General features: G+C 41.5%; 1 protein-coding gene and 1 long non-coding RNA gene across 4 annotated transcripts; one reads left to right on the forward strand and one right to left on the reverse strand.

Moving 5' to 3' along the window:
* Nucleotides 1–9665: 9665 nt before the first annotated feature.
* six3a (SIX homeobox 3a) lies at nt 9666–13664 on the reverse strand. Its single transcript, XM_080199822.1, has 2 exons — nt 12825–13664; nt 9666–11020 (listed from the first exon to the last, which is right to left on the reverse strand). Exons 1-2 carry the CDS (start codon nt 13505–13507, stop codon nt 10828–10830), a joined length of 876 nt encoding a protein of 291 aa, XP_080055948.1. The 5' UTR covers nt 13508–13664; the 3' UTR covers nt 9666–10827.
* Nucleotides 13665–13863: 199 nt separating this feature from the next.
* Nucleotides 13864–104163, forward strand: LOC145350618 (uncharacterized). 3 transcript variants are annotated; one of them, XR_013888237.1, is made up of 3 exons: nt 13864–14509; nt 15442–15569; nt 104053–104163. It is a non-coding gene; the product is annotated as an uncharacterized LOC145350618 (long non-coding RNA). The 3 variants fall into 3 exon arrangements; XR_013888235.1 differs by lacking the exon at nt 104053–104163 and adding an exon at nt 36569–38087; XR_013888236.1 differs by lacking the exon at nt 104053–104163 and adding an exon at nt 21011–21960.
* Nucleotides 104164–144179: the final 40016 nt, after the last annotated feature.

Raw genomic sequence — 144179 nt, forward strand, 5'->3', positions numbered from 1 at the left:
CTCACACTGAGTTCACTCATGCTCACTCATGCTCACACTGAGCTCACTCACACTCACTCACACTGAGCTCACTCACACACTGAGCCTACACACACACATACTGAGCTCACTAACACACACTGAACTCACTCACACTGAGCTCACTCACTCACACTCACACTGAGCTCACTCACACTGAGCTCACTCACACTCACACTGAGCTCACTCACACTCACTCACACTGAGGCCAGGTCATTGAGTGTCTTTAAGATGGAGAAAGATAAATTCTTGATTAATAAGTGGATCAGAGGTTATGGGGAAAAGGCAGGAGAATGGGGATGAGAAAAATATCAGCCCTGATTGAATGGCAGAGCAGACTCGAAAGGCCAAGTGGCCTTATTCTGCTCCTATGTCTTATGGTCTTTTCTTCTCTATGAACGGTATGCTTTGTCTGTGTATTGCGCAAGAAACAATACTTTTCACTGCAAATGAATACGTGTGACAATAATAAATCAAATCAAATCACACTCACACTTAGCTCAGTCATGTGCACACTCAGATTGAGCTTACAAACTGACTCACAGTAGCTCACTCACACTCATAGTTGCACTGAGTCCACACATTCACACTCACTGTGCTCATTCACTCAGTGAGCTCACACACTCACTCATACTGTTCTCCCTCTGACCAAAAGTTACACTGAGATCACTTTCACTCACAATCACTGAACTCACATTCATTTACTCTGTGTTCACTCCCACTCACTCTTACTGAGCTCCCTCACACTCACATTGAACTCATTCACAACTAACTCACAGGGTGCTCCCTCTCATACAAAAGTGACACTGAGCTCACTCATACTCACACTCAGTGTGCTCACTCCACTCACTCACTTAGCTCCCTTGTGCTCACACTGAGCTCACTCACACTGAGCTCCCTCACACTCACACTGAGCCTCCTCACATTCACCCTGAGCTTCCTCACACTCATACAGAGCTCCCTCACACTCTATTTCATAGCTTATTTTTAGAATTATTTATGTCACAAGTAGGCTTACATTCACAATGCAGTGAAGGTATTGTGAAAATCCTATAGCTTATTGCACTTAGCTGTCAGAATTACATTTACACTGTAATAATTCCCATACATTCCCATTCCCATTCAGATCATTCATTTCCATTCACAATGATCACATCTTCAGTCACACACCCTTAACATGATACCATTCACCCAAATTCTCCTGCACTGATTTATTTTGTTGTAGACTCATACTCAACTGAGCTGGATCATATCAATTTTGACTACATTCATTTACTCTGAATTACACTTCAATTTGCATCCAGTTACTGCAACACTGGATTTATGTTACACATCAATACTTTGAGTTTACCAAGGCATATTCTGCTGATTTGCACTCACTGCTACAATAACACAAATGCAATTATTCTTCTCTTATCTTTGCTGATTATCTTGACCAATACACACCGATGGTCACAAGTACACCGTGTTAGTTCGCACAATGTTATCACTGCATGGATGTGTCACATGCTTTCACTGTTAAAACCAAGTTTGTTGACACATGCTTAACATTAGTACAACGCCAGTGAAGGTGGCAGTGTAAATGGAGCTATGTGGGACATAAGGAATTCACTCCCAGGGTTAGTGGTTGAGACAAAATTGGATTGGTTATCGAATGAATAGTTGGTAGGGGGAAACGGAAGAGGACAGATGAATGTACTTGGAAATACTTGCACGCTGCCGCTGACTGATTAGAGTGAATGGCTGATTCCATGTTGCAACTTCCTTGAATCGTGAGTCCACTTGAGCAGCCAAAGTGAACTGATACTCTCTGGAGGAGGCTTCGCCGTCAGTTCCGGAGCTAGTTTGTGCCTTTTCCCGGATTAGTTTCGCTGCGATGTGAAGCCGAAACTACTTTGCGGGCGAAATGCTAAACTTGTTAAGATGCACAATGACACAGAGAAATGTGAACCGAGCTGCAGATTTTTCACAGGTTACAATCAGCTCACTGACAGTGACATGGATCCCCCCTCTCACAACCTCTCACTTGAGAGCTGATGGCTTGAGTCAATGAGATGGAAAGAGGCCCACAGACTCCAGGCAGCCGCAGTGCCCGAGACCCTCACATGAGCAAGATTAGCGGCAGATAGGGTACCAGGATATTCTTTATTCACACAGACCAACCGGATCCAGAACAGCCGGGTCAGTAACAAGGGTCATCAAAGTGGGAAACGATAAAGGACAAATATTGTTGCTTAGTGAGATTACAGTTGTATCAACATGGGGAAAGGTTGGGGGACGTGGTGCTTTCTCCTGATTTCTCAAGCTACTGAACAGCCCACCCCAAAAATCTTGCCGAGTTGGGCAGCGTGGTCACTGGGGATATGCGGCAGAGCAACTCTCCACGTTTAATAGAACAAGTAGGAATGGACCAGAGAAAGAGCGAGGGGACTTCTAAAGGGTGATGTCCGAAAAGGAACCGGATTCGCAGCCGCAGGCAGACAACACGCCCAGAAACACATTTCTCCCATGCACTGAACATCGCCCACAAAAACCGGTCAGGCTCCAGAATCATAAAGTACACCTGTATTGCTGCCGGAAGCATTCATCGTCTTACATTTTGCACACGCACCCTAACAGAAAATCAGTGTTACACAAAACTGGCAGTTGCCCAGTAAATGGGTACTTGTTTTCTGGATAAATGAGTTGTTGCACACGCTACACAAATCATTCTCCCAGACAAGTGGGGTCAGAGGCATGCCTTCCAGTTAAGTGATTAATCAGGTAGAGACATGCGGTGGTCGGATTGTGAGAATCATGCAGGCGGATATTACAATATCTACTTAAGCATAAGCCGTTGAATTATAAATTCGCATTGCATTAAAGAAGGCCAATCGGCCCACCTATCTCTGCCAGCTCTTAAAAGACCTATTGACTAATTCTCCTCACCTGTTCTTTTTCCAAAAGCTTTCGCATCGTTGTCCTCGGTAAAGACAAATAAAGAACCTAGATTGGTCCGTTCAGCGCACTCTGGTACATCCAGAAACAAAGGTGTGGAGTTACAACTCGAACACACGCATCTCTACACTTACACACTTAGACACAGCGCACACATACTCACACATTCACACTCACCTGCAGGCGAATCTCCAGGCAGCTGATCTCACAGCAGTGAATGAGGTAGAAATATTTAGTTTGCAAATAACAGGAAATAGGAGGAGAAGTGCAATAGTTAGAAATTCGCACGATGAACCTTCGCGATTGTTTTGTCGAATCAACTGTATAAAAAAGAAAAAAGTAGTGGCCTGGCCTAACCGCCTTTATCCATAGGACGGGAAGTTCGTGAACTGTAAGTTTTCACACATCCTTCTGTATTCCCACGCACACATACAGACACACATACACGAATATGCACGTACATATGCAGACACACATGCACTTTCACACCCATACACATACACTTACACACACTTATACATACAAGCACGCATACACACACTTATACACACATACACATTTACATACCCACATATTAACACACATACATACACACATTAATATACATGCCTACACATACATATACACACACTTATACGCACACATATACATACACACACGCATACAAACACAGGCAGTTGATTAATAGATAGAGCAAATGAATTAGAAACAGTGGAGTGGATATCACGAAATAATTCATTCTTTATAGAACACACATTTGGAGCCTGTTTAGAGACATTACTAATGCAAATAATGCAACTAACAAGTTAAATGACTAATAAGTGGGGGGGGGGGGTGGCGGGATTAAACTTGTGGAGCGAAGGAGGCAAATTGAAGAGGTTGTCCATAGACTCAACAGCGAAAGCACATAAATTGTCCAGACCTGTATATAGAAACATCCAGACATTTAATAGACGTACACATTGTTGACAATCACAAGTGACTTTCCAAAAGTATGTACCATTTCAATAATGCTAAGGACATGTATGCATGACACAATATGTAGCTAACTATCCACGTTATTATCCAGTAATGCATGTTTCTATTTACATATCCCAGTTTATATCGAAATGGCATTCAGCTAATGTGTCCCTTAGACCTGCCTAAATAGGTACTATTTCAAAACACGACTACATAAAATGGAACTATTAGAGCCCTGAACCCAATGCACTGGCAGCGTAAGTGCTGAAATGTGCTGTAATGTTTCACACTTCAATTTGTTGATGTATTATGCATCATCTACCATGACTTCTGCAATATGGGCTCGGTCGTCACTGTACAGGCAGCTTCCTGATCCCGTTTGAAAACTAAATTAAGTATCCAACTGATATGGACTTGCCCTTCCAGTAAAGTGAAACGCGTAAGCAACTAGAACGATTTAATGATTATTCGGCCGTAACTTCACAATCAGGCCAAGGGCTCCTTCTTGTCACATTTTGGACAACTGTCCCCACATAGTTAAAACTAATCTCGGGGAAACCGTAAATGGATCGATATATAATAGTTTCAACACACATTTACATTAACGTGCTGACTGTATATCAAATAAAACATTAATTAATTATTTCTTAATAATAAATTCCATCAGGTTTAGGAAACATTCGTAGTACACTTTTCAGTTGGCAATGACTGGAGCCAAGTTTAAATTATGGGACATTCACTTTTATCTCTATATTAAGGCACTAAGCACACGCGGTTCACACCCATGCTATGTAACTAAACACAAACAAAATCACATGGGGAATTTCAACAAGCAAAGAATTTATGATATTTGAAAATGTAGATATACGCATTTAAAGAAAACTACATCGGTGGAAGTCCCATTTAATTGCGTACTCCTTCAGTTTAATTTGCTATCTTTGAGTTAATTACTATTTATGAAATTGAAATTAAAAATGGATAAATGGCATGCGTCCCTTTTAATTATTTTACTGCCAGGGCCGAAAGCTAATGTGTGTGTGTATGTATGTGATTCGCCTAAGATTACTATCAGCAGCCGAAGCTACAAGCAGCTAATCAAAACAATCAGGAAACTTGGCAATTAATGATGAACGAATGTACTAATCATTATATCATCCTGCTGAGAATGTCAATGTAATGATGATGATATATCGGTTATGACGGTAAATACGAACCTGACAGCAACATTTTACAGCCACCGCTTGGATATGGTCCAATATTCGCAAACTAATCTTCAATTACATACAAAGCGAAGTGACTGAAAAGAGAAAAACGGCCTTGCCTTTGAGGAACAGAAATATGAATCCCACAGTTTAAACTGCCATCTACAAAGGCGGGTTTAATTCCACCTAATCCACAGAGAGAATGGGAATTTTTTAAAAAAAAACGTTCTGAGAATGCCTCGAAACAGAACGAATATTCTGTCAATTTTCTTCCCTTAAATGAAGATAAATTAATTAATCTGTTGTTGTGGCCTTTGCCTGTCTGGGGTTCCCATTCATCCCGGAGAGGTCACGATCCCATCTGCCTATGACAACAAATCAAAGTTCAAATGGGCGGCTTATGTGGCAGTTGATCCTGTATCATAGTCTTTCGTGATCCTTCAATTACTATTTAATAGAATTACAGTTTTAAATCCAAATAGTCTTAAAGAATGTTTTTTCTCTATTATCAGGAAACAGTGAACGAGTAACAAGTACCGAATGCACCGTGTAGTGCACTGCGGGGAATTATCTATTGACAGATCACACAGCTCCTGATGTCCAGTGCTCCAATTTACCACCACATGTTCTACGCTATATTAATTATTTACATTTAAATCCTCGCAAACTTTCTAAATACCCTAGTCGTTTCTTAAAGACGGATAATCATTTGAAATAGACATCCCTGAGATTTGCACAGAACGGGTGCAAAAGCCGGGAAGCACAGAAAAACATTCCCGAATTCCTCAAATATGATTCTATGTCCTCCAAATTCCTGTATTATCACTCAGAGAGGCGCGCTGTCTGAGAAATGTAACACGTTTCTATAATGTATAACAATTAGCCAAGGAGAGGGCGGGGTGAGAGTTGGGGGGGGGGAGGCGGGGGAGTGCGGGTAGCAGGGGCCCTAGGAAAGAGTTGGATACCACTGTAACATTATGGAAGTTTAAGTGCACAGCCGCGTGCGTCCTACGTGCAAAGCAAGAAGAGACATCGCTTTTAACAAATTGAAGTTCATTTTCTGACATCATATCGCATTCCATTACACAGTGTTTTCATTTTATTCAATAGGTGATATGGGGAAAGGTGCGGGGCCCTGATTTATCGTGACATTTTATTGTAACATTATAATACAGTACCGGCATTTGAAATGAAAACAGCTGTGAGCCCAAAGCCCCTGTGATGCAATGTAAATAGTAGATAAGATGGACAAATATCACCAGTTATTGTGTATTCCAAGCTGCATTTCAAGTTATATTAAATACTGTGTGCTATGGTGTTTTGTTTTTAAATGGAGCAAATAAAACGAATGCAAAATCACTGACAAATCACTTTCTCAGTTATTGAAGGGGGTTCCATTTTCCACACTTGAATTATTTAATGTGAAGAACGCGCACTTCAGTGAAGAAAATACCAGAATATGTAGATTTCTTGCCGAGGCAGCAGATAGGTGAGCAGCTTCCGTGGTGCCTTCTCATCCTCCCCTTCTTGCATCCTTCCTTTCTTAATAGCTGAGCGGTGTTAGCTTTCCTTCCTGCTCTCGCCACTAGCATATATCAAAGTAAACAAAACGATCTCATCAATGTACACTTTCACTGCGACATTCCTTCATTAATTATTATTCATAAATATAGAAAAAATGGTTGTAAGGTAAACATTACACTAGAATGGGGGGGGGGGGTGGGTGAAGGTTGAGGCATTGTTTCAGAACAAGATTGAGGTATTGTTTCAGAGCAACCTGAATCCTACCTTCAGGATTCTCCCGGTTTTGCGAGGTTGGAATGTCTCAGACCGCTTTTCCCTTCCCGAATTCAGTGCGAGTACAGCACGGCACTGGTAAAGGAACTGCATGAATACACACCAATGAAAAAAAAACTTCTGCTCTGCTAACCCGCCAAATTAGTGCAAGATCAGAATAAGCCACGTCCATAGCACAACTATTTTTTATCCCCCCTCCCTCCCCCGGCCCACTATTGTCTGTCTGAATTCAAAGTGAATTAATTTCAGTAAATAAATAAATGAATCTGCCATTCATTGATGTGATCATGGAGACCATTAGTTCCTGAAAAGCCAAATAATGTGTGTGCATATATCCGCTTGACATTAATTATGCTTCTGTGCTGCCCTGTGTGTGTTTTGTGTGTTACTTGTAAACCAGAAGTGGAGACGTTGCCAACATATCCAGAGAAAAACTCTGTCTCATCCACATACAGAATGTCCACCTTGCAATCTTTTTGATACATCATTTTAATAGCATATCATATTTAACGATTTCATGGTCCAAACCATGTACTTGGATACAGATAGATAGCAGCTGTAATGCCCTGACTGTGCTTCTTGTGTGATTTGGTGCATTTGGCATATTAGCACCCGAGTGGAATATCAAAGTCAAATACAGCCCATGCCATCTGTTTGACTTGTATCTCACGCCGAAGGCTTGAGCATTGATGAATAAATGCTCATCGGCTTTAGATTAATTTCACCTTAATCAACAGCTAGGCTTGTCATGGATAATAAACTAATGGAGGTCTGAAGAAGACCCATCGATAATAATCGGCAGTGGCGAACCAGAGGTAAGCTGCCCTGGCTTTTTGCTTGTGATAGGCCATATCTTTCTGGGGCAGGAGGATTTACTGACTCAGAAAGCTTCAATTCAGATTTTCATAGATTTGCCTCTCAATCCACTACCCAAGAACAAAACACTTCCTAAATCAGTAGTTTTCATCTATCAAAATCCCAATTTCTGAAATAAAGCGTCCTAAAATTCCTATTGAATTTTTTTTGCAAAAGGCATATATTGCCAGCGCTGCTGCCACTTTAAAGCTACAGACCATTATTTCAAGGAGATTTCACTAATAAGTGCATGTTATCTCTCCTTGCCTGACACGATTTGTTCTGGCAGCTGAGCTCAGTCTCACTCTTTGAAAGTAACACGCCGAGAGAGCGCATGCTCACCACCACTCCGCGGAGCCCCCATTGCCTCTTCCTTCCTGCAGCCAGCAGCTCCAGCAACTTTCCACTTCCGCATTTCACTCTTCCAATCTCTCAATCTTTCTGCGGCGTTGGTGCAGTGCAGAAAATTCGGACATTGCTGGATGTGGGTGGGGTGCAATGCTTTCAGTGCAAACACAGAAACTGCTTCAGTTAAATTTGAATCGGCCGAAAGGCGCGCCTCCATGTAGATTTCTAAGTGGCATTTCATCATGGATGGTGTTCACATCTGCACAATTCCGAGCAACAATACTTGGCAAACCAAGTGTTATCGCAGCGCGACAGCGGTGGGAACACCATCGAAGGAATGCAGCTATTTCTACTCCCATATAGACAATAGCTTAGAACTGTCCCAATGTACTTGACTCGATTGACTTAGAGATTACCCAAACACTTTTCGTCAACTGCAACTCATGAGTAATTACGCCGGGTTTTGTTCGCAACAAAATTGCGAAAAAAAATAGGTGATTGGAAGCCCCCAAACTTTAAAACGCACACGTAATGTAGCGTTTCAGTGTTTTACTCTAAACAAAATCGTGGTTTCACTCGTTAGCTGCTTTGCCACTCGGTTGGGAGGTTTTCAATAGAAAATTCGGGAGAAATGGAAATACGCCGTGGAAAGATTTTCTCACTCTGAACAAAAGCAACAGTTCAAAAAGATTCAATATCACCAGGCAGCGCCGAGCACAACACATCGCTGCCAAGGCTGGCGTGAAGGCATTAACTTTACTTGGGGGAAAAAAAAACAACCGCTTTTTCAAAGCTAATGGCTCTTGTTTCCTGTCGCGATTATAATAGCAAAGATACATGGTTAATTGCTGTTATCAAAACACGGGGAAAACAAGAGTCCACTGCAGTCATGGTTTCCGTAGCAAGAAATCACAGGGGGTCAACTCGCCACAAGTAAAGGTTCGCAGAAGTTTGAAGAGTATCTTTGTCGTAATACCTTCCTTCTAACATAGTTTGTATGTCTGTGTTTTGGTAAGGTTTACTGACATTTTATCTGTGTATGTATCTGTGTATATAAAATATATATCTTAGCGTTTAGACCTCAAATAAAGTGGGAAAACTCCCCATCGTTTGGTGGTGCTTGCTGGTTTCTGCAGTTTCGCGCTTGCCTCTCATTTAAATTTCGTTTTAGTTGCCAGAGAACCCGTCACGGATTTTCTCAAATCGTTATCCAAAGCACACAGGGATAGATTTCAAAAACTTCACAAGTGAAAACAAGTTCAGGGCTCAGTTCTATTTTTAATTCACGCCTGAATTAACAGCCCGGGGCAATGAACGACATTAGTGCAAAGGTGCTGGCGGTAGACTGTTAGTCATGCAAATAAAGACTTCTTTCAACACTTCACAATGAACTTAAGATTCACGGGGAGGAGCTGTAATATGATTAACTGATTAAATGGCGAGTCCTCGTATTTACTGTTTTCATTTGCCGCCATAAATACGAGGAAGTTAGTGTCTCAAACTCAATTTCTTGTACAATTAGTCTATATCGCACCAAACATATTCCTCACAGTGTGGTTACAGTGTGAAATAATCTACTTCAGTAAAACGCAAGTCGCACTTTGTGTCTGATTATTGAAAGCCCTTTTCAAAGTGTGTGGCAGATTTGGCTAGCAGTTGCAAATAATTTCCCTTGTTTTTTTCTCAAAATCCATAATGAAAAAATAATAGGTATTCCCGTTTTCACATGGGCATTTCCCCGCGAACACTTCGTTTTTTAGCTCCTGTGGGCAAGTATGTCACAGTAACTTTGCAGAGAAAGACACAATAAAAGCCAGCAGGTATAAGAAAACGGAATACTATATTTTGATTTAGAAAGGGTTTTTTTTACATATAGATAAACACACAGTTGAAGAAACAGTGACTAGTAAGCGCCCTACATAAACTCGGGAGAAATAATAGAACTTCGAACTTGCTGAAGATACTCAAAATAGCACTTTGCATAAAATTACATCGCACTAGATTTGTCTAGTTGGATATCACCCCCACCCTCCCCACTTTCTTAAGAACCTAGTACTTTTGTCCGACGCTTGACACAATATGCAAGAACACTGAGTCTGTGATCGAGATTGACAGAAAGAAAGAGAGGAAAAAAGAGCAATATCAGATACAGGCATTTCTACACATATATTACAAACTGGGAGAATGATCGCGTCATTAGATATACATAATTCATATAAAATTTTGAAATAAAAAATAAAAATCTGTTACAGTCATAACTATTCTTCCACATAAACCAGTACCCACACAGGCAGTAACAGAAGTGTAGAAAAAGGTGCTTACGAGAAATGATTGTCTGCAGAACAGAAAAACGATTACAGCCTGGCTTCGGGGGGGTCTGACCAACACTCGAACTACAGAGAACAACAAAGGCGACGAAGATTCTCTCAGTCCCTCTTCACTGTAATTCCTTGTAAAAAATATTAACGTAGGTTATTATTTCCCCAGATATAAAATACATCATGCAAGTCGGGTGCCTCCATGGAAAGCGCTGAATCAGACGTGCTTGTCCTAGATTTTTTTTTGTTTCAACTGTCACTTTTTTTTCCTTCTCGAATGCGTTTTTGATTTCTCTGTTTTTTTAAAAATGTTCATTAAATGTCTTTTTTTGTTTTAAATTTCAGGTCCATATTCCTTTGTGAATGCAGTAAGAGTTTTTTTTGTGTGTGTATCATACATCACATTCACTGTCGCTAGACGTTACCGATAGGATGGACGTGGCCGTCTCGGCTCGCTCTGTCATGCTGGACACGCTGGTAGTCGGGCTGGCGGCTGTGGACGGAGATTCCGCCGCGCTGTGAGCAGGGCAGCCCGGCTCCGATAGCGTACACACCCCGCTCTGTCCCACTGTCTGATGCTGCAGCCTGTCCGAGACAAACAACAGGGAAAAGGGGTGGACAAATAAAGAAAAAGAGCACTATCAGTAAATGTTCTTCACGGGGTCCATATTCCTCTAAAGGACACAAACCACAAAGCATAAAGTTATTGAGAATTACTTTAAACCTCGTGCTGTTAAAAGGCAACATACCTTTCAATGCCCGGTATCTTTGGAAAACGATATTCACTGGAAGTTCCACATGCACTAATAGCTTTTATTTAAATACAGTACACTAAAATGCAGTTATTTTATATCTGTGAGAAGCTTGCACATGAGATGCCACCCAGTCAATGATTATAATGTTGCAATTTTCCCACATTCCGCTGACATAATGTTCAAAAACTGACGGAAAAGGAATGTATTTCGCTGGAAACAATTCTACCCTCGCATGTGTTAAAGTTTAGCCTGCGTTTCATTGTACCGCTGCTTCGGGAAATGATCCCTCCAAAGTGAAGTTTCAATGCGGCCTTCTGAGTGTTTATTTTTTTGCCAGCCGCCTGCTAAAACATCCTTTCAGGTTCTGCCCAAACCCTGTGTTCAATGCGGCACTCGGTCGATAATTAATATTTCTAGTGTCAACTTGGACTGTTTAAAAGGACTTCGAATGTTAGCAAGTCAAACATAATAGTGTTTGTTTTGGATAAAGGGATATTGCTATAGCCTGCAAAGCAAATAATGTCCTGGCTTGGTTTGAATGTCCGCCAAGTACGCCTTCATTGTCGCGTCGGAAGAGTTAATATGTTTAAAATATTGAGGATCAGTTCCCAATAACTTTTAAGAAGTAGAAAGTAGCATTAACGTCTCATTGCCATGTATTTTTCAGCCAAATAATCCAAATACAAGGACTCCCATTGTGCTACATTGGGCTGGCAGCGGACCTAGTGTGGGATTTCTCATGTAACATGCACTGCGTTTTTTTTTACATACTTCCAACGAGTAGCCGCCTGTTCATCCTTTCATTTATCCCAACTGAAATGTGTTTGCTTTAGTTTTGTGGGGGGGTAAACAATCGGTGGTTTGTATATCCGTTTACTTAAGTTAGAAATGACCACATTCCCCCGGAAGTTCCTACGCCACCTTCTCGGGTAGTTCCATTTCTCCTGGTAAGAACTCCATTTACTTCATAAAACTAGATGCAATGGGGTGTTATTATTTGCCCCATTGACATCAGTCAGTAACTACAAGTCCGTTTCTGAACCAAAATAACACTTAGCTTGTTTATGTTGAATTTTGTCCAGATACTAATACCATGTCAGATTTCAATGAGGATCATAAACAATTGCTTACAGTAATTTTTACAACTAATTGCGGACCGTTTTTAATGGCAGCCCTTATACAAATAAGTGTCATTTTACAAAAGTTCCTGATTGCTTTTATTTTCGCGGAATTACAATTGCTGTGCTTTTTTTTACATAGAATGTTTGCCGCTGAACCCGGTCATCAGTGCAGCTGGTTGTAATCCTCTTATACAACAGGTAACAGCATTTTTTAAAAAAAACTAAAAGCGCCCACTAACTTCCTGCCAATTCTGACTACAGAACATCACAATTTAGTTCATTTTCTCAACTGCCTAAAAAGTTTTGCCTGGAGATATAATTTCGCTTTAGCCGTTACTCGGTCTGAGCACACGTTAATTCGTCCAAACAAATGCGCTGTGCCTTTTTAAAATCACATTTCTCCCGTGTCTGTATTTACTGCCATTTAAGAAAGACTTGTTGGGTCACCGAAACATATTATTTTGGTCATTAATTTGGCGAGAGGAGAGTATCCTGGAAACAACACAAACGAACCTGTTTTTGGCGGCTGCCGCTCTGTCTCTCTGCCTCCGGTTCTTAAACCAGTTCCCCACTTGTGTCGGGGTCAGACCGGTTGCTTGGGCCAATTCCCTTTTTTTGGAAGGGTTTGGGTATGGGTCCTGCAAGTACCACTCTCGCAACAAGCTGCGCGTCCTCTCCTTGAAACAGTGCGTTTTCTGCTCGCCGTCCCAGATGGTCCGGGGCAGGGGGAACTTCTTGCGGACGCGGTACTTATCGACCGGCCCCAGGGGGCGACCCCGCAGCTTCTCGGCCTCCTGGTAGTGCGCTTCGAGCCACATCGCCTGCAGCTTGCCGTGCGATTCCTTGGTGAACTTGTGGTTCTCCAGGATGTGGTACAAGTCTCGGAAGTTGCCCGTGTGGAAGGCCACCACGGCCCGGGCTCTGAGGATCGACTCGTGCTTGTTGATGGCCTCGCATGCCCCCGGGGCCACAGGTAAAGACCAGAGGAAACGTCCCAGTCTCTCGATGTCGCCCGTCTCCTCCAGCGTCTCGCAGACGCTGGCCACTTGCTCCGGGGTGAAATTGATGGTGGGTAGCTGGAACATTGACAACTCTTCTGGGGCTCGGGAGTTGGCGAAGAGGAGAAAAGCGCGCTCGGCGGAGTTTGGCAAGAAGGGAAGGGCGCTGGACACCTCGAACTGGGACCTGAACACCATGGACCAAGTTGATCATTTAAAACAAGCACAGGCTCACGCACACACATACACACACGCACACATACACACACACACAAAACCGGGTCAGATGCAGCCAAATCGACTAATGTCACACTCCCTCATATTATATCCCCAAAATACTGTGTGGAGCGCTGATTTCTTCTTTTCGCTTTTTCTATTGGTCTTGGTGCTGTCGTTGTGCCGTTGCCATGGCCCCGCTGTCAATCACTGTCAGGCGTGCCAATCAACCAGCAGAACGTAGAGGCTTTCACCACTTGGGCGGCTGCGGCGGGGGTTATCTGAAATAAATCTCAGCATCGCCCACCTACCTCTCCAAAAGTTCAAATGTGAAAGCCTCGGCGCACAGATTTGCTGAATGGGCCGAGTAATTAGGGGATGGGAACATTTTGCCGCGATCTTAACGAACCTCGTTAAGGCTGAAGATAGGGTGAAAGTAAATGGGACGGCCTATAAAACACGTTGGAATCGAGGGCTCCTCGCCGAGACAGTTTACACATGATTTGCACGTAGTTTCACTTCATTCGGCGGGTATGAGCATTAATAGGGCCGAGGAATAAAAGCAAAATGAGATCATTAGACCCATATTCATGTCATGCCTATGTTTGTATAAGGAGATTTTTTTTAATCTGCCTTCAGCGCTGTGCTTTCCGCGTCTTCATAACCCTTTTTAATTAATAGTATAATTGCCAAGCCGAAGCCCGTTTTAAATGCAGCATGCGATGATTGTACTGTACATTGTTATGACTCTGGGTGTAGATCATTACAGCTTGATTTAAGGATCTCGCACAGATAGGGCTATTTGGGAATCCGGAGGGAGGATGCAGGTAGATTTAAATACAAAATTAGACTTTCATTTTGAACCATTGGCTTAAAGTTGCTGAAAATCAAGCCTGGCGTTTTTTAATGCCATTTATCCCATCGGTTCTGACGCTAGGAGTTCTACTGGCCCGCTGCTAACATGCAACTATATTCTACTATTAGGTATGTTTGCCTTTAAGAAGACTTTAATCAGCATATTTGAGCGGGTGGCTCTTTTGTTTGGCTTCTGTAACTATGGAAGTGTGATTTACAAAGATTTGTACGGGTCATGGATGTCTTTCCAGCCTTACTGTGTATATTTAGACACGACTTTGCTTGGTGTTAAAAAGTGTATATTTTGAATGGGTTCACACACAGTAGCGAACAATACGGACATTGTACAGGATTGTACAACGCGTATTGAAACGCAGCATCCAGACTTCAACTAATCTGCCCTCAATAAAGCTGAAATAATTATCCTAAGCCGCACTTCTACGGGGGAAAAATCATTGAGGAATTCAAAACTTTTTTTTTAATTTGCTCTCCTCCGCATTCCAATGCAGATTGGAGGGGTAACGGTTATGAGCCCAATCTGCTTCGCCGCCGAAACCCCGGTTGAAAAAAGATATTGCAATTAAAAAAGGGAAACAGAGAGCGAATTTGCAGTGCACAAGATAATAGCCCTAATAGGTGGTATGGGTTCTTTAGTGGACTGCAAACTGTTTGCGCTCCTGTCATAGCGCACTCCGCATGAAGTAATTCCAAGTGGCACATGAATAGGTCCAGTTGGGAGGGTTGTTCAACTGGAAACAGCGATGCTGTATTACACATTCGCTGTAGATTTCTATTAAAAAGTATCATCTACGCCCATTTAAATGCCCTAAATTGTTTCATTCAGAGAAAACACAAGAGGAGAGGCGAGCTTCGAGCAGCATAATCTCTCTACTCTTTAATCACTTTAATTTTCCTTCATTGCTTCACAAAACAAAAGGGGGGGAGGAAGAGAAAGAATGTTTAGGAAATGTTTCTAAAATGTTGAATGAGTCTCCCTATAGATTAACCCTGTGAGGTCCGCGGGAATCCGCATTTATACATTGATTTGCGTTTTTTTTCAGGGAAGCTTCAGATTTTCCACTCACTTGCTGAAGACGACTTTTCAAAACCAGAAGGATTGGGTTGTAAAGTGTATTCTACGGTCTTGCGGGCGACCAGCAATGTATCTGAACATTAATCGCTTTTAATGGTAGGTGATTCAAATTTATTTGCTATTGCTCGCAAAAACCGACAAGTGAAAATGTATCATATAATTCTTTCTTTCTCTCTCTCTCGCTATACAATATATAATGTATTTATATGCCAGCATAGTATGTACATATGCAGGTGCTAAGAATAAAAGCAACGATGTATGTGGTTTGCCGCAGCCCATTCGAGACTCATTCACATAGTAAAGCTACAAGCACATAATTATTCGCCCAATCTTTGTGCGAAGAGTACAGGGTGTAAATGGCTTTTTAATGACGGCAGCTGGCCGCTGCTGTTTGTAGCCACTGACCGTCAATGAAACGGCTTAATTCAAAGCTCTGATCCCTGCCCGGCTCACGTAACTGTATCCTCCTCCCCGCCTCGCTCCCCCACCCCACCAGCTACCTCCCCACCCCCCACAAAAAAAAGAAAAGAAGCAACAACAACAACTAAAAAAAATACAGCTATTAAGAAAAGCTGCAATTATACTAAAGTGACAAATCAGCATTCGGAGAGGTATACCGGCGGTTAGAAAGTCCAGGACTCTTTCCCCGGAGAAGCATTTCACATTGCTGTAAGTTTCTTGTTTTATTGGAGCGGATTTCCACATTTGTTGCGGTCACTGTTACCTTTGCACTTTGCATAAGGTATGACTAATAAGTCGAATTGGGAGAAGTGGCAAAGCGCGTTCAGAATGGAGTAGTTTGAGTGGAAGGCTACAGTGCAGCTTTGCTCGATCCGTAGCCAAAGTTTCCACAGCTTTTACAGGACCGCACATGTGGACATTTCAACACAAATCTGAACTCATAGGTAATAAAGTTCGCGAGTTTAAATACTTCAGTCGGGTGACATAACTTAGAATATGTTGCATTGTAATAAGTCTGTGACGAAGGTTGAACTTATTTGTTTTTTTTTCTCTAACCCGAGCCTTGCCTTCGGAGATTTTTTTAGTTGCCTCTTGCAAGGTGGGACATTGGCTAATTCCTTAGTTATTATTTTTGGTACTGTCACGTCGCCATTGTCGGTATCGATGTAGCAAATACGATTCGACCCTTTACTTTCGCCTTTGTTCAGTTTTGTTTGGCGTTTACTTGTGAAATTTCCAATTTGTTTTGTATTCTCTGCTACTGTTTCCTCTACTCTTTCCTCCTGCGTTGACCTTGTCTCTTTAAGGTGGCTGGTTAAATGTGAGCTCCGCTGGGTCTCTGTTGCCTGACGCTATATTCAAACAATTCAGATGTATCCATTGTCAACACAGTCTGTCCTTCACCCCCGATGCTGGAGCGAATTGCGTGCATGACTTTATTTAGTTTTGCTTGCAGTGTTAATTCTATTGTACCTGTTCCATATGTGTTAACTGCATGGTGGATTAACTGTTTGACGTAACTGTATATGTACGATTCGGTTGCAAGCAATGGTTATATAGGTTTATACTTAAAGCTATAGAGTACCCCTTTAGTGTCATGGGCTTATGTGTTTCACAGATAAATCAAGGTAGTGTTTGCACTTTAGATATTTTAAAAGCAAACAGCCAAATAATAACTCACGCGACGACGTTGACAATTTGAAAGGAATTTGGAAACAGGAATTGAATATTCGAATTCATTTAAATGTCAATATATCTAAAACAATCCACAGATAATGGTGCCGCAACTTAAATACACGTTAACGATAGAAACACTGATGTACCTCATCCAATGGCATTGTTAAATATTTATTTATAGAATCCTCAAAGATAGAAGACTGCGCTTATTCATACTTACTTTATGTAACCAGGGAACATGTCATCTAGCTAAATACCTGACAATTGCTCTTCCATTCTGCGTTGCTTACAATGCAGGAGATAGTAAAAGTTAAACATTAGTCATGTCTATAGCACAGAGGTCATGAAAGCGGAATCTATAAAACAGAGCAAGTTTTTTTTACAATGCACACTCCCCAATCCAATCTACACCAGTATTATCATGATTCCGCTAAGATTCAACAGTAAATGTCTGAGCACAGAATCTAAGAGGCAAATTTCTGACTGGAGCATATTAAGTTCCAATGTGAGATTGTGCTCTTTCATTTGGAGTGAAGGGAAAGAGTGCAGGGTAACTGCAGAACTACTCAAACGTGACCGCTTCCCTATCAACCAACACAGCCAAGGACCTGTATGTGAACATCACAAAAGTGATCACCCTCTCCAAGTTTGTCATGGAAGTGTTTGTCATCATTGAAAAAAAAATAGTAATTGCGCTGACACACTAAGTGAACAGGTTGGAAAGGATAAGTGGGTTCTCAGTAAAACGTAATAGAAAAGGCATTTTTATGCGGAGACATTTACGCTTGGGATTTTAGCATGTTAATGGTCGTTTCTTGACAATTGAGGATGTAAACAAGGAAATATTAAATAGTTAGAAGGAACGATTTGGTCTTGCAGTTTCAGCAATGATCTTTACAATGGACAGCTCATCTCCCCATCCCAGCATTGGATGCGGAATGTTTAGTGAGGAAATCGACAGGTACCACACTGCATGTAGAAAAACTTCCTGCTCTGTAATTTGGAATTTCTTGCTCAGTCATTATCCTTCTGGCCTTAAGGAAGTGTACATCCTGCAAGGGACAGAGTATTACAAGGGAACTGTCCAATCAGGAGATTTACACGCCTTGTTAGCGATATTTAATGAGGTCGCTCTATAGACAAGAAATAAAGGCGCCTTGCCATAGATTTACCTTATGTCAACTCGTTACTTCTAATGAATTGAACAAAGCCCAGCAAACCTAGCAGTTTTTGTTTTGTGGTGATGCTGGCGGGGTGCGGGGCTGGGGGCTGGGGGGGTCGGGGTCGTGGCGGTGGTGATGGGGTGGGGTGGGGGGTGGTTGTTGAAGTTGCTGGGAGGAGGAGGATGAGGAGGAGGAGGGGTGAAAGGTGAATGCCGGCCTTCCTGCTACCGGGTTATGTGTGTATGTGTCAAAACGAATTAGTTACAGGAATAAAAACGCTGAATCCAGTTCAACAGAATATAATATCATATGGTGCTATCATGGCTCATTGGTCAGTCGGCTTGACATTTCAATCTGCTTTAGTCAAAAAAAAAGTTGACTTAACTGCCTCTATATAATCGGTCCCTCGAGCTGCCCAAAGCAGATGCCCATCGTCCTTTCTCCCGAATAAAGCGCTCGATTGCTATCAAATTCAGGTAACCTTTCGATTGCCAATTGCTTGCTTTTGGCGCATGGCATTGTGCCATTACTCCTAGTGGGTTAGCACTTAAAAATCAATTAGTCTTTTCAAATCTTATAGTAAATTATTTGAAACAAATGCATAGTGCTCCCCCGAGGGAGAGCGGGGCCAGGATAAAAAGGTTTTCTTTTTTTTCCTCTCTCTCTGTCGTGTTATTCTAAAAGCCGCTGACAGACGATGAAAGAACAATTTGCCAAATCAGTTCCCGTTTCAGTGGCTGAGCCGCATCATTAATTGGTGCGTGTGAGAACTAGTTCCTTACAGTTAGGAAATAATGCTGGCGGAACTTTTCACGCTGGCGATGATTACTTTATTTTGGATTATGGACAGCTTGTTATAGATAAACGGGAAGCTATAGAAGGCCAGCTCAGCAATCACCATCCCCCCATACTATCGAACACTCTGCACTATAGACTAATTCTAATCCATTAGCCTGGCCTGCAGCAGATACATTGATTTCCATCGCCCGCATTGCACTCAATAGATGAATCAGTCAAGCGCAAGGTTTTAACGTTGGAGGATTATCACGCCACTTCAGTAAATACTAATACTCATAAACTAATGATAAACAGGATCTCTTTACACGGGAAGGCGTCTAATCTTATGCTATTCTTCTCCGAGAGAAAAAAAATCTTGTATTAATTTCAGAAATTGCTCAATGTAAATTCACACGCTATTCCTGAGTTGACATAATCATATATTTGATTTAACCATTAATTGGTGTGACCATACACCCCCACGTCCCAGCCCCCACCCCCCACCCCCTCCACCCCCCGCCAAACCCCTCCAAAACTCTAAAGTGGTCAGGACCTTCTGTCACGTGAGAAACTGGAACTGAACTTATTTAGTTCGAATAGAGCACGCATTTCATAATTTCTGATCACAAGCCTTAAGCCACTTTTTTTTTTCATCCTGTTTCCTTTCCTGGTATTTATTAAAACCGATATCTTCCTTATAATTAAGGTCCAGTGACTTCATTAATGCAAGTATTTCTTTGCCACTGCAATGGACACCACCTTTAGCAAGTGTGTCATTGTAGCTTTCTTGGTGGGGTGTGGGGGGGGTGCGGTGGGATGTTTCTTGGTAAACTGAACTTCGGTCTGGCTTCCACTGTACAAGGAAAGGGCCTTTCTGAATCACACTGAATCAGTTAGCTGTTGCCATTATTGGCACATGAGCAGATCGATGTCATAATGCTTTATTGTTATGGTTACAACTATTGTATAGTTACACATGCCATTTAGGAATCAAAAGTCTGGGTGACAGCATAGAATTAAAAACATAACAACAGTGTTTTCCACTTCTTTCTCGATACGCTGGCTGGATTACTTTCTCAAAAGGGTAGCGGGACACATCTTCTGCATAAAGCCGGACGGAAAGACTGGTTAGTTTTACACAAACGTCAAATAGACGATCTTTCGGGAAGAACTAGTTTCAGAAGCTTCTCTCATTGGCATTCACTTGAACTTAGGTGCTAATTCAACTAGTCCCCCAACCATTCCCCTACGGGGGGAGGGGGGAGGGGCGGGGGCAGGTAGAGAACAATACACGCTTTAAAAAAATCTATGGTAAATAATACTTGCATGCAGTTTGAAAAGAGAAACGGTCTGTAAAATGTGTCAGATTTTGAGGGGGGAAAATAGCCTCGCTTCTCATTGTTCTTCATGTCAATTGGAAGTGTGTGTTTCTCTTCAACACAATAGATTATTGAAACTACATGTTTCATTTACCATAGTTGCCAAGTATTAATATGATGAATTATGACAAGCCTCGAACTAATTATATTCCATTTTATACACCAACATTATTTCAGCATCAACTTACCACTGCATCCCTTGTGCACATTACTGCTCTCTACCCCGATGTGGTAAAAGCTCGGGGGGTAAACTGTTGATTCGTTCAACCATCACCCAAAGAGCTGTAGGAAGGGGGCAAACTATGCCTGCCACACTGCAAACCTGAGTTAACCTCAAACTATACGCCCGTACTATCATGGCCAAATATGATGGTAGATGGTGAATTGCAATCAGCTCAATAAACCATCGCCCTTTTAGTTGCAAAACAGCCGTAGCGACTTCCAATAGCTGTATATAAACTTATGTCAAAAATATGTTGATGCTTCTTTTTATGGGATAAGTGTTGGGATTGGGAAGGAATGCGCAGTTTTTCACCCAGGGTTCGGTGTGACTTACAGGTGTATTGTTTTGTTTATTCAGAGAGCACACTCTGTCAACACGCTGAAGAAGAAAAATGCTTTTCAAATCAGATAGAAACTACAGATGGCTGTGAAGCCATGTTTAGTAATCGCCAACCTTAACGCTACTGCTTGATAAAGTGATACTGCATCCTACTCTCCACTCAGCTCTGATGAGTTTCCATCGCCTTCACACCAGCGTAGACAATGGATTTGAAATATGAAGTACCAGGATGATCAACAAGTTTGAGTGTGTGCAGCTTTAGCGCTACTGTGAATATTTGCTGAAAGCACAGCATTCTCAGTTACCTAATAACATATGATGGCTGTTACATGCGAGCTTGGTGCCAAGTACCTGTCGGGCATGCTAAGTGTTGCGAGTTGCTACAGGTTTGAAGTTTCAGTCTGTTACATCAGGGTCAGAAAACATGCTTCGGCTAATTATTGGAGCAAAGTAGCAGAATTCAGGAACCCCTTCACCCGTTCTCAGCTCTCCAACGCAGAGAAATTGAATGTTAGCAACCCCTCTTGTTCATTTGTTTAACGTCTGCCACTTAGGATTGCAACAATTAAAGATCATATCTTTTTCTGTTCACCTGTACAAACCTAAAGCTTCCAGCCTGCGGTAGGTCCATGCATTTGCCATGCATTTTCTGTAAACCCATTTGGAGATGTATTGAAATTTGTATCACGCGGATAAATTAGCATAATGAAGATGAGGCGGATAATCAATTTTCAGCTCAAATGGCGGAAAGTGTGAACAGGTTCGTTTGTGGAAAACTTCTGCGTGTTTCTGCGGCACTGGATGCGCTTCACCAGCTGCTATTTGAATAAATCGGTTCTGCTCGTATTTACAAATTTATACATACAATTATGTCCACTCATCCGGCTTGCTATCTCTCTAACTTTCAACTATATAAACACGAATGATCTATTACATGTTAGCATGGGTCCCAAACAACATTATAATAAAGCGTGTTTAATAATCATTATCAAGATTGACTGTTCCTTGTTACAGTATGCCAAAGAATATAATGATGTTTATATTCCTGTTCTGTCTACTTCACTTCGTGTCTTTTTGTTGCCTTTTCTCTCTTCTACACATCTGTTTTCCCTTTGTGCCTCAGCCATTTCGTGCGGTAGTGTGTTTTATTCTAACCCCTCACTGAGTCAACGTGTTTCTCTTTATTTTCCGACTGGATTTGGGGGTAACTATCGCGAATTTGTCACCCCTAGTTTTGGATTGTCCTTTATTAGAAATATTCTCTTCGCATCTATCCTCTCCACCCCATGCATAATTTAAAATTCCTCACCTGTACGCCTTTTATAAAGAAAAAACTCCTGACCAGTTCAAACTTTCCCAATTGTTGCAATCTCTGAGTTATTGCAACATCCTTGTAAATCTTTTCTGAGCTTTATCCAGTGCTTCTGTCATTTTTATGCCGCGGAGACCAGACCTGTACTCAATATCCTATGTGCGGACTGAGCAGGGTTCTAGGCAAGTTTAATTTTGAATTATGTTCCTCTAGAAATATATATCAGTGCTCCGTTAGCAGTTATTATTCCTTGTTTACACCCAAAGTTATTTTTTAATTATTTTATTCCCAGCTCCCGTTACTCTGCTACCTCTCACGTATTTTCTTATGCTCTAAGGTGTAGGTGATAAGATCTGTCGAAGTACACCACCTCACTTCTATCTATTGTTAAAGATCATTTGGCAACTCTGATAATAGGTTGCATTCTTCCCAGTTGCTAGAGTGCGCTTCCCCTCCCCCCCCCCCCCCCCCCACCCGCGTCGCCATCTCTCCCCAGTGGGTTAGCAGTAAAGGCAAATATGAATTCGGTGACATTATTTGGAAATCCAGACTCGCCCACAAGTTATCCACTTTGCTATTTAACAAGCCATGTAACCCAATCGGGTTTTCCAGACATGAGAAACATAACGCACTTGTGTCAGTACGTGTGCGTTAATAAGGGTTGTCCATTCTTTTGCATCACCGACCTCATTACTCAACACTGCAATCCGTTCACTTACAGGCATGTGAGCAAGTGTGAGTTTGGGAATAGATAATGTGTGCCCAACCGAGGGTTTGTGAGGGGCCTGTGTGTGTCATTGAGTAAATGAGTGTGTTGTGAATCTGTGCGTAAGTGGGAATCTGCGCGTACGACCAGTTGCAATGGGAAGCACGTGGTGCCCAGTGTCCCATTTTGGCTTTTGGTATTGTAGTTTGCTCCACCGGTGGCCTTACCGCTGTTCTATACGTTGTTCTATACCTTACTGTTGTTCTGTACGTAATTTGGTCCTGTACTTAATATTTTGGCATTGTACTTTACATTTTGGTATTGCATTTGGTAGTTTGCTGTTGTGGTTGGCGTTTTGGTATTTGGTATTGTGTTTGACATTTTGGCATTGTATTTGGTATTTTGGTCTTGTGTTGGCTATTTTGATATTGCATTTGGTATTTTGGTATTATATTGGGCATTTTGATATTGTTTGATATCTAGAGATTATATTTGATATTTTGGAATTGTATTTGAGATCTTGGGACTGTATTTGGCATTTTAGTATTGTACTTGTTATTTTGGTATTGCATTTGATGCTTGGCTATTATGTTTGATATATTGGTACTTTGGTATTGTGTTTGGCATTTTGGTATTGTATTTGATATTTTGGAGTTGTATTTGGTATTTTGGCATCTTGATATTACATTTGTTATTTTGGCATTGAGTTTGGTACTTTTGGTATTTTGATATTGTATTTGGGATTAAATTTCACATTTTGGTATTGTATTTTGGCATTGATATTGTGTTGGACATTTTGGTATTTTGGCATTGTCCTTCGTATTTTGACATTTAGTATTGTGCACAGTATTTTGACATTGTGTTTGGCATTTTGGTATTATATTTGGTAGTTTGGCATGTGATTTTGGTTTGGCACATTGATATTTTATTTGGTATTCTGGTATTGTATTTGGTATTTTGCTATTGTATTTGGTATTTTGACATTGTGTGTGGTGTGTGATTTTCTAGTGTTGTGTTTGGCATTTTGGTATTGTATTTGCTATTTTGGTTTATGGTTGGTATTTTGGTGTTTGGAACTAAATTTGGCATTTTAGTTTTGTATTTGGTATTTGAGTATTTTACTAGTATGTTGGCATTGTCTTTGAAATTTGGATCTATATTTCGTATTTGGTATAATATTTGGTACTTGGGTACTCTATTTGATACTTTGGCATTATATTCGGTATTTTGGTTTTCGTTTTGTACTTGATATTTTGACATTGTATTTGGTACTTTGTGATATATTTTTGGCATTTTGGAATTTTGATATTGTATTTGGTTTTGTATTGGGCATTTTGGTATTATATTTGGTATTTTGTTTGGCACTTTGACATTGTTTGTGGTATTTTGGTATTACATTTTTTAAATTGTATTTGGAATTTTGGTTTTGCATTCGGTATTTTGTTATTGTATTTGTCACTTAAGTTTGTATTTAGTATGTTGGCATCATAATAGGTATTTTGGCAATGAGTTGGTGTTTTGGTATTGCACTTACACTTAAGTACTGCATTTGTTAGTTTGTAATTTTGGTATGATAGTTGGCACTGTGACATTGCATTTTGTATTTTGTTATTCCATGTGACATTTTGGTTTTTTTATTTTCATGTTATGTTTAGTATTTGATATTACATTTGGTATTTATGTAATATATTTGGTATTTTGGCACTCTGATAATATGTTTGATATTTTTAAATTGTATCTGGTATTTTCAAATTGTATTTGGCATTTTCATATTTTATCTGGGATTGCATTTGGTATTTTGGTAATCTTGGTATTTTGATATCGTATTTGTATTACATTTGGCATTGCATTTGGTATTTTGTATTTTGTATTTTGGTATTTTGGTGTTGCACTTGGGTATTTGGTATTTTGCATTTTGGTATTTGGTATATTTGGCACTCTGGTTTTTTTGGTATATTGGTATTGTGTTTGGTACATTGGTATTTGCTAATTTGGCATTGTATTCAGTATTTTCTATTATATTTGCTACTTTGTATTCTGTTATTTTGTTATTAAGTTATTGTATTTGATGTTTTGGCATTTGGTTTTGTATTTGGTATTTTGGTACTGTACTTGTTGTTTTGATGTCTGGTATTTTTGTAGTGTATTTGTTTTGGAGGTATTTTGGTCCTGTGTTTGGTATTTTGGTATTATGTTTGTTATTTTGGCATTGGATTTGGTAAAGTATTTCGTATTTTACGATTTTGTATTGTAGTTGACATTTTAGTATTTTGGTCTTGTACTTTGTACTGTACTTGGCATTTTGATCTGTTGGTATTTTGGCATCGTTTCTGGCATTCTGGGAATGGATTTGGTGGTTTGATATTTTAGTCTTATTTTGACATTGGAATTTTGGTATTATGTTTGTTTTTTTGTATTTGGCAGTTTGTTATTATAATTAGTATATTGGTTTTGTAAAATGGTTTTGTTTTACCCAACCGGTATCTTTACTGCTGTTGTATACGTGGATCCCAAATTCCTGAAGGGTTGTTTCCTGTTCACGCATTTTGTGAGAAAACAATGATCTTGTGGTGAAATTTTCTGATGTTTGTGTTTGTCCTATTATCCATGCATCATTCAGTACTCATCTTGTTTTGAAAAACAAAATGATGCATTTTAATGAGATACGAAATTTCTAAATTTCAAGTGCAGTGAGCCCTTTTCGCATTCTTGTATTGAAATAACCACCAAACTTCCCAAAGTGAAATCCATTTGAGTTATAGGCATTTTCTGAAATGTGGGAAACGGGGCAGCAAACTCTCACAATAATGCGATAATGACTAGATAACACTATAGCGTTCCCTCAACACTGCGGCGCTCCCTCAACGGTGCACTGAGAGGTCAGCCTTGATATCATAATGGAGTATCATCTGAACCCACATCCTCTGATTGAAGGGAAAGGATGGTAACATAGAAACCATGTCTAACCACTGAATGTAGAATCATATTTAAAAAGTTAACGTGGGCATGGCAAATTAGATAAGTCCAGGCTATTTGACGTTGAGTGCACGATTGTGCAACCGGCCTTCGAACACGAATTGTTCTAATTGTAGTGGCACACAGACGTGTAAGACTTTCCAAGTCTAGTTAGTTCTAAAGGAATTACGAATGCCTCCGTAGATATTTAAATTGTAAAGCAGCTTTATATATTTGTTGTGATATACCACCAGACCAGTCTGTTTAATTCCAACATTAATTCACAAACAGACAATCTTTCAATACATTTGTCAATAAATGAAAAGAGTTTCACATATTTAAACGTGGCACCATCTGCTGATTGTGATTCAAAGTCAGCAAAACATGTACAAAACGCTAACTGTTGCAAGGCAGGAAGGTTACCGCAGATTTGCCTGTGCGTCCAATGGTAATTCTATCAGTGATGCATAAAATGGTTTTTTGGGCACATTGGCAGGCAGGTATACAAGATAGAGAGTTAGCTGTTTACCTATGTTTTCCGATACTTCATAGTTATGCTATCTTGTCTTCTTCAGCGGCCGACGAAGTAACGTCTGGACAACTTTTCAGTTTGATTAAATTGCCTGAAGGAAATATCGTCTCTTCAGATACATCTACAGCTAAGACCCAAAACAACCACAATCTCCAGTTTATAGTGATGCACAGCACGTATAGAAACGGAGCAACCACAATACATTTACCACATTCTTTCCTGGTTAATTCGGATGCGGGGTGTGGGGTTGAGAGGCGGGGTAGGATGGGAGGGTCTCCATGAGGATGATAGGATTGGGGCAGGTGCTGAAGGGTTGTGTTTCAACTTTCTGTTTTCATTGTTAATCCAAGGCGCGTTGTATTAGGAACGCAAGTTTATTGTACATTTATTCCGAAGACTTGCACTTCTTCAATCGAGATTTGCTTCTCCTTGTACAATAAGAGTCACTGCAGAAGGCAGACGGCGCTTCCTTCTCTTCGCTGTGAAGGGGACTGCCTGGTATGAAGTAACACGCATACATAAACAGTCAATGTTACATTATTGTGCGAATCAACCCAAACCCAGCAGCTCGGCTTAAAATAACACGTTTTACTGAAGCATTCGGATTATTTCTTTTGACTTAACAATATGTATTGAGTGAATAGAGATTGCAATCCCATACTAGTTTGTGACGTTCCACAAAAACCTGTTGGAGCTAGTTAATCGTATGTTCACATGCAAAAAAAACTTCACGTCCCTACGTAGCTCATGAATATGATCTTGTCATACAGTGCACAAAAACATAGCACCTCTGAAATACAGTGATAAAGCCGATAAGGATGGAGTACAATATATAACATGCAGTTGAAATGCTCAAATGCACAGGCAGCACAGAAACTTCTAAAATATATACTACGCTAACGATAACACACATTCACAAATAAAGCATGCACAGTGGCAAGAAGGATAATGCAAGCCCAAACAAAACATGCAACCTAAATACACACACAGTAACAGATACACATACATCAAAACAGAAACAGCAAACTATCAACCATAAATATGTACAACCATAATGCAGAAACTCACAACTCAAGCACATACAAAGATCACATATCCCTCCAAAGGAGAAGAAACGTAATGCATGAATCTATACTGAGACACAGAACGCTCAAACAACACAGCTAAACCCAATAAAAAAAATCAATAACATGTAAGCGGACACACATATGATGGACCGAGTGGTCTTTTTTCATGCTGTACGTTTCTGATAAACAATGCAAGGTGCACAAATGCAACACACAACCAAGTAAAAAATAGCATATGCAAATAGACGCAATGAACAGGCGCAATAAGCAACTCGAAGACATACATTGACATAACACTTCAACACAAGTTGAACACTCGAATACACAGCAGTGCGCATCGACACTAAATACAAACTGGAAGGGAAATATTAATAGAACTCTTGATGTAGATGATTGACGAATCATCCCTTACCAGAAACAACAGTGGAAACAGAATCGATAATAGCTTTGTCAAGAGAATTGGGTATATATTTGGAAAGGAAAAGTGGGAATCAGTAAAGGGACTTTATAAAGTAATGGGACGAAATGGTTAGCTGTTTCAGAGGAAGGGCCGAATGATCTCCGCCTGTGCTTAAAATTCAGATGAGACTAACATATTGGATACATGACTACAAATAATACAAAAAAGGCAAATACAAAACCCACATACAACAAACATGTACAATACAAAAGATGCACATGGAACACAAAGAACACAGAATGTACGAACATACATGTATCAAATATGAACAAGGCCACGCAAAATACAACAATTTTTCACAGAAAATGTGATACAAATATCATAATGAGCCACTGCCACAGTGGATACAATTGGTCAGAGAAACATAATACATAGCCATAAGCACACATTATATGAATAAAACAATCATAACTCTTAACTGACTGCGTCTCGTTAAACTGTTATCACTTTTTGAGTCAACGAACCGTTAGTAATAAGATTTGTTAGTATTCCTAACAACCTACTCTATCTTTAATGCTGATCTTGAAACAGTCGCGAATCTACTTACTGAATATGGTCCAAGAACAATGCTCCTCTAAAAGTAATTATGGGGAATATATTTTACTTCCGAATCTTTATCCTAAGGTCACTTTGGAACGAATCGCACTCGCCGCGCCATTAATGGTGTGTCAAAACCTACACAGGTATTTGGTAGCGTGGTTATACTGGGCGATTTCTGTTTCAGTGTGCCTCGCTATGGCGTGCCAGAAGCTCGCAGCTCTGAGTCCAATGGTCAAATATTGCGGAGAAGAAAGACAGCGATACTATCTGTTACAGCAGCAGAGAACCCACCACTGGCTTCACATCCAAACAAGAATCTGCACCTGAGACTAGAATCGCAGAAGTATCCGAGGCATCAGTTAGACACGACGAACATCTTCCGAAGTTCGGCACAACTTTTCGCCCCTTCGCTCTTCGTCTTTAAAGCAATGATGGCTGGGAAGGGACGCGGAGTGGGGGATGGGATCAGGAGCCAACACTTGTGCACTAAGTAATGTCTTATTGATTTGCATGATATGGATCTCGTAATTTTCTGGTAGCGCTTCATTAGTAGCACTAGTGGAATAGTTCATAAAACTCCCCGTCCAAGACATAACAATCGACTAGGATTTGTTAATATTGATAATCTGGACGTCTGCTAATACAGCGACTGTTTAAAATGCTTATCCCTGATTGACTGGAGCGGCCTATTTACAAGTCCCAGACTTGGCTACTTGACTGTTGGAGGACAATATTATTTCCATTTCCCTTGGCTGGGTATATCGAGAGATTTGTCCTCAGTCCCCTGTAGAGGACGCTGTCCTTAGCGCAGGCATCCGACTCCCCAGCCCACATCGCTCCCCTCCTGCCAGCCACTCCCTACTGCCCACGTCCCCCACCCCGCCCCAGCCACCGCCCCCCCACCACCACCCCCCCCCCCCCCCCCCCCGCCTCCAACCTGAACACCTGTGCGCCATGCCTCAGGCAGCACACGTTTGCCAGCCACCAGCCGGAATTTCTGCCAGTATAATTTGGGGCCAGCAATTATGATTAGTGCAGAAGTAATATTGGTTCTAAGCTCACTTCAACTTATCCAGTTGAGTTTATTTTAGAAATCACACGCATTGAAAGGGTCATATTTTTGAACACAATGATGAGACGTTGAAATGACCAAAGCACGGCGCATGAATCGGCCGGGAGTTTGACCTTTTGCCCTAGGAGCCTTCAGCCGCTGTCTGACTTTAATGGAAAGTAGAAAGTTACAGGCGCAGTCGGATCATCTCCTTGTGCCTCACATTAGGATATTCAAAACCGTGATCACTTTAGTGAAGCCACTGACATATCCTCATGTCTAAATACGAATATATGAAATAGGGGGAGAAATTGGCCATTCGGCCCTCCCAGCCTGCTACATCATTCAAGAAGGTCATAGCTGATCACGTTCCCATCGATCCCCATAACCTATGCTTACCTTGGTCAACAATAATATATCAACTTCCGCCTTAAAAAATATTCAATGACCCCGCCTCCGCTGTCTTTTGAGGCAGAGTTCCAAAGATTCACAATCTTCTGATATAAAGAAATTTCCTTCATCCCTGTCCTAAAAGGATGTCCTTGAAGTTTAAAACGATTGCCCCCAGTTCTGGACTCACCCGCAAGAGGAAACATCCTTTCCACGTTCACCTTCTCAAGACCGTTCACGATCTTATTTACTTCAATCAAACCACCCCTCACTCTTCCAAACCCCAGCGAAAACAAGCCCAATCTGTCCAACTTTTCCTCATAGGAGAACCTGCTCATTCCAGGTCTCAATCTAAAGAACCACTTCTGAACTACATTACATGCATTTATAACTTTCCTTAGGTAAGGGAACAAAGCTGCACACATCTGAGATGTGAGGTGGGATTTTCAGGCCACGGTCTCCCTGAAACCGGAAAACACCCACCCGAGATCAACGGACCTTTCCATGGTCAGCCCCTTGCCCCCTACAGATGCAGTGATGGATTGAATCGGAAAATTCACCTTGCGATCTCACAAATGCCCGATATAACTGAAGCACAGCATTCTTACTTTTATGTTCAATTCATCTCCTAATAAAGGATAACATTCCATTAACTTTCTTAATTATTTACTATTCCTGCATACTGACCTTTTGTGATTCATACAATAGAGTAATGCCCTGCTTGACAAAATGAACAACTTTACTTTTCCCGATATTACACTCCACTTGCCACATTTTGTGCTCATCCACTCATCCTATCTCTATCTATCTGCAACCTCCTTATGTCCTCTTTCTTTCCTATCTATCTTTGTGTCATCTGCAAATTTGGTTACCGTGCCAAAGATCAAAGATTCCCCTCATCCAACTCAGAGCTCTGTGGGTCTCCACTGCTCACATCCTGCCAATCAGAAAAGGACCCATTTATGCATACTCTGTTTTGTGCCAACCAATCAATCGTCTATCCACGCAAATATGTTACCCCCTGAACCGTGAACTTTTGTTTTCTCCAATAACCTATGATGTAGTACTTTATCAAATACCTTCTGGAAATAGACACGTGTAAACAATGAACAGTGTGAATATTATCAAATCTCTAACCTAAAGTGAGAGAAACTGTTAGGCTTATGAATTAAACTCTTGGTAAGTGGCAGTGAGATGGACGCGGTATTATATTCGAATAACGGCATTATAGCTGCCTATAAAGTTCTTCACATTCACTCAGGATTTAACGTTTTGGCATGGCATAAACTTGTGGTAAAATGAAGATCAATTTAGGTAGCTAAGTGATGCATGTTTTCTTTGTGATGATCTGTGTGGGCTGGCCAATTAATTCAGAAAGTAATACATCAACTTGCATGCAAAATATTTAAGACTTTCTGAAATTTACGTTCAAGTTAAGCAGTTCACAGCTGCTGGGTTGATGAAACTTGAAGCTACCATTCAGGATGGAATCGAGTTATTGATCCAATCTCCCTGTACAAATGTTCAATTACTTTCTATCATTCAATATTTAAGTGATAACAGTTTTATTGTAAATGTATCATCCAAGACATTTAACCACACCGGCTCATTCCTCTCAACATGCCTTATCTAGCAGTTTGACACATTTCAGCTGGTTTGGATGACAATGCATTGTTCATACAGTCAACTTTATTTATTTCTCCATTTCTGACCGCCTATCTTTCATACATATGGGATACACGGTGTTAGAGTGCATTCAAAACAATGCGAGGATTACAAAACCGAGCAACATTTCTCAAGTGTTCCCTTTAAATACCAATTACTTCAATGTTTTATTTACTTTTCACGTAACTTTAATGATGTTACGTTTTTCAGAACCAGGCTGCGCGATAACGAATCTGCCATGTGTGTTACATAGTGAAACCCATCCCCCATCCTTAACCTTCCCACTCCCACCTCTCCCTCCCACACACATACAATGCACACATACACAACACACACACCACACACGCACCTACATAACACACACATATGCAACACATACATTTACAATACACACATACATAAAACACACACCACACACATACACAACACACACATACACAACATACACATACACAACACACAGTTGCAACACACACATATACACAACACACACGCAGAACACACACACAACACACACATACACAACACACATGCATACACAACACACAACACATATACATAACACACACAAAATATACACAGCACACACAACACATATATATACATAACACACACAACACATACACAACACACACACATATATAAAACACATACGCATACTTATCACACACATACATAACACGTACAATACATAAAATATACAACATACACAACACATATACGTGCATTTTGGGAACATTTGCTATGGAACAGATTGTTTCACTTCATTTAATGGATGGTTGCATTGCACCCAGTAAGTCAACCTTCGATATTGCTAGCATTTCTTTATTACGGTTATCAAAATGTTTTACGTGGACTCCTTTAAACCATAGTTCACCTGTAGTTTCTTAATGAATGATGACTACTGGCTTTTGAAGCATTGGCAAGTGCACACTCTGAGGTGGACGCTTTCAGTTCAATCTGCGGCTGATCCGGTCTATAAACTTCGCCCTGTTAATAGATCAACCATATGAGTATATATTTGGGAAAATCTTATCATTGACGTTAGGCATGAGCCAAACAGAGCAACGCCTAACCCATTACTGAAACCGCTGAGAAGGATTCATGCCAACTGAATTTTACTTAAAAACTATATTGACTGTTTATTTTCGAATCAATAATCTGCCCTGTGAGAACGTTGGGATACAAAACAAAAAATGGCATACACGGAGAACGATGAGCAAGAATACGGTCTATTACCGAATGGGTAAAAATAAGTCCAAAACAAATAGCAATGTCATTCACATACTTACAAATTGATAAGTTCACCTATTTGTTATCATTTTCTCAAAAATATGCACTGGTGCGATCTGAAAAAAAATGATGCTATGTCCCCTTATTCTGCAGACAATCCAAGAAACATGTTTCCTAATAAGCTCTTGTTGAATGTGCTGGTGCACAACAGTAGCTTAAACTGATAGGTTGCTTTTCCATGACGGATTTAAGTAACTCCATTCAGTTGGTTGCTTGAATGCTATCCTTGTTTGGAACGATGCTTTCTCTGTTTAACTATATTCTTTCATGCCTTCAAAGTATAAACATATTCACTGGTGAAAGATATACAAACACGTACACACGCACGCAAGTGAAAACGTGTCTACAGATCGTGGTTTGCTGTAATTGAAGGTCAAGCGCACACATCGTGGCTCATTCCTATAAATAGATTTTGATATTTGGAAAAGATATATTTTACTCGATTAACTTACAGGATAATGGCACAAATACATCATTCACTGAACTTGTTATTCACGAATGAGCAACGTCTGTCGAATATCATATTCATCTTTCTCTCGGTGTGTCTGCCACAATCAATGCTGATAAGGACGTCTGAAGACTGAAAGGAGACACGGTCAATAATTTGTGAGCATCAGCACCGTGACAGGTTCAATATACACTATTCCCCTGTTTAAAGCTACTGGCAGCTTTAAAACAACTGCATCTCTACCAACAGTTCGCTGGCGATTGCGGTGTAGAGTCGTTATTGAAATGTGTCACCTCAGATCAAATCACACTTACCATCAGTGCAGAGCTAGGGGAGCGGGAAGGGAGACTGCACGTTTAAAATGTATTTATTTGCTTATTTTTTTTCTGGGTGCTTGTTTATCGAAATCACTCGCAACGTTTCAACCTCGCGAGGCCGCCAGAACATCAAAACAAACTGTCACCAACTCTGCCTCAAAGCACAATGGCAGCATCCAAACTCAAGTCTTTAGCCACCGGAGCAGGTCCATTCACGCCGATTTTCAATCACAAATTTTAAAAAAGGAATTGCGGGTGCATTTTTGTCAGAAAACCAAGAGGTTTGGAGACCCTGTCATTGGCAGTTGTGGTTTCTGACCCTTATCTCTTTAGATTGGTGGAAGGAAACAGCACGGATAACCGCACTGGTCATAAAAGTTGCGTTTGAATGAACGAGGCAATGAAGTCATGTCTGTAAAATATATCCCCCACTCAAAGATGCTTTGCAATTGCAGTGAGGCATTTTCATTTCACAACAGTGTGTGACAACTGTGGCATTCGTCAGTGAAATGAATACAGTGTATGAAAGTAGTAGACATTGAGCATTGTACAATTATACGTTCTCAGTTATGGTTTGCATAAATCTACTCGACTGTTACTGGATTTAAATTCAGAGTCAGTGGGAGGGGAATATGATACTTTTGATTAGTTGAATCTAATACTGTAATATACTATTATTCGATTGCTTATGTTTAATTATTTCCCCAGGACTTTATTACTTATCCACATTTAGTCCACAGCTGTCGATTAAAATTTAATATGAAATGCGGTGTAATTTGAGATGGGATTTTAACTAGTACAGAAATATATTATAATTAAACTTTGTTTCGTAAGGTCAACGCCAGTAACCCTATGTCCTGATATCAGTGGCCTAAAAGAGTCCATGATCGATACTGAAGATTTAAAATATAGATAATGTTTAACAGCTTACATCAATGTAATATAGGCATTTTGCTCTACATTAATACTCCAGACAATATTCATTAGATAATGACTGATAACTTATATGACGTGCCCGATATTAATATGGTTTAGATTATGAGATAGAATATGTTCAGGCAAGACACCCATGTTTCTAAATCAAGGGAGATGGGAGAAAGGGGGATCAGGATATTGAATTCCTTGATCAACCATGATCAAGATGAATGGCGAAGCAGGCTCGAAGGGCCGAGTGCCCTACTCCTGCTTCCAGTTTCTATGTTTCTACGTGTTGGCTTACAATAGCTTGATGCGTCAGGCTGAGATAGGCGTAAATTGAGCAGTAGATTTTTGATTACATCTAAGGTCAAATTTTATTAATGCACAAAACATCCACGAGCCAATGACAGTAGGAAAACACAATAATCTTACTAGTATCATTATCAAACTCATGTGTCAAATCTCCAACCTGCTTCATTGCCCAAGCTGCTCAGCAATGGTCACTGACTATAATGTACCTAGCAATTTACATCACACACTGCTTACTACAAGAGCAGCGTATGATAACATCTTCAAATAAATTAAAATAATCTTAAATATACATGTTGCCTGAATATCGCCTATTTTGCTGAATGTTTGCAAGACGTTGTGACATATGATTAATGAATGTTGTAATATAAGTTTACTGGATGTTGTAATACATATGTTCGCAATATTTGAATATCGGGGAAGTTTAATGTAAGCCGATTTGTATCATTGACAAAATAAACTTAACTTTTAAATATATCTTTGTTGAATGTTGTTTGGTTGCTGAAAATAGTAATACCTTACTAACTTTTCTAATAGATTGGCCAAATATTGTTATATGTTTGCCGAAAACTGTAATGCGTCTGTGGAAATTGTAGTATTCTTGTTTGTCGAATACTGTTATATATGTTTTCTGAATATTTTCCTACATATGTTCAAAGAATGCTATAATATATGTCAACTAGATGTTGTAATATATACTTCTGTGAAATACTGTGCCAAGTATGTTTGCTGAATGTTAGATACGCTGGAACGCTAATACATGCATTTGCTGCGCATTGTTGAATTTTGTAATATATATATATTACTGAGTGTTATCACATATGTTTGCTGAATATCGTCGTGTATATCTCCATTATGGTTACAGCAATTGGTTATTGGACACAGAAGATAATTTATGAGATAGGTCAATTATTCTGAATTGAATATTCACAGCTATGCTTTTATAGCTTTTAAAAAGTCATGCATGTATTTCTCCTTAGGCTTGGTAACCATTTTGACAACGTTATATATGCGTATTATTTACTTTAAAGATTTGGTAACATTCATTTGTGTCTTTCAGTTTATGTCCCCACTGTAATAACAAAGTATACAAAACTTAATGAGAATGGCCACAAATAAAGAAAACAAGAATGCTGAATACATTTTCCCCCTGCAGTGTATCAATCTTTGTACCGAGACCGTTACTCTATTAATTTCTGACCATAGGTTTTTCAGGGGAAGCATTGCTTATTTTTGAGTGACAATGAGTTATCCCTTTAAAGTTTCAGTTTATTTTAATTCTTGCGTGACTCCAATCTATTTTGCTGTATTTTGTAACATACTTGAATGTATACTTTCCTGCGAGTTTGTTTTTAAATCCGAAGTTTTTAATTCAGTTTTGTTTTTAAGAATATAAGTTTCACCTCAGTAAAAGAACGGCGTAAGAAAAGAGACGAAGTTGTTTGGATTTTGTTTCCTGGCCACAAGAGTCAACAAAAACAAAACAAAAGGTCCTTGTGAAAAAAACGTCTTTCCTGAAGCAGATCAAAAGATTTTTTCTCATTATTTTTTGATGCAGAAGAAGCTAATAAGGCACGCAAAGTCTTTTCAATTGTCGAATGTCTTTATTTCAGAAAAGGGATTACCGCCAGGAAACAGGGGAACAAAAGAAAAAATGGCAGAAGTTTTGGTTCCAGACTCACGAAGGCCGGAAGGTCTCGACTTTTTGACGTTATTATCGCGTTTGTACAAGACTGACTTTATATTGTGGACTAGCCCGGGGTCCCAGACTGATTCCTGGAGTGTCACATATGTCAGAAACTCCCACAGCCCAGCCCACGCCGCAACGCTCTCACCTATATATATATTATTTTTCTTCATCGTGCGTGAGTTCAAAGTTCATCGCAGGGCTTGTCTGGCCTCACAGCTTGCTAACAGAAAAAGCAACACACCTATACAGATATAGTCAGAGAGGTTCTTTTAAAGAGTATTCAGCATACATAAATAAACTGTTCAGGAATTATGGATCGCTTAATTAATAGCCAGTGATATATTGGTTCCACAGTTACACAGCACGGACACCTGTTGAACTCTTCTTTTTTTTACACTTCAATGAAATGGAATAGAAAGTAGAAGGGCACTGTGACCGCTTCTACGGCTTGTGGTTATTCTCAAAATGCTACAATGACTAAATGAAATTATGTGATTTTTGATTCATGAATATTCATCATTAAGCTTTAATTTGAAATAGTTTAAAATGATGCAAGATATTAAATATTGTGTTGTGTAAGTGTATCTTCAATTAATATTAATGTGCAGACTTATTAAACAAGTCACAGTATTTCTAAACGTTACTTCAGATTGTGATATGTATCGATCAATTACATATCTATCTATCTATCTATCCAAAATCTTTATAAGTTCAGAGTTTGTTAAATTAAAAATTACTCAAGAGTTTGCAAAGAGGACCAGCAATGTGTTCACGAGAATCGAACACTTAAACATTTGCCGTATATTCCATGGCTAAATTCAGTTGTTTTAAATTGTCAGTTTGTTGACTCAATGCCTGCTTTCAAAGATGCGCCTGACAATATTCATGTTTCGATCATTTCATTATTTTTCTATCAAAATCCAAAATATCTACATTATTTAATTGAATACAGTGTGCAAACAATCAAAACAGACACCAGAAGCATTTATAGTACATGCAAACGCCTATACAAAGGCAACTCAGAAGCAATTGGAAACAACTCAAAGGGGGGACAGCATTTTCGGGTACAATGAATTTTGAAATGAAGTGTAACCAAGCATGTCAGTCTGGAAGCTTAGTTTTGCAAGAATGCAAATATACATTTAAGTATTATGCTTTCCAAACTAGTTGTGGACAGTCAGATAGATTTAGGCTGAAATGTTTATTTTTAAATAATTAAAACGATGCAAGGACGCTTTATCTGATTGTAATATAAAATATGTATAAAGAGCAGCTGTTTGTAACAGTCCCGTTCAGGCTCAAGCGGGACTGCTTTATTAATTTTAATGAATTAATGAGCTCCTGATGTCTGATTAAAATAATCATTTATTGATGTCTATACCCGAACAGGCGCCAGAGTGCGGCGATTTTCAGGGTAACTTCATTGCAGTGTTAATGTAAGCCTCCTTGTGACTAATAAATAAACTTTGCTTTGATGGTAAATCAGAACATAGGGACGATTGATTTATTCATACTCGTTCCACACAAGTTATTAGCCAGACTGCAGGTCAGTATAATGTATAATCCGTAGTTCGCAGTTTAAACAACTTTTAAAGTTGGCTGTTAGTGAAACACTGAATATCAGCAGCAACATATTTTAGTTTTCTGGGATTTAAGAAACAATGCACACATTGTCATGGAAAAGAGGGTTTTAAAAATGAGTTCTACTGCCTCATTACAAAGAAAAATATTTCTCAAAGGTGAGTGTAAGTGCAATGCATTTCACTAACTCTTCAACAACTTACCCTTGATGACTTAGATCTTGTTTTATATGGTCAAGTGTAAACCACGGTATCGGATGCCTCTGACTTCCCTGTATCGTTATCTAACAAGCTTCAGAGAAACATAGCAAAGCCACAGGGCAGTTTGGAAGAGCTCGAGAGTGCGGAGAAAACTTGACCAAGTTTGATCAGTGCAAACAGTAGAATTAGTTAGCCGAAGGCCGCCCAGGAGCCGTGCGGTACATTGTGTGAACAACTGAAGCTACTGTTTTAAATGTGTGGACTGGACATTGGAAGCGTTTGGTGTAAAATGCTTTGTCCTCCCCTTCCCCGAGTGGGGGGAAAATGCTGTCTTTCATTAGCTCGAACATATTATCAATTTATTTCAGCAAGCGGTGTTGTAGTGTAAAGATAGGGTTTTCTTCACAATGTTTTCGATTTCCGCACAAAGCCGGCCCCTGCCTTCCCTGGAAATACAGTCTACACGAGGCTGGGAGAGGAAATAAGAGAAACAAAGATATTAATGCGTCCACATAACGGGTCTAATCACAAAAGGTCGCTGTGTTGTGTGAAGGTGGGGTATGTTGGCAGATAAAACATTTGTGCTTTATGCACCAGAGGCCAGTCAGTCTGAGTCGTGCATGTCTAACTTGGCGTTTGTTTTTTTTTAATTAAGGGAACACATTGGTGCCTGCTATTGATAGAAGGGGGTAAAGTGTCATGTGAAGGTAATGGGAAGTTACTGGGAAGCAGCTGGGTGGCGATGGGGTCTGGTTCAAGCTGCGGTCAGAGCGGCTGCCATCTTTTGTTTTCCTCCTCCAGAATCCACTTCCTTCCTGCAGGGGATGTGCTCAGCCTCTTTGCAGCAACTTTGCCCGACTATGTCATCGGCCAAGCCTGGATGTTTGTTTTCCTTGCGTGAGCTTCTGCCAAACAGGAAAACAAGCGATATTATTGCGTCATCGAGCAACATAGAACTTAATTTCAATGTAATCCATTCTTTCCCTCAGTTTCATCTTCTGGTGCTGTCACGGTTAGAGGTAATTCTACCTTTGTTTTATTTTTAAACAAAGTTAGGAAGTTCAAATAGTTACTGTCCAGACCACAGCATCCATATAAACCAAAGTTACCGCGTAACATAAATAAACTGTTGCTTCCTGTTGCTGAGCCCGCACATCTACACCGCCTCACCTGAGAAACAGCGTCTTTAACATTAACTCAATTAAACAGAATACTTCGTTGCTGGTACTTCTGCGTGGGGAATGACTCCTTCTTTTCCACCACAGAATGGTATTAGTCAGTGACAGGTCATCAGACTCTGACAGGGCCTGCAAATATGTCACAAAGGTGAAACAAGCATTACATACCAATCACTGCTTAGCAATATGTAGTCGAACTGCTCCAATCCATCATTGTTTTGACATCAAACTATGACAAGATATGCTGGCATGAGTGCCAAGCAGTATGTTATCAAGTGTGACATATTGAAACACGATATTCTGTAAGAGTTTGGTCATATTCCATCAAGCATTGTAATAAATTAGGTGGAAGTTTGCAAAATAGTGTAGCTAGGAGCAAACAATAACACTGCCTCTATGTTACAACTGAAAATATCGTTATTTAACAGTGACAGGGCATACATGTAAACTGTAGAGTGCTATGTTGTTAACGTGTGACAAATACATTGTTCAGTTGTATTGCATCAAAGTTGACATTATTACCTAGTTGTAATATGTTCAAATGTGGCAGGTACGGTGGCATCTATACTACTTCCAGCAGTATGCCTTCAAAGCATGACAAGGGTAAGTGTATATGTTACTCAATAATTTCATAGAAGGTTGACAAGATATATTTCATTATCTAATGTTGCAGAATATGTGTATTAGCCAGCAATATGTTGCCAAGCTGTGATAGGACATAAGTATGCATTCTCTGACAATATCACAAGTATACTATAGTACACGAGTTATTATCAAGAATGCAAGATGCATGGCAAAATCTATATTTATCTTCAGACTAACTATGATAAAGAATTATGTCACCATCAGTAATATGCCATTAAAGTGCAAAGGAACACTGCAATATTCAAAAAGAAAATCAAGAGCTACTTATGTTTTTCTAGTAATATATCATTGCAATCTGGCAGAATAGATACATTAGTATCTGATCGTATGTCACAAAGTGTGACAGGCTATAATTGTGACTATAAATGAATATATTTTATAATAATATACCATGAAAATATATGAAGTAGTATGCTTGTTTACAGTAACAAAGATTTCAATTTCTGTCCACTACTACAGTACTTCAAAGGTAGGAATTAGTCTTTGGCTCATGTGTAGTCTCCCCAGTCGCCAATTCAGTGGAATAGATCTCAAATGCTGGATTGACATCATGTTGGGTATTTACATACACATGGAGTGCCATTGACTCAGTGATTATATTCCTGAAGCAGAAAGTAGGCAATGGATTTGAGCGACATTCCAAAAGGTCCCACCAACTGGAGACAGAAAACAGTTGATAACCTATTAGACACTTGCATTTGGATGGAATGACCACTGGTTTTGTGGTTGTATTCCTACCATTCAGTCAGAAAGGCTTGAATTAGGTCTCTTTCCAGTCAAGACCAGCAAATATAAACTGGAACTCTGGGTTTGAATAATGTCATGATATGGGTATGCCGGCGTTGGATTGGGGTAAACACAGTAAAAAGTCGGTTGGACTGAAACCTGGTGTTGTCAGACTTCTTACTTTGAACAATGTGTCATTGATCAATGGGAATACTTGATCTATTTAGTACGCGGACTTCACCTGCATCAAGGGTAGATGTAGTTCTTTAGGCTTCTTGCAGCTCATCAAGGAGAGATTATATCAAAGATAAAAACAATTAAGGGAGGCATTGAGAAACCACTTCACCTATTCTTTCAACTGGCTCAAGAATCCCATGTGTGAGGTTTGTGTTGAGCTCTGACAAAGGGTCATCCAGACCTAAAATGCTACCTCTATTTTCTCTCCTCAGGTGCTGTCAGACCTACTGTGATTTTGCAGCATTTTCTGTTTTTGTTTCAGATTCCAGCACCTGCAATATTTTGTCTTTATAATATCTGAATGAGTATATATTTATCTCAAAAATGAAGTTTATTATCTGGTAGCATATAAAAATGTGGCAGTGTGTGTTAACACTCAGTAGTATCCCACTGAAGTGTGACTATTAAACTGCCATTTCAATACATAATGTTTTGGGGTCATTAAGATTTTTATTGCTATTTCAGTCAATGAACAGACTAGAGCAGGCCCTCAGTAACAGAGAAAAAACACCTTTAATGTATAAACATTTAGAATATGAATATAGGATCAGGAGTTGGTAAACCATCCTTTAATATGTTGCACCGTTCAGTGAGATAGTGGCTGATTTGTACCTTAACCCAAATTTGTTGTCTTCCGTCCATATATTTTTATAGTTGTCCTACTGCAGCAAAAAAAAAGCTATTGATCTCAGATTTAAAACAATTACTTGACTTATCATTGACTGCTCATTGTAGTGCAGATTTCCATGTTTCTACCGCTCTTTGAATTATAGATTACACTCATAGACCATGTACACTCACAGATTCTTTGCATGAAGAAATGACCTGGCTCTGATTTTATGGTGACACCCCTGTCCCCCATTCCCCACCAGCAAGAAAGAGGTGCACTTATTATAGCCTATCAATTCTTATCAAAATACAAAAACGCCAATCGAATCATCCCCTGTCGTTTTATATCCAATGAGATGCAAGCTCGGTTAATGTAACCTTTCTCAATAATCTATAGCATTCAGTTGAATCTGTGCTGCACTTCTTTCAAGGCCAATGTATCATTTCTAAGTCACAGTGCCCAGAGCCATACACAATAGTCCAAACATGAAATAACTAGGCTTTATATAGCTCTAGCAAAACATCAACCCCAAGATATTCTAAGACTCTCATTATGAAAATTAATATTCCATCAACTTTTAGATTATTTTTGTATCATTTTAGTGAGGTGTTTTCATGGACTTCCACTGTTCCTAGTTTTTCATCATTTAAATAATATTTTGGTCTGTTCTTTTCTGGTCCAAATTGGGTGACCCTATTCTTTGATTTGATTTATTATTGTCACATGTATACAGTGAAAAGTATTGTTTCTTACGTGGTATACAAAGCATACCATTCATAGAGAAGGAAACAAGAGAGTGCAGAATGTAGTGTTACTGTCATAGCTAGGGTGTAAAGAAAGATCAACTTTAATGGACTTTGATCCATTCAAAATCTGATGGCTACAGGGAAGAAGCTGTTCTTGAGTCAGTTGGTATGTGATCTCAGACATCTGTATCTTTTTCTCAATGGAATAAGGTGGAAGAGAGAAAGCCCAGTGTGCGTTGGGTCCTTAATTATGCTGGCTGCTTTGTCGAGGCAGCAGGAAGTGTACACAGAGTCAGTGGATGGGAGGCTAGTTTGCGTGATCAATTGGTCTACATTCACGACCTTTTGTAATTACTTGCAGTCTTGGGCAGAGCAGGAGCCATACCAAGCTTTGATACAACCAGAAAGAATGCTTTCTATGGTGTATCTGTAAAAGTTGGTGAGAATTGTTGCTGACATGCCAAATTTCCTTAGTCTTCTGAGGAAGTAGAGGTATTTATGGGCTTTCTTAACTATAGTGTCAGCATGGGGGGATCAGGACAGGCTGTTTGTGATCTGGACACCTAAAAACTTGAAGCTTTCGATCATTTCTACTTTTTCCCCGTTGATGTAAACAGGGGCATGTTCTCCACTACTCTTCCTAAAGTCAATGACAATCTCCTTCATTTTGTTGACATTGAGGGCGAGATTATTGTTGCTGCATCAGTTCACCAGATTTTCTGTCTCATTCCTGTACACTGTCTCATCTTTGTTTGAGATCCTACCCACTATGGTGGTGTTGCCAGCAAATTTGAAAACTGCATTGGAAGGGAATTTGGCCATATAGTCATAGGTGTACAAGTAGTCTAGTAGGGGGCTGAGAACACAGCCTTGTAGGACACCAGTGTTGAGGATGATTGTGGAGGAGGTGTTGTTGCTTATCCTTACTGAATGAGGTCTGTGGGTTAGGAAGTTCAGGATCCAGTCATAGAGGGAGGAGCTGAGACCCAGGCCATGGAGTTTGGAGAAGAGTTTTGTAGGAATAATGGTGTTAAAGGCTGAACTATAGTCAAAAATAGGAATCTGACATAGGTGTCTTTGTTATCGAGCTGTTCCAGGTTTGAGTGCAGGGCCAGGGAGATGGTGCCTGCTGTGGACCTGTTGCTGTGGTAAGCAAACTATGGTGGATTCAGGTAGTCCAGGAGGCAGGAATTGATTGGTGCCATGACTAACCTTTGGAAGCACTTCATAATGATGGATTTCAGAGCCACCGGACGATAGTCATTAAGGTACGCTGCTTGGCTTTTCTTAGGTACAGGGACAATGGTCATCTACTTGAAGCAGATGGAGACCTCAGATTGTTGTAAAGAGAGGTTGAAGATGTCTGCAAACACCCCTGCCAGCTGATCCACACAGGATATGAGTGTTTGTCCTAGTACTCCATCCAGGCCAGTCGCTTTCCATGGGTTGACCTTTGAGAAAGCTGCTCTGACCTGTGTCCTGACCCACATTCTTATCTGGGTTGAAATTCATTCACCAGAATGTTTATCACTCCCATAATCTATCAGTGTTTCGTTGTAATTTTATGCTCTCATATGCATTACTTACTACACCAGTATCCTTGTACCATCACCAAACTCCCACATGCAGTGAAAAGCAGTCAGCTCAAAATATTAACTCTACTTCTCTCCACAGACGCTTAGACAGCTGTGCATTCTCTGCATTTTCTATTTTTCTTTAAGATTTCCAGCATCTGCAGTATTTTGCTTTTGCATTTATTGCTCTCTGTTATGTTATCAAAGCCATTGATAGGTATAGTGAACAGTCAAGACCCCAGCACAGACCCGTGTAAGACACCATTCCAATTTGAGTGCATATCTTTTAGCCCTATTCTCTGTCTTCTACCGTCTAACCAATCTACTAATCAGGTCAATAATTTACCTTCAATTCCTTGAGTTTTGATTCCAGCTAACAGTCTCCCACCAGGAACTAGTTGAGAGATACAATATTTCACAAAGACCACCTGGATTTTCCTTCTAAGAAAGCAATAGAAAGTGCACAAAGTGGATGAAATGGAGTGAGATCACTTGTGGCCAAAACTATGGCTTCAGCTTCATGTCGTGATGTGGAGATGCCTGCACTGGATTGGGTTAAACACAGTAAGAAGTCTTACAACACCAGGTTAAAGTCCAACAGGTTTATTTGGAGTACTTGCTGCTCCTTCCTCAGGGATCTCCCACTCACCTGACGAAGGAGCAACAAGAGCTTCGAAAGCTAGTGGCGTTTGCTACCAAATAAACTTGTTGGACTTTAGTCTGGTGTTGTAAGACTTCTTACTATATTTAGTTTCATATAACATCAGTATTGATTCAATCCCTTTACTGTATCCAAGGGATTATGTAGGATGTAAAAATGAACTTAAAGCGGGCCCAGGTTTAGTCTTCAGAATTATAATTCCACTCCCCTCACCCCCACCCCCCAGACGCTAATCCCCAAGCAAGTAAAGTTTAATGTCGTCTGTGACTTAGTGATCGCATTCTCACTCTCGCCTCTGTGTTAGAAGGTTGATAATTCAAGCTCACTCCAGAGACCAGAGCACATAACTCAAGCAGTACTGGGGGAGTGCTCAACTGTAGCAAGTGCCACCTTGCTGGTGAGATTAAACAGAGGCCCAGTTCACCTGTCGAAGAGGGAAACCTCGAAAGCTTGTGCGTTTACTATCAAATAAATCGGTTGGACTAAAACCTGGTGTAGTCAGATTTTTTACTGTGTTTACCCCAATCCAACGCCGGCACATCCACACCAGGAAAAAGATCGCCAGGGCAGTGTTACAAGAAGCGCTGGGGAATTCTGCTGGTACTCTGGCCAACATCTAACCCTCAAACAAATGGTTTAATCATCTACTTGATTGCCGTTTCGGAAATCTTGCCACCCGCAAACCGGGTTCTGTCTTTCCTACATTAAAACCTCAAAATCATTGAATTGGCCGTAAAGGCTTCGGGAAATCTGTACTGACTATATAAATACAAGCATTTTCTCTGAATGGAAGTTCACCGAGTAGCTCAGTGTCTAATTCAGTTCTACATTTACAGAGCGTGATTTGGAATAAATATTATTGTGCAGCACAATCAAAATACAACGAATTACATAATCCAGCAGTGATATTTAATCGGAGGGTGATAAAGTACAGATGTTATCCTGTAAAACGCCATCAAACTGTGACAAACTGTGGGTTATTACTTATAACACTCATTCAAAGAAGGGCAGCATTTAAACCTAAAAACTTAAACGATTCATATCTCCATGTTTCCCAAAGAAAACTGTGAAGTTTACCAGCTATAAGGAATATAACTGTTACACATGACCAAGATCAAAGTTGCACAATTACTCGATAACAAAATGAAATTAATACCATCTCCTTTGAGAGTAAACACGAACATTTGGAGTTAATATTTCTAACTCTGAAATTACCCATTTCACAAGCTAATGCTACTGCATCATTTCATTGCGAACATCGATTTCCAAAACGCCTATATAACTTTTGTATGTGTGATACTTGGGATTTTAATCTCTGCCCTGATAGCATGTATGATGCGTTATCTGAACAAGCCTATGACTCTGCAATGTAGCTGAACTTACAGTGAGCGCTATGCGGCCAGCGCCCGAAGAAACAGTCACTGGAGGGTGAAACACTCCCACCCTTAATATGCTTAAAGCCAGGCAGGATCCCTCGCGTGAGTTCAGATCCGTAACTTTTAATATGACCGTTATACAGCGGGAAACTAAACTATCTGCCCGCTGGATTAATAACCTCAAGAATCGGAAATACAGAAGTGCGAAGAATAAATGAAGACAAATAAAATATTTTCTAGCGAATTTACATGCAGCATCGGACAGCACAAAATACGAAGGACTCTGACCTTAAAAAAACAAACTGTTACTGATAGCAAACTTGTTTCATTTTTAAATTACAACGCAATTTAAACAAAAACAGCGTTCATGTAATACTGGGATCGAAAGCGGCAAGTGTTTTTTGCTTCTGGTGAGAAAAAGAGAACTTAATCCAGGGCGGAGATTAAGACTGAAATGATACAATAAAAGTATCATCTTTTGGAGGAGCTGCTATAACATTTCACAGGAGCTGGCTGAAGAGACTGGAACGCCATTCACCTCACCATCCTGTCCCGTTTAATTAACTCCGAGACTGGACTTCCCTTAAAAGATATGGTAGGGGGTGGGGGCGCGGAATATACAAGTTCTGATGAGTTGTTCGCAGATGTTTCTCCAAAAGAAGACAACACTGTAAAGCAGAGAAAATGACCGACATATGGGACGACCCCAGGAAGGGTCAATTCAACAAAACAATCAAATAAACACACAAGTTCCAGGTCCTTTCATGTTCTGCTGATGATGTCTAAGTAACCAAACGGCGCCCGTCCAGTAAAGGAATGATGTAACCTGGTGTAACCTGCTGTTGTGAGACTTCTTCCAGTAAAGGAAGCCAAACTCCAATCTTTCACAGTCTCAACAGAGAACACCTAAATAATCAAGTGGGTTCGGGCCACCGGGTGGGATCCATTCTCAGAATGAATCTCTTTGGCGGCGTTTTACACCAGCACTTGGCTGTAAGGTCCGAGAGTTCAGTGTGTGCAGGATTCTGTGAAAGAGAAAGTGTATTCCCTGTGCTTACACAGGGGAGGGGAGCCTACGGGGGTGGAGGATACACTGACACTGGCTCCCGAGGCAGCAGCATGCTCACTCTGTGGAGGTCAGTAGGCCGTTATTAGCTTATTTAAGCATCTTCTGTGCTGCAAGTATCCGGGGTCTTGCTACTGTATCGAGCGGGGAAATATAATTTGCTGTTTCCTTTGGGGAGTAAGCAACGCGAGCTGCTCCCTTTAAGTTCCAGTGCGATTGCTAGTTGTCAGAAGGCAGGGCCGCTCAGTGTCAAAACAGTGACTGGAAATAGAAGCGGAAACAACAAAGAGAAACACACAGGGCAAGAGAGGAGAAAGAGAGGGAAAAGACACAGGCAGAGGTGAGGACGGGGGGTGTGCTGCGAACGGGCGTGAGAGGCGAGTGGAGGCAGGATACAACTGAGTGAGTGAGCAACAGAGGACAGAGAGGAAGAGAGAAGGAGGAAAAGTCTGGGGCACAGACACAAGTAATGGAAGCGACACAGAGATGAAGAGGGAATGAATGGGACAGTGAAAGAGGCACACACGAGGAGACACTGGGCGGTGGGGAGACATACTGACATAGGGGGAAATAATGTGAGAGATATGAATGAAAGTGGGAGAAACAGAAAAACAAGTAACCAGAATGACACATAAAGATGCATTTTCAGGTAATTAACTGCGCAGAACCGCGAAGCCAGGTACCTGTGATTTGAGGTGATATATTTAAACACAGGTATGCGTCTGTGGGATGGTAAATGTAAGCATTTTTTACATTTCACTTCCAGGACAGATCTGGTTTTAAGTGCACTGATTACTGATTGTCACGTGTTAAGGTGATGTACAGCTGCCCTCTCCCAGCACAATCACTTGCAGCATTTCAATGGATCTTTGAAAGACGCCAATGTGAGCATGTTCAGGGTAGAATAGACCGAGCTGTCAAGTCCTTCACATTTGATCATATAAGAATGTCGAAAGGGTTGAATATAATATGCGAGGGGAACAAAGTTGAAAACTGGTTCCTTGACTAGCAATACCACACATATTTATGTACTTAATACGGTCACACGATTTTGTATGAGCATATTACAGCAAAAGCATACTTACTATTCCTGCCTTGAACTGCAGTCGCTCATAACTGACCTATGAAGTCCTTTTCTTTAGCACGAGCTAAAGAAACTATCGAGTGTTCTTACCAGCTCCAGATGTACTAACAGGCACAGTAAAAAGAATGTTCTCAAGACAGGCACCCACTGCCTAAGGGGCCTCACTTATTCTTTGTGATTAAGTAATGCAGTGGTAGCTATTTGATAATGGAAGGCAGCGCATGCCAGACTGGCCTCTTTCACATATGTTCACACGAACATATACATTCAAACACGCATAATCAGACATACACACATTTCAGCGGGATTCCCTGGATAGTGAAATCCAATCTGCTCCTTCTTTCTTGTCCCAGGGATGCAGATGCCATTTGAACTGCCCCTACCTGAGATTAGGTACCTCAATAAAAGAGAAATAAGAAGCATACCTCAGATAGCTGAATCTGGACGTCTTGCAACTTGGTCAGTGCTATGTTTTTCCTCTATTGAGCTTCTGATCTCAAGCCCATCACAGTGGTGAGGTGAAGGTTGAAAAAAATCAGAGAGAGGCCAGTACATCAATGTGATTCAGAATAGCACTGTTGAAAACATTTAGAGCAAATCATCTCCCCGCAGACTTACCCATGTTAATTCCACAACCCATTAACACAGAGTGGAAATTAAAAGAGTAAATAAACAAAACATATTACAACATTAGTTGACCTTAACATGTGTTATTTTCAATGCTACTTCTAGCGAAATAATTTGAAGTTTTTGCAACACTGACAATGTCAGTCATGCTCTATTTATGTACTTGTAATTCTGATCGTTACATCTGCGTCTGCCACTCCTGTGACCCACAGAATGCATTGCTGAAGGTCAAAGGTCAGTGATATAGATGTGCAATTTAACATTGACAGGCTGTTAAAACCTGAACATCTTCCTGACAACAAGCATCGAACTATTTCTTTAACAGGGTAGTTTCTTTAGCTACTACATATACACTTGAAAATGTACAGCAGCATGGTTGATCACAATGAAATTCACTTGTATTCATGTGGCATTCAAAGGAGCTATCTATGCATTCTCACTCCGCATCACAAATCAGCTGTCCGTCCACCTGAGCGAACCAACTCTGGAAATATTTGCTGGCACTAAATTGAATTTACTCTCTTAAACTTTGTTCGCAGTTTATTAAGTAAATGTGTACTAGCAATTAATAGCATAATGTGGGATGGATTCCAGATGAAAAAAATATACAATTATGCATTGATTAAGATATATAATGGAAACATAGAATCCTTTCAGTGCAGAAGGAAGCCATTCAGCCCATCAATTTTGCACCGAAACAATCCCACCTAGTCCCTAACCCTGTTTATTAATCCCCCTGACACTAAGGGGCAATTTAGCATGGCCAATCAACCTAACCCCCACATCTTTGGACTGTGGGAGGAAACCAAAGCACTGAGGGGAAACCCACACAGACATGGGGAAAATATACAAACTCCACACCTAATGCTGGAATTGAAGCTGGGTCCTTGGCACTGTAAGGCAGCAGTGCCACCTGGAATAAAATTGGAAAAATTCTCTGCAGGAAGAGGATTGATGGTTATCAATTGTGTAATAAATAGATTGAGGGTGTGATAATTTGTGAAGGAAATGTGATGGTAAAAAAAAAGGTCTTGGATGTGCAAGTTACAATAATATTCTGTAGTTTTCACTGATTTTACTTAGAGATAAGAAAGTTTCACATAAATGTGCCTTAGCAAATTAGATGGAGTGCACCATTTCCATGATAGACTATTCAGAAGGAATGGATTTGAAATAGAACACCAAAACCATCTATAGAACTGTGTTTATCAGAAGCATGTCAAAGATACATATCATAGTGATTGTCATGTAAATAGAATCACAGAACCATAGGATCCTTCCAATGGAGAAGAGGCCATCAAGTCTGTATTGACTCTCTGACACAGTATCTTACCCAGTTCCACTCCCCTGCCCTGTCCCTGTAATGTCCATACATTTCCTGTGGTTAATCCATCCAACCTACACATTTTGGGACACAGGTGCCATTTAGCATGGCTAACCCACCTAACCTGCACATCTAGTTTAGTTGTTATGAGGGCATCATTACAGGAGCAATTACTCAGAAGGAAAGATTCCATAAGAAGGTCATGGGAAAATAGAAGGCAATTCAGGCACTTAAGGGGTGTAAAATCAATAAGGAGAAGGTGGGTCTCTACTTAGTGTTGATAAGGCACCAGTTCCAGATGGGATGCATCCAAGAATACTGAGGGGAGTGGAAATGGAAATTACAAAGGTGCTAGTCATAATCATACAGTCTTCCTTAGACCCAGGAGTGGTACCAGAGGACCAGAGGACACAGATTTAAGGGAATTGGCAAAATAAGGAGTGGTGACATGAGAAGAAATGTTTTCACACAGAGTGATTAGGATCTGGAATGTACTGCTTGACAGTGTAGTGAAGGTAGGTTCAATTGAGGCTTTCAAGACTGTTACCTGAAAAAGCTGAATGTGCAAGGCTATGGGGAAGGGGCAGATTATATTGCTCCTACTCAGAACCGCGCAAGCACAATAGGCTGAACGGCCTCATTCTATGCTGTAATAATTCCGTGCTTCTGCGAAAAAGAGCCTGTTAATTATTTGTGACAATATTAGTTAAATAAATTATGCTAGTCAGTACACATGGAGAATTCTCTGTTTTTCTTTGACAGTGCCATTGACTCTTTAACATACATCCAGGCCAGCAGGATAAGCAGACAGGGACTTAATTTTACATTTCATTGGTTTCATACTGATTTTAACATTCCCTTTACTTGGCACTGGTGACATTGTGGATTATTTGAACTTGAACCCACAACCTACTGACACAGAGATGAATGCACAACAAACTGGGATAAGTTGGGTAAGTCAGAAAGCCTTCTCTCATTCCATGTTTTCTCCAATTTCGAGTGTAAATTCCACATAATTAATAACAATCAAGGAACACTCAAGATAAATCCTATCTAAAGTAACGTTGACGTCATATCAATAGTTACATCCTTTGAAGAAAGTCGAATAGTTTTGCAATTTCACATTTAGTTGTATCTAAAGCTTTGAATCAGTTACTTCCATGAATCAATTACTTCCCCACAACCTCCCCCCCACCCCGCCCAAAAAAAGAAAGGTGTAAGAATAGAGAAAATGTCCACACACACGATTAAACTATTTAGGAAATAAGCAGGCCCACAACATTTATGGTTCAATGCATGACAATGGCTTTTGGGGTGACATTTAATGTTTGAAAAAAAATTAAACATGTTCCAATTTTAGTGCTCAAAGTTTGAGTTCTTGCAAGTTCTCCCTACAAATAGTTTTAAAAGGTTTGTCAATAGTAAAAAGGTCTTTATCGTATTCAGTACTTACTGATATCAGAAATGAATAGTGATTTGGAAATAAATAAATACATCAAAAATAGTTTTTTTTTGGACAATTCATGCTATGCTTGAGAAGGATTCTTCCATGTGCAGCCAAGATTTGATCTTTGACCTATAATAGTAGGTGCTGATATTCAGAATCTCTTAATAGACTGCTCTGGTTCAATAATGTCTGATTTTCTGCTGTGATTCAAAGCTGTCAGGATCCTTGGAGAAAAGAGTTGCTTGTATAGTTCAACCATATCAGCACAAAACTGAAGAATCAGAAAGTAATCTAACAGTGACTTTATAGTATTGACAGTCTCAGGCCATTATTTCTAAGTGCTTTGACACTACTGAAGTGCATTCAATGACAGATGTGTAGTTTTTTTCTCTGTTAACTGCGCAAAATGCAACACAGAAACAAGAAATAAGATATGTTCAAGCTATTGGAATATTCTACAGGCCTCCAAATATCTTGTGAGGGAGAAAGAGAGGAGCAAATCTGCAAGAAAATCACAGAGGTATGCAAGAACTATAGAGTGGGGACATTGGGGGACTTCAATTACCCAAATATTGATTGGGATAACATTAGACGGAAATGAAAGAGAGGAATTTCTGAAATGTGTTCAGGAAAACTTCCTCAACCAATGCATTTTGAGATCAATTAGCAAGGGGACTTGCTAGGTCTGGTACTGGGGAATGAGATGGGACAAATGGATAAACTGTCTATGGGAAATCACTTTGGTAAGAATGAACATTGTGTCATAAGTCTTAGATTTGTGATGGGGAAGAGCAAGGAACAATCTAAAGGAGAACTTCTAAATTAAAAGAGGGCTAACTTCCATGGGATGATTGTTTGATCCGTGGTAAATGGAAGTGGAGACCAAAAGAATAAATGCAATGGAACAATTACATAAGATATGCAGCACAGAAATAATCCATTCAACCCAACCAGGTCATGGCTGTATTTATAGTCCATTAAAGCCTCCACCCATATTTCCTCATCTAAATTGATCATCACAATCCTTGATTCCCTTCTCCCTCATATGTCTGTCTAGTTTGCCTTTAAAGGCATCAATGCTATTCATTTCAACCATTCCCCGTCCTAGTGAGTCCAATTCTCACCACTCTTTGGGTAAAGAAGTTTGTTTTGAATTTGCTGCTGGATTTCTTGGCAACTATCTCATAAGTATTCCTTAGGGAGGAGATACTTTAGGTACCAGTTATATCCATTCCAACTAGGGAGGAAGGTGCTGGAACAAAAGCAAATGTTCCTAGGACAACAAAGGTGATGGCAACAATGATGAAAAGAAGGAAAGAATGGATGATGCATATCAGGTGAATTCATCAAGTCAGAGCCAAGCCAAATACGATATATTGAGAATAGATGTGAAGAGGAAGATAAAACTATCAAAGAAAGAATAGGAGAATAGAATGACAGTTAACATAAAAAGGAACAGAAAGATCATCTCCCAATATGTAAATAATAAGTAGCAAGTGGCAGGGTGGGACCTTTTAGAGATAAGTAAGGTAATATATACTCAGCGGCACAGAGCAAAACTAGAATACTGAATGAATACTTTGTATTGCTGTTTACTTAAGAAGAGGATTCTAACAAAATATTGATAGAAGCAGACATAGTAGAGGTAATGGATGAGTTGAACATCGTTGGGTAGGATGAACTGGGTTACTCAGAGTGGACAAATTGCCTGGTCTGGATAGCTTGCATTCTGGTTGCTAAAGGAAATGGGGATGGAGATAACAGAAGGGCTGACCATTATTTTCCAATTTTCCTTAGATATAAGAGAGGTGCCAGAGGTTTGGAGAGAAAGACAAAAGTGACACTCTTTTTTGAGAAAGGGCTGTTCTAGAAACTACACGCCAGTCAGTTTACCGTAGTGGTGGGTAAGGCTTGAGAAACAATAGTCAGGGGAAAAGTCAACTTGGAGAAGTTTGAGTTAATTAAGGACAGCCAGCACAGATTTTTAAAAAGAAAATTGTGCTTGACTAATCTAATTGAATTTTTGATGAAGTAACAGAGTTGTTTCACTTACAGAAGTTGTCCGTATGGATTTAAGTAAGGGTCGACAAAGTACCATATTAAAGGCTGGTTAACAGTTGAGGCTCACAGACTGGTGGGACCAATGAGACCTTGCATAAAAGAATTGGTTTCAGGACGGGAAAGAGCAAGTTGTGCTAAATGGTTGTTTTTCAGGCGAGAGGGCAGCAGACAGTGATGTTCTTCAAGGGTCAGTGCTAGGATCAATGATTTTTTGCTACATGTAAATAACTCAACTATTGGAATACAAACAAAAATTTCAAAATTTGTTGTAATAACAAATTTGGAGATGTGGCAAATAGTAAGAGTAGTACCAATCATCTAAAACAGTATATAGGTAGGCTGGCAGAAGGGACAGGTCAGTAGCAGCTGGAGCCTAACACAGAGGAGTGTGAAGTGTTGTATTTTGGCAGAGGGATAGAATGAGGCAATATACACTTAATGACATCATTCTAAAGAATACAGAAACAGAGGGGACCAATGATGTTCATGTGCCTAAATCCTTGAAGATAGCAGGGCATATCCAAAGAACAATTAGCGAAGCATATGGGACCTTGGATAAAAATATAAAATGCTGGATAAACTTCAGCAAGTCTGACAGCATTGTGTGGTGATGTGTGGATCAACCAGAGTTTTATAAAGGTTCAGAATAACTTTCTTGCTTTGATACTCGATACCTTTTTTTAGGAAGACCAATATAGGAATTTAGGAAGACCTGCGCAAAGATATTTTGGCCTTGGAGGGAGTACAGAGGAGGTTTACTAGGCTGATACTGGAGTTGAGGGGGTTGAGCTATGAGGAGAGGCTGAATAAACTGGGCTTGTACTCGTTAGAGTTTAGAAGAATGAGGGGAGATCTCATTGAGACGTATAAGATGATGAATGGGATGGATAGGATAGAGGTGGAGAGACTCTTCCCGCTCAAAAAAGACAGTAGGACTAGGGGGCACAGCCTCAAGATAAAAGGGGGGCGGTTTAGAACGGAGTTGAGGAGGAACTTCTTCACTCAAAGGGTGGTGAATCTCTGGAATTCTCTGCCCGTTGAAGTGGTGGAGGCTGCCTCGCTAAATATTTTTAAGACGTGGGTTGATGGGTTTTTGATAAGAGAGGGGATTAAGGGTTATGGGGAGAGGGCGGGAAAGTGGAACTGAGCAGCGACAGATCAGCCATGATCTTATTGAATGGTGGGGCAGGCTCGAAGGGCTAGATGGCCTACTCCTGCTCCTATTTCTTATGTTCTTATGTTCTTATATATATACATACACCAATGTATGATGTATGAGGAGAGATTGACTAAGTTAGAATTGTTTTCTCTGGAGTTCAGACGAATGAAGGGGGATCTCATAGAAACTTATAAAATTCTAACTGGACTAGACAGGATGGATGCAGGAAGGATGTTCCTGATTTGGGAGTGTCCTGAACCAGGTGTCACAGTCTAACGATATAGGATAGACCATTTAGGACGGAGATAAGAAGACACTTCTTCACCCAAAGAGTAGTAAGCCTGTGAAATTCATTACCACAGGAACTATTTGATGCCAAAACATCAGATGTACGCAAGAGGTGGCTAGTTATAGCACTTGGGGCAAACAGAATCAAAGATCATGGGGAGAAAGTGGGATTGAGTTGAACAATCAGCCATGATCATGATGAATGGTAGAGCAGGTTCAAAGGACCAAATGGCCTCCTCCTGTCCCTATCTTCTATAATTCAATGTTTCCATGGAGAGTAAAAGGAAATTAACATTTCACGTCCAATATGACTCTTCCTCAAAACTTGGGATCTTGGGATCTTCTTGGGATCTTGGTCTTCCTAAAGAAAGGTATTAAGTATCAAAGCAAGAAAGTTATTTTGAATGTTTATAAAACTCTGGTTGAGCCACAGCAAGAGTATTGCATCTTGTTCTAGTCACCACATTTTATAAAGGTGTAAAGATCCTTGAGAGGGTGTAGAAAAAAAAATCAGAGTGGTTCCAGGGATGAGAGACTTTGTCTACAAGGTTAAGTTGGAAAAGCTGATGTCATTCACTTGGAGCAAAGAAGATTTAGGGAAGATCTGATAGAATATACAAGATTATGAAAGGTTCAGATAAGGCAGATAAAGAAAAGCCATTAACTGATCATACAAGGAATTGGAGGTTTAAGATTTTTGACAAAAAATGCAGGGTCGTTGATGTAGATGTGAGGAAGAACTTTATTATGCTTTTTCTTTATTCTTTGATGGGATGTGCATGTCACAGGCCAGTATTTGTTGCCTATCACTAATTGCCCTTGAACTGGATGGCTTGCTCAGCCATTTCAGAAGTCAAGTAAGAGTCAACCATAGTGCTCTGGTTCTGGAGTAGGCCAAACCAGCTTAGGATGGCAGAGCTGAGATGAGGGGGTTGGACTATGAAGAGAGACTAAATAGACTAGGTCTGTACTCGTTGGAGTTTAGAGGATGAGGGGGGATCTTATAGAGACGTATAAGATAATGAAGGGGATGGATAGGGTAGAGGTAGAGAGATTCTTCCTGCTTAGAAAGGATAGCAGAACTAGAGGGCACAGCCTCAAGATAAGGGGGGGGGCAGTTTAGATTGGAGTTGAGGAGGAACTTCTTCACTCAAAGGGTGGTGAATCTCTGGAATTCTCTGCCCATTGAAGTGGTGGAGGCTACCTCGCTAAACATATTTAAGTCACGGGTGGATAGGTTTTTGACAGACAAGGGAATTAAGGGTTATGGGGAAAAAGCAGGAAAGTGGAAAAGAGCCACTTCAGATCAGCCATGATCTTATTGAATGGCGGGGCAGGCTCGAGGGGCTAGATGGCCTACTCCTGCTCCTATTTCTTATGTTCTTATGTTCTTAGCTGCTTCCCTAAAAGACATCAGTGAACCTGATGAAGTTTTTATTATAATCGGTGATAGTTTCACGGTCACCATTACTGAATTTAACTTTCTATTTTGGATGTATTAACTGAATTCAAATTCCACCAGCTGCTCTGGTCAGAATGTTTCCGAAGCATTGGCCTGGGTTTCTGGATTATTAGTCCAACACATTACCATTGTGCCACTGCCTCCCTGGCACTGAGTGGGAATGACCAAGAATTGGCATGACCTGGAATTGGCCACAAGGGCAGCGGAAGTTCAGACAGTTAATAATTTTAAAAGGAAATTGGAAGAGCATATAGGGGAAATAAACCTGTAGGGCTACAGGGAGGGGAGGAGGCTGGGGGTGTGGCAATGACACTGCATGGGACGAATGGCTGAACGGCTGCTTTGTGTGATACAATGGCTAATGATGTGATAACATGCTTATCCCCAAATGTGCACTCAGATTACAATCACTTATTTAACTAAAGTAAAAGCAGATAGCTAGTTCTATGGATCACCATATTATCAGTAAGAAGTCTCCACCTGATGAAGGAGCAGCGCTCCAGAAGCTAGTGGCATTTGCTACCAAATAAACCTGTTGGATTTTAACCTGGTGTTGTGAAACTTCTTACTGTGTTTACCCCAGTCCAATGGCGCATCTCCACATCACGAACACCATATTATCAGTAGTGCTTGACCAGATTACATAAGATTTATCACTGACATGGATGTAAAATGGGAGTGTGGTTCACAAAGATTTATATAAATGTGCTTTATATGGCATAATGGGCAAATGGCAGACAGGTTGTGCTGTGGGTTGTGATTTGCATTGATCACTCGCAACAAAAGAACGCAAGTATTGGACAGGCAGGGAGCTCCAATCCCAGATGAACAATTTTTAACATAAAAAGAACACAGGCGACAACATCGCTACTCTTAGAACATTAAAGTGATTCCATAATGCTTGAAAAGTTCCCAGGAGATTCACTGGATTATCTGGGCACTGTTAAAATATGGCTTTTAATACACCATTGCAAAACCTAAGCAATATGATACCATCTATTTGAGGTGTTCTCACTTTAGTATGCCCAGGAGTGAGGATGTCAACCTGACTCCCAAATTACACAAACACTTTTGTTTTGGTGCGCATCCAAAAATGACTTTCATCAAGACAGAAACTGTCATGTAATGACACTGTTGAAGAATAAATGGGAAGTAAACATTTTTTAATGGATTTTAAAAAATTATGATTGATCGCGTTTATAACTATATGCAATTATAAGTCAGCATGCAAATTGCAATGATCAAAACTGAATGCATTTCTCAATTTTTATTTGTAGTGGGTGGGTGTATATAATGCAACAACTTTTTGTGTGTTGAATCCCTTGTTCCAAGCATTCAAACATATGAATTAGGAGCAGGAATAGGTCACTCAACCACTTGATCCTGCACCACCATTCAAAAAGTCATGGCTGATCTGATTATGACCTCAATTCTGTCCCTGCCTACTCTTGATAACCTTTTATCCCTTTGTTAATCAAGAGTCTATCCAGCATTAGAAATATTCAAAGATTCACCATTCACTGCCTTTTGAGGAAAAGAGTTCCAAAGACTCATGGCCCTCTGTGAGAAAAACATTTCCTCATCTCTGTCTTAAATAAACAACTTTATTTTTAAACAGTGACACCTAGTTCTGGGTTCTCCCAAAAGTGGAAACATTCTCTCCCCATCCACTCTGTCAAGACCCCTCTGGATCTTAAAGGTTTCAATCTTACTCTTTAAATTTCAGTGGGTACAAGTCCAGCCTATTCAACCAGCACAGTGGCACAGTAGTTAGCACTGCTGCCTCACAGCGCCAAGGACATGGGTTCAGTTCTGGCCTTGGGTCACTGTCAGTGTGGAGTTTGCACATTCTCCCTTTGTCTGCGTGGGCTTCTTCCAGGTGCTCTGGTTTCCTCCCACAGTCCAAAGATGTGTGAGTTAGGTTGATTGGCTATGCTAATTTGCCCCTTAGTGTTAGGGACTAACAGTGCAAATATGTGGGGTAATGGGGGTAGGGTCTGAGTGGGATTGTTGACAGTGCAGGCTCGATGGGCCAAATGGCCTCCTTCTGCACTGTAGGGATTCTATGATTCTAACCTTTCCTCATAAGACAACCTTACCATTCCTGGTATAAGCCTAGTAAACCTTCCCTGAACTGCTTCTAATGCATTTATTACCCTTAAGTAAGTGGACCTATACTCTACACTACTCCAGATGTGTTTTCATCAGAGCCCTATACAACTAAATGGCATTGTCATTTTTGAAAAATAAAGGCAATTATCTGTTTTAATCACAGTATCACCAAATTAGTACAGTTGGGCCAGTCAGGTCATAGAATTATAGAATCCCTACAGTGTAGAAGGAGGTCATTTGACCATTCAGCCCATCGAGTCCACACTGATTCTCCAAAAGAGCATCTTATCGAGGCCCGACACCCACCATGGCTTATCCACCTAACCTACAGATTCTAAGGGGCAATTTAGCGTGGCCAATCCACCTAACCTGCACATCTTATTACCATGAAAGGAAATCACAGCACCTGGAGAAAACCCATGCTGACACTGAGAGAAAGTGCAGATTCCATACAGACAGTCACCTGAGGCCGGAATCAAACCCAGGTCCCTGGAACTGTGAGGCAGCAATGCTCACTATTGTGCCACCATACCACCCGTACTAATGATCATTTTCTCGAAATCTATTGAGAACTACTTCCAGACCATCACAACACATCTTAAATGTTGCTTTCCCAGCTTTTTGCCTGAAAGGCTATTACATGAGATAACTATTCTATTTTTGTAGAATATTGTAGCCTTTTGCTCTTTCTCGCCCACACACTGCCTTTGCCCTATAGTTGCAATTGATAACATTTTGCCTGTGCAATTTCCTCTAAATATTATTATATATTAAAAGTACTGAGCAGATTCCAAAACTCAATCTGAAAAGATACTGTTAAGATTTATCAATGAGAAATCTTTTTTTTAAATTGTCAATATTTACTTGCCAGTTATAACATACGGGATCAGTTATGCCTGTAGGTGGGAATATGTTTGACCTGTCACTTAATATTAGCTTTATCACCTGCATAGTATTTTAGTTGGTTGAGAGCTTTTTCCCAGTCTAGAGAAGCAAAATCACACCAATACTACCTCTATTCACTGACAGCCATTCACTTCTAATCAGAAACTCCTCGGATGTTCCTGTACTATTTGAAAATCAACACTTAGGTAACTTATAAAGCTGACCCTTGACCTCTGTTTCTACTGCAATTTTGCCCATTGAGTCCATCAATCTATTCACTCTTCAGCCCGAACAGTATATCTATCACTGGCCACACTATCCCATGGATGCTGCACTATATCACCAACCCAGTCTCCAGTCCCACCTCACTTTGACCAGACTGATGTTAGCATCCAGGCCAGAAACTCCAAGGTGTTTTATGAAGATAGTCTAGACCCTAAGTTTTATATTTGTTTTTGGCACGGTGAAAATGAAATGTTTCACTCCTGGCATGATTCAAGTAACCCGCTAGGAAGGTTTTATCAAACAAAGTTTATTTAAGAACACAGTTGAATTATTATAAAAAGATTTAGCATAACTTTTACCAATTATAAGATTTAAACAAGATACAGTATAAACCTTAACTGCTAGCTATCTATGTTGTTCCACGTCAAACACTACCTCACAGACATACACCCTTTTCTCGACTTGGCACAAAAAATAAGTATGTTCACGTGATGCTGGTTTTGCAGCTTTTTAACATCTGCTTGAATTGATCCTTTGAATATTGGATGAAATCTCTGAGGCTTCCCAGTCTTGGATCTTTCAGAAAGCATTGAGAGAGAGAAAGAGAGACTGCCTTCTTCTTCCAGCCTCTAGCAACAACTGGGAACCAAAACTAAAAACTAGGCTTTCCTGTGGAAAACACTAACCCCACTCATATCACCTGACTGTTAATCATCACCAAATCAAGTTCTAGTCAGCAATCCCCAAAGGACCATAAAACCCCAGAACAGAGCATTAGTCCAGATTAAAATCAACATGATATACTGCTTCAGCAGCAATAAAGGATACCGGTCACAGAAATCATGGCACCAATAAAATACTGGCGCTGGCTTGAAAAACCTGCAGAGAAGCACAATGAAAACATATTTCCCAAAGGCAAAGCATCATCACACTGACTCAATGTCTGGTAAAAAGTCTGACAACACCAGGTTTTAATCCAACCGATTTATTTGATAGTAAACGCACTTACTATCAAATAAATCAGTTGGATTAAAACCTGGTGTTGTCAGACTTTTTACTGTGTTTACTCCAGTCCAACGCCGGCATACCCACATCAATGTGTGGCCCCATGGCTTCTCTCCTACACTACCTAAGATATAGAACCACCCCACTGAACCTCTTATCAAGCCCAAATTTTTCCCACTCATAATAGTATTGCCAATTTTCTCTGTCCTTTCTCTTCCTCTCCCATCCTCTGCTTTCTTTCTCCCTCTCAATTCTCTACCTCCTTCTATCTTGTCCCTAATTCCCATTACCTTTGTGAAGATACTATTTGGATATCATCCTATTATCTATTTGAAATCAGACAAAGAGAAACCCTAATTTGGGAAGGAAGAAATAAATGAGAGGGGAAAAAATGGTCATGTATGTGTGGAGGGCTGCTTTTCCAATTTGAAAGAAGCCTGAGTAGGCAGTCCATCCATCTCTGTTCATTCAACACCCGAATTAGCCCAGATGCAGTGTTGTTTGATAGCATTAAATCATACATTAATTATATTCTGGAGCAGTTTATGTGCTTATGGTGATGTGTACTTGCCCATTCCACAATCTGTTGTATTGCTAGGTCAATTCAAATGGTAATACTGTAACAAGAGTAGGTCACAGATGTCCCTGACAAATAATGAATAGTTAACGAGAAATCACAAGCTTTTCAGACAGGACACAGTCACGGCTTTCAAGGCTAAATAACTAGTATTCAGTTTTTTTTAATATTCTGTTTTCTTCAAAAAACCACTCTAACAGTTTTAGTAAATGTTGATGTTTCCCTTTAATCGCAAAATTGTCAGCGACACACTTCAAAGTGAATTGGAAATTAAAGAGGCATATTTCAGAAGTAAAGGTTCTCCATTCTGTTAAATGCAGAGTTGGGGGAAGGGATTAGTAATTAGGCTTAATTATTATTCAAAAAGAAACAAAGGTGCTGGAACCAATTCATTTAGAGGTGTTAATGTGTAAATAAAGTTGAGATTCTTTTAGGCTCACATATATTGGCATTTATTTAAATAGATTATTCTGTGCTGCCTTATTAAGCTGTAGTAACCAATTACCATGGAGCTGATGGGATCAAAATAAGGTTAGTAATAGGGAGAAGGAAAGGGAGAGGAAGCTAGTTTCCCACTTAGTTATATTTATAGATGTTATTGTCTTGCAAGTTGCCATCAGTTTTGGCCTTGTCAGTCTGATGCTTAAGTGGGTGTCTGAAAAACAATAAAATGTCAACTAAATATCAGATTTCGAAGTTTAAAACGCAAGTCAATTTTCGCCACTTACTTCTAGTTTGGAGGAATTATTTTTTTAAAATATTCCCCACTACCCCCCATCTGCCTTGAAGACATGGGGGCAGAATTGGTCAGTATCACTTTTGACTTGATTTGTTATATTATTGTCACATGTATTGGGATTCAATTAAAAGTATTGTTTCTTGCAAAATATACCATTCATAGAGGACATAAGGGAGAAGGAAAGGAGAAGGTCCTTAGTTACAGATATAGCTAGAGTGTAGAGAAAGATCAACGTAATGTATGGCAGCTCCATTCAAGAGTCTGATGGCAGCAGGGAAGAAATTGTTCTTGAGTCAGTTGGTACATGATTTCAGACTTCTGTATCTTTTTCTTGACTGAAGAAAATGGAAGAGAGTATGTCCAGGGTGCGTGGGGTTCTTGATTATGCAGGCTGCTTTTCCGAGGCAGCGGGAAGTGTAGATGGAGTCAATGGATGGGAGGGTGGTTTGTGTGATGGACTGAGCTATGTCCACAACCCTTTGTAGTTTCTTGCAGTCTTGTGGTCACATTAACAGATGATAGTGAATTGGTAGCCAGTTTTATTCCTCTGCTGACTGATTTCAACAGAATTGGCCAGATTGTAAAACAGACTGCTGATTTGCGATTGCATGAGTAGAACTAATGTGAAATATCAATTCGATTCCAGTTCACTCTTTGTCAAGCACAGTTCCATAGACTTTAGGCACCTTTTGGTAGTTCACTCAAATGGCCATCATTCAGCCTGGCCTTGACAGTGAGTTGGCCGAAAGCCAATCAGAAGGAGCAGCTTGTCTATATCCTCTCCCCCACCCCCCGCCTCCTAAATCTATCTGTGCATAGGCCAATTTTTGTTCCTGTACCGGCATTTACTTAAGATCAACCAATTTTGCACAGACCATGGATTTAGCCTTAGACAGTCGTAATCTGCTAATCACAAGATAATTTTGTGGTATTACAGTGTAGCTATTAAGATTACTCAAATTTTTACAATGTATTACCGTAAATTATACAGTCAAAATGTACATCAAAATTTCAACCTCCTGAACTGCCATTACCAGGTGGGAAGGCCATATCTTGCATTGCTTTTGCTTTGTCAGCCATTTTTATGGCATTAATTGGGAATTTTAATATAGCATTTTCAAAAATGTATGTAATTCCATGTGCTCGAAAATATTTTGAAATTTGTGTCACTCTTGTCCTATGTTTGGAAACTGGAACATGACTTTCTCGGGGATTTTTTGTGATAAATATGAAGTAGAACAATATTTAAGGAGGATGCTTTTGCAGTCCACTAGCACAGTACAATGGTAAGCATAAACGTCAGCATAAATGAAGGCTTACATCTGAAATTGTCTGAGAAAGGTCCAAGTTTCTTTGGGCTTCAGAAGGTACTGTTGACTCACTTGGAAGCCAGTTGATAGATTAGGAAATCAGATAGCAATCTTTTACTTTGTAAAAAGTCTTACAACACCAGGTTAAAGTCCAACAGGTTTATTTGGTAGCATGAGCATTCGGAGCACTGCTCCTTCATCAGGTGAGTTGAGAGTTGGTCTCACAAACAGGGCATATATAGACATAGATTCAATCGCAAGATAATGGTTGGAATGCGAGTCTTAACAAGTAATCAAGCCTTTACAGGTACAGACAATGCGAGTGGAGGCAGCATCTCCACATCAATCTTTTACTTAGTACTGGATTTATTTACAGAATGCAACATTACAAATGTCTGCCTCCTCTCTAACCAACGCACAGTACCAGTGTCTTGAAGCCTCCCTTTATATTGTAAGAATTGTATTGTCATCCAAGAACGTGCATCACAGCACCAATATCTTTCTTGGATGTTTTCAGAATGTAGGACATAACACTCTTGATCAACATAGAACACACTTCCATCTGTTATCACTGTATTTCAGACACTGCTCTATCAGATTTAGTCAATGTAGAGTTTAACCTTATTGTATCTCAAGCACCGTTAGGACATTTATGTTGAAAGTCCTGGTTTTCACTTTTTGAATTGTCATTCTGGACACACACCCTCACTGGGTGACTCCTCACTTCCAGTCAAAGCACAAAGAATGCTCAAGGTACTTAACCAATATCATCTACCTTTACATCCTTATTTTTAATAATACAATTAATAGGCCAAAAAAGAGAGAAAGTCATGTCAAGCGAGCTACCAGTAGTCAGTTACAGATCAGCACCAGATGCCTGAAACACATTTCTCTCCCCACAGATGCTGTCTGACATGCTGAGTATTTCCAGCATTTTCTTTATTGTACTAGAATGGACCTGTTTCCTTGGCCAAGAATTTATTAAATAATTTGCAGGGAGGAATAAGTGTATGTTGAAAAATGATGAAGAAAATCTCACAAAGAGATACAAAGACATTATGGGCACGAGCATTGGTGTGTGATGATTGAATCAGTTAAATTTTATTTTTATTCTATCAAATTCTGCCCTTTTTAATTAATGTTTGGGGATTCACTAATGATCAAATATGGCAATTTATGTTCCATGGTTTTACATGTTTTGAGAATTGTCATCATATTCCATTCAGACTTTTTGTGTAAACAATTAATGATTCTAATTACAATAAAATATTTTTATTTCTATACTCCCTCATCACCCTATTCCAGCAGATGTGGAGGTCCCACGGTTTACAGTTGGGAAGCAGCAAACCTGAGAGTTCTGACCATCGACTCTAGACTTCATGAAATATCATGGCATCAGACAAAAGTCAAGGCAATGTCCTGCTCCTCACTACTTACCATTTCTCCTCAACTAATAAATCAACACTTCTGGAGAAACTCTGAGAGAACAAAAGCACAGAATACACTTGGGATAGGGGTTTCATTGTCCACCATCAAGGGTGGCAGAATCACTTCAGCACTGGTCAAGCTGACCAAGTCCTGAAGGACATAGTTGACAGACTGATGGTGATGAGGAAACCAACAGAAGGAAGCAGCATTCTTGGCCCCCATCCTTTGTGTCCTGATTTATCAAACTATACCTGTTTACAATAAAACTCATATCAGTAATCAGTCCACAGTATTTGTGGAGGTAAAGTCACATTCTAATAATAAAGACACCTCCACAGTATAATGTGGCACTACTATTGTGCAAAATGGGAAAATATTAGGAACAGATCTATCAGATCAACAACATGAGGTGGCATAAGCCATCTGTAGTAATAAAAGTGTATCACACACTATGGCCAAACTTTTCTCGTGTTGGGAATCATAGCAGGTGGGACAGAAAATTTGGCGGATCATTGAAAGGTCCGTTGAGCTCGAGCAGTACTTCTGATCTTGGAGCACACGTGGCCAGAGAATCCCGTCCCATGTAGCTTCATTTCATATTCCTTAGTCACCATTAAGCCTGGAGACCAAACCTAGTTTAATGCAGAGTGCAGAACGCCGTGCAAGGAACCAGAACAAACATACCTTAAAATGAGGCACCAACCTAGTGAAGTGACTTTCTAGGGCTACCTGTACAGCTAAAAATCATAGCAGCGAGCTATAGCTAACCAATAGAACATAAGAACATAAGAAATAGGAGCAGGAGTAGGCCATCTAGCCCTTTGAGCCTGCCCCGCCATTCAATAAGATCATGGCTGATCTGTCGCTGCTCAGTTCCACTTTACCGCCCTCTCCCCATAACCCTTAATCCCCTCTCTTATCAAAAACCCATCAACCCGCGTCTTAAAAATATTTAGCGAGGCAGCCTCCACCACTTCAACGGGCAGAGAATTCCAGAGATTCACCACCCTTTGAGTGAAGAAGTTCCTCCTCAACTCCGTTCTAAACCGCCCCCCTTTTATCTTGAGGCTGTGCCCCCTAGTCCTACTGTCTTTTTTGAGCGGGAAGAGTCTCTCCACCTCTATCCTATCCATCCCATTCATCATCTTATACGTCTCAATGAGATCTCCCCTCATTCTTCTAAACTCTAACGAGTACAAGCCCAGTTTATTCAGCCTCTCCTCATAGCTCAACCCCCTCAACTCCGGTATCAGCCTAGTAAACCTCCTCTGCACTCCCTCCAAGGCCAAAATATCTTTGCGCAGGTGCGGCGCCCAAAACTGCACACAGTACTCCAGCTGCGGCCTCACCAATGCCCTATACAGCTGCAGCAAGACCTCCCTACTTTTATATTCAATCCCCCTCGCTATGAAGGCCAGCATCCCATTCGCCTTCCTGACCACCTGCTGCACCTGGAAGCTGGGTTTTTGCAACTCATGCACAAGGACCCCGAGGTCCCGCTGCACCATCGCCTGCTGCAGTTTTTCGCCCCGTAAGTAATAGTCCTTCCTACCATTCTTCCTACCAAAGTGGACCACCTCACACTTGCCAACATTAAATTCCATTTGCCATTTCCTGGCCCATTCGCCCAGCCTATCTAGGTCCTTCTGCAGACTCTCCACACCCTCCGCACAATTTGCCGTTCCCCCAATCTTGGTGTCATCAGCAAATTTCGACACCCTACACTCGGTTCCCTCCTCCAGATCATCTATATAAATGGTAGAAAGCTGAGGCCCCAGCACCGATCCCTGGGGCACTCCACTAGTCACCATCCGCCAATCCGAATAGCACCCGTTGACCCCCACTCTCTGCCTCCTATTTGACAACCAATCCTCTATCCACGCTAACACCCTACCCCCAACTCCATGTCCCTCGACCTTCTGCAATAACCTCTTGTGAGGTACTTTGTCAAACGCTTTCTGAAAATCTAGAAAGACCACATCCACCGGCTCTCCTCTATCCACCGCCCTAGACACATCCTCATAGAACTCCAGTAAATTTGTCAGACACGACTTCCCTTTAATGAAACCGTGCTGCGTCTGCTCTATCAAGCAATTCCCTTCAAGATGCCTCGCAATTTCCTCCTTAATGACAGATTCTAACATTTTACCCACCACAGACGTTAAACTAACCGGCCTATAATTCCCCGTCTTTTGCCTGGCACCCTTCTTAAACAACAGCATAACATTAGCCGTTTTCCAATCATCCGGCACTTCCCCGGAATCCAGCGACATCTGGAAAATAACCACCAAGGCATCCACTATCACCTCCGCCATTTCTTTCAGAACCCTCGGATGCATTCCATCCGGTCCTGGGGACTTGTCCACAATCAGCCCCTCCAGTCTGTCGAGCACCGCCTCTCTAGTAACAATAATGTCATTAAGATCCTCCAGTCCTACCACCTTTCCATCGCTAACACCCGGCAAATTATTCACGTCCTCCTCCGTGAAGACAGAAACAAAAAAGTTGTTCAATACCTTAGCCATATCCCCATCCCCTACCACTAGGTCCCCTTTCTCATCCTCTAAAGGACCAACATTCACCCTAGCCAGCCTCTTCCTTTTTATATATTTATAAAAAGATCTTAGCAACACTCTACACCTACCAAATCCAATTGAGAATAGCAGATTGGGTGACAACATTCAGTCCTCAGCTGTGAACCTGAGATTCCAATTTCTTGTCATTTCAATTCATCCCCTTACTCCCTCTTTGATATCTATGTCCTTGGCCTGTTACAGTGTCCCACTGTAGTAGAGTAGAATGCATGCTTGAGAAGTAGCACCTCACTTTTTGACCATGTATTTTTCAACCTTCTGGATTCAACATTGAATTAAATCATTGTAAATTGTAACCTCCGCCCCTAATATGTTTTGAGTTTGCCTTTCTCCCTTCTTTCCCTTTTATTTCCTGTACCTTCTTTGCACAGCAGCTGTTCAGTACCTTACTATTCACACCTCCTCTTAGCACATCTTTTGTATTTTTATTTGTCTCATCATCACTCCCTTTATCCTTGCAACATGAAACCTTTTGTCATTTAATCTCTCCTGCCCTCCACCACATCATAGATTTTCCCCTTTTTTTCCTGCCCTTTCCCCTTTCACTTGCTCAAACTAAATTACATTTCCAACTTTTTTTAGCTCCGATGAAAGGTCACAGACCTGAAACATAGGCCGTGATTCTCTCAAAGGTGCTGAATTGGTGGGAAAACTGTTCTAGTTCCCGACCGTTCTGTCAGTTCAGCTTCTCACCTGAATCTCCACACTCAGTGCCCTGCAGATGTCCCAGTCGGGAATTTCAGTAAAAACCCAGAGGAGCAGGGCTTATTTGCGCCAGGGTCTGACAGTTCTGGAGCTCTGTGAATGCACAGTGGCTCCAAACTGTCAACCTCCCATTTGCTGGCCAACTTGCTCGCTGGCCAGCCCGGAATCCCTGCACTGATGCTCCTCCAGCCCTCCCCCCATGGCCTGATTGCAGCCCCCACAGCAATTCCGGCTCTGTGCTGGAGCACCCCAATGCCTAGGTCCACCCCCCAGCAGTGGCGATCCCCCCACTCCCTTCACCCTGGCTGACACCCCCATGGCAGACACTCCCCTGGCTGCCTTCCCCCTTGGAATTTCCTCCACTGTCAGTGCTCCACTGCCAGGGTGCCCATGCCCAGGGGGCACCCCACCCACCCAACCCCCTGGGAGGAGCCCCAATTGCCCCCTTCACCCCGGCGGTGTCTCCCACTAGTTTCCGAACATGAAGAGCTAGTCTGAACCCTGCCAGAATGAAGTACTCTGGGTATAGGAGATTCAATCGGAACCTGAAAGGTCCCAATAATTAACTAAAATACACATTTAAAACAGATTAAAAACAGATTTAAATTACTTACCTGCCTTCCCACAAGTTTCCAGCATGGTCTGACCGGTGAATGTTCGCTGGCACTGGGAGATGCGCTTGCATTCCTGCCACGCATGCGCAAATCCCTGTTCAAGGCCGCAGATGCGTGTCTCCTACAGCGACCCGACTGAAAAGTTGTGGGTCGCAATGGGAGAATCGCAGCCATTAATTCTGCTTCTCCCTCCACAGTTGCTGCTGGTAGTTTCAGCATTTTTGCATCTATCCCAGTTGAGAATAGTGTTGGTTAGTTAGGAAACTATGACAGGAGGAGGCATCGTGACCCCTTCATATTCAGTCCAAAGATGTGCGGATTAGGTTGATTGGCCATACTAATTTGCCCCTTAGTATCCTGGGATGCATAGGTTAGAGGGATTAGAGGGTAAATGTGTGGGGATATGGGGATAGCCTGGGTGGGATTGTGGTCTGTGCAGGCTTGATGGACCAAAGGGCCTGTTTCTGCACTGTGGGGTTCTGTGGTTCTATATTCAACTATTGCTAAAGTGAACACAAGGTCCTTCCATCAAAACTGTGCAAGACAAGTTCCCACTGGGTCTCCACACAAGATCATTGATGTCAGAATCCTGCTGATTCAGCTTACAAAATGATATTTCAAAACGTGGCTGAACGTATTGGCCTCAACAAATAAAGGCCCGAACAAAAATCAAGCTGGAGTACTGAAAACCAGCATATCAGAACTATCCGTCCCCCTAGCTAAATTGTCCTAGTATACTAGTGACTTTGCAATCTACCTGACACTCTGATGCCGGAATTCTACTGCCTCGCCTACGACGGAATCAGAGCAGGCGAATGGCGGACAGTGGAAATGTCCGTTGACCATAGGTAGGAATTTCTGGTCGAGTGAGACCATAAAATTCTGCCCTGTGTTCGGATGCCAAGGTTTGTTCTTCATTGGAAAAAGCACAAAAATCCTCAAGTAACCAATTACCACCCTTTGAGGCCCTGCCCATTCTCAGAAAGGAGATGGAGGAAGTCATCAAGCGACATCTACTCATCACCAATCTGGCCTCAGATCCTTCCAAGATTTATTTCAGAACCATTAAGTTCCAAACCTCCTCACAGCCTTCATCAAGGTGAAGGTGCAAGATCTGAATGTGAGCTGAGAGTAACAATCATTGGCATCAAGGCAGCTTCTGAAGAGAAACTAGAGATGGTAATAAATGCCAGCCTAGCCAGTGATGCCCACATCCCATAAAGGAGTAAATACACATTATGCCAAATACTGCATCCAGTAGTCCTAGCCAAATCAGGGTTGATTGGAGATAAAAGGCAACCCATCAGTGCCTGGATCAATACGTAACAGCACGATTAATCATTATGGATGTCAAGGAGCAGTCATTGCTGCCCCAGGACTCGATCCAGAAGGTTCTCAAGGAAATGTTGTTCAGCTACTGCATCAATGACCTATTATCCATTATTATATAAGAATAAGGTATTTTATAATGATTCCATAATATTTCATAAAAACTAGGGGTCACCCTTATAAGAGTGAGATGAGGAAAATAAAATTCTCTCGGGGGTTGTGCAACTTTGGAACTCTCAGCCTCAGAAGGTGATAGAAGCGGAGTCATTGAATATTTTTTAAGGCAGAAGTAGATAAATTCTAGCTGGATAAGGGAACTGAAGGTTATCCAATGATACATGGGAAATCTGAAACTCAACACAAACAGATCAGCCATGATCTTATTGAATGGCAGAGTAGGCCTGAGGGGCCAAATGGCTTACTCCATTCTGACTTTGAATGTTTGCATGTTAAGTCAACTCTGCAAACAACTCCTTTCATTAATGCAGCTGAATATGCCAACCCATCACAGAACTTGGATCACATCCAAGCTTTAACTGAGAACTGGGAGGTAGAAGTAATATTTAATAAATTAGAGGTAAAGGCTGACTTGAAGAAGGCAAAGCCCAAACATTTCTGTCTGAACTCCAATTGCACAAGCATTGTTTTCTCCCCCACCACCAATACTTTGGAATTACCATTGTCCAAAAGCTTAACCGGAGCAGCTTTGATAATATTGCACAGAGAAGAACAGGTCAGAGTCTGGGTACTCTTCAATAAGTAGCTCACCTCCCTATCCCACAATGCCTCCTCACCCAAACCTGTCAGGAGTGCGATGAAAATCTCACCATTCATCCAGATAACTAAACTATCTATGACTCAGCATGTCACATCATGGATCACTCTATAGTTTGACTCATGTCCACAACATACTTCTGCTGAACTTGTAAGATTAATGTTTCTTAATGATGGCAGCTTCAAGTTCAACAGCCACATTGCAAATGAAGCAATGCACCTGTTAACATCAAACTATAGTGGTTGCATTGCTACTGAATGTGAACACCAAAGTCACACATTTTCTCTTCCAGCTGTATGCAATACCGGCCTCATGTGGCTTCATGATCAACAACCAGTGCAGGGTGACCCCAAACATCACCGACAATCTGGTTAAACATAGAAGCATAGAAAAGACAAGTAGGAGTAGGCCATTCAACCCTTCGAGCCTATTGTGCCATTCATTTTGATCATAGATGACCATCAAATTCAATATCTTCATCCCACTTCCTCCCCATATCCCTTGACTCCATTTACCCCAGGAGCTATATTTAATTTCTTCTTGAAATCATGCAACATTTTGGCCTCAACTGCATTCTGAGGTAGTGATTTCCACACATTCGCCACTCTCTGGATAAAGAAATTTCTCTTCATCTCAGTCTGAAAAGGCTTACCATTATCCTCAAACTATGACTCCCCCAGATCTGGACCCCCCCCACTATCAAAAACTTCTTTCTGAATCAACCCTGTCTAATCCTGTTAGAATTTTACAAGTTTTTATGAAACCCCCTCTCAGTCTTCTGAACTCCAATGAATATAATCCTAATCAACTTAATCTCTCCTGATATGACAGAGCTGGCATCACAGGAATCAGCCTGGTAAACCACCTATAGCAAAGACATACTTCTTCAGATAAGGACAGCAAAATTACACAATATCCAGGTGCGGCCTCACTAATGCCTTATAACTCATTCCTTTAACATATTCCCAGGTATTGGGCACTATGCATGTATACACTTAATGACTATTGCCACTATTTTATAATGATAATTGCATTTGCTTTTTTCTTTGTATCTTGGGAGCCTGCAAGCTCACTTTTCACTGTATTTGTATTTGTCACTATGCAGTGACAATAAAGTTGAATTGAACTGAATTAACATAAGCTGAGTTTCAGATGGAGATTTGCTAAATGGTGCCAAGGCACAACTACATTTGACCACACTATTATGGAATCCACCCCACAATCTTAAATGAGGTAGAATCCACAGTACCACAGCATTTTACTGATGCTTATGTCATTTAAAGCCATTCTGTATATTGTATATTCTATAAAGACAATATATAGCAAGACCCAAAGAATAGCTCCAAGATATTGGTGGCATCAGTGACATTAATTCATGCTCCATCACTTTATCAGGCACACTAACTGCTCCTGGCTAATTTTACCAGCAATGCTAACACCATATATTCAGAACAAAAATATTTCTATAAGATTAGCAAAAGAAATTGATTAAAAATTAATTTGAACTCTTTAATTTTTAAACTGACACAGATAAGCCAATCCTCTCATTCAACATTGTCTCCACAAAATATTATTCTGGTGTTTTGCTTCTGATTAAGGTTAATCTGCAAATTAGAAATTAAGATTTCTGAAGATTCTAAATTATACGCCAGAAATTACATTTTGTCCTAATTTTACGGCAGAGATTTTGAATTACGTAAGAATCTCCAAGTATTACTTCTTATCAGCAGAATCATGCATTATTACACATTTTGCTCTGCTTGACACATTTAATCAGTCACAAATGTTATTTTCCTTTCCCTGGGTTAAGCTCACAATCTAAGTGGTACGTGATGCAGCACCTTGCTCACCAGGCTATCTAGTTTCGTGTGCAAGTGTCATACTAAAGAGACACACTGTCCTTTTACTCCCTGCACCAGATCAACTTCCATTAAAATGAGATGCTATCTATAATTTATCTTTGCTGCAACAAAATAATCTTTAATCTATCTCAACTGGGCATTTAACATTTCTCAGCAACATCGGTCAAATAAAACATGTCATTTATTTCTTTGATTTTCTCATTATGACTTCTTGTGTCTGCTGTTATTATCACTGTTGCAATTCAACAATTTCCTGTTCCCTACCGAAGCACTTCACAGGCTTTAAGGGTCATAGTCTTGGCATGCGGGCTAATAATCTCTGCTCTTTCCACTCATGCTGCCTGACCTGCTGAATATTTCTAACTTTTCCAGAGCTTGATTTCAGAATTCGGGCATCTGCAAGAATGCTTTTTTGCTCCAACAATACACCACAGAAAGCAAAGCAATGCGTTATATGCACTTACATTGTATTTTAAAAGCTATTTGTAAAACTATTGATTTAATGTGAGAATACTTAATAACATGAAATATTAAAAGTTTTATTCATGACAATAGTTGCTATCAGAGATTTGTGCTGGAATTCTACCATCCTGCCTGCCACAGAGTTGGAACAGGTGAGGGACAGACAAAGAAAATGTCCGTTGACCTCGGGTGAGAATTTCCAATCTCATTTGAGCAAGGCCATAAAATCCCATCCATATTTGCAAAGAATGCAAAGCTTTAATGATAAGTACCAAGTTACCTAACTAGCTTTTTTAAAAAAAGGAACCATCCTAGAGTTTGTTCAAATTTAATTCAGGGAATATGGTCATCGCTGGCTAGGCCAGCATTTACTGCCCATCCCTAATTGCCCTTGACATGAATGTCTTGCTAGGCTATTTGAGAGGGCAGTTGAGAGTCAACCACATTGCTGTGGGTCTGGAGTCACACGTAGGCCAGACAGCTTTCCTTCCCTAAGGGCATCAGTGAGCCAGATTTTTTTTATAACAATCTGCATTTGTTTCATGGTCATCATTAGATTTGTAATTCCAGGTGATTCTTTTAAATTCAAAATTCAACATCTGCCTGGGTGGGATTCGAATGCTGTGAGTCCCCAGAGCATTACAATGCATTTCAGGATTACTAGTCTAGTGACAATACCATTATGCCTTTGCCTCCCCAAACAAATGTGTAAAATATTCTTGAAGTTGTGTTGTGCTTCAACTTGTGGAGTCGCATCTTTCAGAATCAAGAATATTACCAAGTTCAAATCAATTCAAGCGAGGGAGTCTTCGTTGTACTGGACAGTGCAGTTAAACAATTTGAGATGAAGAATAAAGAAAATCGAAAAAAAGGATGAACCTCGTGAGTGGCTGACTTCATCAATCTCACAACTAACAGATTCTAACCACCCTGATTGGAGCACACACCAGATTCCACAAATTGTTAAGGTGTATTGTGTTTATACTTTTCTTAAAAACATTTATTACATGAAGACTTTAAATCACTTGTTACATGCATTTAACATTTGCTCAATTGCATTGCAGATTATGTTCATGTTGCCTTTCTAATATTTTGCAATATCAATGGAAGGTACGAGAAAAACATAAGTCTGTGGGAAAAATATTACACTCTCCCATGATAATGCCTATATACATATATAAAATGTAGATCATTTTCCTCTAGTCTATTTTGGAATTCTCTATTAAAGTTGTGTCGTTTTGAATTGTTAAATTTAAATGTTTTTACATTAGTAACAAGTAACGCAATATAAATTTCTTGACTGACAATGGCAGCATCCAACGATCGGTCCACAAGCAAAGCAATAGGACTTTAAACACACTTACACCAGATGTTGGTTCTCTCACAACTATCATTTCAGTAAATTAAAACCATCAAACCATTAGGGGAATTGCGGGACCTGTGGCAACACTGATTTTACTCCTCAGCGCTTCAGAGGGACAACAATAACCTTGGAGACTGTTGACACTTCATATCCAGCAAGGGGCATGTTTCAGAGTCTTGGTTCTATGTTCATGGCGTTCAAGTTTTATGTCATGGTGGTAAGTCCTGTCAGAATAACATTTGGAGCCTTATTACCCATGATGTTTGAATATTGTGGGAAATTCAGAATACTGTTCCCTGTATTTAGCGGAGAACTTCAATTTGTAGGACTTGTAGGATTTGTGCTGTGGCTATTTTCATTCTTTTCTTCTCCCATGGGAGGCAGCAGCTGCTGTCAGTATGACACTCACCCCAAGGTCGAGAATCATCACAGGGAAGGAAATCTGCTGTCCTTACCTGGTCTGGTTTGCGTATGACTCCAGAGCCACAGCAATGTGCTTGAGTCTCAACAGCCCTTGGGCAACTAAGAATGGGCAATAAATGCTGGCCAGTCAGTGGCACCCATGTCCCATGAAAGAATTTTAAAAAGACACAATTGAGTGATGATAGGAGGGGAATTATGAGGGTTGAATGGAGAGGCTGGTCAGTAGCAAGGTTGAGGTTTGCCTCTCAGCGGGACTCCCCCCCACCCCCCTTAATGCCAGGTCCCTTGATAAAGAACTGAGTATTTCTGAACAAAAGCAACCTTGGGAGTCCACACAAGGAACCCCACACAGGCTTGCTTGTCATGATCCGTGCATAGTGAACTCCCCCATTCCACATCATGAGTCCCCCATCCACTATTGGGTTACTATCAACAGGAGCTGGATAAGGCCCTTAAGTGGGCCCAGCAAGCTGGGAAGGCTGTCCATGAGCTGTCCATCAAGTGTGTAAATCACGTCCTGACTCGCCAAAATCTGTACACCATCTACAAGGCGCAAGTGTGATGGAACACTTTCCACTTGCCTGGTTGTGTATAAACAACAACACTCAAGAAGCTCAGCACTGTTCAGGACAGAGCAACCCTCTTGACTGGCATCCCATCTACCACTTTAATTATTCACTGTCTCCACCACCAGTGCACAACGGCAGAAGAGTGTACCATCTGAAAGATGCACTGCAACAACTGAACAAAGCTCCTTTGACAGCACCTTCCAGATCCCATAACCTCTACCACGTAGAAAAGCAAGGCAGATGCATGGGCGCACCACCACCTGCACATCTCCCAGCCTTGAGGGAGATTAACTCCTGGTGTTTCCAGACAGCCTGGAGGAGAACCTGCAGGGAGGCAGCACTGAACCGTGTGGTCACTGTTTGTCTGTATACAGCCGTGTAGGTGAAAGGGGGACTGAGAAGATGCTTCAATGGGTGAAAAAGGGAGGGATACGGATTGTCTGATAGAGGGTGTCAAGAAGGATGGAGGATGTGAGTCAGAAAAAAACGTTTTGAGATCACCTTGCAGGTGTAGGATCAGAAATCGAAGTTGGTGCCTCTTCTCCCTACTTACAGAGAGTGAATACGTGTAGAGACAGGGCTTTCCTAGCCCAATGCAACCTCAAATTGAATCACCTTTTTGCAGAGGCAGACACTTCCTGCCATCCTGCCATTGGGCATATACCACTGGACGCACTTACAATTTAAATTGCAATTGCACATGTTACAGCTGCCGACACCTGAATGGAAGTGGCGCCCACTTCTAGTCTTGCTGTCAAGAACTAAGCTCTCCTGCTTCAATTCCACCCATAGAATCAGGATCCCAGCATCACTCTCCCCAGGATCTAACCTAAACAAATTGTCATGCAAAACAATACTGCACAAACTTCAGCCAGCCAGCCAATAGAGGGGGAAACTATTTTCATGTAATGGTTGGCTCATTATTAACTTTGATTAATACTTTAAACTGCTCATTGATAATAAAGAGAGGCACTGAACATTGCACCTTCTACAATGATTCCAAAATGATTCTTGCTCCTAATGTTTCTGAAGATTGGTTTTCTGGTGCAGAGAGGTCTATTATCTCAAATCATCAGAAGCAATAATGAAATCGTAGTTGAGTGCTTTTTAATTGCATTCCTGCAGCTTGGTAGGAATTGCTCCCCTTGTCCGCCGCTAAAGGTGTCACCTCATGATGAGGGCTTCTGATTAGTTGTAAATTTTCAAAAGATGCAGGGTGCTTAGGTATTAAGTTCATTTGTTCAATAGCACACATGCCAGCATCTTATAACTCCCAGTCAAGAATTGAGCATGCCAAATCATAAAAGGGCAGGTTCAGAAACTGAAACACAAAAGCCCTTCCCAATCTTACTATATCTGTTAATGTTGTGAGATTACAGTGAAAAATCTCAAAGTAACCAGTATTCACCAGTTTCACTTTCATTTCATCAAGTCGTTGCTGTACAAATAAAGGCCATTTGGCCATTCAAGTCCATGGTAGCTCTTTGAAAATCAATCAACAGCCCTGTTCCCCAGATCTAGCCTTGCAGCCCAGTGAGTTTAACTCCCTCAGAGTGAGGAATTCATAGAAATATTATATAAAACCATTATTTAATATCAAACCCACCCAAATTGTACTTACATCTATCTAGATTGACACAGTGGTTAGCACTGCTGCCTCACAGCACCAGGAACCTGGGTTCAATTCCTGTCTTGGGTGACTTGCACCTGTGAAGTTTGCATGTTATCTACATGTGTGCGTGGGTTTCCTCCAAGTGCTCTAGTTTCCTCCCACATCCAAAGATGTGTGGGTTAGGTTGATTGGTCATACTAAATTACCAATCACATGTCCCTTTAGCCCCTAGAACTATATCTAATTTTATCTTGAAATTAGGCAACGTTTTGGCCTTAGTGTCGGGGGATTAGTAAATATGTGGGGTTACAGGGTTAGGGCCTGAGTGGGGTTGTTGTCAACGCAGGCTTGATAGGTTGAATGGCCTCCTCTGTATTGTCGGGATTCTCTGATTCTATTCCAGATATCTTTCCCTGATTACTAGACCAGAATTCATTCCAATGCCTGACTGTACTTGCTCTTCATGATGAGTCAATGTGTTGATGTCAGTGGTTTCTTCCCAGTGGTTTACCATTCATTGACATTATATGCAATCTTTCTGTACAAGAGGAATGCACTTTGTTAATTGGGCTAATCATCAGATCCTGCAGTCATAGTGTGCCAAGATAGAAACAAAGAAACTAGAAAAGGAGTGGGCCATTTGGCCCTTCGAGCCTGCTCCACCACTCATTTTGATCAAGGTTGATCATTGAATTCAATATCCTGATTCCCCCCACTTCTCCTACATATCCCCTGATCCCTTTTGCCTCAAGAGCTATATGTAATTTCTTCTTGAAATCAGACAATGTTTTGGCCTTAGCCACATTCTGCGGTAGCGAATTCCAAAGGTTCACCGCTTTCTGGGTGAAGAAATTTCTCTTCACCTCAGTTCTAAAACGTTTACCCCTTATCCTCAAACTATAACCTCTAGTTCTGGATTCTCCCACCATTGGGAACATTCTTTCTGAATCTATCCTGTCTAACACCGTTAGAATTTCATACGTTTCTATGAGATCTCCTCTCACAATCCAAACCGACTTACTCTCTCCGCATATGACAGATCTACCATCCCAGGAATCAGCCTGGTAATCCTTCGCTGCACTTCCTCTACAGCAAGGACATCCTTCCTCAGATAAGGGCACCAAAACTGCACACATTACTCCAGGTGTGGCTGCACCAACACCCTATGCAATTGCAGCAAAACACCCCTATCCCTATACTCAAATCCTCTCACTATAAAGGCCAACATGCCATTTGCCTTCTTTACTGCCTGCTGTACCTGCGTGCTTATTTTCAGTGACTGAAATCCCACCAAGACAGATGGTGAAATTTGAATTCAATAAAAAATGTGGAATTAAGTCTAATGATGACCATGAAACCATTGTCAATTGTCGCAAAAACCCATCTGGTTCACTAATTCAGGAAATCTGTCCTCCTTACCTGGCCTGGCCTACATGCGACTCCAAACTCTAAGCAATGTGGTTAAATGTCCTCTGAAATAGCCTAACAAATCACGCAATTCATGGTCAATTAGGGATGGACAACAAATGCTGGCCCAGCTAGTGATGTCCACATCCCACTGAACAAATTTTAAAAAGTTATGAAGGGCCGGGGTTTAGACAAAGTTGAGGAGCAGGTTCTCGCTCCAGTGAATCCAAAATGATGGAGAGTAGAATGATTTGCTCAGATACCTTGTTCACTACTTCAAAGACCAAGATCCTCCCAATCATGGATGAAAAATTTACAGTAACAAAAAGATGCAAATCACACAATGTTGAATGACACATTGTTAGTCATTGGCTATAGGCTAACTGTATTCAACTTGAATATTATTTCCAGAAAGATTCTTTTGAACACTTCAAAATCCAAATTCATGTATTAAGACCAAGGCAACAAACTACTGAAAGTTTACTTGCGCCTTTAAGAGATAGTTATATTTAATATTCTGTGTATCTTTTTCATCATCAATATCCAACCAATTTATTTTAATTAAAATGTTGACATTTTTGAATAGAGACAACTAATCAAACAGGAACACCTCAAGGATATAACTGTATTATTCTACAGGGGGTGTTGAGGGAGGGTCAGGGCGCGTTTGTTGATTCCCAGTGAAAGCACGCATTAAACGCTATTGTTTCAGCTCATCAATATGAATGAAGGTTGGATAAAAGAAACCCAAGGAAGGTAATATAATTGTTGCAGTTTCACTGTACACTCCTGTTAGGTGTGTAATCCATTTCCCTCAATCCTTTATATACACAGAGGAAGAACACATACAGATCTTCACTGTAATGCAATGACTTATTTATCCGGAGGCATGCTGTTTTATATTTACATATAATCAGATAGTTTTGACTACTTGAAGAGATTCAAGTATGATGTTTATTCTGGTTTAATAGATGAAGGATTAGCAGCTAAATGATGTTACCAGTTCAATAGATGAATGATTAGAAGGTTAATATTTGCAATGGGTGCCCAGTAACCCAACCACTTAGCAGTAACCAATTCATTAGTATGCACAAAGTACACATGAGCTGTCATAGAACAAATGAATTTGGCTTTTTTGAGATTTTCATTTTCACTTCCTAATTTATCTCTTTTGAAGACATTCAATGTGAATGAGGTACAACTTTGTGGCTGTCAGCATCCCCCTGAGGGGGTCACTCATATAAATTAACCTTCAAAATACTTTCCACTGAACAGCGCCAGCGGGATGAGCGTACTGTCAATTCTATACATGAGCACAACTGGCTGCATCATAAAAACTATTCATATTTCAGCCAGATCTCCATTTATACACCAGGAATTTAATAACGGCAACAACTTATATATTCATACATTAACAGAATAACTTGTCCCAAAGCATTTTCTAGGAACATAAAACAAACTATAATATGCAGCCACATTAGGTAGATAATGAGGTAAAGAGGCCGAGTGATGTGGATGGGGATGTTCCAGAGCTTACGGGATGCCCGAAGTGACAGAACAGCTATCTCAGAGGGCTAGGGAATTTGACAGAGGTAGGGATGGACATATCATACTATATTACAAGAGCAGATGTAAGCTTGGAACCTCTGTCAGAGTTCATCAAAACAAGATCGACAGAATCTCTGCATGTGAATATACAAATGTACGAAAGAGGAGCAGAAGTAGGCCATTTGGCCCCTCGAGTCTGTTCTGCCATCCAATAAGATCATGGCTGATATGTTTCATTTCAACTTCCACATTCCCATCTACAGCTGATAACTATGATTCCCTTGTCAGACAAGAATCTATCCAGCTCCATCTTAAAAATGTTCAATGACCCCATCTCCACCATTTTCTGAGGCACAGTTCCAAAATTGTGCAGCCCTCTGAGAGAAAAAAATCTCCTCATCTCTATCCTAAAAGGGTCACCCCAAATTTCTTAAAAGTGCCCCCTAGTTCTGGATTCACCCATGTCCTACCTTGCATTAAGTTGATCTTTCTCTACACCCTAGCTATGACTATAACACTACATTCTGCACTCTCTCATTTCCTTCTCTATGAACGATGTACTTTGTCTGTATAATGTGCATGAAACAATCATTTTCACTGTATACTAATACATGCAAAAATACTACATCAAATCAAAGAGGGGAAACATTCCTTCCATCTCCACCTTGTCAACACTGTTCAGCATCATATATTTCAATCAAATCACTCCACACTCTTTTGAGCCCCAATGGAAACAAGCCCAGGCTGTCCAACCTTTCCGAATAAGACAATCTGCTAATCTCAGATATCAATCTGGTGAACCCCCTCCGAACTACTTCCAACATATATACATCCTTCTTTAAATAAGTAGACCAAAAATTTCACATATTATTCAAAATGTGGTCACACAAATACCAAACAAAGTGTAATATCCTTATTTTTATGTCCAAATCCTCTTATAATAGAGGATAACATTCCAATAGTTTTCTTAATTACTCGCTGTACCTGTATCCTGACGTTCTGTAATTCATGCACTGAAACTCCTAGATCCTCCGCATTTTGGAATTATACAGCCATCGTCCACCTTAGTAATACACCACTTCATTAATCTTCCTTCCAAAGTAAAGAACTTCACATTTTCCCACATTATACTCCATCTGCCAGATTTTTGCCGCCTCATTCAAACTATCCATATCCATCTAAAAAACTCTTGACCAGGATTCTCCCCAAAAAATTCTGCTAAATTTGCCTTAAAACAGGAGTAACTCCTGTTGATTTTTTGAGCGGGATTTTCAAAATGAACATCTCACACCCTCAGCACTGCAGAGTGCCTCAGAGAGACTCACACTGAAAATCAGGGGACAGGGCCTATTCCCATTGGAGAGGCCACCAGCATAGCGCTGAGCAGGCCACTCTGCATATGCTGATCTGTCATAGCGGAGATCAACGAATGCGCACAAGCCTTGCATTGCCAGACTCTCGATTGCTGGCCCCGATTGCTGGCCTCTCGGATATCTCTGGGCCCGGCCCACAATGCCCTTCACTCTCCAGGCCAGCCTCGATCACCCCAATCTCCACCCCCAACGCCCCCCCCACCCCCCCACCCCCCACCACTCCTGGCAGTCCAGACCCTGCCTTCACCATCTCTCCCCCCATAGACCTGACCCCACCCCTCGACAGCACCACCGAACCCAATGGCCAGCTCCGATCAATTCCTTCTCTCCCTCTGCCAGTAACCCTGACTGCAGAGTTGCAATGGGGCCGCCGCCCCCCGACCCCCCACCCACCAATCTCCTCCATAGTCACCACCCCCTTGACAGTGCCTGACGCCTAGTGAAAAGTGCCAAGGTGCCCCTTGGGCATTGCCACTTTGCCCCTTGGGCAGTGCCACAGGGCTAGGCTGGCACTGCCAGTTTGGCAATGCCCAGGGGATACCGCCATACCCCCAACCTCCATGGCTTCCCTTCACTCCAGCAGGGTTGGGTCAGCAGTTCCCCATTAGTGGGGAGCTGTTGTAAACCCTGCTGGAGTGAACCACACCTAGTTGGGTGGGGTGGGGGAATGGGAGGGAGGGGAGGCTAGTGGGCCAGAAGACTTGTCCTAGGTCCAAAATGCTGATGTTCTGAATTAGTTTCTCAAAGTAGCACATTCTGGAATCAACCAGAGAACAGGTTATATTAGATGTGGTATTCTGTAATGTGACAGACTTAATTAATTACCTCAGAATAAAGGCACCCCAAGGTAACAGCGACCATAACCTGTAATTGAATTTTACATCAATTTGATGGGGAGAAGAATGGGTCCAAGACTAATGTTTAAACTTAAATGAGTCATGAAAGCTCAGCTAGCTGAAGTGAAATAGTATACTAGACTTGAGAATAGATCAATAGAGAAGCAGAGGCAAACATTTAAAGGGATATTTCTATATACTCAGAATAAGTATATTCCTACTATAAAGAAATATTCTCAGGGAAGGATCCTCCATCTGTGGTTAACTAAAGACAGATGAGACTCACCTGATGAAGGAGTGATGCTCTAAAAGCTTGTGCTACCAAATAAATCTGTTGGGTTTTAACCTGGTGTCGTGTGACTACTTATTGTGCCTACCCCAGTCCAATGCCGGCAACTCCATACCATGGCTAACTAAATAAGTTAAGAAAAGCATCAAACTTAAGGAAAAAGCATATAATTGCACAAAGGTGAGTGCCAGGTTGGAGGATTGGTCAGAATATAAAGATTGCAGAGAATGACTTAAAAGTAAATCGGGAGAAAATAATTAGAGCATGAGGAAAAGTGAGCTAAAAATGTAAAAAGAGACAGCAAGAAATTCTACAGTTGTTTAAAACAGCAAAGAGTAAGTAGGGTAAGTATGGTCCTATGGAGATTGAGAATAGGATTTAAAAATAGATAATAAGGAGAGAGGATCTTTGCGAAATTATAATCACTGTGGAAGTGATACTGAGCAAAATGATGGAGCAACGAGTTAGGTATTTGGATCCTAATGGATTTCATCCTCAGGTCTTTATTCTAGATTGGCAAATGAAGCAGTTGATACTCTGCTGTTCATTTGAAAAAGTTGACCATCTGAGAGTTGGGAAAACAGGACCTGGCAGAAGAGATCGTTTTCAGCCATGCAGATGGTGTCCAGTCTATTGAAGTTAATTTTTACAAGTTTTTGTCTAAATGCTTGTGGAGCTGACTTCAAGAAGTCCACAAGAAGTTTCATGTGCCACTAATATACAAACCAGGTCTCACTGCAGCACAGGAGTGCAGTGATGACAACTGCTCTGTACACCAGGACTTCCATTGACTTGCAGAGGTCTTTTCAATTCTGCATACAAGAAACTCAACCTGTCCTTGAATGTTACCAAAATATCAACTGATACCTGATCAGCCAATATTCCACCTCCTTTGCATGCTCAGAGAGGGACTCTGGAATATGTTCACTATTTTCCATACCTAGCAGCCACCCCTCTCATAAGATGACCATTGATGAGGAGATCCAAGACTGGATTAGCTTCTCCAGCTCAGCCTTCTACCATAGAGTCATAGAGTCATACAGTGCAGAAAAGACCATTCAGCCCATCAAATCTGCACCAACAATAACTACCATTAAAGTAACTACCAACATCACATGATAGCTCAGAGCATTGCTAACCAGCAAGATATGTCATCATGCATGGTTTGGAGCACCTTCTTGCTGAATTGACCATAAGGGCACAGGCTCAATAGTTAACGAAATGTAGTTAACACTTATAACTAGACCAGTTGGTTGATTCATAAATGTAAATACATTCTCCTTAAATTAGGTCCACTTAACATAGTTATTTTACAATCTCAAGCAACATGACAAAAATACATGCTAAGTTTTGTAAAGGCAGTTCTTAATTGTTTTTCAGTTACTGGGAGAATAATTTTTAAGTAACATCATTTACACATTTAAACCTAATTAGTATAATTAATTATTACCTTGTCACTAATAGCATAATTGTCATTCATTGCTAATTTAATTAGGACAGGGCTTATGTTCTTTATTTTAGAAAAAAAAGCTTATTTTCTGATCTGCATAATTTGCATATCTAAATTAAGTGTTATTTGTTTAATTTATTAATGTGTTAGCCCTCACAGTATGTTAATTATAGCCATCAAAGTTTCCCAAAAATGGGACCTAAAATATTCAACGTACAGTAAGGCATCTGTTTGCTAACATACCCAATTTGTAGTGATGCTTCAGGTTAAACAGCTTAATCTGCGAACATGTTGAGGGTCTGATACCTTTTGCAACATAATAATGTTAGCAAGCTACTTACTCACGCTAACATCAAACTCCATCATCACCCAACCTCCAGGGCAGCACACTTCCAACAGGAGTCACTGGTGGGATCCCCAAACTGTTTTCTTATGCATGGATCCAAAGAAGCGTTGTTGTACCCCTAATGTCAGGCGAGCTATGGTCAGCTAATTGAGCATGGGGGCAAATCAAAGCCAAGATTTGGGTGGGTACGGTGGCACAATGGTCACATTGCTGCCTCACAGCACCAAGGACCCAGGTTCGATTCTAGCCTTGGTCACTGTCTTTGTAGAGTTTGCACATACTCCCTGTGTCTGCGTGAGTTTCCTCCAGGTGCTCTGGTTTCCTCCCACAGTCCAAAGATGTGTGGGTTAGGTTGATTGATTATGCTAAATTGACCCTAGTGTAAGGGGGGATTGGTAGGGTAAATGTGTGGGTCTACGGGAATAGGGTCTAGGTAGGATTATAGTTAGTACAGACTCAATGGGCCAAATGGCCCCCTTCTGTAGTGTAGGAATTCTATGATTTTCCTGAAATAAATCTTTTTTTTCGAAAATAAATCATCCTCCACTGACAACATCATGGTTGCAGTAAATAGCTGCAATTCGACAACTCAACAAGGGTTTTTTGACAGCATCACACAAACAGCGACCTTGGAAGGGAAAGGTATATAGGTAAAAGTATATAAGATATATATAAACACTTCCACCATGTTTCCCTTCATGTTACGCACTATTATAACATCTTTCCTTCATCAATACTGGGTCAAATCCTGGAATTTCTTCCTTAACATCACTTTTATCAAACAGGCTGTGTGGCACGACCAATTAGAGATGGGTGATTAAATACTAGATCATATGACCAGATAGAATAAAATATGCCCCACTCCAGCAAGATCCAGCCCAATGTATTTAGTCGATGACCTCTCACCAGAATGGAAAAGAAAAGCAGAAAATGCTCTAAACATTTATTGGGCCAGCCAGCACTTTATAGAATCATTGAATCCCTACAATGCAGAAAGAGGCCATTCAGCCCATTGAATCTGCACCAACCACAATCCCACATATTTACCCTGCTAATCCCCTGACACTAGGGGTTAGGTTAGCATGGTCAATCAACCTAACCTGCATGTCTTTTGGACTGTGGGAGGAAATTGGGGCACTTGAAGGAAATCCACGCAAACATGGGGAGAATTTGCAAACTCTACACAGACAATGACCCAAGGCTGGAATTGAACCAGGGCCGCTGGCACTGTGAGGCAGCAGTGCTAACCACTGTGCCACCGCACCACCCACTTGTGGATAGAGATAACGAGCTGAGTTTTTCGGTACAGTCTGCAGAACTAGAAGCAGGCAGCACTGATGTTTGTGCAGGGGGAATGGCTGAGGAATGTGATGAAGTGGTGATAGGCCAAATATCTGATGACAGGCTGAGGCAGCATCCACTAAGCAGTGTGAGGACATACTGTTGGGACCACATTCGCCATCTTGAAAGGGCTGCCAGGGCTCTTTTAAATTGTGGCAGTTGGAAACAAACCTGAGGGGAATAGCAGCAGCCAGGTGGCTGGTGCTAGACCCTAGATAACCACACAGCACATTCTCCCCAGGTTCCAGCCCCCAGTGCTGTCTCTCCCATTCACTGTCTGTGCTTCACCACCCCCCTCTTAGGTGCCATCTCCCTGGTCTGTCCCCAGTGCAGTCTCCTCCTCCACCCTCTGGTGCCATTCCCCCTGTATCCCCCTCCTGTACCTTCTCCCTTTCTCCTGTTGCTGCAGCTCTCTCTCTCTCTCTCCCCCTCTGCTACTCCTCCTCACTGGACGAACTGAAAACTGAGCAAACGAGGGCCGTGATCTTTGACTCACTCAATATCCAGGGCCTCTCTGTACCCCTTCTTGCCACTGGAGCTTTGGCATCTTTTCTCCTTCACCCTACCATCTGTGCCACTGTTCACACTTTGCCACGCTCTGTGGCATGACCCTGCAGTGCTCATGATGGCTCCCATTTGCAGTCAGGACTGAACTTCAACTTCCTCACTGCCTCCTCAGAGCAAGCAAGGTCCTGAAACCCCGTGGTTAACTGCAGGCTGGAAAGATCATAAACCCCTATAAAATCAAAGTGAATTGGCTTTTCAAGTTTAATTTCCTGCCCACCTCGTGGAGAAGTGACATCTTCCTGTCATGCCAGCTGCCTTTCACAATATCTGCATCTAGCATGAAGTCATCAAGCTTTCATCTCAACATTTCCCTGATCTATCTCCTGGCTCGACCTGCCTCCCTGCCCACCTCCACTGGACCTGGAAAATTCAGCCCAATAAAACAGACCAATATCCCTTCATTAAAACAGCACAGTGGCACAGTAGTTAGCACCATTGCCTCAGAGCACCTGGAACCAAGGTTCGATTCCAGCCTCGGACAACTGTCTGTGTGGTGTTTACACGTTCTCCCCGCATCTGCATGGGTTCGCTCTGGGTGCTCCGGTTTCCTCCCACACTGTGGGTTAGGTGGATTGTCCCTGTTAAGTTGACCCTTATGTCCCAATATGTGCAGGATTGGGGGATTAGCCAGGGTTATAGGGATAGTGCGGAGGGGAGAGGGATTTTCTTTCAGATAGTTGATGCAGACCCAATGGGCCGAATGGCCTCCTTCTGGACTGTAGAGATGCTATGGTTCATAAACTGCAAAGTGTTGCCAAGATATCAGATTTTAAGCAAGTGCAGAGGCTGGGAAATGGGATGTATGAATAAAAGGGAAGGTCTGTGTGGTAAGGGTGAACACAGTAAGAAGTCTCACTACACCAGGTTAAAGTCCAACAGGTTTATCTGATAGTAAATGCCACAAGCTTGTGGGTTTACTACCAAATAAACCTGTTGGACTTTAACCTGGTGTTGTGAGACTTCTTACTGTGCTTACCTTAGTCCAACGCTGGCATCTCCACATCATGGTAAGGATGAAGTCAGAGGAGTATAACTGACCAATGTGATAATGGTGCAAGGCAAAGGGGGTGATAATGGAACAAATAATGAAAGGAAAGTTCCAGAAAAGCTGTTAATGAGCAGAATCATTACCAACACCTGCTTTCCGAAAAAATGGTCTGAAATGTTTGAACTCGCTGCTGATTCCAGAAAGTTGTGAAGTGTTTAATCAAACCATGAGTGCCATCCCATAAGACTCCATCGATCTTCATTAGAACCATGTGGGAGGCGAAGGACATAAGAGACAGATTGGGGCAGAGTATTGAAATGGCAGAAGTTCAGGGTCATATTTATAGACTGAGCAGACATGTTCAGTGAGGTGATCACTCAGTCTCCATTTGGACTGTCCGGTGTTGAGGAGATCACATCATGAACAGCAAATATAGCATATTAGATGGAAACAAGCGCAAGTAAATTGCTGTTTCACCTTAAAGGGGAGCTTGCGGTCCTCGGTGTTGGAAAGAGAGGAGGTAAAAAGGTAGGAGTTTCATCTCCTGAAACCAAAACAGGAATTCAACAGGTCCAACAACACCTGTGGAGAGAGAATAGAGCCAAGGTTTTGAGTCTGGATGACCCTTTGCCAGTCTGACGAAGAGTCATCCAGACTTGAAACGTTGACTCTATTCTCTCTCCCCAGATGCTGTTGGACCTGCTGAGTTTCTCCAGCATTTTCTGTTTTTGTTTCTGATTCCAGCTTCCGCCGTATTTTGCCCTTATCTTAGTTCTTCATCTCCTGCGCTGGCTTGGAAAAATGTCACGCAAAAAGAGAACTGGTCTTGGAAGTGATGGAAGAGTGAATCAGGAGGAGGCGATAATCCCCGTAAAGTAAAAAGAGAAAATGCTGGAAAAACTCAGCAGGTCTGGCAGCATCTGCACAGTGAGAAAGAAAGTTAACGTTTTGAGTCCAACATGACTCTACTTCGAGGCTGAAGAAAGATGGAAATGTAATGGGTTTTATCCTCTTGAGAAAGAGGGGGGTCGCAGGTGAAGCAAAAGAGGAGGTCAGGGATAGGTTAAAGGGCAGGGGAGAGTAAATAACAAAAATGTCATGAAAATCAGGCAAAGGGAATGATAATACTTGCAATAAAGAGACAAAGCATTGGTGCAGAGTAGGTGTCAATAGCAGAATAAAGGTCAACACTGTCTGAAACCAAAACATGAGAACAAGATGCAGATTGGCACTAGGAGGAAAAATATATAAAATGGAGGACAGAGATTATGGCCTGAAATTGTTAAATTCAATGGGAAGTCTAGAAGGCTGTAAGTGCCAATTCTGAAGATGTAATGATGTTCGACAAGCTGGCACTGGGCTTCGCTGGAATATTGCAGCAGACTGAGGATAGAAAAATGAGTATGAATGCAAGATTGTGAATCAAAATAGTTCCTGACAGGAAGGCTGGGGCCCTACTTGTGGACTGAACAGAGGTGTTCTGAAGAATGGTCTCCCAGTCTGTGTTTGGTCTCCCCAGTGTAGAGGAAACCACATTGTGAGCATGCTTTACAGTAAATGCGATATAGTGAATTGAAAAAAATAGGTACAAATGCAGAATTTTCTGTTTTTATTTTGAATTTTGCTTTTATATACGTGTAAATTACTGCTTCACCTAGAAGGAGTTTTTGGGGCATTGAGCAGTGAGGAGAGAGGAGGTGAAAGGAGTAGGTGTTACACCTCCTGCAACTGCGTGGAAAGGTGCTGTGGGAAGGATTTGTGGTGTTTGGGGTGACAGAGGAGTGGGCCAGGATGCAGTGGAGAGAACTGTCCCTTCAGACTGTATGTTGGGGAAGGCAGCGTGAAGACAAGAAGTGCTTGGTGGGAATGTCATCCTGGAATTGACAGAACTGACAGGGGCCGGTGGGGTGGGCAGTGAGGACAAGAAGAAGTCTATCCTGGTTCTGGGAGGGAGGGGATAGAGTGACAGCAGATGTCCTGGAAATGGGTCAGACATGGTTGAAGGCCCTGTCAAACATAGCGGTTGAGGGGAATCCTTTGGTTAAGGGAAAAGGAAGACATGGTGGAAGCACCATTGTAGAAGGTAATATCTTCAGATCAGGTGCAACAGATATGGAGAAACTGGGTGAATGGAATGGAATCCTTACAGGAAGCGTGGTGTGAGGAGATGGAGTCAAGGTAGCTGTGGCAGCTGATGTTCTTGTCATGAATATCAGTTGACGGTCTATCCCCAGAATGTGAGACAGAGACAAGTCAAGAAAGAGATGGGAAATGTCAGAGTTGGACTATGTGAAGGTGAGAGAGGGGTAGAAATTGGAAGCAGTTCTAGATGAGAGCAGAAAGCAGCACAAAAACAGTCATCAATGGATCAGAAAGAGAGTTGTGCGAGGAGGCCTGAGTGGGGCCGCAACAGGAAATATTCCACATACCCCACAAAAAACAGCATAGCTCGGATCCGTGCAGGTACACTAGGCAATACCTTTTATTTGGAGGAGGTGAAACAAGTTAAAGGAAAAAATATTCAATGTGAAAACAAGTTTAGTCAGGAAGAGGAGAGTGGTGGATGGTATGGATTGGTTGGGCCTCTGTTCAAGGAAGAAGCGAAAGTACCTGGGACCCTCCTGGTGGGAGATAAAGAGATTGGATATCTATAATGATGATGAGGCAGTTAGGGCAAGGAAACTGGAAATATTGAAATGATGTAAGAAGAATCACAAATGTAGGTGGGAAGAGGCAGGACAAGGGGAAAGAGACAATGGAATCAAGATAGAAAGAAATGCATTCCATGGGATAGGAACAGGCTGAAATGATGGGTCTACTAGGACAGTCTTATTTGTGGGTTTTGGGCTATGTGGGTTTGAGAGACTGTGGGGTTGGAGGTTGTGGAGGGAAGCTCTCCAGAGGAAATGAGGTCAGTGACAGTCCTGGAAAAAGTGGCTTGATGTTTAGTGGTGGAGTCGTGGTTCAGGGGGAGATAGGAGAGTTGGTGCTCAGTCTCTGCAAGGTAGAGGTCAGTACACCAGACAACAACAGCATCACTCTGGTCAACAGATTTGATGACAATGTCAGACTTCAACCTGAGGGGACAAAGTCAGCAGGTTCAGAGGGAGACAGGATAGAGTGAGTGAGGGAAGCAGATAAATTGAGATGGTCAATGTCTTTGAAGTATATGGGAAGGGCAGATGTGTTTGGTGGTGGCATTGTGCTGGAAGTGACAGAAATGGTGGAGAATGATCCATTGAATATGACAGCTAGCGAGGTGGAACAGGAAGACAATGGAAACCCCATTGTGATCAGATTTCCCTGATCTGTGCGGTCAGGCTCCGTGCTGGACAAGTTCACGGAATTGTTAGAGGGCACTTCCCTGAATACCACTTTTTAAGGCCAGATTCTGAAACACGCATGCCAGGGTCCTCCGGGATAACTTTTTGAAGACCTGACTCCTTGCCATCTCTTCTGCTCTGACAAAGGGTCACCCAGACTCAAAATGTTGGGCGGGATTTTACGACCTCACTTGGGTGAGGCACGTAAAATCCCGCCTGCGGCCAAAGGAGAATTCCGTTCTGCAAGCCTCGTCCACCCTCATTCCAGCGGGGCGGGAAAATTCTGGCTGTTGGCTCTACTCTCTGCTGAGATTTTCCAGCATTTTGTGTTTTTGTTTCTGATTGCACATCCGCAGTGTTTTGCTTTAGACTATTTGAATGGTCAGTTCGGAATTTATGCAGGGCGTGCAGAATTTTTAAAACACAAGCTATTCCTGCTAATCGCTGTCTTAAAATGTACAGTGGAGACACCAGATCGTAAGGTTTTCACTGAATTCTCATTGTCAGTAAAGCAAATTACGATCCCGCCCTGTCCTGCCCTGTCCTTATCCTGCCTGCTTTTCAACTTGATTAAAGATGGCAACTGTTTATTTGAGTTATTAATTAAGACATGACACAGGCTTGTTCCAGCACAGCTCTCCTTGTCCTGCGACTTACACAAAGTGCCAGGAAATGAGAGCACTGCATTCTCCCACGAACATGGGTGTTACTAAGTCGTACTGAGTTACACAAACAAAAGAATTTCAAATACTCGGGTGTCTGTGTCTTGATCACACTATAATTACAGCCAAGGAAAGTTAAAGTTAAGTAAATTTTTCTGTATTATATGATGTCAGGTTACATGTCAAGTTCTGTCATTACTCACTGCCTGTGATGAAAGGGTGAGAACTATTTAAATGAGTGTAGCAGAAATGGTTATGTTTGTTACCACGGATGAATCAGACCAAAGAGAACAAAGCCTATTGGTTACCTATTATATTTTCTTCCAATGGCTTTTTAAATTGTTATGATTGAGTTGGAGTATCAGACAAGGGGGTGCTGTTGCACCAGGCACCAACGATAATTGCAGCATCGGGGAAATAGTTTCTTTCCTGTTAATTTTCGCATCATCACCCACAACTGAAAACTGCTAAACACGCTGTTGATGGGGTCTAATCTGAAAAGTGGACTTCTGTTCAGAAGGTTTGTTTTCCTTAGCTCCTGTGTGTAACCCTAAGCCTTGCCCTGGATAGGCAGCTGAGATCATCAGGAAATGAAACAGTACAATTTTAGACTTTGCATTAGCGCTGAGTTATTTCTCAGATAAGCTTAGGTCCATTCTTGCATGGATTTACAGTAACAGGCCATTCGGCCCAATCTCTCTACACCAATGCTTGCCCTTCACACAAAGTTCTTTCTACCCTACTTCATTTAACCATTTCAGCTCTTCCTTCACCTGTATTTATCTTTAAATGCAACTCTGCTATTTGCCTCAACTTCTCCATATATGTAACAAATTCCACATTCTAACTATTCACTGGATAGAGAAGTTTCTCCTAAATTCCTTATTAGGGTTATTAGTGACTATTTCATATCTGTGTTTAATAGAGATTAATAGATTTTGCCACAGGGTTATGAATATGGAGGGGATCTTGCGACTTGGCGGGTCGTGTCCCTGTGCTTCAGGTTCGTGTCCTACCCTGAAACTTGATGGCCAAGGAAGGTGTGTTCATAATGGTAGCACAGTGGTTAGCACTGCTGCCTCACAGCGCCAGGGACCCGGGTTCAGTTCCAGCCTCAGGTCACAGTCTCTGTTGAGTTTGCGCATTCTCCCCGTGTCTGCGTGGTTTCTTTCAGGTGCTCTGGTTTCCTCCCACTTTCCAAAGATGTGCAGGTTAGGTTGATTGGCCATGCTAAATTGACGCTCATGTCAGGGGGGTTAACAAGATAAATATGTGGGGCTGCGGGAATGGGGCCTGGGTGTGATTGTGGTCGTTGCAGGTTCAATAGACCAAATGGCCTCTATCTGCACTTAGGGATTCTATAATTCCATGATTCTATGATACAGTTGAGTGTCAATGGCTGGCAGTAAGAGCAGGATTGATGTCAGATTGATGTGGAGTGACACCCCTTATGTTATAAGCCTCTGGTGGCAGACTAATGACCTGTTCCAGGAACTACCAGCTACGGAAACAAATGAAAAACTGCCCACATGTGAGAAGCAAATTGGAATTATGAAGATGCAATTAAGCTCCATTAAGGAAGCAATTGCAAATTCCTAAGCAATGCGTGGATGATCAATTTGTTCTCACACCTCATATTTGGCATATTCCAAGTCAATGACTGAATAATTATAAGATCAAATGCCACTAATGCCAGCCAAGTGCATTTTTAAACCAGGTTTGTTGGTTCTGGTTTTTATTCAATCGCAGTAACACTCAGGCGTGCGCTGTCAAACCAAAAACAAAATGAAACAAGAAATAACAAAACTCTGAAGAAGCAGCCGAGGAGCTCACTCTTCATCTTGTGTCAGTCATCCAGACCCTTACTACTCAATCCTTTGAGATTGCAGCATGTTGGCTGCAAAGGTTTAAAGACTACTCTTTGTACACATGACTGGAGGGGCCTCTCTGCAACTGCAACATGGCCGAACAGTTCAGGTACAATCTTGGTCATGGGAACGCCATGAATATATCACTAAGTACATTTCTGGGCAAAGGTTCAAGTGCTGAATAGGTCTGGGCAATTCACAGAGCCTTAGAGGAGGCAGGGCAACAAAAGAGTCACCATCTAATTAGGAAGAATTGGACGAAGGGGCAAGAGAAGTCGAAGAAGTGGGGTGTCAGGGATCAGCTGATTGAACAACACTTTTTGGGTAGTGTTCATTCCTCTCCCCTGAAAAATGGAACAAAGTTCCCTACTTCAACAGCTCTCGTTACACCTTCACCAATCCCTGAAAGATATATTAAAGAACAATGAAGCGATTCAAACAACTTCAATATGAATGGCATGCTGACAGTGCACATCCAGAAACTGCTGTCAAAAGACACTGTGAACCAAAGCAACAAATTTGATTCATTTCATGCCAAATATAATGGCCCAAAAGTTGCTATGTGAGGTCAATGGATGGTGCCCACTATTAGACTTGCCCATCACCATTTATCATACTTTGCCTTACAAGGGTGCTAAAAGTGCAAGGTAGAAATGTTGTACAGCACCCTGTACGGGCATCTGGGATCCAAGTGAACAGGTTAGGCAACTGTGGGCCTCCATAGCCAATCAGATTGAAGGATTGTGATACGAACAACACAATTCTGGACAAGGAAGTGTAAGTTGTTCAACTCACTGCTAAATCCGGCACAGGAGGATTAATAAAGAGAGAGAAAGAAAAATTAGATTAAAGCTTTAGTAGCCCAGAAGGAAAAAAGACAGTTCAAACCAGTATTCTTATTTCCCCACTTGAACGTTTCTTCCTCCTGGGAAATGACTGATTCCTTGAAAGCCTTTACTTACTTCATTTAACAGTCTTCCCAAGGTAACTAGACTTCTCTTGTAAGAGTCTGGTTGCAGCCTTGCTAGACTGGGCCATATTCTCTAAGGTAGATTGCAGAGTAATGATGTTTTGCAAGATTACACCATGCAAGCCACTGGGAGTGGTGATGACTGCCAGGACAACAGGTAGACTCACTAATCCAAGCGCTGGCGCCTGAGGATGGAAATAAATGCAGGGTCTCATCTAGGAGGGGAAGGAAGATCTGGGAAATGAGTGAAGGGAGGACAAGAGGAGAGATTGAGAGAGAGCGGGGGTAGAGGACAGGAGGTCAGAGGGGGAAATAGGGGTGTGGATGCAGGAGGAAGGCAGAGGGGTTTGGGAGAATGAGCAGAATGGGGTGGGAGGGGAAATGAATGTGGGTGGTCAAAGGAGGGGTGGGGAGAGGGTTGGTGGGAGGGTGAGGACTCATGGGAGAGATAGGGTAGAGGGAGAAGATGTTGGGGAGCCATGCTTTGAAGGGTAAGTGGGAAGGGAATACCTGCAAGGACAGACCTTTCGGGCGGAGTAGGGGGGTGGGGGTAGTCAGGCATCCAATTGCTAAACAGGACCAGGACTGGAGGCAACCCATCCCCTTCTGCCAAGGCCTGAGCAGGTTAACATGCCAGGCTTCCTTGGGAATAGAATAGGAATAGAGCGATATGGTCCCAGGAAGGGTAGGGGGTTTTTAGTTCAGTCGGACAGCATGGTCGGTGCAGGCTTGAAGGGCCGAAGGGCCCGTATCTGTGCAGTAATTTTCTTTGTTCTTAGTTCTTTGTTCCTCCTAGGCCTTGAAGCCATTCCCTCAGACTCAAAATTGTTGGCTCAGGAGATGGCCTTAAATACCCATTCTTTTGGACAATCAAGGACCTTAATTAGAATGAGGTCAGATGCACCACCTTCATTGGTTTCACGTAAAAGTGCAGACAGGGGCAGGTGGACAAACCGAAAAGGCCCTCTGGGAATGTTACAGGCCTCAACCCATCAGCAGGGGTCTGTAAAATTCTGCCCTGCATTTAAATTTAATCTGGGTATCTCACAACAGAAAAGTTTTATTTACCTGATCGCAGTTTGTGTAGTAGTTAGGATGCTTAGTCTATTCTAGTCCTCCTGAATTAAATAAAAGAAATCATCTCACTTACAATCATTCCCTCGTCAACCCTGCTAAAAATCTGCTGACCTTGGACAGTATTTAAACCAGGTGACAGGGTTCTCACTGCAGCTGGAGAACGGGCAAGCTCCTTGTATCATCCCCTTTGGGGAAGGCTCACCGCATTAAGCGCCAGTCAGGCACTTAAATGGCCACTGGCAGGCGTTCCCTAGCGATAAGGACCCAGGGGCAAAAATTCCAGCATTTGAGAGTTGCCAGTCAATCAGAGATGGACAGCTGTCCATTGGAGATGGCAGCAATGGCAGCAATGACAACTGCCGACAGTGCGCTCTCCACAGGCCAAGTGTTATCAAAGGACCTGGGCTACAGGTGAGTGATGGCAGATGGTATTGCGGGATGGGAGTCATGAGAGAGGTGGAGAGGAGTCAGCAGCAAGACAGGGAGTTGGCATTTTCTGGGCTCCCCCTTCCTACAGCTGTGTCCCTCAATCAGGCACTGAATGTCTTTAAATAGAGACACACAAGCAAAGCCAACAAGGTTTTTCAATTGGTGGATTGGGGTGGGAAGGCCATTAGTGACCCTTACTGCCATGGACTTAATCGGAGCAGAAGCAAGAAGGGGCTGGTATTCCTACTGCCACTCTTTCATCTAGTTAAATGCCCAACTCCCTTCATCCTCCCAGAAAACAAATTTGTCATGGGACAAGGCATTAAATTCTTGTTATTAAGTTCGATAGAAAAGAGAATTGAGAAGGAGCAGGTCAGAGTTAACAACAAAGAATTCCCAGATGTAGGCTTGAGTCTGCAGATAAGTGACAAGTGAAGCTAAGCATCCAATTTCTTTGGTGGTTATTGAAGTCCAGGTTGTGCAGATTGAAGTACCTATATGAAAGGCTGTCCACTGTGCTCCTCCACAGCACCAACACAATGGTGTGGAGTTGCTGACATTGGGAATGGGGTGGGCACAGTAAGAAGTCTCACAAAACAGATTAAAGTCCAACAGGTTTATTTGGTAGCACAAGCTTTTGGAGTGCTGAGTCATCACTTTAACATGGTGTTGTGAGACTTCTTACTGTGCCAACACAATGGGACAGAGCACCGATAGGACAGCCTGACCTGATTGGTATTTTTCTGCAGCACCAAACACATCGGTCCATGGATACATGATGGCATCTCTGCCTTAATAGGGATGCTGGAGTAAGAAAAAAAGAATAATACTTGGCGCAATCACTCATGAAGACCCAAGCACCAGCCCAGAAATCAACTGAAAGATCAAATTTGCTGACTTTTAAAATATGTGGGCTTAACAAATACCTTTCCACCTCCAGATACAGCCAAATTCCTGCTGCCTCGGAAAAGCAGCCTGCATAATCACGGACCCCATGTACCCTAGACATTCTCTCTTCCACCTTCTTCCATCTGGAAAAAGATACAAAGTCTGAGCTCACACACCAACCAATTCAAAAATAGCTGCTTCCCTGCTGCCATCAGATTTCTGAATGGACCTATCTTTTGTTAAGCTGATCTTTCTCTACACGCTAGCTGTGTCTGTAATACTATATTCTGCACCCTCTACTTTCCTTCTGCCCTATGTACTCTATGAAAGGTATGCTTTGTCTGTATAGTCTGTAAGAAACAATACTTTTCACTGTATCCCACGATATTTAACAATAATAAGTCAAATCAAAATGTCAATGGAGAGTAACAATGGGCAGGGTATGAAACCAGGAATCCACCTGATCAACTAAGTTTCCCAACTTGAAGATTAGGATAAAATTGTTCCATTGTTTCATTGGGGTGGCATAGTAGCACAGTGGCTAGTGCTGCTGCTTCACAATGCTGGGGACCTATGTTCAATTCCTGCTTGGGTTACTGTCTATGTGGAATTTGCATATTCTCCCCATGTCTGTGTGGGTTTCCTCCCACAATCTGAAAAACATGCTGGTTAGATGCATTGACCCAAACAGGGGCCAGACTGTGGTGCCCAGGGGAATTTCACAGTAACTTCATTGCAGTGTTAATGTAAGCTTTACTTGTGACTAATAAATACTTCTTTTTCCATTGGGCTTAAGTTAAGGATAAACCATGTTGGAAAATGCTGGCTTGAATGCTGCTTCACCAAGCTAATAAATAAATCATTCTCCAAAATAAATTGTGACTGGTAACTGATTAATGGACAATGAACTTTGGGAAAGTCACTGTTCATAGTCGCGCTACCAAGGAATCTTCAGATGCCTTTGACTTACTAGCAGATTTTGAAATAGATCACACTAGAACTGTGCACTGCGGATTGATAGCTATTCCACAACGAAACTCCCATAACACATCCTTGCATATTGACAATGAAAGGGTCAGTTCACCATACTAACATTCTGCAAAAGTAAAATACCAGCTATCATGCCGGCATTCTTTGAAAAGGCTTGAAATATGTAACTTTTCATTTCACTTTTCTTTTCCTTCCCTGCCAAACCACTGTGAAGTGTCGACGTTGTAATAAGTGAACGGCATGTTCACAAACTCAGAAACCACGTTGCTGAGCAGAATAGCTATCACTTGACAGTATATAAACCATGTCATATCACTGTTGTGTAATATATTGTAAAAAAATTTGAACAAACAAAAAGCTAACAACAGCAAAAACCAAAAAGACGAATATAATGAACAGAATGTCAAGTGGCTGGCACAGTCAGCAAATGACATTAACTGCCTCTCTGAACCCAGAACTAAATGAACTAATGGGCCACATTAGCACAAAAATAATGATGATAGCAGCCCATTAGAATGCAACAAGAACATGTGAAAAGAACAAGGCGATGGGTATGTGGAAGTGAACTGGCAATTACAGGTGCAACTTATAAAAATTAATCATCCATCCATAGATTTATCGTAACCTGTCTTTTTCTACACAAAGAATCATAAACAAAACTATAACATTAATGTAAAGTAGTTGCACTCTCTCTAATCCCTGCTGATGTACTTTATAGTAAATATTGGGTGAAGTTTTCCCAAATTGTAAGGACACTGTTAACCTCAGGTGAGAATTTCATGTCTTGAAGCAGGCAGGACCAGAGAATCCTACCCTTACTATCTCAGCCACGTTCTCTGTTTTCACCAATGAATCATCATTCTACTTCTTATTCAACCACACTGCCCTTCTGACAACCCTTTTTACTGTAAGTGAAATCTTACCTCCACTGTTGGAAAAACATATAACTGCAGTCAGGGCACTGAAGTTCTTTTTATTATTAATTAGTTCATGTGATGTGGGTGTCACTGGTTGGGCCAGCATTTATTGCCTATCGCTGAGGCCATTGCTGTGGGTCTGGAGTCACATCTGGGCCAGACCAGGTGAGGATGACAGATTTCTTTCCCGAAAGAACATTAGTGAATCAGATAGATTTTTACCACAATCAGCAATGCTTTCATGGTCATCATTCGACTTTTAATTCCAGATGTTAGTACTCATGCGCCTTGGGTGAATGCATGGAGTTTGCACGTTCTCCCCATATCTGTGTGGATGTTCCGATTTCCTCCCATAATCCAAAGGTGTGCAGGTTAGTTTGACTGACCATGTTAAATTGCCCCTTAATGTCAGGCAGACCCACAGGGTAAATATGTGGTGTTACGGGGATAGAGTGTGGATGAGATTGTTGTTGGTGCAGGCTTGATGGGCTGAATGGCCTCCTTCTGCACTGTAGGGATTCTGTGATTTTCAAGAGAGACATTTCAGATAGGATTATTTCTGCCTTAAACAACTTTCTCTTTCAGACACTTTATCATATGTCTCTATTTTGAAAATCTGGGGGTGGTCGTTACTTTTATTCCAACAATAATAACATACTTCTTTTAGATTTTCAGTGTTCATCCACTGAGAAATGTTACACTTCGAGATAATTTCGGAAACATGATCCTTCTCTAAGCTCAGCAACTTTCATCTAGGCTATGAAAAGCCAAAAAAGTTAGTTTGGACGATTGTATGTTTTATCAGCCGTTAGTGAAGTTATATGCATTAAGACTTAAAGTAAACTGATTTCCTGTTATTTAGTTTTCAAAAAGAATTTGTTTAATTTTCTTTGTCAGTTTCAAATTTCTTACATTTAAATTTCAATTTAGCATGCTGATGTTGAAAGAATAAGAAGGATTATTTGAATTAATTTGCAAATGAGTTCCTGCAAACACCACAATGAATCAGGAAGATTTCCTTAATTAGTTTACCCTTTAGCACAAAGTTCAATGCGTTCTAATTAATTTCTTCAAAGTCTTTGCTTAAATTCTGTAGCTTCATAAAACATACTTACCAACATTTCTGTAGAAGTTCTGTAATTTCAGCAACGCACCATAAAGAGGCTACAGCTCTCAGCTACACGCTGTTCAATTTTCTAATTCTCAGTTTCATAAAGGAGTTCCCGACTCCTTCTCCGGCCAACAACTGTGGCCTCAGAACAATGAAAGATGAACATAACTGTGGCTACAACCTTTTTCCGCCTGTCTCCTTAGCTTAGGCAAACAGCAATTGCAACATCTTGCAGTTTTAGATTAATTGTTTCATAAGGGGGTTCCCTGAGGTTTTGTACTCCAAAAGAACTGATCACAGGAGAGGCACGGTGGCATAGTGGTTAGCACTGTCCCCTCACAACATCAGGGACCCGGGTTCAATTCCAGCCTTGGGTGACTGTCTGTTTGGAGTTTGTACGTTCTTCCTGTGTCTGTCTGGATTTCCTCCGGGTGCTCTGGTTACCACCCCATGCTAAATTGCCCCTTAGTGTCCAACGATGTGTAGTTTAGGGTGATTAGCGGGATAGATGTGTGGTAGGATGCTCTGACAGAGAGTTGGTATCGGTTTGATGGGCTGAATGGCCTCCTTCTGCACTTTTCAAACCATGGGCAAGATTCTCTGGAGTCCCAGCTGTGTTCTTCCTGCCAGCAGGAGGTGGTGCCTTGTTCGCTAATGGCAGAGCTCTAGTTCCGCTGTTGTCAGTGAGAATTTCCATTGATGTCACCCCACACCATTGGGAAACCCAAGAGCTGGGGTGCCGTGCCTGCGGGGAGCTGCATGAACAGCCAGAGAATTCCGGCCCATGTTATGATTTCATACAGATGCCAACTAAGCTCCTTTGTGCATTCTCTTATCGTCTGGTTCCGCTGGTTTCTGTAGTCCCCGATGTAGTTTGAGGCCAGGGGCTTTACTATGGCTGGTGAAAGGCTGTTAACTTTCAGCCAAGGAGACTCTACTCCAAACGGCCTTGGCAGAACAACCTTGAGCAGCTCTGACCCTGGAAGACCTGGTTCCAGACTGTATCACCTTGCCATGGGCAGCAGCAGTCTAGACTGGCTAGCTGACAGGCGACAGTAAAAGCACTGCTGGAGTGGCAGTGCTGATAGGATGAATGTTGTCACCCTGAGACAGCACAGCAGCTTCATGTTCCCTGTTGCCATTGCCACCGCACCGGTGCACCTGTCAACAATTGTAGTAATCTGTTCAAGGATAGATTGCTGGACTCCGGTGACACTTTGCAAATTCCTTTGAACATTGTTAACCACAACTATGGCGGCAGCATTCTGAGCCTGTGTAAATGTGACATCAGACTGAGCTTCCACTGCAGCACTCAGACATTAGCTGGACTCTGCTGGTGCTGCAATGGAAATGGAGAGAACGGCTATCAGTCACCACAATTGGATCTGCGTGTGTTCTCACACATTTGGCAAGCACTTTCAAGCTGGAAAGGATGGGCTCCAAGCTCTGCACCAAACTCTATGCCAAGTCCTGTGCCAAGTTGGTGTTGGACTCTCCTATGCTCCCTTGACAACGACAAGCAGACTGACTGGCAGGCCTGCCAATGAGCCAATCATTTCATTGTGCATACCCATCAGCCCTGTTCTCTCGGCCATCCCACAGAAGAGTTTAAGCTGAGACCCATGCAGTGGAATGTGTGCAACCTCATGCTCTGTCAAACTGCACCTGTGACACCCTTGACCCCTGCCCTGGTTGCAGGCTATTCATGCCCGATGTCTTACCAGGTACAGATCCCACTTCCAGGCTACCCTTGAATGCCATTCAGTGGCATTCAGTAAATAATTCATAAGGGCCAATTGGGGCACTGGAAAGCTTTAATCAAGTCACAATAATTTTTGCAATATTTTCAGGTTCATTGTGATTCGTTTCTTCAAAAAACAAGCCTGGTATGTAAAACACAAAAAAAATTTATAAAAGATAAATACATTTGTAACTGTACACACTATGCCAAGGGTGCAACAAGTATTTAACATTTTACTATCTCTGAACAATTTTTTAAACTTTTTCTACTTATCATTTACCCTCCTTCTCAATGCATTCCTTTCCAATCCACTCACTTGCCAACTCTCCTACTCATGATCTTCCTGCCCACGCACCCTCCCTCTTGCTTGCTGCTTCTGTAGCTTGAACCCTCACTGTGAGCGAGGGTTCAGGAGAGGGGAACCACGAGGAAGGAAGCAAGTGAAGGGAGCAAGAAGGTCAGTGAACAGGAGAACCGCTGAGCAGAAGAGAAGCAGCAAGCGAAAGATGCAGTGAGAGAAATGGTGAGCAGGAGAGTCAGCAAGTGGAAGAGAGGCGGTGAGTAAGTAAGTCAGCAACTGGGAAAGATGGTGAGAGGAAGAGTCAGCTGGAGGGAGAGAGGTAGAAAGGGGGAAGAGGTCAGCGAGCAAGAGAGAGGTGGAGAAGGGGACTGCTGGTATGCAGTCTGCAGGAAAGATGAGTGTGGGTTAAAATATGTGCAGTGCCAGTATCTGAGTTGGTAATTGTGAGTGTGAGGGTATTACTGTCTTCCTTGCCTTTCGACATTGCCTGAGCAAGTTACAATTGGGTAAGGTATTTGAAAGGGAGAAAGGAACAATGTTTTCCTTTTACATTCATTCACAGGATGTGGGCACTGCTGGCAAGGCTAGTGTACTTTTGCCAATCCCTAATTTCCCCTCACTGAATCACCTGCTGAGCCAATTCAGTGGGCAATTAAGAATCAACCATATTGCTGTGGGCCTGGAGTTACATATAGGTCAGACTGAGTAAGGACATCAGATTTACTTCCCTGAAGGAGATTGGTGAGTCAGGTGGCCTTTTTAACCACAATCCAGCAGTTAGATGGTCACCACTACTGAAACTAGCTTTTCCTTTAAGATTTATGTATTTACTGAATGTTAAGTTCCTCAGCTGCTGTGGTGGGATTAGGACGTGTAGTTTAAATTGCATAGTTCCTGAAGTTAATTTTAGTGAGATTAACAGAGGAAGTAGATTGGACCTAAACTCCAGCCGTTTCACTCTCATCCTTCCTGCTCTCCCGACAAGAAAATCTGAACAAGTACTGATTGTTAAAATACCATTTAAGATATTTGTTACGGCATATAAAGTGTTGGAGTAACTCATATCTTAAAGCTGCATTTGGAAGTATAAAATTCAACACCATTCCTTGATTTAAATGAAGTGGGATTTGATGAGAGGCTGAGACAGAATTAAAAAGAAATAAAATTGTGTAACTTGGCAGCTTTGGAATCTTTCATCCCTGTTGCTCTAAACATAGGTTGCCACCACTTCCAGAAACATTATCTAATTAATCATTAGTACACTGAATTTCTTTTTTGTAGTAAGGTGTGTATCAGTGTAGCATAAACAGCTCTATCTGACAATAATCAAGTTTAACAACTTTCTTGTATACTGTCTCCAGCTACTGATTGCTTATTCATGTGGAAGAGTATACACCCAGTCTCTTTTCTCAGATTTCCTTCTCTTTGTCGGTTATTGGAGCTATTATGGCAGCTGCAAATGGCTTCGCAAATGACATTTGCTGACATTCAGGGAACTACATTTATCAGCAATGGATGCACCAAGCTGAGCTCACCTCCATGAATGAAATTCATTTTTATTTTTTTCCTTCTTCTGAACAGCCGCCCTTCACTAAATTGATGCCTTACAAATGGTAAATGGCAAGGTGATGCACATTGCTGCAGCTGCATTGAAATGTCACTCTGCAACTCTTTAATGGGCTAAGTGTAGCCTTTCGGGTTGCAACTTGTCAGGATATGAGAGATTCAGAAGCTCCTCTATCTGTCTCCTCCATTCCACACTAACGTGTAACCCCAGGCTGTGACTTAGCTTTAAAACAACCCATCATCCATATATTAACAAACCAGTTTCTTCTATCACTGAATTTATTGTGGCTTCTATCAAATGAAATGAATCGATAACTTTGCAAGCATTCAGGAAGGCAGAATCCAGTTTAAAACAAATACAGATGGATACATGTATAGATCTAGATACAGATACATGGGTCTTTAGTTTTGTCTGCAGTCAGACTAAGGACACTGTCAGTAGATGATGTACTGACTTATGATAGTTGATCCTTTCTGATATATTTTTATTTCGTGCCTTTCACTTCCCATCTGGTGTAGAACTGTCAAATGAATAATGGGTTGAAAAGTGGAGTGTGAATACTGATTGACACAGTAAGACAAAAGAACAAAACAAGTGTGCCTCCTGTAAGAAAGCGAAGACAACTTTCAGACTGGCTGGAGAAGCTTCTAGAAAGAAACATGCCCCATTTTCTTCAGTTGCTCCAGCTCCAGAGTCATACAGACTCAAAACGTTAACTTTTCCACTGATGCTGCCTGACCTCCTGAGTGTTTTCTGCAGTTTCCATTTCTATTTCAGATGCCCAGCCTCCGCAGTTTCTTGCTTTGATCTTATCCTTTGGCACCTCCGACCACATTACAACAAAAGAAAGACAGCACCTGAACAAGGAAGAATCTGAAAAGTTCCACATTGGCATATAGGTTTGTGGGTTTTCATCAAATTCTTTGAGACAAAAGTTACATGCGCAGTCACGGATTGTGGAGTGTAATTGAGTTGGCACTTGATTGAATTAGTTCACAAATTCACAAGCTAGAAGGGCAGGAATGACAAGTATAATCTGGAACAGGAATAACAATTTACTCTGAGGCAGGAATAACATGTATACTCTGGGACTATCAAGGTTATGATGGACTCAGTTTGCTTTGGTCCCCTTGAGGAGGGATGTAGTTGCATTGGAGGCAGTTCAGAAGTAGTTCATCTGATTGATTCCAGAGTTAAGGGGCTTGTCTTACAAAGAGAAATTGGACAGTTTAGGCCTGTATTCCCTGGATCTTGGAAAAATGAGAGGAAATCTAATTAAGGCGTACAAGATGATAAGTGGAATTGACAAAACAGACGTGGAGAGGATGTTTCTTATTGTAGGGCAATTTAGAACAAGAGGTCATAGTTTTAGGATAAGGAGTGGCAGATTTAAAACAGAGGAGAAATTATTTCTCTCAAAAACTGTGGAATTCACTACCACAAAGTGTGGCGGATGCTGAGACTTTGAATAAATTAAGGAGGAGGCAGACAGATTTGTAATTAGTAAGGGTTTGAAGGGTTATGGTGAATGAGCAGGAAAGTGGAGCAGGAGCCAAGATTAGATCAGCCATGATCATATTAAATGGTGGACCAGATTTCAAAGGCTAAATTGTCCACTCCTGCTCCACATAGTGCCAGTGTACAGAGACAAGTCTTTTGCCCAACCCACTTCTACACCGGCAGACTCCAACCTCATTCCAGAGTTGCCCACCTTTCACTCTCCCCACCCCCGATGATGATGACCCAGAGGTATTAATCCAGAAACTCAGCTAATATTCTGGGGACCCGGGTTTAAATCCCACCGCAGCAGATGCTGGAATTTGAATTCACTGAGAAAATCTGGAATTAAAAATCTATTGATGACCATGAAACCATTGTTGATTGTCAGAAAAATCCATCTGGTTTACTAATGTCCTTTGGGGAAGGAAATCTGCCGTCTTTACCTGGCTCACAGTCTGACTCCAAAGCCACAGCAATGTAGTTGACTCTCAGCTGTCCCTGAAATGGCCTAGCAAACCACTCAGTTGTATCAATCGATTGTAGCATTTCAAGAAGGTAGCCCAGTCCCACCTGCTCAAGGGCAACTAGGGATGGGCAATAAATGCTGGCCACCAGCGAAGCCCATATCCCACGAATGACTAAAAAAACCCAGGCTAAACATTCTGGGGCACTTTTTCCCAGAATCAGGTTTGTAGAGCTGGGAATTGTTGAAATTCTGAGCTCCCAACTGAGGAGCAAAGACTCAGGCCATCAGGTTTCCCGCAAATAAAATATTTCTGTGAAATTTTCCATATTTCTGGGTAGATTTCAGTGGTCACAGCTGTACTGGAACAGCTTGACAGAATATTCGAATCTTGTGCCTACACAAATATTTTGTTAAGCACATAATTGCTCATAAAGAAGTGGTGCCAAATTTGGATTTTCCAATGAAAAGAAACACTTGGGTGCTATGGGTCTGATCCCCTGTACTCAGCCTGGTCATTCCTTTCTGCATGCACTTTAAACAAAAAGTGTAACACATTCCAAAATAACTGATAGAAGTTAGCCAAGTATATACATTGACAGAATTAGATCCAATCCACTTTGGCAAATCAAGGAAAATAATGGCATGGTTTCCGATGAACAGTCTCATCAGAAACATGAATCTGTCTTTCGATTTCAGACAATGATTCACTTCTATGATATTTTCTGTTTCTATCTCCATACACCATTGTGGTGTTAAAGGTGTGGTCTTCACTACAAAAATAAATACTGGTGTGGACAGAGAAAGAATGGCTACATCAATAATTTAACAATAATGATGGCAATTGTGGCTTTAAAATGGCAATTCTGGCTGACAGCTAAGCATGCTGGGATTTTTGGCCAACTTGAAGATTAAAACCAGATATAGATCGCAAAGAGGCTCTGGTCTGGGAGCTGTGATCTGAAGCTTCCTGCGTTGGCCCAGATAAGGGAAGTTGTTTACATTAACCGAGACAGCCAGCATATATATGGCTGCTATGTATGGTACATGTCAAATGAACTAACTGCAATGGTGTCATTCAAAAGTCATTATACTGGATGTTTGAGCCATGTGATCAGTTTCTGGTTACACAATTGGCTGAATGACAGAGAATCTTCCGGAAGTGAGTGGAGGATTGTGGATAAAAGACATGTGAGTTCTTTGCTTGGCAGCAATAATGCAAAGAGATCAACCATTGCAAGAAAAAGAATTGTACCCTGAAGGATGCTTCAGAGAACAAGAAGGTAGATTCTACATCAAGGATATTTTTTGGCCAAGGTTTTTCCTAATTTCGGCAATATTTATTTTCAGTTAAATAGTTAAAGTTGATGTTTAGTTAAAGTTGATGTTCAGTTAAAGTTAAAGTGCACTTTTAATAGTTGAAGTTCAGTTGAAAGTTGATGTTCAGTTAGAATTAAAGTTCAGTAAAGAGCTAATGAATTGCAACTGTTTATGTTTAAGTTGGTACTAGAAGTGTTAAAAAAAGAAATATTTGAATTACTGTCTTGTCTCATTAAACTGGAATGCTTGGAAAGTGTTTAAATCAAAGCTGTATAACACTGGGAACTTTAAAGGAGAAAGAAGAAATGTCAAGGCCATTTCCTCTTGGTTTAAAGTATGCAAGCAAATTATTGGGAGAAAAAGTACCCAACTTTTTAAATTTCACACCTCTCAGACTAAGATTTTGATGCTCATTGTACATTTAAATGATACTAGATGGAATAGAGGTGTGCCTTGCTGTACCTGTTTGATGGAGCAGCAAGGGCCAACTTCCTTCCCACTCCAACTTGGATGCTTTATGATCAGCACATTGGTCAGCCAGTCAAGAAATCCTGCGATGAAGTTGCTGAATCATCCAATCATTCCACAATGACACAGGAATATTATTTAGAATCATACAGTTCAAGAGGGGCCATTCATCCTATTGAGTCAGCTCTGCTGAAGAACAACTGATTTAGCCCCACTTCCCCACTTATTTCTCATATTGCTCCAATTTTTTTTCTCATTCAATTATTTCTCCAATTCCATATGAAAGTTCTCATTGAATTTGTATCCACCAACCCCAGCAGGGAGTACATTTCAAATCTAATCCATGGCATTGCTTTAAAAAATCTTTCCTTGTGTCATCTCTCATTCTTTTGCCAATCTGCACTTTTCAGCACTGGAAGCAGTTGTTTTCTTCCTCTTTCTACTCAAAGCCCTTCAGGATTTTAAACATTTTATTAAATCTCCTCTTAGTTTTCCGTGCTGTTGGGAGAAGAACCCTAGCTTTGTAAGGCTAACCATGTAATTGCAATGTTTCATTTCCTGGAACTATTTGAGTAGATCTTTTTTGTACCATTCTCAAAGCTTCCATATCCTTCTGAAAGTATGGTTCCCTCAGGATTGGACGCAATACTATAACTGGGACAAAGTCATGTTTTATGCAGGTTTAGCATACCTTCCTCTCATTTGTACTTTTGTCTCTATTTATAAAGAAAAGGGTTCCATACGCTTTACTAAAACTTCAGCAGCATACCATTCCAATGAACAACGTACACATCAACATACTGCTGGAGGGAGGAAGCCCATCACTCAATTGTGAACTGTGTGAGGGAATAGAGGAATAGCCACAATGGGTATACAAATGGACCAACAGATATGGGAGACAATAACTTGAAGGTCAATTATGTCACGTTATTACCCAGGCAGGATTTATGGGTTGCAAAATGTGTTTTCTTTTATTCATTCATGGGATGTGAGCATCACTTGGCTGGACCAGCTATTAATTTGCCCTTTGAGAAGGTAATGGTAGACTGCTTTCTTGAACTGCTGCAATCCATGTGGTGCAGGTATATTCACAGTGCTATTCTAGAGGGAGTTCCAGGATTTTGATCCAGCAACAGTGAAGGAACAGCAATATATTTCTAAGTCAGGGTGGTGAGTGAATGGGGGAGGAACTTCCAGGTGGTGGTGTTTCCATGTATCTACTGCCCTTGTCCTTCTAGGTGGTTGTGGTTTTGGAAGGTGCTATCTAAGGAGCCTTGGCAAATCCTGGCTGTGCATCTTACAAATGGTACGCGCTGCTCCGATTGTGAGTTGGTGATGGAGGGAGTGAATGTTTATGAACGGGATGCCAATCCAATGAGCTGCTTTATTCTAGCTGGTATTGAGCTTCTTGAGTGTTGTTGAAGCTGCACCCATCCAGATAAGTGGAGAATACTCCATCTCACTCCTGACTTATGCCTTGTAGGTGGTGGACAGGCTTTGGAGAGTAAGACGGTAAGTTACTCACTGCAGGATTCCTAGCCTCTGACCTGCTTTTCTGTCCACAGTATTTATATTGCTAGTCCGTTCAGTTTCTTGTCAATGGTGACCCTTAGGTTGTTTATAGTGGGGAATTCATCAAAGGTAATGTCATTGAATCCCATGGGGCAATAGTTAGATTCTCTCTCGTTGCCAATGATAATTGCCTGGTACTTGTGTGGTGCGAATGCTACTTCCCATTTGTTGTCCAAGCCTGGAGATTGTCCAGATCTTGCTGTACTTGGACATAGACTCTTCAGTATCTGAGGAGTTGCGAATTATGCTGAATATTGTGCAGTCATCTGCAAACATCCCTACTTCTGACCTTATGATGGAGGGAAGGTCATTGATGAAGCAGCTGAAAACAATTGGGCCTGGGACACAACCCTGAAGAAGTCTTGCAGTGATGTCCCAGAACTGAGATGATTGATCTCTATCAATCACAACCATTTTTTTTGTGCTAGGTATGACTCCAACCAGCTGAGGGGTTTCCCCTAATTCCCATTGATTCCAGTCTTGCTGGGACACCTTAATGTCTTGCTCAGTTAAATGTTGCCTTGATATCAAGGGCAATCACTCTCACCTCTGGAGTTCAGCTTTTTTGTCCACATTTGAACCAAAGCAGCAATAAGATTAGGAGCAGAGTCATTCTGGTGGAACCTAAACCAAGCATTAGCGAATAGATTATTGCGAAGCAAGAGCCACTTGATAGCATTGTAAATGACTCCTTCCATCACTTTACAGATGATTGGGATTCGACTGACGTAGGGACAATTGCCCAGGTTGGATTTGCCTTACTTTTTCCTTCCAAGACATACTTTGACGATTTTCCAATTTGCCATGTTAATGCCAGTGTTGTAGCTAAAGTGGAACAGCTTGGCTCATGGTATGTTATACGTTGTGGAGCACATGTCTTCAGTACTTTTGCTGAAATATTGTCAATTTGCAGTATCCAGTACCTTCAGCCATTTCTTGATGTCACGTGGAGTGAATCGAATTGGCTGAAGACTGACATCTGTGATCTTGGGGACCTCTGGAGGAGGCCAAGATGGATCTTCCGCTCAGCACTTCCGGTTGAAGATTGTTGCAAATAGCTCAGTCTTTATCCTTGCACTGATGTTTGGGCCACTCCATCATTGAGGATGGGGATACTTGAGAAGCCCTTCCTCCAGTAAGTTGTTCATGCACCACCATTCACAGCTGGATTTGACAGAGCTTAACTCTGAACTGTTGGTTGCTTATCCCTGTATATTGCTTGCTGCTGACATTGCTGGCACACAAGTAGTCCTGTGTTGTAGCTTCATCTGGTTAATACCTCATTTTTAGATATGCCTGGCGTTGACATGCCCTCCTGCATTCTTCATTGAACCAAAGTTGATCCCCTGACTTAGTGAGTATGTTAGAATGGAGGATATGCCAGGCCATGAGGTTATAGATTGTGGTTGAGTACAATTCTTCTCCTGTTGATGGTCCACAGCACCACACCGATGCCCAGTTTTAAGTGGCTAGATGTGTTCAAAATCTATCCCATTTAGCAAAACGATACTGCTGCAGAACAGAATGGAACAGTATCCTTACTGTGATTATGGGATTTCATCTCCTCAAGCACTGTACAGTGGTCACTCCTACCAATACTGTCATGGAAAGATGCATCTGTGACAGGACAATTGGTGAGGATGAGCTCAAGTATGGTTTTTCCTCTTGCTGATTCCCTCAATACCTGCCAGAGACCCAGCCTAGCAGCAGTGTGCTACGTCTTTTAGTATTCTGCCAGCCCAGTCAGTAGTGATGCTACTCTTGGTGATGGACATTGAAGTCCCCCATCAAGAGAACATTCTGCACCCTCTAAACCTTCAGTACTTCCACCAAGTGGTTTCTATATTGAGGACAGCTGATTCATCATCTGATGGGGGAGGGCTACAGCATATGGTAATTAGCAGGAGGTTTCCAAGCCTATGCTTGACCTGATGCCATGTGACTTCATGAGGACCAGAGTCTATACTGGGGATTCCCAGGGCAATTCCCTTCTGAATGTACACCACTGTGTCACCACCTCTGCTGTGTCAGTCTTGTTGATGGGACAGAACATAGCTAGGAATGAAGATGGTACGTTAAGTTTTGAGTCCATAAGTATGATCATGTCAGGCTCCTGCCTGACATGACAGTGAGACAGCACTTCTAATTTTGGCACAAATACCCAGACGTTAATAAGGAGGAATTTGTAGGATCGACAGGGCAGGGTTTGCCATTGATATTTCTGGTGCCTAGGTCGATGCTGGGTGGTCCATTTGGTTTCGTTCCTTATAGAATTTCTACATGCAACTGAGTGGCTTGCTGGGCCATTTCAGACAATGCTTAAGAGCCAACCACATTTCTGTGGGTCAGGAGTTACATGTAGGCCAGACTAGGTAGCGATGGCAGCTTTCCTTAACTAAAGGACATCAGCAAACCAAATAGATTTTCATGACAATTGACAATGTCTTCATGGTCATCATTAGACTTTTAATGCCAGATTTTTTTTGTTAAATTCAAATCCCAGCATTATCCTGGGTTTCTGGATTACTTGTCCAGTGACAATTCCACTAAACTACCACCACCCCCTAATTTGCATTCAGCCCCAAACCTTGCTGGAAGATACAGCAATATCTGAGGCAAGAACCTTGCCTCTCTTATCATGTAATTGATTATAGCATTGTTTAATAGAGATTCCCAGCATCAAGCTGCAGTGATGTCATCCACATATCTATCCAGCCAATAACATTAAAGAATTTTCACAGACAGCAAACCTGGAAATGAAAAGCACTAAAAATCAAGCCACTCTTTAAAGATTTTATGGAGAGCAAATTAAAGATTGGGAGACATATAGGTTGAAGGTCGAAGATGAAATATCATGAACGAACATTAAGAAAATTAATTATTTACAAAGTCTTGTTTAAAAATCTATTAATTATTCAGAATGGAGAGCTTTAACAGCATTCCACTCCTTTTTCTGGGCCAGATCAAGTTGTTCGGCAATAGTTTTAAGTCAGATTGTCATTAAAAAGCCAGTTGCACCTCATTGAACAAGACTTAATACTTTCTAGGATTTCTAACAGTGATAATAAGGCAGAAAAGGGGAAGTTCTTACCAATTCAATTGAGTTAACTGATTGCCAATGCTGGGGATGGGAAATAAGACAGGTAGTTAGTGCCACAAACTGGAAGAGGCAGTGAAGGACAGAATGCAATGTCATGATTTCTATGTTAAACTGCATTTGCGCTATGTCTTAAAAGCTGTAGTCAGATTCGGAAGGATAGTGAAACAAAGCTGACAATGTGTCATCAAAAACCCCAGAAACTCTGGCCCAAAGAATGTTGCGCAAAGGAGGAAATGATAAAACTGGGAAATTCAAGAAAAGATCAAAGAAAAACGTTATTGAAAGCGGAAAGGAAGATTTGCATTTATACAGTATCTCCCATGACCACCAGACATCCCAGCCAATGAAGTACTTTGAAATGTAATCAATGTTGTAATTTAGAAAAAATAGTAGCCAAAATAACTATAGCATACTCCAAAAACAGCAGTGTGATAATGACCAGATAATCTGTTTTATATGGTGCTGATAAATATTGGCCATGGTGCTGAAGATAATTCCACTGTTCTTCTTTGAAATAGTGCTACTGGAGCTTTAACAGCCACTTGAGAGAGCAAGAGGGACCCTGGTTTAATGTCTCATACTAAAGAAGGCATCTCCAACAGTATAGCACTCCCTCAGTACTGCACTGGCATCTCAGCCATAAATGTTGTGCTCAATTCCTGGATTGTGATTTAATCACCCTGGAGGTAAAAGTTTTATCAACTGACATATCTCCGAAAAAGAAATATCAACACAGAAGGTCTAGGCAGGGAGTTCCAGAGGGCCAGGTGGTATTGGCTGAAAGTGTAGCTGCTAATGGTGGAGTGGAGATAATGAAAAAAAAAGAAAATCTTTGTATTAGAGATGCAGGATTGCTAAGTGGATGTGTAAGTCAAGACATAGCTAGTAAGGGAGGGTGGGATAAGGGGAGCTAAATGTTTGAAAGGGATACACAATCCTTGAAGTAGGTTTGCTGGAATGCAGTCAGCCAGTGGAGCCTGGGAGTTCCTGGCCAAGGAAAGATGAGAATGTTGAAAATGCAAAATGTGGTATTTTGGATGGGTTGTAGCTTGTTGAGGAGTGAAGACCAACAAGGAGAACATTGAACAATGCATGTCTCAAAGTAGTGAAGGCATGGTTCATTGACAGAGGGAAAAAAGATGAGGCCAGGAAGTAAGATAATGGCCGAGGCCACAGAGCAGATATGAAGTAGAAAACAGAATTCAGTGTCAAGCAGTACCCAAGCTTCAACATCTCCTCTTTCAGAATATGCAGGTGTTTATAGAAGCCAAAAGGTTTTTAGCTTCATTGATGTTGGCTAGACATTCAGACAATGGAAGAAACAAAAGTAACCATCACATCACCTATAAACATGAGGACTCTGACTCATGCCATAACATGTAGATTATCAAGAGAAAGAGAATGGATGCACTCCAGGACCATAGGTAACCTTTTAGAGAAAGAGAAACGTTTGAAGGTGCTAGTATTGCAATAGGTATGGGTAGGTTAGTACAGGGAAATGGAAAGTGACGATTGAGGAAATACATTGAAAGGAGTTGAACTTGGCAACTGTGGCAAATGGAGAAGTTGAACTTGATCAAGAAAGATAGAAAGCCACAGTTACATGGACTTTCATTAGTCATTTGACTAGTACAATCTCAGTGTTGTGCTTATAGTAGAAATCAGATTGGAGCATATTAACAAGTTGATAAAGCAATCAAAAACTCTAGAAATATAAGAAAAAGTTGGAAAGAATTGGTGGCGAGAGGGCAGTGGGTGTTAAAGGATCCAACTTCACAGCCGATCATTATAGTCATGTCTGATCATGTCCGCATCTGATGTCCATTTCGACACATCTAGCATGGACTGCTGAGGCAGTGTACTCAATATTCAAACTTCCCCTCCCTATTGGAGGGCCACTGAAGTTAATTACAGCTTTGTTTGTGTTTTGTATATATGTCTGATCAAATCTAGGGATTTCTTGGAATGTCTGGCTGTGTTACCCTTGTTGAGTAAGAAGTCTCACAACATCCGGTTAAAATCCAACAGGTTTATTTGGACTATTGGACTTTAACCTGGTGTTGTGAGACTTCATGCTGTGTTTACCCCAGTCCAACGCCGGCATCTCCACATCATTACTCTTGTTGATCCATCAGAAGAGCATAAAATATACTTTAGGAGAAGAAATTTCGAAATAGTTGTAACTCAATCTATGCTATAGAATGCATCAAGCAACATAAAGAACGGAATGCAAAATGAAGCACGACTTTATAATGTCCCGAAGCAAACCAGGACAATTCCTGGCACAACAGGGGACTTGTTCAAATATTTACAATCAGATCAGATGTACTGCAAAAAAATTCAAAATCCAATGCTGTACTTCAAACATGCGTGGAACAGTGCACGTAGGGGGCTTTGCAATAATACTCTTGTATCTTCTAAAACTACAGTTGAATGCAATTGTTTCCCATGGGGAGAATGGATAGTGTGACTGTGCAATAGCCTCGGAACTTAGTGCCTGGGTAGCCAAGAGCTCTCATACCCATTACTAAGTTCACAGTCTGACATGGGAGAAGCCAAAAGGGGAAAGTAGTGGCAGCAACTACAGCGTTCAGCTACCCTCAGTGGAGCTACCAATATTCTACCTGACAGCTCGGCAGGGCACAAGCAATGGATGACAGAGAGAGTATTCGCTCATTCCTTGCTTACTCCACAATATTCAGTCCCCAGGGATGGAAAAGTAAACAAACATCAAATGAATCAATTTTCTTCTACTTTCTCCCAAATCATGTGTTGATCCTTCCTTTGGACCTAACCACACTCCTAACACAATCCCACTGAAATGAAATCTTGCAATTTTATTGACAGCCCAAAAAACAGCAGCCCTGACATAGTTAGATTTGTCGCCGCGAAATGAAACTCTCTAACGCCTGCTTATTAATATGTTTAAAGTATTGTTTTACTTTACATGAACTTGCAATCAATAGCTGTTAAATATTTACTTTTCACTCCTGCTTCAAATTAGAAAGACTAATTTATATCTGGCACAGCCCTGTTGAAATGAGATTAGCAGAATTGAAAGTCTAGGCACCGTATAACTTATGTAAAATGCAAACAAATTAGTTGGAACAAAATGCTGTAATTAGGAGGGGATGCTGGATAAAAGTTACTATGTGTAAGTGAATTCTGATGGAACGATTTTAAACATTGTTCTGCACTGTGACATTTAAAAGATTAAAACAATGCAAAAAAAAGGATTTTATTTCACTTTCCTGCCCTCAGTAATGGAGGTCACGGTCTCCATGTGCATGAAGTGAGGGGATGTAACTCCTTAATATGTAACAAAGAGGTGTTGAGTATTACATCTGGTAAGCCATGTGCCTCTGCATATGGATATTAGCATCTGAAATTTGTATGTGAAGTGGAAGCATCTCATTGCTTGAATTCTATTATCATCATGCAAACCGCAGTAGCGACAGAGAAAGAAAGAAATCCATAAATTAAACACCAAGTTCTGGGAAGTGCATCCTCAAATCACTTTGAGACACTAATGCATCTCATTTACTTTGTTGTTATTCCCCCGAGTTATCTATGTCATGCAGACTAGTCTTGTATGTCATGTTAACTGTCTATTGAAAAAACTCGGAGTGTGTTGGCAACAGTGCCCTAAGGTAGGACACACAAGCTAGGTAGGAAGAACATGAAAAATTCATAATTCTTACTTTTTTTTTCGTCTGCTGGATATTTTAATTCCGGCAGGAAAGAAACCTATGTCAGGCGAAAGCTGCAGCAATAATTAAACTGATACGGTATTCGAAATCGCCTGAAACCTGCTGTAGTTGTCATACGCTCCTTTCCCCACGCTTTAAACTATTTGAAAATCAATTATCTCAACAAACCAGCTGTAAGGACCATGTGCCAGCCACTTACTCCTGAAGTGAATAAGTTATTTGAAATTCATTATTGGACTGAACAACTCTCAAGGATTTGAAGCAATATTCAAAGGGTCCCCAAGTCTATTTTCCGTACTCATTTTTGCGTGTGATTTTTTTTCCTTGACAGGCACTGCTATCCTTCATCGTCAGTTCAAATTGCAAGTTTTTATGCAAATTGCGAGAGGATCTTCAGATTTTCGAGTAATTGGACCTAAAGAAAATCATCTTGCAACTGTCAGAATGCTGCGTATTTAATGGTGCTTTGCATCTAATGCCAAATTTGCCTCCTGATTTACCCAGAGTGACAGGCACAGGGTAAAAAGGGGGGACATTCAAGACTGAAAATACTGTTTGTGTGTCAAGGATGTTAGCGACCTGGAGTGGTGATAGGCACTGGTGTGTGCAGGATCTGAAATTGAGTTGATGTGATGTCATTCTGACTCTGCTGTAACCTGGTAATCTCTTGCCAAGACTTCATGTGTGATCAGTCAGCTTGGAGAGGACGGAGAGCCTTATCAGCCACACTTCCTGTCATCCCTGTCAACTTAAGCAACATGGGGAAGGAATTTAAGATGAGGTGTCACATCTTCATATCAAATCCTATTGTGCCATCACCTCCAACTCTGAAGAGTCTTTCCAGAAAAATATATAGAAGGAAAAATATCAGCCTCCTAATGTATTTGACATTTTCCTGTGTAATACCAGCTTGAAGCAAGGATTTTTTTCTGTTTAAGGATTTCCTCTAATTATGCTGCTTCTGCATTCTCCAGTCAGGCTAAATTGATAAAATTGGCTGCAGACTTCATAAATTGGCACTGTCGTTGAAAGAAAACAAGATTTTTTTGCTTCCAATTTTCTCCCATTCTCTCTTGATTCATGCAAGTTCTGAAGGCTTGGTATTTCATCCAAGTGGCCATTCTTCACACATGAGCAGACACAATGAGTATTGGCAGGTTATTTAACTACAGAGGGCGTCACCCACAAGCCCAATGTCTGTACTTGCACATCCCTACTTTCCAATAGAAGACACTGAGCAGCTATTAGAGTTAGGAATTCTGATATGTTAACCCCTCCGTCCAGCCACTGTCATGCCAGTGTTTCCCCACTCCAACACTCACTCCCCCACCCTACCACTCACCCCCCAGCCTCTCCCAACTAGGTCAGTGGCATTGGTGCCTTCCTGAAACTGTACAATCTGTTCTGTGCAGCTCAGATCCACACTAACCCTGGCCTTGCTGAATAAGGACTCACAGGGGAGAGTGGCTGATTTTAGGAGAATATCTAATTGAACCTTACAGGAAGACTTACACTATCACTTCAGGATCACAGAGTCAGCTGCACTCAGTTTCCATTTTTATATTTTAAAGAGACTTGCTGGACTATTTAAATCTTTTTTTTCTTTGACTCTTATATCTTTGCAGGCAACATTAGAAAATGTTGGTGTTGAAAATAGACAGCAATCTCTCAACAAGGACTCTCTTTGGGAAGCATTTCTAATCACTGTTAGAGTGAAGGGATGGTTTATTAGAGAGGAAGCCATCAGCAATCCATTTCATATCAAAGGTCACAATGTACCAAGAAATGTCACAGTCATTGTGGCATTTCGCTATTATCCTCGAGATTCAGCAAGTAAAGTATTTTCTTAAAATAGGCAATCTATAAGCTAATAATATCACAGCCTTCAACACTGTCAGTGTTACAAATTAACACTTTGAGGACTGCATTAACATTTCGCTGTTTGCCAGAATAACCCCAGATAAGCTTTGCCCATGTTCTCCAAATGTGCTGAATGAATAAGGGTATATGCTGTGTTTACATGCAGGAGATTAAAGTTGACTTGAAATAACATCAATTTAATTTAAAAGCAGCATACCTTAATACAAACATATTCCAACTGAAAATTAATCCTGAAAGATAAGATGCTAATTCTGCTGCTTGTTTTTTCAGGTCAGCTTTATTGCACACATATAAATGGGTTAATGCAAACCTGAAATATCACTACTGTTCAGAATTTAGATTGGATATTGTCAAATTTACATTTTGTTTGTAAAATTGCATTTATATGGTGCCTACTGTGAACTTAGGACATGCTGATAAAGTATATGACCGTCACTCATGTATTGTGGGCAATGTGCACAGCAAGCAACTACAAAAGCCATGACATAGTAGCCAGGTTATAATAACCAAGCCTGAAAGACATGCTGGTTAGGTGCGTTGGCCATGCTAAATTCTCCCTCAGTGTACCCGAACAGGTGGCAGAGTGTGGCGACTCGGGGATTTTCATAGTAACTTCATTGCAGTGTGAATGTAAGCTTACTTGTGACACAAAGAAATAAACTGAAACTTAAAAAATCATTTGTTTTAGGAGCTGATTGGGGGATAAATATTGACCAGGAGAAACCCCCTTCTCTGCTTCAGAAGAGTACCATCAGCTTTTTACATCCATTTGAAAGAGTGAACTCAGCATTGGCTTGTCATTTCACACAACAAACAACTCCTCTGACTGTGAAGCCCTCCCTAGGTATTGCATTGAATTATCACCGAGATTACTTGCCGAAGACCAGGATATTTTTAAACGTCGAAGTTTCCCTACCTGCCATTCGGGAGGTCAATGGTGAATCCATCCCCGCTGATACCCGCAGCCATTTCACATTCAAATGAGTGTTAATTGGCTGAAAATGGGACTTCCACCGCTCACTCAGGAGGAAGACCTGCATCAGAGAGGAGCCGGCCAATCTGATCGTATCGCAGCTCTATAGTCCCAGCAGTGTCAGAAGCTGCAGTGGACAGGACTGGGATTACAAATGGACTGTCTAAATTCTGGAGTTCAGGACCAAGGGTCTCAGGTTTGCATGTGAGGACAAGGGGGTGGTGGGAGAAGGAACACCTGTGGGGAGCTGAGGGGCAATGTGGAAAGGAGGCTGTTGATGGAGGCATTTCGCCCCTCCCTGCCTGAGGCCTGATCACTTCTTGGGCTTCCCCACTGTCCCTAACTTCCTCCTGCCAGCCTGTAAATTGATACTGGGCAGGAATTACGGCCTGTGCGTGATCATTTAGTGGCCACTTAAGGGCCTCAATTGGAGAAAGGGTGGGCTAAAAGGTCTAGACATCACCCATCCCACTATAAAATTGCAGGGAGGTCGGGGCAGGTCAAAGCCCAGTGGGAACACCATCCAAAGAATGTTACAGCAGTCCCTTATCTACAAACCTATCAATGAGAGAATGTAAAATTCTGCCCCAAGTCTCTGGAGAGCAATCTGAACCCACATTTTAAATTAGTGATAAGTGGGCTATCACAGAGCTATAAATCTGACTCTAATATGCCTTTAGAAAGGGTTGGACAGCGTTTAAAGCCTGACCCTAATTACTCTCAGAAGGTGGTGGTGAGCTGTCTTCTTGAACCACTGCAGTCCATGTGGTGTATGTACATCCACATTGCTGTTCAGGGAGTGTTCCAGAATTTTGACCTAGTGACAGTGAAAGAATGGTGATGTATTTCCAAGTCAGGATAGTGTGTGGCTTGGAGAGGAACTTGTAGGTGATGGCCTACCAGCAGACCTCGTCCTTCTAGATGCTAACAGTTGGTAGTATGGAAGGTGTTATCTGAGGATTCTTCGTGAGTTCCTGCAGTGCATCTTGTATATGTTACATGCTGCTGTCCCTGTGTGCTGGTGATGAAGTGAATGTTTGTGGCCAGGGTCCCAATCAAGCAGGCTGTTTTGACCTGGATAGTGTTGAGCTATTTCAGAGAATCCCTATAGTACAGTCGGATGCCATATGACCCATCATGTCGGCACCAACTCTGGAACAGAGCATCTTACCCAGGTCCACCTCCCACAACTCCACACATTTATCTTGCTAGTCTCCCCTAACCTTAACATCTTGGGACACTAAGGAGCAATTTAGCATGGCCAATCCACCTAACCTGCACATCTTTGGAGTATGGGAGGAAACCGGAGCACCCAGAGGAAACCCACGCAGATACAGGAAAAACATGCAAACTTCACACAGACAGTGACCCAAGGCCAGAATCGAATTCTGGCACTTTGAGGCATCAATGCTAATCACTGTGTGAATGTTGTTGGAGTTGCACTCATCCATGCAAATGGAGAGTATTCCATCACACTCCTACCTATGCCTTGTAGGTGGTGAACAGACTTTGGGGAATCAGAAGGTGAGATATTGCTGCAAGATTCCTAGCCTTTGACCTGATTTCATAACCATAGTATTTATATAGCTAGTCCAGTTCAATTTCTGGTCAATGGTCAATCTCCAGGTTATTGATGGTGGGGGATTCAGCAATGATAATGCCATTAAATATCAAGGAGTGATTGTTAAATTCTCTGTTATTGGAGATGGTCATTGTCTGGACTTGTGTGGGACAGATGTTACTTGTCACGTGTCAGCCCAAGCTTGAACGTTGTCCAGGTCTTGAAGCATTTGGACATGGACTGCTTCAGTATCTGTGGAATCGCAAATGGAGCTGAACATTGTGTAATCAGCAAACATCCCCACTTCTGACCATAAGATGGAAGGAAGATCATTGATGAAGTAGTTGAAGATGGCTGGGCCAAGGACACCAACCTGAAGAACTCCTGCAGTGATGTCCTGGAGCTGAGATAATTGGCCTTCAACAATCACAACCATCTTCCTTTGTGCTACATACCATTCCAGCCAGCGTAGGGTTTTCTCCCTGATTCCCACTGACTCGCTCTTCTAGGGCACTTTGATGCCATGCTTGGTCAAATGCTGTCTTGATGTCAAAGGCAGTCACTCTCACCCCAGCAGCTTAAGCTGTCCTTAAATATTTAAAAAAGACTATCTCTTTCATCGATTAGTGAAAAATCATCACATTAGTCCAAGTTCTAGTTTGGAACTATTTGGCAAATATATTAGTTGAACAAGAACAAGTGAATTTTCAACAACAATGTGACATAACAGCTGGAATCTTACCACCATTCACACCAGTGGTATTTTCCCACCCTGCTGCAGTGAATGGTGATTTGACTGACCACCAAATTCTCCGACTTCACTGCAGCGGGAACATGGCATGAAATGCTGATAAGATTGTACCCAACATGCGTATATTTCAATTAAAAAATCTATAGGTCTGGCTTTGCTCACTGCTGACCCCGAAGGAAGCTTCCCATGAGGTTAAAGTGGTCTCTGTGGCATTAATTTCACCTTTCCGGACAATAATTTGAATCTGGCACCAAGTCATAGGGATCTCCAGGCATCCAGCAACACTGGGGTCAAGCGGGATAAGCAACCAATCAAATTTCAGAATTCTCACAGACAGCAAATGGGAAGTAAAAAGGAACTGATTTTCCTTCACTTTTTCTAAATATGACAAAGAGCAAAATAAAAAAGTTTTAAAGTCTATTAGGCTCACATTAACACTGCAATGAAGTTACTGTGAAAATCCCCTGGTCACCACACTCTGGCACCTGTTCGGGTATGCTGAGGGAGAATTTAGCATGGCCACTGCACATAACCGGATTGTGAGAGGAAACCAGAGCACCCGGAGGAAACCCATGCAGACACAGGGAGAATGTGCAGACTCCACACAGACAGTGACCCAAGTCAGGAATCAAACCCGGATCCCCAGAGCTGTGAGGCACCAGTACTAACCACTGTGCCACTGTGCTGCCCTTAGATTGGGACATAGGCATTGAAAATGTAAATATTACAAACTCTTTGTTAAGATTATATTAAACCATGAAATTTTTTGAAAAATCTGGTATTACACAAATAAAAAACTAATATTCCAGGTACAGGGCTATTTTTGAGCAGCAGCACTGTTAAAAACCCAACCATGTCTCACTCACAAGTCATAACTTTTCAGAGACTTTTAACAATGATATTATAGCATAAAAAGAGTTCAACAGTTCAGTGATTTCTACAGGATTGTCACCTTTGGGGATTTCAATAGCAAATCCTGTGGAGGAGCAGGGAATCACTGACAGCAGCTCTCATGTTCCCACGTTGAAATGCACACATGTGGATACCAGAAGTCAGTGTCAGCTTTGCAGCATTTGATTTGATTTGATTTATTGTCACATGTATTAGTATGCAGTGAAAAGCATTATGTCTTGTGTACCGTACATAGAGAAGGAAAGGAGAGAGTGCAGAATGTTGTGTTACAGTCATAGCCAGATGTAGAGAAAGATCAACTTAATGCGAGATAAGTCCATTCAAACGCTGATGGCAGCAGGGAAGAAGTTGTTTGTGAGTCGGTTGGTATATGTCTTCAAACTTTTATATATTTTCCTGACGGAAGAAGGTATATCCAGCATGCGTGGGATCCTTAATTAGGCTGGCTGTTTTTCTGAGGCAGCAGCAAGTGTAGACAGCATCAATACGTGGGAGGTTGATTTGAGTGACGGACTGGGCTTCATTCACAACCTTTTGTAGTTTTGTACAGACGTAGACAGAGCAGGAGCAGTACCAAGATGTGATACAACCAGAAAGAAGGCTTTCTATGGTGCATCTGTGAAAGTTGGTCAGTGTCATAGCAGACATGTCAAATTTCCTTAGTCTCCTAAGAAAGTAGAGGCATTGGTGGATTTCCTTAATGATAACATCAGCATGGAGGAACCATCTGGACACTTAAAAACTTTAAGATCCTAACCATTTCTACTTAGTTCCCATTAAGTGGAGGGGCATGTCCTCCACTACATTTCCTGAATTTGACAACTATCTCCTTCATTCAGTTGACATTGAGGGAGACATTATTGTTGTCGCACCTGTTCACCAGATTCTCTATCTCTTTCCTGTATTCTGTCTCGTCATTGTTTGAGATCCGACCCTCTATGGTGGTGTCATCAGCAAACATGAAAATTGAGTTGGAGGGGAATTTGGCTATACAGTCATAGGTCTGCAAAGAGTATAGTAAGTGTTGAGAATTGTCAGTGCAATTTCAAAGCTCAGGCCATTTACCTGCTCAAAACGGATAAACAGAAAGTAGACAAAAATCTAAATAATAATCCTTATCTCCATAAACAATAATAATGCCCTGCTTCATGTCAGATTTAGCTGTGGGAATATTGTCCAACACTGAAGTCATTCCATTTAATTACACCCAAGGGACTGTTCGCAATTTTCATCACATTATAACTCTTGACCTGATGCCAGTGCTTATTGGAAATTCATAATTTCAGCCTCCATCAAAAAACATAATATAATCATAACTAAGTCAATTACAGCATTTGTGTACACAGCCTATGTATATCTGAAAATCTTACAATAGGTTTCTTTGCAAACCTGTTAGCCGATAGAAAGCAGCAAAAGCGCTTCACAAAATACATTCGGCTGAAAAACATTCAGTGCCCAAAAGTGTAGATGATGTTAAAAAAGTATGTAGGCCCAAATTCCCTAGTTTTGCATGCCCCACTATCGCTGCCAGCGACTATGGAGGATTTGGTGCTCAGCCAAATCTCCATTCACAGGAGCAGGACTAAATAATCCCAGCTATGGGTGAAGTCGGAGAATTCCGTCCATTATTTCATGTATTGCCCTTGATTTAAAGAGAAAGATACCAGACCAAACAAGATGTGAGTATTTAATATCTGCAAAATGCTGGAGTTATTACTGGCTCCTATTAGTTAAAACTGTTTTTGCACTCCTTAAATTGTAGATTTGGTTTTTTTCCTAAAATGGGCTGACAATTTGACTTGTTTTGGTCTGGTATCTTTCCCTTTAAATCAAGTGCTTCATATTCATCACAGCCATGGGCTAGGGAAGAGAAAATCAGGCATTGTTTCCAGTCCTGACCACTATTCAATGACTTTTGTTGGAAGGTGTGTGGACGTGAACTGAACTAACACAAGATAGGGCTTAGCTATGATAGTCCTTCCACTGGAATGGCCTGCTAATTTATTTTCATGCATTTTAAAAGGTAAACACTTGGACAAAGTTAAAAAGGTGACTATAACCAAGGAAACATTTCTCAGTATGAGTCACAATAGAAGAGGAGAGCAGAAAATTGAGAGGGAAAACTGAAAATAAATAAGCCGTGAACACTATTGACATCTGGAGGCAGTTCAATACACACGTAAACTCCCAGATACATTAATGATTCTGCCAAATCATCTGTGCATGTTAATCAACTTCTCTATGCCAGCAGGCTCAATAACTCCTCAATGCCAAGCCCTGACTGATATTGTCAATGCTCACTAATTAAACAGAAGTAACAGGGGTAAGAATACAGGACAAGCAAGAAGATGTTTCCTTCTTTGTAATTTGATGCCACAATTTAATTTTTCAACAAAAGAAACCCCTGATATTTCTTTCTGAAGTCCTATCTGATCAATCTTCCTTTCTCTAACCTGAAACCGAGGGAAGGCTCAGTCTCGACAGTGCAGCCTGCGACTCAGGTTAAAAAGAATAGCAGAGATGATGTCAAGCAGCAGTGGGTTATGTGACGCCAATTGCTGGTATTAAAAGCATCTAGATTGCAAGAGGATAGGAAAACAGAGAGGCAAGGGAATTCACAGCTTTTGAGGCCCTGGGAAATAATGAGTTAGAATAGGAAATCGTCCAGTGGGTCTTAAGAGGTGATTCTATAATCCATCACTCCCAGTGGGGGGTGGCACTTGCAAGAGGTGAATGTCGTGAAATGGCAGGCATGCAGGCTCTGAATTTCCGTGATACACTTCTTGTAGCAACAGATCACAGCATCATTTTGATTTCAATACAATGAGCATGCTGGGAGAACACAGTAAAAGGAACAGAAGAAGATAGATCAGTGAATCACTAACCATTGTAATGTTGATAAAATACAGAGACACCAGTAAGGTTAGGACTGTGTGAGAGAGATCAAGATTGCAGGCTAGATGTAAGAGGAGTTCTGACCAGTTAAAAATCTTCTTTCTTATATTCTTCCAGGAGTTTGAGATATATGATGAGCATTTATAGTGTGTGAAAAAAACAAACATCATATATATCTATTAATAAAAGCAAATTACTGCGGGTGCTGGAATCTGAAACCAAAGGAGAAAATTCTGGAAAATCTCAGTAGGTCTGGCAGCATCTGTAAGGAGAGAAAAGAGCTGACATTTCGAGTCCAGGTGACTGTTTGTCAAAGCTAAAAGGCACTGAAAGTGGAAGATATTTACGCTGCAGGGTGAGGGAATGAAAGATGAGTCACAGCCACAGAAATCAGAGGACTTTTTCCCATCATGACCCGCAAACTCTTCTGGCGGGTTGGGGTAGGGGATGCACGTCGCTGGTCTTATTCTGGGATTTGTGCATACGCCAGGAACATATGCACATCTCCCACAGCTGGGAAACAGACACAAATGTGGGTATGCCGGCGTTGGACTGGTGTAAACACAGTAAAAAGTCTGACAACACCAGGTTTTAGTCCAACCTATTTATTTGATAACAGACACAGGCCAGACCACACTGGAAACCGGCTGGAAGGCAGGAAAGTCATTTGAATCTGTTTTTAATATGTTTTAAATGTCTTTTGAATGTAATTATTGGGGACTTACCAGTCCCAATTGAATCTCACATCCCACCAGGAGTACTTCATTCCGGTGGGGTTTGGAGTAGCTCTCCATGTTTGGGGGAGCTAGCGGGTGAACCCGCTGGAATAAAGGGGTGCAACTGGGTCTCCCCAGGGGGTTGGGCAGCACGGAGTGACAAAATGCCCATGCCCAGAGGGCACCTTGGCACAGTCTACTGGGAATCGGGCAGTGCCAAGGGAGCAGGGCCTATTGTGGTGGGGCCTAGGGGTGACCGGTGGGGGTGGGAGGTCCCGCTGCTACTGAGCATGGCAATTGGTCTGGGATGAAGGCAGGGCAGCGATTGGGATGGGCAGGGGCGGGGAATGGTCTGCTGGGTCGGGGGCTGCCTCCGGTGGGGTGGAGGCTGACCCTGGGGAGGGTCAGAGGTGGGCGGTCTACTGGAGTGAGGGGGGTGAGGGAGATTGCTACTGTTGGGGGGATAGGCTGGACATTGGGGCACTCCAGGGGTTTGGGGGGGTGGTTAGAAAAAGGGCTGGTCTGGGAATTGTTGTGGGGGCCATAATCAGGCTGTGGCGGGGCTAGAGGGACAGCACTGTGGGCGTCCTGGGATGGCCAGCAATTGAGCAGCGTTCCAGAACTGTCAGACTCCAGCACGAATAGCCCCATCAACCCCCTTGGGTTTTTAATGAGGTTCATGATTGTGATCTCTGCAGTGCAGAGTGGGAAGATTTGGGTGAGATGTAGAATTGACAAAACAGTTGGGATCCAGAACAGTTTTCCCACCAATTCGGCACTTTTGGGCAAATCGTAGTCCAAATGTGAACAGAACATAGGATCAACAGACTGAGTCATTTCAATGGAGTTGCCAGAGAAGAAATGCATGAGAAACTGTGCTTCTCGAGACAGGCTGCCACTGACCTGTGCTTCTTCTAATGCAAGACCTGCAGCCCATTAGATTAGGCAGCCATGCTTTTGGCTGATGCAGTCACCATTTGCCCATATTTTCTTTGCCTTGGGCACCTTGGAGTTGGCAACAAGTGGGTCCCTGTAACAATGCTTCTCATGCTTGGATAGGTCCGCATTACAGCCCACAGATAGTCTTCCATATTGTGCGAGTGTGTGGCATTTCGCACCACATCAATGCAATGGTGAATACACATGGAGAAAGAACAGCAAATGAAACCTAGCAACGAACACACAGGTGAAGGCAAGGAAGGACAACCAGCTTGCAGCCAGGCTCAGAAGTTCAAATCAACATATTGATGGCATCAGCGGAAGCACTGTCCACTCTACTCACAGCCATCTCAAAAACTCCAGCCAGTTTTAAAAAAAAACCTGTCTTAAATGTTTCTGCTTGTCTCTGAGATGTCACACGAAAAAATATGTAAAAGATGGGTAAAACTGCCTGTCCATAAAAGATAAAATAATTAATAATAATTTTAACATATTTAATTTAAAAAATCGTTGTTCCAGTACAGGTTTAAAGATTATAGCTCTCATTTTCTACCTTCACCTCCAACAACCAACATTATGAAGGAATTATTAAGCATACAGACTCCATGAGTAAAGTTGCATTTTATTTTAGGGCTGACGGCACATCTGAGTATTTGAATTGCAAGAAAACATTCCAACATGAAGCATCCATCCAAGAGAGATCTCTGGCCATAATGAAATTCATTCATGGAGAAAATGAAAGCTTATAAATTAGGGGTGCTCGCCCAGAAATTGTCAGTCATCTCCCAACGGTTCACAATTGCATTGTTACAGAGCTTTATAGCTATTTTTGTGAACACACTCAGGCTTGTCACATTGTTGGAACTACAGGAATATTTCAATAGTATTTCTAATTAGGGTCAGAGGGTTAAATTGGGTCCACTGTGAAGCAACGTCTAATTAAATATTCATTTTGGACGTCTGTTTTTAAATTATATTGTTGGGAAATAAAATGCTTGCAAATTGATGTTTGTTCCTATTTCAGAGCTTGTTTTTAAATCATTACAGTGAAACTTTTTTCTTATTTGTATGCATCTCAACCTTTACAAGAGTCATAAATTCATGATTTTGTTCAAAACCGCCATGGCTTTGCTTAGTTTAAACTTAATTCTTTTTTTCCCTCTTTCTGTATTAATATTTCATTACGGTGAAAAGCAAAGGCTTTTTAACATCATAGAGATTGTGCAGTCTGCATAAATTATGTCCTAATTGTCTTATCTGTTAGTACTTACAAGCTGTTTCATATTACAATTTACTGTATGAATTAATAAATGATTTAGATCTGTAGTTAAATCAGAATGGATGATTCACCTAGTAAACTGTTCAGAGTTTTATCTGGTTAAACGAGGGCACAAATAATAAAGTCAAAATCACAGATAAGCTAAAAATGACGTTAATGGAAAATATCCATTGTTTAATGCTGATATATAGACTGCTTATAATTAAATAAATCAAGGAGCTCTCTGATGGCTCAGATAAGCACTGTCTAGTGTATCGAATCCCTACAGCACAGAAGGGGGCCATTCGGCCCATCGAGTCTGTCCCAACCACAATCCCGCCCAGACCCTATTCCCGTAACCCTCATTTACCCTGCTAATCCCTCTAACACTAGGGTCAATTTAGCATGGCCAATCAACCTAACCCACACATCTTTGGACTGTGGGAAGAAACCGGAGAACCCAGAGGAAATCCAAGCAGACACAGGAGAAAGTGCAAACTCCACACAGACAGTGACCCGAGGCTGGAATTGAACCTGGGTCCCTGGCGCTATGAGACAGCAGCGCTAGAATGAAATATATAACCAGAAGGTATCAAGTTCAATCCCTGGTCTGGACAGAGATTCCTAAATGCAGCCACATTGACAGAGGGCATCCTGTATATTTGATGTGTATGTAATAAATATATGCTTAATATATAGTCCTTAATGCTTAGGAAGGGGTTAGGAAGGGAAGAATAAGACTGATCACTCTCTATTGACCCTCCCCCGACGTGAGTGTAATCAGGTGGATAGATCATAGAATCATTGAATCCCTACATGGCAGAAGAAGGTCATTTGGCCCATTGAGTCTGCACCCACTCTCCAACAGAACATCTTTCCCAGGCACATCCTCCACCCTATCCCCATTACCCCCATGCATTTACCCCACTAATCCCCCTAACCTACACACCTTGGGACACTAAGGTCAATTTACCGTGGCCAATCCATCCAACCTGCACATCTTTGGATTGTAGGAGGGAACCAGAGCAGCCAGAGAGAACCCACGCAGACACGCGGAGAACATGCAAACTTAACACAGTCACCCCAGACTGGAATCAAACCAGGGTCCCTGGTGCTGTGAGACAGCGGTGCTAACCACTATGCCACTGTGTCACCCATGTTGTGGTTTTTAAGTTTTTTAAATTTCTTTTTCAGAACTACAAAGCCAATGTGCAGAGTGGATCTGGGAAGCCCCAAATCCAGACCCCTCCGTTGTTGCTGCTGTCTTGCACCATCTAACTTTACAAATGGTGATTTGCAAAAGGTACCAGAGGTTGTGGTGCCATAACATGAGAATCAAAGACAATGGACAGAATCTTCCAGTTGTGCCAGCAGCCAGAATCAAGGCACGCAGGGAAACTTAATTTGGTGGCAGGCAGAAAACCTGTTACCCGATGGCAGGATGAACCATTTGAATTTTGTTCTCCCGATTATGAATGAAGATTAAAGCTGGGTCAATAATATCAGGAACCCTTGCTGTATATATCAGCATCTCATGCATTCTTTTTAAAAGACCACATCACTGGGATCAAGTTCACCCTCTAAATTAAGTTCCCCGCCAACAAGAATTGAAAACATTCATTTTTATGACTGTATATAAGTGACATGTACCTGGCAAGTTGACCTTTGCCATGACGTTGAGGTTAGTAGATGCGGCATGCACCTTCCTGGGGACCTTACACATTGAGTGGCATTATCAGAAACTGCACCAAGGCTGGATAAGAGAGGCAGTCTAATCAGGGAAAGAAGGAAGGGAGGAGTGTCGGGGAAATGCAGGAATATTGTCTGGGGAAGTCTGTGGGTGAGACAGTGCTTTAGAGGGCAGAGTCAGTGGTGTTGACAGAGGGGTTGAACTCAGGGTATTAGTGACTGGAGAAAATTGTCACAGTAAAAAGTCTGACAACACCAGGTTTTAGTCCAACCTATTTATTTGATAATATACTCACAAGCTTTCGAGGGGACTGCCTCTTCGTCAGGTGCTTTTACTGTGTTTACGCCAGTCCAACGCCGGCATACCTGCATCAAAATTGTCACAGTCAGAGATGGGGGTTAGATGCATTAGGGTGATGCGTCCAGGGTGAGAACTTGGTAGGTTGAAGGTCTCATGCCGAGGGAGTGGGGGCAGGCACTTTGGCAGGATGTCATGGAGGGGCCTGGACAGATGGCTCAGATAATGGGTAGGAGCAGGGTCAGGGTGGCCAGGGGGAAGATAATGGATGTTGGCTCTGAGGGATGTAAAGGCATGTGGAGGTGGAAAGTCCAAAGTGACAGTGGGATGTTTAACAGTGACCAAAGGGAGAGGAATGGTGCAAGAGTGATGGGAGGAAGTTGGTTGGTCCCAGTGTGGGATAGAAGATGGTGGTCCAAGTGGAATGTGACATACATCTTTTCTCAAATTGGACCTTTACCACGCAGTTATTCAGTAAGTGAGGTCCTCTGAAGTAGGAGGAGGGTGTTTTCAGGCGACTGGAGCTCAAGGTCAATATAAATGGCCAACTAAAGGGCAGTAACTGGGTATTAACCAAGATCCATTATATTCTCCTCTCTCTGAGGAAGTCCATGCAGCAGCAGGTTTGTTCCCTACTCATTGGTCTAATTAAGTTGGGGTCCCAACAAAGTGTGGAACTGCCATTCATTCTGTGCCATTTGCCATCTGTTGCTGACAGGGGCAGAGATGAAGGGAGGGAGAAAGGTGGATGCTCCAAGGAACACGACTGATGGATGTCAGCCAACTCCCAACTCCAAACTTCCATCCTCCAGGTGAATGGTCATGGCTGAAGAACATTCGTGCAGTTAGTCTTTCTATTGCTGCCAAGGCAATGTTCTCTCTAGAGAGTCTTGAAGGTGGTGGTGGCAGGTAGAATAATGTCAGAGGACGGCTTCTTGCACAGGGCCTAACCAGCAAGACGCAGTGGTTCCACAAAAAGGTAAAACTGTTAGCAAACATGATCCACTGCAACAGCAAGCACTGGCCCATCTATAACACTGACCATGTTCCTATTTGGAAATGAGCAACATTTAATGCCAGCAGTGCCTTCATACGTCCTGGGATGTGATTGCTCACATCTGCCAGCTTCCCCAGCATGAGCTGCGACCACAAAGACTATGGAGCAGTAATGCAGAGCGCCTGGCCTACATTGAGTGAATGGCTGTCAGGGTGCCCTTTAAATATGGTGCTAGGATTTTCAATCCCATGAGGTAACAGCATGACAGGTTGCCCACTGCACTATGGGATTTGCATACCCATTACGGATGCATAATTAATGAGCTGAACAGCAGAGAATCATGCATGTTCAGCTATCCCATCACCCAGTAAAAATCATGCTGACTCTTTCTCCTGCCACTGGGCTTGGACTCCAGACAGAAGATTTATTTCAGTAAATTATTTTCAAAATTCTGTGAACTAATTTTATCCAACTTGTTTTGTAGTTTTAAGCTGTCTTCCCTGCTCCTAGAGGTTTCTAGCACCAAACTGATTAGTAAATACATCTATTCCATGCAAATATACTATTCGTGGTTGCAGCTGTGGGGCTTCAGCCTTATCTTCTCGCCTCCCTGAGTGAGATCAGAATGGATTTGGGTAGACTTTTCCTAGGCCTAGCTGCTCCCATTGGAATTCAGAACCAGGTCACATCCCAAATCCAGTCACTCTGCCTCTGCCTGGCTGATGTCCACAGCTGCTTCTCCAGGCCTCAGGGCCAAATTGTTTAATGCTGGTATATTTTGGCATGGTGGGGGTTGAAAGTGCACATTCGTAGGATAATCTATCGCAGGACTGAAATCTGGAGCCTGAGGCCTGGTTCAGCCTGGCTAGCCTGCTGACCAGTCATATGCTCAGCTCACAATGATGTTTTAATTATGCTAAACCCCATAATGCAGATGCAAAACAGCTTACCAAATGCTGAACATTGTACAAGACAGGCAGGGCAAGGGTGACCTCCTCCCTGTTGTTGGGTCTTTGCCTGATTCCTTTGGGCTTGCTGCCACTGGCTGCTGTACATTCTCCCACTTCAGTGCTTTTGTTTTGTTCAGCTATTTGCCAGAATTAAACTTAAATGCTTATTTTCCAGGATCCTCCATAAAAAGAGGATACACATGATCCAGGGTCCTGGATTTCTCAAGGCTTCTTAAAGGCTCAAGTCCACTTCTGACATTAATAGAAAATCAGGACTTTACATCCAGCTTAATAAAGCTACACTCCATCTGCCTGCTCTGCCTGTTACGCCAGGGATCTTTCATTGTTTACTGCCTACTGATAATAATTAAATGTTATTTGAGCCCCTTACTTGCCTATAGTCAGGCAGCCCCAATGTTACTCAAAACAGGTCAATTAAAATGGCGGTAGGCACAATCACATTGGGGCAGTGCAGTGGCACAATGGTTAGCACCGCTGCCTCACAGCGCCAGGAACCCATATTGAATTCCAGCCTTGAGTCACTGTCTGTGAGGAGTCTACATGTTTTCCCTGTGTCTGTGTGTGTTTCCTCTGACACTCCAAAGATGTGTTAGTGAGGTTGATTAGCCATGCTAATTTGACCATTAGTGTCAAGGGGGTTAGCAGCATAAGTAAATGGGGTTATGGGAATAGAGCCTGGATGAGATTGTTGTCAGTGCAGGCATGATGGGCCAAATGGCATTGCAGGGATTCCATCATTCTTTGAACGCTGTTTTTTTGACCACTTCCTCTACCCTGTTCCTGACAAGCAGGCAGGGTTAGAGTAAGGTAAATAAAGGATATTTTGGGTACTTTTCCAATCAGTTGTTTAAATCATAGAAACCCTACAGTGCAGAAGGAGCCCATTCAGCCCATCGAGTCGGCACTGACTACAATCCCACTCCAGGCCTTATCCCCACAACCCCACACATTTACTCCACTAATTCCTCTAACCTGCACATCCTGGGACACTATGGGCAATTTAGCATGGCCAATCAATCTAACCTGCACTTCTTTGGGAGGAAACCGGAGCACCTGGAGGAAACCCACGCAGACACAGGGAGAACATGCAAACTCCACACAGACAGTGACCCAAGCTGGGAATCAAACATGGGTCCCAGGCACTGTGAGGTAGCAGTGCTAACCACTGTGCCACCGTGCAGTTTGCTTACAAGAAATCAGATGGGAGGGGGAAATGAGTTTTCTGACTTAATTTGAACTCCCAATGGTTGGAAAGATGTGTGCTCAATGTCCGATACCTCAGCATGTAACCAAATTTCTGTTAAATAATTTGAAGTATATCAGTCAATAAAAATGTAAAAATCCACAAGATTTTTTTCCCCTCCAGTTGCCGTGGAACTGTAGCCTAATGGAACAGATATCCTGAATTTCTTTGTGGGTTATCTTCTTAAAGAAATTGTCAATCCTAAAAAGGATTGCATTTTTTTTCTCCTTTTCTTCTCGGCAATGACAAACCTGTCAGAAAAATATTTTAAAAAAAGCTCCTTTCAGATGAGTTCGCGAGATTAACAGAAATCACCCCGAGTCTGACAGAGAATGGTTTGTAAATGAGAGCTGTTATCACAGAAATCTGGCAGGCCCCTTTTGGTTGTGGTGAGAAATATCAGTATTATTTACTAAGGAGATTAGGAGTGAATTGGAGAGAGCCTAGTTGTTGTGTGGAGATGGAGATAAGATAAAGGATTTTACCTTCCAAGCAAGAGGCAAATGGAATATACACAGGTTTCTTATCTCCAATTCAGTCAGACTATATTAAGTTATATATCGTTAACTCAGTAATTACTAGCTGCATGAGTAGGTTTCATAAGTCAGGATACGGATCATTTAAATAACAAATTAGAATTCTGGTCAAATAAGCTGCCTGCAAAAAAAAATCAGAAATCCAATTTGTGCTCCATCCTTTTGACACTCTTCTAAAGTTAAGTTTATTTTCTTTTGATTTTATCCTTGGAAAATACTTTAAATTTCTGACCTCTGCCCTCCGCCTTTCTTCCCTCCTATCCTGAAGGCACCCACTCATCATGTGGTCCAGCACCTTGTGCTTCCAGGCAGTATCAGAAATCTCTTCAACCGTGAGGGGGCATCGCAATCAACAACATCTGCATTTATTCAGCATGACTAGTCCTCATCTGCCATGTACACACTTACTTTCTGACAGGAGTTGCTGGATGGTAAAGCAGAGCAAGAATCCCAGTGGATTATTTCCCTAATTGTCAGCCCAAAATGCTGACGGCTAAATAATGTTTCAGTGGTCACTGTTAATTCAACATGGAATGGTACCTCTGGAAGAGCAGGTGCAACTCAGGACAGAACAGAGAAAAGATATGTTAAGAAATTGAGATAGTTTAAGTAATTTACATTTATATTGTGTGTATTAGAAATAAGAAATAAGTTTCAGCTTAATTTATATTTCTGTATTTGTGTGCTAAGAAATTATTAAAACTTTCGTTAGTTTCATGTCACACAAAGGTGTCTGAATGTCTATAAATTTTTGTTTCACTTTAAACTTTGCCTGCATTGTAACTGAGGTCTTATGACATAAAAGCAATTACAGGCTTTAATGAAAATTGAGCTGTTCCTTAGCAACCAAATGCCCATTCTGAATAGCAGAAACATTTGAGTTCAGATGGAACTATGTAACCCAAAAAGCCAAAGGCCTTCCAGACTGCCAGTGCAGGCAGAACAATACTGAGGGAAGAAAGCAAGTCCCAGAAGCTAAAGAACAAAAAGTTGCAAAAACCAGGGAACAAAACGAGGAGTCCCAGAAAGAAATCAAAGGGACAAAGAACAAGGCACTGCTTACTGAAATTAAAGAAAGGAGCAGAGAAAGTCCCTTGTTAAAGGCAGGGATGTAAGGTGCAGACCCGGAGAAGCCAGACATCCATTGTGACCCGAAGGTTAATGACACCACATTACAGCCTGTGAAGCAGTGACGCCTGAGAGATTACATGGAAGCTTGAATACACATGGTGATCCAGGCCAGAGGAATATTGAAAGGAAAGATTGATATCCTAGATATGGATTGTTGGAGGAGGCATCGGAGAGAATATGTTGTTTGGGAGAAGATTCCAAGCATATTCTTTGACAGCTGTGTTTGGAAACCCCAGTGTGAAATTCCGGTGAACCAATTGGCTCACAGTGTAATAAGCATCTGGGGGAATTTGATGGGAAATCCATAGAAGTTGTTTTGGGTGATATCTGTCATTTAGTTTCAAAGTGTAGGCTGTCTGACCACATTTCATCTATTGGTTTACAGGGGCTGTATACCTACTGAGAACATATAGTAGAAGATATATTTTGTAAGTTGTGTAACGTTTCACTCTTTTGTTAAAAGTTAATCGATAATCTTGTGACTCGGTTCATCCACATCTCCAGACAAAAAAAATGTAAAAATTAAAAGCTACAAACTATCGAGCTAGGATCACGAAAGAAAGAAAATTCTTAGATTTAGTGCAAACAAGGTTTCTTTTTATATTTGATATTTTCTTTGCACATAAAGCTATTCCAAGGCCAGGCCAGAGATGGCCTATCTCTTCCACAAGATCACATGTGAGTCTAAAGTCCCCACCACAATATCCAATTATACATCATCAATGATATCAATCTTTTAGCCTCCATTGCTGTACCAAGGAGGTCATTCTGTGTGGTCACTATTTGTGTGAAGAAGTTTCTTACCTCAATCCTAAATTTAATGTTTACTTCTCTATGTCTAAACATTTTTGTTCTCCTAGTTGAGTTGATTTGGAATAGTTTTCCAGGCCCACCATTTACTATCTTGTATGGCCACACAACATCACCTCAGGCAATCCTGCCAATGATGAAGAGCCTAACTTCCTTCAGTCTGTCCTTATAACTGCACCAGAGCACTGATTCCTCTGACCTGGACCCCACTGTTTCTATATAATATTGCAGCATTTATTTATTGTGTTTCTCTGCAGCAGTTTAGACATATTAAGTGAGTTTATTAAGAACCATGGGTCTCTTTCAAACTAATCGCCAACCATTTCAACACCATTGTGCATTTATGCCCATTTAGTTTGTGCATTTTTTTCTTGCTGTGTGTGCTATTTTAGACTTGTCCATGCTAAATTTCGCTTGTCATGTTTTATTTTAATTTGTAATGGCTATGTTGCTCTCTCAGATTTAATTGAATTTACCAATTGGCATCTTTTCAAAATATGATTTATTTAGCATTTATTTTCTGAATCCAAGTTCGCGATGTAAATTAAAAACAGTGGGGATTCTAAACATATTTTACTTGATACCCCTTCTAACATTTCCCCCAACCTTGAAATATCTTTTACTCTCTGTTTTCCACATTTGAGCCAATTTCTTAACTATTCCGAAGATTTAACCTTAATCCCCACTTTAAACTTAACAAGCAGTCCTTCACATGGCATGTTTTCAAATGTTATGTGAGAAATGGTGCATTCTACATGGCAGAGCTTTCCACAATCCATTTAGGGTATAATTTCTGCCAAAAAGTCATTATTCCTTCAACTTTGATGAAAAACATGTTTAAAGTGATTTCTTTGCATAAAGAACTGAGAAGTTACGGTTTGGATTAAAATCAATAAAATACCCATGCTCTATACTGGTCAATTATTGAATTGCTGTATTTCTATAACTTCATTTAAAATAGCCTGCGCTCTCCTGAATATAGTGCAGCAAGGGTTACCTTGATGCTTTTGCATTGAGCACTTTATTCGTGTGCTAACAGTCTCTGAAAGAATGCATGCAACTCATTTAAACATTATTAAAGTCTCATGCGGATTTATGGGTCCCTGGCTGTTAGTCATCTTCTGTTACCTCAGTCAAGTAGCCATTCTTCAGGTATGAACCCACAACAACATGATGCTTTTATCTAGCACTTTTGACACAGTACATTGTCCGGAGGCACTTTCACAGGAGCATTATCAAACAAAATTTGACACTGAACTACATCAGGAGAGATTAAAAGAGGTAAACAAGATCTTGGTCAATGAGGTAGGTTTTAGGAGCAACTAAAAGAGGTGAGAGAAGCAGAGAGCTGGAGACATTTAGAGGGAATTTCAGGTAGTAGATATTAGGCAGCTAAAGGCACAACAAATATTGGAATGATTAAATCAGGTATGAGCAAGAGGCCAGAATGAAAAGAGCGCTAAGATCTCAAAATGTTGCAGGTTTGGGGAAAGCTACAAAGGTTGGGAGAAAGAGGATCGTTGGACGGGAGGGGGTGAGGGGGGAGCAGGGGGCAGGCATGGGGAATGGAAGGGTCAGGTCATGGAGGGGTATAAAAGTAAGGGTGAGAATTTTAAACTCAAGGCTTTGCCGGATCAAATCTCGTGTAAGTCAGTGAGCACATGGGTGATTGATGAATGGAACTTGGTGCAAGTTTGGATATGGATGGTGACTATTTGCGGATATGGCTACCCAACAGTGTGGGACATCACAGCAGAGTTTAGTTCAATCTTCATTTCATATAATCGCAAATAATATATCTGGTGCAAAGCACTAAATAGCGAGCAGGCAAGGAATAGATGCAAAATCATAGGATGTACATCCACAAATTTCTGAAAAGCACTCCTTGTGAGTGTCACTTCCTGCTGAGAGTGCTAAATCTTACAATTGTTAGTTGCTTATAAGGAGATGTCGTTCTACCACAGCTTCATCAGTTGATAACTGAACAAAATAAAGCTGAGTAAATGCAATGCAAATGCTCATCTATCCCTGCAACACACTAGGCTAATCTGAGCCAATTTTCTGATGGTAGTCCCCACTTCATTTGAATTGTTAGTGAAATGGTTTACCCACATTATCGGTCTATTAGCATATTTGGCAGGGAGGTGATTACGGTCAGAAATAACGGTAAAGGAGCAGTTCTTGTAAGGCTGCAGCTAGCCAGTATAGGATACACTCCTTTACACTGTGGTGGGGACAGAAAAGGGCAGTAATTGAACAAGGTGCTAAGTGCATGACAATGTACCCTTTCTGACATAGGGGATCTACCAGTCAATGTACACACATCAGTAAAGTCACAAGTAACAGCTGCATTGACTGAATCCATGTATTGACTCAGATTGCTTACACGTGGTTTGCTGGGATCAGGAGAAAGATGATAATACATTTACCCCTCACTGCTGCAGTACATATTTCTTCTGGAATCCATGGACCTAAAATTAGAATTCACACATTGGCCAAGTTTTTCCAACCGCGTCGTGGGAGATTTGGCAGCCCAGCCAGAAGTTCACTGACTTTCGACAGGACTGGATGATCCCAGAAGCAGGGTGGGGCTGGAAAATGCCAGCCACTGTCTGGGAGGCATTGACCTGAATTTTCATTCCCAGGTCAGGAACATAGACAATTCCCTGCTCCTCAATCCCAACCTGGCCGGTGGCCTCAGAATGAGTGCGGAGGCTGTCGGATGGTGAGATGGATTAGGTCGATCGCTTGCCTCTGCACTGGCAATACATGGAATAATTTTTAAAAGAACAATAAAACATAAAATAGCCCTTCAGTCCTCATCCTCAGAACCCCCCACCCTCAACACATTCCACATGCCCATTAATGTCAACCCATGTCACTTCATTTGCCCCAGTCATTTTCATAGTCCCTCATAACTCCCATGCCAACCTATGTCCCTCTATCCATCCCCACGGGTCTCTCACACCCCCCATATCAACCTATATTCCTCTACTAATCCCTAAATGGCCCTTTATAGACCTTAAAAAGTAACATTTTTAAAGTTTATTTATTAGTCACAAGTAAGGCTTATATTAATGCTGCAATGAAGTTACTGCGAAATTCCCCTAGTCGCCACACTCCAGTGCCTGTCCGGGTCAATGCACCTAACCAGCACATTTTTCAGAATGTGGGAGGAAACTGGAGCATCTGGAGGAAACCCACGCAGATACGGGGAGAACATGCAAACTCCACACAGACAGAGACCCAAACCAGGAATTGAACCCTGGTCCCTGGCACTGTGAAGCAGTGGTGCTACTCAATGTGCAAGTTATTGCAACCCATGCCCCTGCCCATCAAACTTTGCCCTTACATCATTCATACCAACTCAACCAGTATCCACCATGGACAGACCTTAGGATCCATGCAAGGTTAATTAAAGTTATTAAGTGTCTACAGAATATTACAAGGATGTGTTTTTTTAATATACAATTTCTAATGTTTCTTTTTCCAGCTGGATTTTTAAAAAACTGGAACCCTCTAAGAACAAGAGAGACTGCCAAAGGGTTACAATATACAACATGCATTCCACCAAGTGGGATGGAAAAATGACACTCAAAAAGGATAGTGGTGAGAATAAAAGCGCAATTCCTGTCGGCGTTAGACTATCCTGAAACTTTTCAAATGTTTCTGAGGTTAGGCATCAAATGCAGCTGGCATGCTCAAATAGCATTTCTCTGGAATATATAGCCAGCAGTGTACTTTGAGATTGCTTTACCAAACAGGAGGGAGATCAAGACAATAGGCTGATGTTTGCCCACTTTACCTCTCTTGGAAGTATTGGGACTTGAATTCCAAACTAACCATCCTGAGAAGAGAGATCCACTCCAAACTGAGATCATTAGGGAATAGAATTGATGGGCAAACTAGACCAATGATTGGGTTGCATTAGTGGCCCTCCCTCAGCTTAATGTGCCACAAGATTGAAATCAGCACGTGCACTAACCCCAAAAATAAGATTAAATACATTTAATATTCGCCGAATATCTCGAGTTGTAGAAAATACTTGATCATTCATATATTAATAGAATCATCATCAACTTCAAATGGTAAAAATGAAAGAAATATCTATACTTAGCTTGCTTACATCACACTCATTGCACTTTCATTAGATGCAGAGGAAGCGCACGACTCTCACAGTCAATGTTGGGTGCAATCAGGATATCCCTCATTTCATATACATTTACTTTATGTGCGTATTGCTTTAGAAATACTGGTAGGAAAAAACCTATGTGAACGAAAACCAGTGGAATCTGGCAACTCTGAAGGTAGACAATGATCAGCAACATGTCTCACAGGCCACCCCCAGAACCCTGATGGGCCATGCGTGGTCCATAGGCCACAGGTTGCCCACAGCAGCCAGCAAGACAACTGAACAGAATGGCTGCAATGTGGAATCATGGCAAGGCCAATGAACAGTTAACCATCAACTCCTTCGTTTCATCTTCTCCATGAACTATAAAAAATCTTTAAGTCTATCCTCCTGTTCTGCCATCTGTACTGGACTATGTGGGCCCAGGAGAGAGTGTATGATGTATGAATGGTGACTGTGGTTTACAGAGTATTTCTTTTTAATTCAGGAAAGAGTTTCAATAAACTTACCTTGTTCCTTGTTTTATCTAAGAAAACATATCTGATTAATTCTTTTCAAAGTAAATGCATAAATAGTGAGGCTGCTGCAGTATTGACAGAGCATAGCACTCTAAATTTTTAAAAATCTGTTATGATCAGACCTGGAGGCAAAGAATAGGGGAGTCATTTCACTCCTCCTCATGTGGTCATAACTGGAAAAATTCACTTTTTCAAAAGAAAATGTTGTTATTGATTAAAAACCCATTCAATACATTTAAATTCCTTTAGTACTTTATGAAAACAGGTATTGGAATTCATAATTGCACTATAAAGAGTCTGTAATCACCCTGAGCTGTCAATCAAACAGTGAACCAAAGGGCAGCCCATTGTGATAATGAGAGGTTGAGGAAACCGATCATACATCACTAATTCTGTAATGATAATCCTCAGGCATATTTCAACAGGCAGAGTGAAATAGCATGCATTAATCTCTTAAACACTGCAGATTTCTTCTCCCCAAATATTTAATGGACAGGAGTTTTAAATGCCTTGACAACTTGACAGGTCCATTAGGCAGTTCTTTTTGACAGTTTCATTGAGCTTGAAAATTCCAGTGACTTTATGCACATTTTCATACATTCATATCTGCTCCTCATAATCCCAATGGAGATCCAACCTCTCGCAAAGGACAGCTTATCTCTCCTAAATGTAATATGATCTCTCCCAAAGGTGCACCTGTGTATGGGGTATTTTGATTGGATGCAGAGGGAATGCACAGCTCTTAAGGACAATGTTGTGTACAATCTACAGGCACACAAAAGGGTACCTCTCCTCGCCAAAAGAGTACCCAACTTTCTCACCATGAGTGAGGCAGGTAAAGGGATTGAATAGACATCTACGACAGTCTTTGTAATTGTCAAACAGGTTTGGGGTGCTTGCAACCTGTGTGGAAGAAAGTGAGGTCTATAGAGTGGATAAACAGTCAAGCCATGGCACCATGCTATATGAATCTGTTCAATTGGAGGATGCAAAAAGAATGTAGTGGCAGTAGCGGACAGTTTAGTGAGGGGGGTTGACATTGTTCTCTACAGCGAAGAACAAAACTCCAGAAAGCAGCATTGCATGCCTTCAGGACAACTGCTCAGAGCTAAAGTGAACTGGCAAATTAAATTAAAGGATAGTTCAATAGAAATGCAGTATCAGACATTTAAGGGGATATTTCAGAATACACAGAATAGCTACATTCCAATGAGAAAGAAAAATTCCATGGGGAGGGTCCACCATCTGTGGGTAACTATAAAAGTTGAAGATAATATCAAACTGAAAGAAAAAGTATGTAATTGTGTAAAGGTAAAAAGATTGGACATATTACGCAAGAAAGCTAGCTAGCAATATAAAGACAGATAATAGGAGTTTCTATAGATACTTAAAAAAGAAAAGGATTAGATCTTATTTTAAGTTAAAGACATCAAGCAAACTATTTAACAAAAGATGAGCATGCACCAAAGTAATAGTCACAATTCACCATTGCATATTTGCAATTGACATTTCTGCATTCAACAACTTAAATGAAGAAAATAATGGAAATGTTGCGCAGAATTTAATCATAGAATCCTGCAGTGCAGAAAGAGGCCATTCGGCCCATCGAATCTGCACCAACCATAATCCCATCCAGGTCCTATCCCCATATCCCCACATAATAACCCACTAATCCCTCTAACCTATACATCCCGGCTCACTAAGGGCAATTTAGAATGGCCAATCAACCTAACCCGCACATCTTTGGAGGAAATCAGAGCACCCGGAGGAAACCCACGCAGACACGGGGAGAATGTGCAAACTCCACACAGATAGTGACCCGAGCCGGGATTTGACTCCAGGTCCCTGGAGCTGTGAAGCAGCAGTGCTAACCCCTGTGCCACCGTGCTCCCCAGCAGTGAGTTTGGAGGCTGGTGGGTTGGTGGCAGGGGGGTGCTGTATTAATCTGGTGAGGACCCAGTTGCCTTCCCGCTTTCACCCATGAAGTTCAGGGCGGGGTGGCCCACAATCAGCCTACCCACCTAATTGAGGTCCTTAAATGGGTAATAAATCTCACTGCCACTGGTATTCACTCAGCAAGGGTGTTGGCATGCAAGAAATCCAAAAAGAGGGAGATCCTTCATTCAAAGGTATTCTGTATCTGATCAAGGGACCCAGCATCAGGAAGTGGAGTCCTGCTGACAGCCAACACTCTGACCTTTCTTTTAACCAATTCACCCCACCCCCAGCAAGTCATCCTGTGACATATGCTACGTCTGTGCATGTTGACTTTCCTGTCCTGCCCAGCATGGGAATCACAGAGACCATTGTAAGGTCTGTTGACCTCGGGCAGGATTCTCTGGTCTTGGGGTGAGCACAGCCAGTAGAAGGTGTGCGGGGGGTGGGGGAAAGGTCAAGAAACATAGGTACCTGGGCATGACAGATGAGACCTCGGGCGTCAATTGTCTTCTACTTGCTGACATCTCATACAATCCTTCTGATTTGAACCTTCCAGCATGCTCAGGAAGCAGCAAGTAATGTCCAAGCTTGCCAAATTTGTACGGTGATATTTAACTGCCTGCAGCAAGTAAGAGTGCTGAAGGAAAAGAGTGGTTGTAACAGAGCAAAGTTATAAAAAGGCAGTGTTCACAGCTAATAAAAAAAAGGCAGTGTTCACAGCTAATAAAAAAAAAGAGTCGGGCAAAATGCGTCAATTCTTACCGGAAAATGCAATGACTACAGAACTTGTTCAGTTTTAAGATACCTGTTTGGACAGGTTAGCCTTCCAGTTCAATGGCCAACACAGACATGAAACTTGCTGCCTCACTTCCCACAACCATCCCCCCCCCCCCCACAACCTCCACCCTGCGCCTCATCAAATAAATAGAAGTAATTTGACTTGACATCTTTGCTGGGGTCAGGATCGGGTCACCCAGGTGGGCAGAGATTCTATCCACCAGATTCCTAGCAGCATTGCCATCGAAAAGGAAAGTTTCAGCTTCTGTGTTTCCATTCTTTGCCTAGTAATTGATCCTGTGCATTCATTATTATCCAGGTAATCCACTTACTTTTGTAAATATGCCATAAGACTTTAACTAATTGCTCCTTACTGTCCATTACCCTCTAGATACTTCCTTGTCACATCCATTAATTCTTTACTGTTATTCTAGGGTAACCTATTCTTTATTTAATCATTCCAGCGAGTTCATCATTCATTAAAGGGGTAGTTCTGTGACTTACAATGGAATGGGTTTAATATGCTCAATTATCTGAATGGCTTAAATAGAAAGAATCAAAAATACTTTGACTGACCCCAGATAGGGAGAAGAACTACCAATCATGAGCCATTAACCACCACACCACCATCTTATCACTCAATGGTCTGATTCCACTGTTTATGTTTAATGTTTAAAGTTTAATTTGTGATTTATTTTTGTTCAAGGCAGTATCCCTTTAAGGGGCTGCTCCTTTTTACTTTCACTCTCAATCTGCTTGGTTTAACTGATTCATCCAAAAGACTGGAATTCCGCTGTTACACTATCTCAGGCTTTGCTGCTGGAAAGGCCCTTTACTGTGGGTTAAGTTGCTGAAGGACCCAAAACACTGAATAGAGCATGCCCAGCACATGCTTTGCTCAGCAGGTGAATTTTGGTATAGGGGTTTAGGTAGCTGCCAGGTCCTGCTTTAGCACATGGTAGGGCCCTAACAACATAAAATTACATTGAATACACGGCAGAGAAATAGGCCCTCGATCCCAACCAAGCCAAGGTTGCATTTATGACCTGAACAAACCTGGTCTCATCCTTCCTCTTCCAACTCATCAGCACATGCTCTATTCTGTTGTCCCTCGTGTGCTTACCCAGTGTCCCCTTAAATGTGCTAGTGAGCTCCACATTCTCACTGCCCTGTGGGTTAGGAAGAATCTGAATTGCCTATTTGATGTCTTGGTGACTACTTTACATGCTCTTGGTATCCACTTTATCGAAATCTTTACAATTCTAAAGACTTCTATTATTGATCACCTCTCGGTCCTCTATTTTCATGCAATTTGTCCTGTTTTCTGCTTGAAAACAGGAACATTGAAACCTAGATCTTCCCCATTCTACACCTTGTGCCATTATGAAAACTAATAGGGACAATCCTGCACCAATAATGACTGTTGTCTCCATAGATACTGCCTGACTCACCAAATGTTTCTAGAGTTCTCTGGGGCTTCTTTTCATTCCTGCCTTAATGGGGCAGGGATGAGGCAATGTTGTCTCAGCTTGAAATACATTGTGAGCTGTGACATTGCATAAACCTATTCAACTGGCTCTAATATACAATTTTGATGTTTGGCCCATTACCAAATAAGTCCTTTATCTAAGTGGTTTTAGCAAGTGGCATAGTAAACCTTTGCAAAATCACTTTGTTTTAAAATACAACACTTAAGTACAACTCATTCCCCAAATGCTTTTCAAAAAAAATCAAAAGAATTATCAAGAATCCCAAAACATGCCAAGCTACTTAGGACAAAATAGCTAAAAATGAGAGGTGAAGGCAAGACATAAAGTAAGAGCGAAAGCTTTCTTCTGGCAAATA

This window comes from Carcharhinus amblyrhynchos, chromosome 12 (assembly GCF_965287045.1).
Source record: "Carcharhinus amblyrhynchos chromosome 12, sCarAmb.v2.hapA, whole genome shotgun sequence".
NCBI lineage: Eukaryota > Metazoa > Chordata > Chondrichthyes > Carcharhiniformes > Carcharhinidae > Carcharhinus > Carcharhinus amblyrhynchos.

Excerpts from the sequence above, each read along its gene's own strand:
- six3a (XM_080199822.1), bottom strand. The coding sequence starts at position 13,507 with ATGGTGTTCAGGTCCCAGTTCGAGGTGTCCAGCGCCCTTCCCTTCTTG. Across the intron at positions 11,021-12,824 it reads GCGGCAGCCGCCAAAAACAG|GCTGCAGCATCAGACAGTGG; the intron begins GTTCGTTTGTGT and ends TGTCTCGGACAG.